The sequence below is a fragment of the Drosophila novamexicana genome, unplaced genomic scaffold (assembly GCF_003285875.2).
Source record: "Drosophila novamexicana strain 15010-1031.04,08,12 unplaced genomic scaffold, DnovRS2.1 tig00004554-arrow-pilon, whole genome shotgun sequence".
Lineage (NCBI taxonomy): Eukaryota > Metazoa > Arthropoda > Insecta > Diptera > Drosophilidae > Drosophila > Drosophila novamexicana.
In genome coordinates this window covers 2,011,048-2,149,925 of record NW_020825051.1, presented here as the reverse complement: position 1 = coordinate 2,149,925, position 138,878 = coordinate 2,011,048, and the positions used below count along the sequence as shown (strand labels likewise).

Here is a 138,878-nt window from a genome sequence, read left to right as displayed (position 1 = left end):
TAAGGAAAAGAGTATTTAGAATTGGATAGGGACAATTCTTATTATTGCACTAAGTTAAACTAAAGACTATGTAGAAGTTAATTCAAGCTGACAAGGAAAATCGAAGCAAGTCTTAACGATATGCATCCTATTATTTATACATAAATAGTATAAATAATTTAGTTCAAAGTGACCATATAGTATGAATGGAAATGCACTTACGTTTCAAAAAAGAATACAGCTAAAAGTGGCCGTCGAGCATAAGTGAAGTCGTATCGATAAACAACTCATTATCGCACAAAAGGAGAGTATTTATACTTCGTTTAAGCAGCTGGCAATATACATACTGTCTTTACGTTTATTCGCTTAAATGCACTTTAACTGACTGATACGTTTGGGTTTTGTGGCGCACTGTGACTTGGCCAGTTCAATTTTGCCAAATGATTTATGAATGCACATGACATATCAGCATCCTGTGCCGCGCCCCCTGCTGTTGTATGCCTCTGCCGCCACTCCAGTTGTCACATCAAGACATTAATATTTGATTTAACTGCCGCTTTTTGTCGTCAGTTTCGCTTGGCTTAAATATTTATGCGTTTGCATTTAATAATAAAACGAATAATCGTATAATACTTTTCATTTCGTTTTTTTTTCCGACTGTTTTCAAAGTATTTAAAACTGCGCCTGGTATAACATTTACATAGTAAAAAAATTAAATAAAAATGTAAACAACAAACAGGCTTCATGTCGTGCGCGTCGAGTTCATCTCAGTTTTTATTGAAACGTGCATTTAAATATATATATTTTTTGTTTGTAATTTTTATGAAAATTTCACATAAGGTAGCTTCATGAAAATCGCTTGCATTAAATATAATTGACATTGTATAGAACAATGGATTTTTCTTCTTGCTGGCAGATTTTTAAACTCTCTCCAAATATAATAAAAGAAAACAATAATAATAGTATTTAATGTTAAAATGCTGCAATAAATTAATAAAAATGGAAATGAAATGTGTTTTTAAATTGTTTAATTGCGCGTACTGACAGTTAAAATATGTAAATTGCTGGCTTCAGATGCTGCGCCGGAAAGTCGGCAACGAAATTTAAAGTTGTACGCTTTTATTCTTAATCGGAAAACTTTAATTTAATATATAAAATTATCTACTTCCTTGTTATTAGCCCTGATGATTACAAATCAACTAAATACCTTGCTTCAAGTCCATTTTGTATTCTTATCTAGCCTATAGAAACTTTGAAGAACTATAGAAGTCTGTTTTCCTATCTTATGTGTATAGACCCTTTTATCAAATTTTTTTACTTTCGATTTGTTTTTGTTATTACATTTTAAATCCCTCTATTTTATATGATCTAAATCCCTTATACATTTAAAGCATTTTTAGCTCAGCTATCACAAAAGTCCATTCTATTTTTTATGTATATTCCATTTAACTTAACAAACCATCAATTCTACTTTCGTTCTAGCCCTGCAATAGGTAATTTATATACCCATTACCCATACCAATTTAGATACCCATCAAATGCCGTTTTTTTATTTGATTAATTGTCAAAAATTGCAGGACAAACTAATATTTAAATTCCTTTACTTGGATTGAAACAAAAAAAATAAAACAAAGCAATGCAACTAAAAATCAATTTCAATGACCTCCAAACAGCTGTCAGAAATTTACATATGTCGCGCCACAAATTTCAGCAGCTAGCAATGCGGCAGCCACAAATACATGTACTGGCCACACATGACTGAATGAGGGGGCGTGGCTGGGCGTGCGCACGTATGTGTGTGTGTGTATGTGTGTGTGTGTGTGCATGTGAAGTCTGCTGCTGCCGAAATGGGCGTTTTGTTGCTTGCTGCTGACATTTTATGGCTGACGACAATGTTTTTGGCTCCGTCACGCCCCCCTGGCCAGCCCACACACACACACACGCTGGCAGCAGGCAAAGTAATTAGGTTGAAATTACAAATTATGGGTTCATGTACCAGATTATAGCGACAAAATCAGAGAAACGCACATGGCTGGAAATTACAGCATTTATTTTCGGCCATGTAGCGCACAGGAATGGAACCCAAATATCCAAATGGACGAACAAAGCATGAGGAGCAGCAACAGCAGCAGCTCGTTAAAAAGCACTTAGGAGCGCAGGGGGCGGAGGCAAGCGCATAAAATCGGTACGTCAGTTGGGTAATTATGATGCAATCAGTTTGAAAACAAATGAACAAAGCTAAAAATCACAACCCAAGTGCCTGACATAAATAAATGAACCAAGCCAACTTTTATATTCGCAAAAGAAAAAAAAAAAAGCGTCATGCCACAAATGCATTTTTTTGTGTGTGTGAAATTTTCAATTCCATTCGCACAATGTAAATTATGCCCGAGCTGGGGCAAAGAAATGGCATCACAAGGCTGTCATCTCGACTGCATCTTGAGTGGTGGCACAGAAAGACAGACAGACGGACGGACGGACAGACAGACAGGCAGCTAGCTGACAGCAGCCAGTGCAAATGGAATCGCGGCTGACAGCGTGACGGCAGAGAGAACGGATAATGGATAATGCAGCAGCCACCACAATGCTGCAGTAGAGAAAGTGCATTAAAGTCCTGTTTCCAGCCAACCAAAAATTCCTGTACGCAAAAAAAAAAGAAGTGTACTCCGCATGCATATGAGAATACATGTACATATATTTGACATGATGTTGCCCCAACAAGTTAATGAACATTAAGAAGTTAATTCGTATGCAAGCGCAGAACAAAAGACATTAAAAAAAAACTCCCCAGTCAACATTATAATTGCCATTCCAAATAAACAAAGGCATTTTAATTTTGCATTTTATATTCCAATTTGTTGCTTTTTTTTTCATTTGCTGCTTTTTAGCAATTTTTGCCTTGTGCCGCTAATTAGCTTATTTTGACTATTAGAAGCATCTTTTGTTCAAAATGGAGGACATACAAAACAATACCAGAGTGCCCTTTGGCTGTTTGCATTTGGACTGGAAAGGAAGAGCTCATAAGTAGCTTAAAAATATGCCAAAAGCTGTTTTGCGGTCCATTTGAACAATTGAGACTTTTTGCTTGCTAGTTGTAGAGAATTTTTATATTTATGGAATATCAAGAGCATATTGTTTAATAATGTATGTGGTTTAATGCGTTGTTATGACACTTTACCAGACAGCACAACTTTCAGGCTTTTAAACTTTCATAAATAGTTAAAACAGCGTTCTTTAGTGTTCGCCTCGTTTAGTGTCTGCTTTCTTGTAAGCTTATTTCTTTACGAAAATTTTCTTTTACATCAAACTATCACAATTTCTTCTAGAACCACTCATAACTGAACATCAATCCGCGTTTCAATCAGGACACAATCCGCACTTCAGCGAAACGTACGCAAAAGATTATATTACACTTTCAATAACTCAGGATTTGATTTATTCCCAAAGCTCAATCAATAAATGAAAAACAAATCCTTCTTGCTTCAAAGTATAAGCAGTTGTTTTTATTTATGCATAGCTATCAATAACTCCTGCTGCATTAGACCAGGAATGGAAGCAGGCAGCTGATGTCCTACGGCGCTGGGGAGTGCGACAAGAAGAAGCCAACGGAGACTGCTCTAACGAGGCAAATGATAGAAAAACCATTGCCGCGTAATTTGGATCAGTGTGCTGGGTCTGCAGTTACCGCTGAAAGTTTTGTGGCACGAGGCGTAATGCCTTTACAAGCTGAAGGATATTAAAAACAAGTGCGCCAAAGTGCAACAGCAGCAGGAAGAACATCAGGCAAAAGCGTAGAAAAATGTTGCATAAACTTAACATAAATAATGAAAGCAATATTTCAACCCGACCAGCAGGCAGCAGGCTGCAGGATGAAACAAAGCGGAGTCTTTGAATAAGGAGCTGCTGCATAAGCAGCCGCAGCGCAACAAATGAAGTTTGGATGACTTGCAACGCGGCTGCCGGTGTTGTCCGTGCTGCTGGCTGATTGCCGTGAAATTTATGTGCGCAGGAGGGGAATTTGTAGTTGTATGTTTTATTTTTTTTTAATGAATTTTCGCCCATGCAAATTACAGAGCGAAGTTCAGGTAAGATTAATCAAGCGGCATTTACGTTCTGGCCACGTTTTATCGCTGCATTTTTTGGCACAATTAAACACTTTTTATGTTGAGTAAAATTTGTCACGAGCATTTGATAAACCTTTAATTAAATTTTAATTTAATTACTTTATGGCCATTACATGCAGCATCAACACGCGAACACAGTTGTTGCCAACACACAGAACGGCACCTTGTATGTTGTCGATGTCGTTGTTGTTGTTGCTTAACACGGCCACGTTTGGCGTCCACTTCCGGCGCAGTTTCGAGTCGAACTGATGGCTCGATGCCTCGCTTCATTGGCAGCCAATGCCGCAGCATTCGGCCGGCGCAGCCGAAGTTCGCTTCGGCTTCGGCTGCAGTGCTCGTGCTCGGCTTTCGTCAAGTTTCGAGTTTCGCTCAAGTTGTTGTTGTTGCTGCGCCTGCGTCGCCGCTTTCGAACGAAACACGTGCATTGCAAAGGAAAACAGCAAAAAGAAAGGAAAATAAACATTCGCGCCTTTTTCGAACATCGCTCCCAACTGGCAACGTTGTGACAATGTGTGTGGATGTGTGTGTTTGTGTGGGTGGAACGAGCGTCTGTTTTGTGGGTGTCCCAACAACAACAACAACAACTACACGGAAGAAAAAAACGTTATACGCAGCGCATAAATCTCATTGGCCAAGAATGTGTGCACAAATTAATACAAAGAGCGGCGCTGACTGTTGTTGTTGGCTGTGTTGGGCCATTAGGCATTAGGCCTACAAGCCACCCCCTTGAACTTGAATTGGAGTTGCAAGCACGGCGAGCGGCAGCAGGCGAACCAGATAAACGTTTAAGTCTGCGCAACAGCTGTGATATAATTGGCAGTAAATGAGGTCATTTTTTTAATCTTTTCATTTGAATTGTCAAAAATGTGCAACTGGAGAGAATTTTAAATTTTTATTTTTAATTTAATTATTTAAGTTGTCTAGCGGCAAGCCAGGAAAATCAATTTATACTATTAAATGAACCGAACTTTAAGCCTTAAAAAAAGAACTTATCTGGACAACAATCAAGCATAAATCCTAAATGAACCACGTTTAAAAATCGCTTAGTTAATAATATTAAACGTTTAAAGTATACTCGAATGATTTAATAACTTTGGCTCCAAGCATTGCATTTATATTTGGTGGATGATAATTTTGGGTAGGGATCAAATATAGCCCGCATCTTGTATAAGAAAATACGTCGTTTGCCATATTTTCTGCACAACGGGCAGTTCAAAAGTAAGCTCAAAATTTTTGAGCTAGCATTGGTAAAATCATTCAAAAGAATCCAAGCGAAAGGCAGGGCATTGTTTCGAACCTTGAACGAAACTACAGACAATTTTTTTTTGGGTTTGTATCAACTATGAAATACTTCAAAACTGTTTAAATTAGTGAAAACAAAACTGAAAGGCCTCTTTAAAAGCTCAAAATATTAATCTACTGCAAAAAATGTAAACAAGCTTTTAGATTTAGTTTTGTGTTCTATAATCACATCCTGCCTGCTGTCCAGTCCGTTTGCAGAGTTATGCCAGACAGTTGCATTTGCACACTGCATTTAAATATTCTGCATACGTAATTATGTCAGTTGCAGCTCTGTGGGCGGACTGTTTAATATACTGGCTGTGGGCGTGGACTGCATATTTGTGCTGCTTGTGCAATCATAACGCACAAGCGCACACCCAACAAAATTGTGCGCAATCTTTGACTAACAACTCTGAAGCGTAACTTACTCGCTGGACAGCTACATTTCCCATCATTGCCTTTTACGCCCTCGAAAAAACAACCCAAAATTGTGTCCACGCCATTATTTTGGCTGTGGCGACTTTTCGGAAATAGAAGTTTTTGTTTGCATTACAAGTTGCAGAAATAAACAAGCGGAGCACTTCCTCTGTGCCACATCTCCAAGGAGAGGCTGCAGGAAGTGCGCGCTTATACCAAAATTTGTTTTGTCTTACATCATAAGAATCTTGTTTGCTTTGTGGCCAGATTGAAAAAGCCAAAAATAAGTACGAGCAGCCCAACAAGGCTGAGCTGTTGCCTTAATGCACATTTGTTGTGTTCTCGTTTATGATACCATATCATATCATTTCATATCGCCGACAAAACACATCATAAAGTGAAGAGTTCTCAATGCGCTTTGTATTTATGTGTGTGTGTTTGTGTTTGTGTTTGTGTGGGCAACTTCTGCATGTGCTCATCATCTTTGGGTCTTCTCCACTTTTGTGTGTTTCCCTTTTTTATATTTATTGCATCATTCCACACTGCAAACTCGCATATTAAGTGGATTGATGTATTAATATTTAAACGGCGATTTGCGGCTTCCGCAAGCAGCTCTGCGGGGACTGCCACGGAAAACGACTCAAGGGCCATTGGGTAGCTGCACTCAACCCTTGACCCTCTGCTGTTTATTTATGAGTGCTGATAATGCTTAATCTGCATGTAAGAAAATCGATTTCAGATACATTTCAGGAATATATCTCGCTTGCCTGTTACTCGCCCAAGCAATAATTACCTCTATAAAAGTTGCCATCTTCTCGCAGAGACCGCTCCTATCCAGACTTTCCCCTCTCCTTGAGTCACATTAAAACGCGTCGCGCATTGTGGGCCCTATGTTAACTTTTTGTGGGCGTGCTTGGGCTCATAAATAAAACATAAAGGCGTCGGTGCGTAGAGCTCCTTTTTTATGACGTCGGCAAGCAGTTGCAGCCTCCGCCACTTTCCTCTCTGACGGGCGGGCAGCATATTTTGAAAAATGTTTATAAAATAGCACGGAAAACGTACAAGTCATAAATAATGCGTTCGAGCAATGCGAAGGGCTCAGAGAGGGTATCGAGTGTCGCAGTAATATAAAATTACCACGCGTTTGACATGCAAATATCAGAAAACAAGTTAAGACCGATCCCAACTGGCAATTATAAGCAGCAGCTGAAACGGGGCGTATGCGCAATATGCAACATTGTAGACAGGATTAATAACTATAAATTATGAGAATTAAAGACTTAACTCTTCGATTGAAAGTACTTCTCTAGGGGTCATTCACATTGACTTTGTCAAATAAATTATTTGCATGTGACAGTTGAACAATTATTAACAATTAATTACGCATCTGACACACAAAGAACCTCTCATTCTCTGTCTCTGTCCAACAACTCCGAATCGCCGAAGCAACAGACAACACCCAAACCAAGAGCAACCCACAAGAGGAGGCAACCAGAAAAGGTCATCATCACCACCTTCGCAACTTCACAGTCAGCTGCAGTTGATTATGCACACTTACCTACACACACACATGTGAGTACACGAAATATGCTCTGCACTTGACTGTGGGCGTTTCGAAGTCCTCCCCCTCTCCAGATGCTAAACTGCAAACACAATCGATTAACATTTAATTGCACCTGCGGCAGCAGAAATTTCTGGTTCTCGGATTCACTAATCGATATAATTGTTTGGGTCTCTTCAGGCTGAACATAGGCCTTAAACATGAACTACATCACCTGCCAGTTCGTAATATTTGTTTGGTTCTTGAATCATGCTCTTGGCAGCAACACACACACACACACACCTTCTCTGGTTTCCACTGTTTCGGGAAATGTTTGTTAGAATACATAACACAGATGCATGCACCTCATAGAGGAGCAAGCACTAACTACCTATAATATCAAATTTTATGTTTCATTTCGCCTCTTCGTTCTGTCACGCCTTCTTTGCGAAGCACTCACAGAAATTAGGGAAACACTCAATGGTTGAGCAGCCAAAGGGCACATCAACTCGAATATTTTCCGCTTTTGGAGTTTTGTTTTTAACCCTTTGAGGACCGCCCGTTGGTGTTTTGCATGAATCCGTAACAAACACGAATCCTTTTCCGGTTTCAGTTGGGCAATAAAAAAAAAACAAACAATTTAGCGAAAAGTTTGAAGGCGTTTCGTAGCTGCGGTCGCTCAAAGCGTTTTCCAAGCATTTCGGTGTCAACAGCAACAAAAACAACAACAAAAGGGAAAACACTTCCGTTTTTCACACGGTTTTTCGTCTCTCTTTGCTGGGGCATCAGAAAAATTCCACAAATGTTGCGCCAAAAATAACATTTGAATACCAAAAAAGGTTTTTGTGCCGCGTCAGACTAACGAGGATGCAGATGTAGATGGAGACGACTCTATTTGGAGTTTTTTGAGGCCTTGCTATTGGGACATTTCGAGGCTGAGCTAAAAATGAAAATAAATCTTTGTCTGAAAGTGACTAAATGACAATTTTTCGTTGTTTCGTTTGTTCGATAGGCAAACAAAGAGCGCATTCCATTGATTTTTCTAAATGACGCTGTTTACCCAACGCCAGTCAACAACCGAGCCAGAATCAGAATCAGAATCAGCATCCGAATCAGAGCTCCACTTGTCCACAATGATCAGAGTGAAGCACCCTTTGGATATCGCGTTACGGAACATTAATATTTGATTTTGCTGTTTGTTTTTAATTTACTCAAAAGCAAATTTATTTAGAATTTCCCCATATGAAGCAGACGATACCCCAAGTAAATGTCTCCCTCGTCCCTTGTCTCTGGCTTCCGCCACTTGCATCCTGTACACTCATGGAAATCGATACTTCGATACTTCTGAGTGGAATTGCATTCGACAGGAGTTTGTGTCTGTTCTTTTCAATTCGTTTCCTGTAAATGATTTCCCCATTTAGCATACAAATGGTGGCAGTCTATGAAGCTCTATTTCCGTAATGGGTTGCTGCGAAATATCCGAATAAGATCTCTTCTGCTTTAATTGCACTCAATTAGTGCTTGCTTATTTAAGTAAATTTTTAATTTTTATAGTTGCTTGAGCAGATTATATCTCTTAATCTGTAAAGCTGTCTGAATTTAGACAATGGTGCTTAAACATTATCAGAGATTTATGTACTTCTGACAGCTGCTGGCCAAAGGCAAAGATATGCAAACGCTTTGCAGAGGAAAATGAGTCCAAATCAAAAAGGATTTACCCTGACCGCCTTGACCCACATTGCATGCGACTGGCATGCTCACAAATTTATTTGCCAAAATATATATTTCAAAATAGTTAAATTCCTATTTTTCATCATCAGCCTCATCCACGGCCAGGCTTAAGTGCTCACATGAGTATGAGGGGAGAGCTTTGGACTTGGAATGTGCCAGCTGTTAATATTTTGACAATGACGCACAAGTCTTGGACAAAAGACAGACGGACAGACAGACAGCCTGCCTAATGCCAACCAGTTGGACAGACAGTTGGCAAGATGAATGTCGACAGTTGGATGAAAATCCAAATTTCATATTCAGGCCGGGAACTCGAGTCTCGACACAATGTTTAACCCTCTTGCAGTTGTTGCTGCTGTGTTATTATTTAGGTTGTTGTTTTTCTGGCACCTTCATTAGTTATTCAAAAATTGTCGAGATCGAGGTCGGAGCACAACTGGAATTATGGCAGAAGTGCTCAGGCCCTCTTAGGCACGGCGGCAATAGCACATGTGAATTGTGCTCGGGGAGAGCTGGAGCTGATGACTGATGAGGAGTGTGAAACATTCGTGTGTCTAAGCGGCAAATGTCCCTTAAGTGCAATCTTAGTGTGTTTTTTGTACAATTTGAATAATATCGCATTTTCTCAAGGTGTTTGAGCAGGAGATCGGAGTATTAAATTTATCAAAATTATGTTATATAATAATAATGTTATATATAAATTTCCTAGGCTAGGCGTGTCACAGATTGATTCAATTGTTCAGCAATCAATGAACGGGCAAGGACTTATCCTGATTATCTCTAATTTTTGGGTAACCAGAAATTAAAAGGGATTGAAGGGATTCGCAATTGCCTGTTTCCTTATCATCTGATTCTTTAGCTGACATTTACTTAACGATTCAGTTAATTTGATAAGGGTTATCCCCAAAAATAGAGTAATGAGTGAACAACTGAATTCACATGAATTACAGCATTTTCAATGCTTCAACTTCAATTGGAAAGGGCAGCGACAACAATTGTTGGTTGTTTGCTGTTGTTGTTGTTGTCATTTCCGTTGAGCGTTTTAATGAGTTGTTAAGTTTTCCCAAAGAGACAAAAGTGGGCGGCAGTCTCATTGTCTCCCGAGTGCCTGAATGCGATAAATGTCAATTGCAGAGCAGACGACAAATCTTCTCTTACGGATTTCCATTGACTGAGGGCGATGCAAGGTTTAATTATTCTACTCAAAGCGCCCAAAACGCAGTCCAGCCCTTAATATGGTTATTTGAAGCGGCACAGACAGACAGAAAGGGTAGAGCTTCGGTCTCATACAAAATACCATTCGATTCACGTGGGAAGAGCTGAGCTGCGACCTGTTTGGAAGTGAATATGCCCACAATTGCTGGATTATGGCCACAATTCAGATATCGTTCTGTCGAGGCCTCTCTCTCAATGGCCATCGAGTGGCGCCATAAATCGACGCCGGCTAATGCCGAAGTACGCACTTCACTTTTCCGTCTGTCGTCTGTGTGCGAATGTTGCCTGCTTTTGGCAGTCATTGGGCGCACTTCGATGACTGTGATGTACTTGGTGCTCGACTCCCTTCTGCTAATCATATTCAAAACATAAGGGAAATGGCAGCTCTATGTAAGTTGAAAAACATGTCAATTACTTCCATAACTGAGAGAAGCAGCCAGATAAACACTCGCAGAGGACATTTCCTCGTTTTTATCAAAACTTTTTTGACTTTGATTGATTTCGACGAAGGCGAATGATTTGCTAGATTTTGCCCGACTTAAGTGGAAAAAGTGATACAAATGAAACCAGACACGCCCACACACAAGTCTGGGGCAACCTTAGGCGACGGTCACTGAAAGTGGCAGCTCTCAGTTAGACGCAATCGAGTGGATTCAATTTCAGTAGCTTCTGAAAGAAACAGCACACGTTGAAATCTTGAAAAGACTTTTGAGCAACCAATGCGAATGTCAGACAGCGAGGTCAGAAAGTAACATTAAAAAAACCAAGTCGCAGAATTTTTGAATTGAACATGCCTAATTTTTTTATAGCTTGGGCTACCTAGCAGCTCTTAACTGGTTACTCAAATTAAATGTTTTCTACTTGTCAATTGTTTAGTCCAACTATTCTCAAATTCTCACAGATTCCCACAGCAAATACCACAAATTCGCTCAGTTCGACATCGAATGAGCACCTTCTAGTTCAAGTCCCCAGCGAATAGAGGTAAATGTCAAGACGTCAGGCAAATTGATTTATTGACCGGCAAAAGCCACAGGTGTCCATCTCCAACTCCAACTCGATGTCCTTGTCCGCTTTGTCCACCAGCGTTTGTCAGTTGTCCCCTGTTGACAGACGGTTGCGGTCGGCATCTGCAAATTGCTCGCGCATTTCAAATTTCCACTTTGTTGTCCTTCAGCGGCCTCAATAGCCGCTAAGTTCGAACCGCGCGTGCCCTTTGGGGTTTTGGGCTGTATTTTAGTTGACAGCTCGCCCACCTGCCAGCACACGCCCTGTCCTCTATCTTAGGCTCTTGGAGGGCATGAAAAATTATAGCGTCGATAGCGATAAATCTTGGTCGCAATTTAAAATCGAATTCGCTTAGTGTTTAGCATAATCAGAGACTGCGGAGGTGGGTTTGTATATATAAAGGGGATTTTCCACGCTGTGCTGTTGACGCCTCTCTGCTAATTCGAATTTAATGCACGCTGCTCGGCATGACAAATATTGCAGGTGTCGTGCGAGCCAGGCGGTTCCCAGGGGCAAGGTCACGTCTTGTGGGTCCACCTGGCCCGCTGACAGTTTAATTGAATCCAAATCCCAGACAAGACTGAGGAGAATTCCATTGTTTGGCTGTCTAGGAAAGTAAACAGTCAGATTTATGGCAACATTAAGCCGAGAACTTCAATGTCTTGTGCTTTTACTCTTAATATTATTATTATTTTTCACAAGTTCCCCCTTAAACACACATGAAAATGGTTAATAAATGTGTAAAAGTGCAGCCTGCAAATGTTCTCAGACGTAAACATGCACAGCAAACTATTTAGTTTCGCATAGTTGAAGGCCGTAGAATTTCGAGTTTACAGTTGTTGTTTTCGTTGCGGCTTGGGAAAGAATTCTGTGAAAACTATGATGTTTTTATACACTCACATGCTTTTCAGCTTGGTTACATTTGTTGTTGTCACTACTTATTTCTTTTTGATTTTGTGGCCGAAAGTGTTTGCCTACAATGATTTATTGCGTAACCTAAACTAGAAATGATTTAAAAAAAATATTTGTTTTTAGAATTTTTTGACAAGAAATAAAAGCTGCAAAAATAACTGCCACAGGCTACAGCTGACATTTAAATGCAGTCTGACATTCGCATTTATTGTATGTATTTTCTCCGGGGTTCGAAACATATGTGAAATCAGCGCGTAAAAGATTTATCGCTGTCCAAGTCGCACGGAACAGCTGAACAATGGAAGCAAACTGCGAAATCACGTTAAGATGGGGCATGAGCCAAGCCTAAAACTGAACACATTTACAAAATAATGTTGTTAACAGTGCGTATTCGTGATAAGTGTATGGAAAATGAATTGCCTTCACAGAGCACCATCAATCATTGTATTATTTATAAGTAAATTGAAATTATTTTCGATGATGCTGTTTGCTAGTATTTATATTTTCCGCTTCGGCTTTAATTGCTGTGAAGTGCAATTATGAAATGCGGCGGAATCAACTTGCCGCAACGTTGCACAATTTAACATACTACCATTATTTATGGTACATGCAAAATAATGAGGCTCCCGCTCGCATACGATGTCTAAACTATCGATTTTCTGACACAAACTCTGGGGGATCCGCCAACAGCAGCCGCAGCAGACTCAGCAACAATAGACAGTAGACAGTAGACAGCAGAACCAAGTGACGGGACATCCCAAACAGTTTATGACACAATTCACTGCCAGTTGCAAGAGCCACTTAAAGCTGCCTCATTAGTTAAGGCGCTGTCCCACTTTTATGAGCGTGGGGCAGGGCGGGAGCACATCAAAAACCGACAAAGGAAAAAACTTTCAAGTCATAAATATGAAGCCAAGAACTTGGCAAGATAGTTTCGCAGTCAGCGATTATTAAAAATTTATTGATTGCCCCGATAATGTTGGTGTGGCGGCGTGGCCGCTGACACGAAAGCGCCAAGGGGCACAATCCAGCCAAAATGCTTTTAATCTGATTGCAGCGGTGGTCACAAAGTTGGCAGGCAGCAACAAAAAAAAAAAAAAAAACACGTTAGTATGATTAAGGTGAGCATGAGAGACAAAAAGATACCCAGGAACCAGATATATAAAATGTACTCTAAATATACATTCATGAATTCAATTCAAAACTAAATGGACTTGATTTTCGATTCATTAATTCCTTGATCCTATTATAATAACACACAAAAGTATGTACCCTTTCGTATTTGTAGATATACCTCAATATACACCACTCCAGCCATTTGTAATGGGTATGAGGCATAAAAATAAAACGGTATAAAAAATATTTATGCACTTGAATGGCAATAGACAGTTTAAAAGAGAGATGGCGCAAGGCAGCATAAGATAGCGTAAAACTTTTTTAGATTATAAATCAAAACTTTCAATTTTCCCCTAGTTTTTCATTTTCTTCGTCGTCTTTTTTGAAGCTGACGGCAAAGTTCTGTCCAGACACGAAGCGAATACTTCGTTTTTCTTGTTCATGGCAACGAAAGTTGTTGCCAAAGACTTGAAAGTAACTAAGAATAATATGTATATTGATTGACTGACAAGTTTCCGAGGCCATCGAATGCCTCTGAGAGTGCAAATAGTTGTGTAGCAACAAATGTAATTAATGTTATTGTTCATGATGATATGAGCACAGCTATGAACTAATTTGGATGCAGCCATAGTAAGCCTTTGTAGCCAAATATGTGCTTGAATGCCCCGTGTGTATGTGTTTGCATGAAGGAAGGGCATATTAGTTAGGTTTGAATCACTTAAACGTAGTTACATTACATTTGTACAAGCTCGTCTAAGGTAAACTGCCCTAACAGAGTATCAGAGAACCGTTCATTAATAGCCAGAGAATTGCCTTGTCTGTTTTGTTTGCAACCCAAGTTGCATGCCCCAAGGCATTGTGGCTCATTTAAACGTTGCCTGGCAAACTTAACCGCATACGCACACATAAGACGAAGACAATGATAATGTTTCATGGAATTATTTGAGCGCCTTTTGTTGGTGGTGCTGCTGTTGGTGGTGGTGCAGCTTCTGCTGTGGCTGTGGCTGCGTGTTGCTGCAGAAAATGTAATCAAGAAAACATTTAAATGAATGGCAAATTCAAAATTGCATGCATATTTCATATGTGCAGCCACAAAATGCTCATGTAATTGCGCACAAGTTGCCAGAGTGTTGGAGATGCTTGCATAAATTTATGGTTGCCATACCAAAAACTTTGGCAACACAGCACCCCAACCTTTTCTTCCGCCCCACCGGCATCCACAAGACATGGTACAAGGCTGCTTTTGGGCATTAGCATGCCAGGCGACGTGGGCGAAATTTGCACATTGATTACTTGCCGGAAGTCATAATTAAACAACATCAAAGGACACATACGTACGCACGCACACAGACACAGAGCAGGCGACAAGGACACCAAAAAACTTTGGCCATAAGTAAAATTAACACATAATTTGTTTACCAAACACGTTTGGCACAGCCAAAAAGCTTGACCACTTTTCACCCACTAATTGAAAATTCCAAGTACAGCCTGATAATGTGAAGAGCCAACTAATTTGGTTAGTACAAAAGACGGAAACGCCAGCTGTGCCGGCCCATCAAATAGGGTGTGTGTCTGTGTGTATGTGTATGAGTGTTGGCCAGACATGCATGAGAGGACCAAAAGGAAAGTGTTGAACGCTCAAGACCCAAGGCTAGACCATTAGCACAGCCAGGTCGTTAAAAAGTAAAAATCAATTTATGAGTAAATGTTAAGTGAAAAAGTTTTGCCATTAAAAGCATAGAGTGAGAGAGAGAGGGGGGAGCACTGCTATACTCGACTGAAAGCGAAAACATCGTAGGCCACAACTTCCCACATCGAACCTGCAGTCGTCTGGCAATTTGAGGTGTTGAAAAGATAAATCAATTTGCTTGCTGTGCACAGTTGGCAACAACAAAAAGGTTTAATTAACGAACAAATGTCAACTTGAGCGAGCAACACTTAAGCAGCAACTTTTGTACGCAATTAAGGCTTGAATGAATGACAGCTTGAATGGGCCACCTAAGTGGGTAACTGAACGAATAAATGAATGAACGAATGAATGAATGAATGAATCACCAAGTCTGTAGGTGTTCAAGTCCATGGACACAGCATTAAGCCCTCAGAATTGTGCTTGTGTAATTTTGCAACATTCACTGTGAACTCTCTTAAATCTGGCTACAACCACACAATTGTTGCACTTGTCGGGTTGGTGTTGTCGTCTTTGTTGTTGTTGTTGTTCTCGTTGGTGGCCATTTTAATTGCTTGAAACATTCCGACAACTAAAACTGTGCAAAGAGTCGTTAAACGACGCGATTAAATGCATATATGCACATGGAAATTCTGATGTTAGTCCAAGGGTAGCTATTTAAAAGAGCTAACTGCTGGCTACTGAATATTTCGCCACGCTAAAGTTATGCTTCCCGATCAAAATTTGGCACAAAAGTTATTGTAGCTTTTATAATTAACAAACCATAAGGAAAGGGCACCTACGACAAATCAAATATTTAAAACTCTTGCAGATATGTGAAGTAGATTGCATTTATACGGCATTATACATGATATATGGTATATCCAATATAGGGATTCTAGGCACTCTCTTCAATGACTTCCATATTTCATGACATTTTTATAATACCCTCTACAAGGTTTTTTCATGCAATATCACCAATCGTTTCTAGGGTATATACTTAATAGTATTCAGATCTGTACATATTTCATATCTGTCAATAAAAAATTCTATTAAAAAGCCCACAAAATCCATTTAAAGTGCCACAAAAATTGACCTTTATATATACATTTTTTTGCCTCCGTTGGTCAACTTGGATTTAAGGATTTCGCCAGTGAAAATTCGGGCAAAAAGCGCAAATACTTTTCAGTTACCACTTAATGCCACAAAAGGGCAAAACTCAATGAAATTGAGTCCAACAGCAAAGTGAATAAATTGTCACTTGCCCTGCTTGAATTGTAAGTGCAAATATTAACATTCAAAACAAGCGCACACTTGTGGATTACAAACATATATATATAAAGCTAGATAGATATAGATAGAATATAGATGGGGGAAAATCGTGTTCGTAGTCGAGATAGCTTGGTGAGGAGCTACAACAATGCCCAAGTGACAATGTAAGTGACAGACAGGGCTGTGCAGCTGTTGACAGACGCCTCTGCTGGAAGGCATTTTCGTAGTGCGACACTCAGAAATCAAAAGTAGAATCCGAAAGCAATGGCAAACAATGAATGTCGCCAGGGTCACCGCAGGATATCAAATAATATTTGAGCTAAGTTTTCGCTTACACACGCACACCCACACTCACACACACATTCCACACTTACAAGGCGCACACGTATTTCAGTTAAGTTTAAAATCTGGTTATCTCGAACTGCATACCGATGAGCATTTGCATGGCATTGTCAGAGAGACGGACAGCGAGATGAGCGAAGGGCGTGCCTGAAATGGATGTGTTGACATAGGCTTATGCCAGGGCACGAGGATTTCGAGTGGGGCTGGGGGCTTAATCAAATTACAAGTTGATAAACAGTTGAAGCTCTGCCAGCATGCAGGTCAATGTAAATAGCAAATGCATGTGAGCTGTTTACAGACTGCAAATTCCGAGTGTCTGCCAACTGAAACAGCATCGCATATAATGGAGCATATGTTAATCAGGTTTCTGTTTCTACTGCTATGTCAAAATGTAATCTAGTTTTGCTCCAACTACATATTAAGTACAAAATGTCGGCTAGCTTAGCTTAAGCTCACTTTAGCATACATACTTATTTCAGGCATCTTCAACTCATTAGGCCTCTCAAATGACAACAACTTAGTGTATAGTGTGGGCAGCAACGACTCTTAGCTGGCACATTATGGTTTTTTGGCTCGGCAACATGTGTGCCCTTAATGAGCCATTCAACTAAATGCTGCGTCCCGTGCCATTATTAATAATTAATGCGTGTTGAAAGTTATAATGTGGCAACCTTTTAACGCATTTACATTTAGTACGGGTTAAGCTGTTTGCATATTATTTAAAATTGTGATAAAATTCACTTCGTCAACTAACTTGAATTTAAGGGCAATAAATTTTTAAAAAATGACGATAGCCCTTTTGTGTAGAATATAATCTGAAGATTTAAAGCTACACTTTTTAGACTTCGAAATTGGTTCGCCACATTTTTAAACTTTTACAATAGACAGCTAAGTTTAACATACATTTAAATTAGCGTGTTTTATATTTTAACATTTGGAGTGATTCAGATTAATTGATTGAAATGCCGAGCTTAAAGCCAGTTCGAATAAAAATATGCAAAAGCAAGAGTATTCAGATTATATACGCTTGCACACGCATAAAGGGTGCTATAGTGTCAGGTATCAGTTGGTGACACGATTGAGCTTAGCTTAATTCAAAACTGTCAACTATTAAGTCTGGCCCATTGGTCGCTTTAAATCAGAGCCCTGAAAATCAAAGGCCCCATAGGCAAAATTGCAATAGCTAATTAGCCAAATGGGTGCTCATTGGCAGCTGCGTCTCGAAACGATTAAATGTGTCATGCAAATTAATTAAATTAACTCATGAATGTGTGTCTGGCAAACATTTCAGATACTATGAAGCACGTTGCAGGCCGGCGCCCAAGGCAGATGGTTTCTGGCCAAAAGTGCTGGCAAAGCACAATTGCATAGACTTTTCGGGATTCTATTTTACAGAGCAATCAATTTTCATGCGATTGCGAGAATTTAATTTCAATTTGGCCAAACGATTTACATATATATTTGCTGTTCATTTGATTTTTTTTCTTTCTCTTTTTTCATCTTTTAGCTAGACATATTTACATAAATTGTTGTGCAAAATTGAATGAATTATTTATTTAGCAGGTGCCGCTACAGTGTGTGCATTCCAATTAACACCGAACGACGTCGGCGGCGGCGCACAGTGGCATAAATTCCAATCGGGAAATGTATTTATGTCAACTGTAAGCCGATTAATGACGGCCAGAAACGGAAATCGTTACCAGCCACGAGCGAAAGCGGCCTATTAAAATCAATTAAAATTGTAATGTTATTGCGAAGTGGGTAGTCAAATTTAATGTATTAATTCGTTCGGGCTATAAATTTATCAATTTATATAAACGTATATTTATACGCTTTCATATAACTACTTTTACGCGCATTTAACTTGAAATTATAATTTAACAAAATATCTGGTCATTAAAATGCGAAATTCACTTGGCCGTAAAATGCAACTTAAAAGTGCTATTGCGTGAGAGAGTCATTAAACTGCACGGAAATTTCACGAAATATATAATTGAACCGTGTCCGTTGGGTTCGATTTCAGTTTACCAACTTGTTGGAAATGGTATATTAATCCTTAGCGTGGTAAATAAAAATTCTACAAATGCCATTTGATTAAAATTCAATACACAAAAATACATATTTAATTAAAAAATATATATGTATATTTAAATTTTTTATTCATACGTATATTGAATATTTACATGCGACACATGCAGCAAAAAGTGCATCAAGTGTGTTCGCAATGGCTTACAAGTGTTGTTGTGTTTGTTGTTGCTGCTGTTATTATTATTATTGATATGTTGTTTACATCGTTGTTCAGATTTTAATTGACTTTGCAAACAAACCAAATGGAACTGCGCCGCTTCGAAGCATATTTTATTAATTGCTTGGCACGTGTTAAGGAAAGGCTTATAGTCAAAGCACGTCTCATGTAAGTTATAAATAACATATATATAAATAACAAATAAAGGAAAAACTGCTTAAAATAAATTCTTTTTTAAATGGCTTCAGTGTTAAACACCGTGTTACTTTGCTCACAGGCTCCAAGTAACAGCTAAATACCATGAAGCTTGAATAAAATATGTTAATTAAACATTAATATTCACACCATTTTCCGCCCAACCGCCCCACAAGTCCACCGACAGCTAACTGACCTTTTTAGCAAACTGAGCAGCAATAAAAGTTTAAATAGAAATGCCAACAAGCCACAACAGCACTCATCATGGTTCAACGCGGCCGAACCAGGTGGGGGTGTCCGGTTTTCGGGGTACAGGCGGTCTAAAAGGTATTCGAATCCTGTGAATGCTAAACGTCCAAATGCCAGGGGCGGGGTGCGTGTGTGCCGTGTGCGGCATGTGCTTGGACATATGAGCGCCATTTCCGGCTAACCTCAATTGTGGCCCATAAGCGAACAAGCTAACAGACATTGGGTAGCGTATATATATATACTCAATTTAGATACATAAAAGCGAACGGGCTTATGTTATTTTGAACTGTCAATTAGTGCATTATAAAAGAGACAGTATTAATTACAGTTTGGATATGTCTGAGCTTTAATATAGTCTCCAATGCATAACAACTTTTTTATCTGCGCAACTATTTCAATGAAATTATGTGGATTCTCCTAGCATAAGCAAATATTAAGTATACGTAAGAGTTGTTCATCAGATAAATTAGCTCGGAATAACATCTATAACTACCGGAAAAATAGAGGAAATAGAGGAATTCCTCAGCACACAATTTACCACCTAATAATATTAATACTCTTATTTTGAATAGCTCACTTAAAAATTAAAAACCACTCAAAGAAAAGAATTTATTTACACAACTTGAACTCTTTATCGCCGACTAGCACCCCGACATCCTCCAGTCAACACTTTTAGTCATATTTTTGCTCTTCATGCTCAAACGCGCCGCTAAAGAGTCGAAGTAATAATACTCAAATAAAACATTTACAGGCGCAGACGGCGAAAAACTGCAAATGACATACCCTGTTGTGATGCAGAGATGGGTTGAGCGGTGGAGCGGTACTGCGGTGGGGCTGTTGTTGTTGCTGTTGTTGTGTCCACAAAACAGCGTCGAGTTGAGTGAGTCAAGTGGAAAGTAAAGTGGATGGGACGAGATGCGGGTTGAGGCGGTTGGTAGTCGCAGCCAAGTGCACTTCATTTCGTTTCCCCTCATAAATTCAAACCGAAAAATTCGCTAACGGCTGCACAGCAGGGGCAGAGCATGAAGTGCACTTGGAAACAAGCTGCCTACAGTGGCACAGCACACACACACATACAGATGCGCTCTGTGGATTAGTTGTAGTTACTACGGTTAAAACTGTCTATGGGTTTTGGGTATTTCGAGCAGGTGGCTGTGTGTCTGGTAGGAAATTTAGTTGCCTCAACAAAACCGCAAATGCGACAAAAGCAGAATGCAATTCGCACTTGAAACTGAAAAGCAACAGCAACAAAAACAGACAAAACAGCAAAAACAACAACAACAATAAAGCGCATTGTGGTTAAAACAAAAACTTTGCCGGCAACTTCAGCGCCACGCGGCAGCTGCTGTCTTTTTTTTCAAGAGGTTTTTCCCAATTTGCTGCAGAAAATGAAAATTTAAATTTTTAAGCAACGCAAACGTCGACAGACGAAGGCTGCCAAAAGTTGTTCAGTAGTTTTTTTTTTTTTTTTGTATTTTTTGCTGTGCTGCAGCTGAAAAATTTCACACATTTCCCACAGCGCATTGCCGTGTGCTCTTCCAAATGCTCCATTTGGCTGCCATTTGCTTCGTTTTTTGTTTTTGTGCATCTTTTCATCAAGCAAGCCTCGACTCTCTGCCATTTCGCAATTTTGTCAACGCGCATACAACATTTTTTCTATAGCAATTCCTGTTGAGGCTTGCCGCACGCCCTGATGAATGGCATGGGCGAGGTGCTAGTTACACTGCTTTCCAGTTTTCGCACTCGTTTCAATTTTATACATATAATGAAAGACAGGAATGCGTTCTCGTTTTGTTTTGACTGGCTAAAGGAGCCGGGGCAATCATCAACACTGGCCAAAGAATGCACATCCCGGCACACGAACACGCACACAGCTGCAGCTCCCTGCTGGGTTGCATGCAACAAATGCCTCAAGTGCATAACGGCTGCCAGGCACGGCGGCCATTGGGGTCTGTCAGCCTGGCATAAATCACTGCATTTGCTTGTTGGCCCACCCAACACTCGTCCGGCTGCGTGTGCTGCTCCTGCTGTGTGGTCTGCCCTCCACCCTATGGCTAATCTGTGGCTGTGGCTGCCAGCCCTAAGCCCGCCCCCTCCATTTGTCCATCTGGCTTGGCTGGCAAATGCAGCTTTCTACGCTTTTGTTTGCCTTTGCATGCACTCTATACTTTCACTGCTCTATGCCCCGCTCGGCGCGCTTTATGTTTGCCTCACACTTGGCTCAATTAAAAAATAGCTTTCGTTTCGTAGGCCAGCTGGCTTGGTAGGCAACTGTTTCCTTTGGCAATTAATTTGTTCTCGTTCAAAGGTATTTTTAATTGCCTTTCTACACGAAATGCAGCAATTTTGCTTGTGTATTGTGTTGATTTTCACACCTATATAAATATGCAAAGTTTTCCTAACCCCCTTTCTTGTTTTTGGGTCAGTCTTGTTCAGCAGACACACACAGATTGCAAAATCAATGCCGGCCATGTTGATAGCCCTTGTTTCTAGATAATATTAATGGTAACTGATTTAAATAGTGCACAGCACAATTACGTCCAAATGCAGGTGGGCTTATTATATGGAAAAGTTGTGCAGCTCCACTCCGCTGACTTTTGCTTTCGCCATTAGCTGAAAAGCAACTGAACCCAATGACAGAATTTCTACTTCACTTTCGCTGTTTACTTTCGCACTCGAAATCCTAAAACTTCGTGAATTTCCACGAACAAAAGTTTGGATTCGGCATTCGAAACCGAGCGAAAAAGAACTCGCTCTAAAGCGAGACAATGCGCAGACGCAGGAAAATTCTTTTAAAAACCGCTTAAGGTAAGATTCGGCTTTTTATTGAGAGTTTCAAGCAAATTGTATAAGAGTTGTAAGACTTGAATAAAGTTGCAGCAATGTTTGTCACATTCAAAACAAAAGATATGCTTAGAAGCAGAAAGAATGAAGAAAGAAATATTCATTTAAAAAAAATAAACAATAAAATTTAAAAAAAATTGTCAACAAAATCGTGACTCAATTATTTATGCCTTCTTTCTCCAGTTTCCATAACAGATATGTACAAATATTTACTTTGGAATTTAACAATCAATATTTTAGCATAAAAAATATTTTACAAAATCCAAAAATCGCCACAAGCAAATATTTTTGGGGCAGACAAAACTGTTTGCAATACCAAAAAAAATCGAATGCGAATTTTCTGATAAAAACAGGCAGCCCAAATTTGATTTGGCCTTGTGGGTCTTGAAACTGACACACAAAAAAATGAGGGGGAATTGTAAAAGGGCTTAGTAAAAATGCAAATTCGGCATAACAAACGAGAGCAAACAGAGATTCATTGGATTTTAATTAACAGATGTGGCCAAGGCATGAGAAAAAAACAAGAATCTGGAACTATGTAATGCAGGCGGATGCACAGACTGGACATTATGCAGCCCGTGTGCTTTTGAGTCGATATCTGTATAGAATGTTGCTTTGATTTTGTTATACCTTTTGCTTTATTTCGTATTTCGGTGTAATTTTTTTTATGCTCGCAGCGTACACAGCTTGATTTGTGGCGCTTTGTCTTAGCGTAGATCTCCCAAACGCCCTCAGCCGGAAGCGTGAAGGTTGCCACATGTATCAACCGCTCACGTAAGCCGTGCGAAACATACAATCCAAGCCAGGGCTAGGCGATTCTCGTCAGCGCAACACGCACACGGACGAGGTCAATTTCATGCAGCACACGGCACAACAAGAACAACAACCACAACAACAACAACAACAACAACAATGACAACTTCTGCTGCTTGGGTGCATGTTGGACACGTACGCCTTTGCTCACTCGCTGCTTTTCTTTTGATGCGGCACGACAGGTGCTCAGCTGTAACTAAACGTCCTTTCCAGCTTCACCACCTGGCCACCGCTCAAGTCTAGTCTAGTTGTGTGTGTGTGTGTCACATATATGCCAGGTCTTGCACACATCAGGGACATGGCAGGCAGCTGTTAGACGGTCACGTCTGCCCAGTTCGTAATTGATAGTTCAATCTGTTGCAGATCAAACGCTTGACAGCAGCCAACAGATCAAGCTGAAAAATTGCCTTCATGGGGCTATCAGGATTGCTCATCATACTTATTGGTTATTACACTTTTAGCCATATTTTGTTATTAGCACTAATCATTTTCGTTATATTTAGTGGAGTTCTAATTAAAGCTATGGGTTGGAAAACAAACCTTTATTTATGCTGTACTAAATCCATTTGCGAAACACCTAACGAAATACCAAGTGAACTCCTATTTCTGGCAAAAATCTATTTAATTTTCAGTTATTTTGTTTTCCTCGAATTTCAATAATTTTCCCACACAGTCTCTACACGTTCGCTGTGGCAGCGTCGTGCAACGTTCTTTAAAAAATGGTAGCTACTTTTGCAGGGCGAAAAAAAATCGGTAAATAGATGTATGCTTTTAAGTTATTTGTCGTTCAAATGCTGTTGCACTTTTCTGTTTCTTTTGCTTTGAAAAATAATAAACGAAAGTCTTTTTATTGGTAGCCGAGTTTGCTGCCAATTTTGTTTACTGCTCATGTTTTGTCGCTTTATTTTAATGGCTGGCGCGTTGAAATCCTGGCTTCATTTATGTTTATGCTCGCATTTTTTATTTGTGTAATTCAAGCGTCGAGTGGCTCTCATAAATTCTGAATGTTGAGAGGTCACGTTGTCTCATTAAAACAACAACAGCAATAAGTGTAATAACAACAGCAATAAGCAGCACACGCACACACACGTATCCACACACAGCACTTGGCATAAAATCGTTTACCTTTAAGAGGAACAACAAGTTGTGCATTTTATAAAATCTTTAAGCAAAAGAAGCACTGTAATCAAATTTAGTTCGAAATCAGTAAAAGCTTTCATTCGTAAAAAAAGATTTGGACGCTAATATGTAAATAATATTGTAATTTTAAGTTTTACCGCTTGCAAGTGAGAAACAAACATATTTATCAAGATTATTTTGGACTGTGACTAAACAAAGGAAACACTCAATGGCTTTCTATAGATATGAGAACTGTCAACGCGTGTCAATATTATTTCCCTGTTATTATCTTCCAATAACTAGAGAGTTCTGGGAACAGACTAAAATGCAGCAAATGCCATTGCTTATGTATATGTTTCTATTGATAAGAAGTAAATCATCTTTCATTGATTTATGCGAGCCACATTATCAATCAAAATTATAATTAAAATATACTTTAAAATAATATCTTATCAATTCATTAATAACTTTATCTCCTAGGAAGTTTATACAGTAAATGGCTTTGCCCAAGTAGGTTTAGTCTCGCACCGATCGTTAAACAGTGAATATATAAGACAACAACTATAAGGAAAATAAAAAATAGTTTGCTAATAATTGGAGAAATATAGGAGAAATTAATAAGAGTTCAAACAAAACAAAAGTTAAACATAATGAAAGGTAAATTCTTCAAAGGAATTAATTTTTTCTAGTGTGAATTTACTATGAAGATTTTAATGTTAAAATGCTTATCACAATTTTTAATATACTTGTGTTTTTTTCCAGCCCATGCTTGGGACTGGCTGCCAGTGCTTTTCGTATTGGTAGCAGCGTGTTTGGCCCAGCGCGGCGAGCTAAGGCACGAAACTTGCAACAATGAGAAGAGATATGAGAACCAGGTCATGTGCGCGGGCGTACAGTTTGGCTATCGGGCGCCCTATCCCGATAATTGCAGCTTGTATTTAGTTTGCGATTGCGAATATCCCACCGTGCTGCCATGCCCCGGACAACTGTGGTGGAACAATAAGACGCAAAACTGTGACTGGCCACAAAACACGAAATGCATTTACTATACCATCGATTCAACGCCCAAGACAACAAAAGCGACCACAGCTGCCACTCCGCCATCCACAACACCCATGACAAGCACAACAGATCAAAATTGGCCGACAAGCAGCTATGATCCGCCACCGCCACCACCGGGCATTCCTTTTTCATTCTGTAAGAATTTACCCGACGGTTCGGTGCATCGTTATCCGTACGATTGCAATGCCTATATTAACTGTACCCACGGCTATCCAGTCTTAAACTATTGTGAGCCCGATAAGGTCTTCAATCAGGTGCTGCTCATTTGCGATACGCCCGAAACTGCCGAGTGTGAGCCACTGCCATTGCCGTCAACAACAACCGAGCACCCAACAGAAACAACAACTGCAGAGCCAACAACACCCACTGAAGATGTTGAGTGTGGTGCTCCGCCGTTTGGCATTGAAGAGGATTACTGTGTACCATTGGGCAATGGCTTCTACGAATACCCCTACGATTGCAGCGCCTACATCAGCTGTCGCCATGGCTGCACGTACAAGGACTTCTGCATACCCGATAAACTCTTTAATCCAATTTTGCATATATGCGACACGCCCAATTCGGTGCACTGCAATCCTAAGCCGTATCCAACAACAACTATAGCCACAACGCCTGGATCCACAGAAGACCCGAGCACTTCGACCAATGCAGGACAAGGCACAACGCCTGACAGCAGCAGCACCACCACCACAGTAGCAACGACAACAACACCAGCCTTGCCAGCCGATGTGGATCCCAATCTGTGTGAGGGCTTGCCCGATTACACACGCTTCCCCTATGCAGCCGATTGCTCTCAGTTTCTGCAGTGCAGCAATAATCAAGTGATAGTGGGTCAGTGTGTTGAGCCGCTGCTCTTCAATCCCGATTTTCTAATTTGTGATAGCGCGAATGATGTTATCTGCTACGGTGATCGCACGACAACCATAAGCACAACCATCACCACGGAAGCGCCCACAACGACAACTAGCAGTACAACGGTGACGACCACACCCATCACAACAGCCGGACCAGACAAGCTATGTGCAAATGAACCATTTTACACTACATTCCCGTATGTGCAGGATTGCACATCGTACATCCTATGCCTGGGCGATGGCGAATACTATATTGCAAAGTGCATTAGTAATACGTACTATGATCCAAAAACTGGCGATTGTGGACCAAATGTGTCGCCGACAGCTTGCAGGGAGCAGGACAAAACTACAACAAGTACAACCGAGGCCACGACGGAAAAAACAACAACGGAAGTTGTCACCAGCATTTCGACACCCACCACAAGCGTGGCAACAACAACAAGCCCAGCTCCTGGGCAACCCGGCGGCATATGCGGCAGCAGGGATGAAGGCGAGCTGATTGCCTATCCAAATGACTGCAGCAAGTACATTGTCTGTGTGACGCCAATTCCGGTTGCCTTCTACTGCAGGCCCGGCTCCTACTTCGGCGCCAAGCAGCAACAGTGTGTGAGCTGGGAGGACAGCGATTGCGACAAGGACACGGCCACGACACCTGGTTACACAGGGCCGCCATTGGAGCCGACAATGTGCACGAACAGCAGTCGGGATACGTTCCCCTATCCCGAGAACTGTCAGTGGTTCATACGCTGTGTGAACGATTACATCTACATGATGGATGTGTGCAACTGTGGCGAATACTACGATCCGATAAGCTGCAAATGCGGTGCGGACGTGCCATCCGATGCCTGTCGCTGGGACTATACTTCAACAACAACCGAGGCAACGCCGACACCAACAACGACAGAGCCAACACCTGTGACGCGGCCACCCCCGCAAAAGGGTCCCTGCGATGATGCGGTTGATGGCGAACTGGTGCCCTATCCCGACGACTGCTCCAAGTACATCAAATGCGATCGCCCAATAGCCGCGGCATATGATTGCGCTGATGGCGATGAGTTTAGCCCCGTCTTGCGTGAATGTATGGAGGCTTCGCTCGCCAATTGCACAGTTGGCACAACGCCAGGTCATACGGAATCAACAACGGGTCCAACTACACCCAGCTGGCCTGGTTCAACAACGGGCAGTGACACGACAACTGACTCAACTAGCAATCCAGCCTCAACCACAACTCCCGAAACTTCCACAACTTCTGAGACTTCCACAACACCTGAGACAAGTGAGCCCAACAGCAGCACATCCCCTGAAACAACAACAACCCGAAGGACTACAACGCCAGCACCCTCTGGTGGCATTTGCAGCGGAAAGCCCAATGGAACTCTAGTGCCATATCCAAACAATTGCGGCAAGTATATTGTTTGCCAAGAGCCTATCCCCATTGGCTATGACTGCCCCGAGAATTTGGAGTTTAGTCCCACAGAATTGGAGTGTATGGATCCGGAATTGGCCAATTGTGAACCCAAACCAACTACGGCGGCAACAACAACGCCCACAACAACAGAATGGACAACGATCCCTCCATGCGACACATCACCCAACACGACTCCAACAACTCCTACGACTACAACTACGCCAGATACCACAGCCTCAACAACATCCGAGACTAGCGAAACGGATTCTACGAGCACAACACCCGAAGCATCAACCCTAACAACTTTCACAACAGAAAGGACAACGACCCCTCCATGCGACACATCACCCAATACGACTCCTACAACTCCTACGACCACAACTACGCCAGATACCACAGCCTCGACAACATCCGAGACTAGCGAAACGGATTCTACGAGCACAACACCCGAAACATCAACCCTAACAACTTTCACAACAGAAAGGACAACGACCCCTCCATGTGACACATCACCCAATACGACTCCAACAACTCCTACGACCACAACTACGCCAGATACCACAGCGTCGACAACACCCGAGACTAGCGAAACGGATTCTACGAGCACAACACCCGAAACATCAACCCTAACAACTTTCACAACAGAAAGGACAACGACCCCTCCATGTGACACATCACCCAATACGACTCCAACAACTCCTACGACCACAACTACGCCAGATACCACAGCGTCGACAACACCCGAGACTAGTGTAACGGATTCTACGAGCACAACCACAACGATTCATCCAGATACACCCAACATATGCTGTGGTCATCCTCTAGGTACAATTCTGCCCTATCCTAACGATTGTAATCGTTATGTTGTCTGTGACTATCCGATTCCCTACGCTGTCGTGTGTGAAGAGGGAACACTGTTCGATTTAGAGTATCTGCAGTGTACAACCAACGGCAAAGGATCTTGCATTTAAAAAAAAGAGCATTTGAAACTACGAATTCAATGCTCAAACCAAGAAGTTCCATTTTTTTTAAATTGTATCTACTTATATTTAAAGTATCAATAAAAATAGAGAAAGCACATGAATATCTAACAAGGTGTGACTCTTTCCCACTTGCGAAATCAATTGCCTAAATGCACAAATGCAAATCCATTTCAGACGCTTTAACAGCAACTTTTAGGGCCTCTGAGAGCTACTCGAAGTGCTATCAATTACACGTAAACCCTTTTTAAAAGCATTGCCATTACAAATCCCACACAAGTAAAAAGATAATTTGCCACTTAATATCGAATCCCAACGGCAAGTCGACTAGGAACAGGCGCGCGACAAACAGGAAGCCCCACAACACAAGCGAGCACAAGCCAGGACATTTTTAGCAACAGGCTAACAACAAAATTGTATTCGTATTGGATAATATCAGTTACAAGTTTCAGCAATTTATCGTTGCTTGATTTTGCCAGTCGTCCTCCCTCACGCAACCCATACCGCTTGCTTGTCGTTCCCGTCCACATCCTTACCTAATCAGATTTCAAGTTTGGTCACATGTAGCACAATTGGCTAAGGAATTATATTTGGGGTGGGCAAATACAGTGTACTTTGTTGTTGTTCCGTCTGTGTGTGTGTGTGTGTGTATAGAGAAAAAAAAAATAGAAACACGACTAGAAATGTTGTGTGACAACAACAGGGAGACAAATAAACACATTTGGAGCAAATTGTTTGGCAATAATGTTAACCTAATGCGTTCCATTTGTCGCAATTCAAACGATAGACACGCATTGCGATTCAAGTGATTTGTTAGTTCCCCAGGGAGGAGAGAAGAAATCGCTGCCCTATCAAAATGAGCTTGTACTATAAACCTGAAATCATATATATATATTCGTAATCCACTGAAAATCATTTACCAATTTGGCAGCACTTGGCTGTCTTCCAGATCAATGGCCAATTTACATAGTCCAGTCGCTGGGTCATAGAGCATCCTTCATAGTTTGCAGTAAAAAAACAATTTAGTCGAACATTTATTTTGCTTGATTTGAAACGGAGCCAAGTTTAAAGTGCTGCCAAAGCTGTTGCCCGAAATTGGGCGAAGAGCCAAACTCATAAAGCACGCCCATAAATGTCACACTTGGCGTATGCTTAATATGAACATAAACAAGATAAAAGAGTTTGCTATTAGAACTTTAAATGCCACTAAACTTATATGAACCGCATACAAATTTTGTGACAATTTCCAATATGCTCTAACAACAACACAAATTAATTATAAGCAACTATTTCATAACTTTGTATTATTGCTGCTGAAATCCATATCTATGGCATCAGAAATTCATTTTGTCAGTTTGACAGTCTTGCAAAACTCTAGCAAATGTCAGTTACTAAAAGTTTAGTCAGCGTACAATTAGCGAATTGGAATGATATGTTGGTATTTTATGACTACGACAGACTACCCCACAGCCAGTATGCAGAGCAGCATTACCATAAAACTTTTGCTGTGCATATTAATGTGCAATTCCATTCATTGACGGAAAATATATTTTATGCTACCCGCGAGAATTCGCCGTGTTTCGCAACAGATAGACAGAATCAGAGCAACACACATACAACACACAGACACACAAAACACGCACACACATGAATAGCTAAGCTTTAAACCCTTTTGCACATAAAATATTGAATGTATAAGTCGGTTTTTAAAAGTGCATGACTAAAACTGGCAGTTTGCAATAATATTTGCATTTAAGCAAATTCCGTAAAAATATTTAGAAATTACTACAACAAAAATGTAAACAAATCAAAAACAAGGGGCTTATGAATTTATAAAAATTGAATCATATGGACTGTTAGGAATTGCATATCCAAATTGTATATCGATCGATGGCATAGCAAAACTCAAAGTTCCAATTGGATTGCTCGATGTGTTTGCTTTAGCTTGTATTTATTTGATTCTTTAACAGATTTTGTTGTGTGAGTGTTATTTGATTTTTCTTAGTTTGATAAATTTCATTTTATTACATTTGAGAGTGCAAGTTAAAGTGCGAAATTTATTTTGCACATTTCCTTTACTCTTCTTCCCCAATTGGCTCCTCCTCCTCGACAATACCCTGGTAATCTTCATCGCTTCCTTCTAAATCAAACTCTTCAGGCAGATTATCATACTCGGGAACTCCGCGCCACACACCGTTCCAGCCAGGATACCAGCCAGGATTCCAGCCAGGATTCACACCCTGGTGCCTATGTGGATCAGCATTTGCATTCGCAATGGAGTTTGAAATGCCCGAAACGATCACCGAATTGTTGCCAACTCGAACAGTCGAATTTGTCTGCTGTGCCAGCTGATGGGCCAACTGGGACAGAGCAGTAGTCAGTGCCGCCATATTAACAGGATAATAGTTGGGTACGAACTGTGGCGCCGCCAGAGTGTAGGCGAATATGCTGCCCAGGAGCAGGGTTACAACTGACACGATATGCATGGCTGGTCACTGGCGCTGCTTGAACAAGTCGTAAGTAACTGTGCTTGCCGTCAGCCCCATCTAAGTTTTTATACGAAAAGGCACACAAGATCTTACAGCAAAGCTTACCACACATTGATATAGCATTTGTACAAATTGTAACTGGGTTAAAGAATCTTTCTAAATTAAAACAAAAAACGTTTCAAAGTCGTCAAATATTTAACGATCGAGTTGGGCTCAAGTCGAGTCGCATCAAGGTGACAGCTGCTCTTAAGCAAATACTGTCTTTTGGGCCTATCGAATGAGCCCCATTTTACCTTTAATTACATCACACCTTACAAAATTTCTCAATCTTTATTTAAATGTTTGCTTAGCAAACAAGTGTAAATGGTTGAGTCGGAATTGTGGCTGTTATTTGTCTTCATCGATTTGCAGTGCAGCGCACAAGATACACAAAAATTAAAACAACTTCATTAGTCTTAGGTAGAGTAACGGTAGAGTGTCTATTATGTTTCAGCCCCGCAACGTCACAAAATAAACTTGAAGTCCCTAGGCAGCATCTTCTTGATAGGCGAATTGTGAGCAGAAGGAAAATATATAAGTATTTTAAATGGGCATCATAATCCACAAAAGATCAATATAAGTAGCTGCTTAAAAATGTAATGTGGATCCATTGTTTGTTCTTCACATAGTAGGGCTACACTACACTTGTTAGGTACACACATAGTTGGATATAGTTTGTGAGCTCTAACTCTCTAAAGAGTTTATGCTTGCGAGCAGGATATTCATGATAAGATGTTTTTCTGGTTTATCAAACGAGCTTAGGAATTGAACATAACCCTTAATAAACAAAGTTCGCAGCATCCAAAACTTTGATTGTAAATTCAGTCACAAGCTATAGAAAAATAACATTTGCTCAGTTGAGCAAAAATCCATCCACTTATCATCAACAGCAAAGTGTATAAAACCGGAGCGATTACACGCGGTAATAACACGATCCGGTCATATAAAAAAACGCTCACAAATTTAATGTCGCTAAGCGAAACGCTTAGGTTTTTATGTTGGGGATACACAGTCACAACTTCAGCTCAACCATATAACAAGTCGGGCAACAATATTCATAAAGGCGCGCATCATCATTATTTTGTCGGGGGCAGCGACAGGGGCGGCGCTAGGGGCAGGGGTTGAGTGTGTGGGGTGTCATGTAAACAAGTCAACAACAAATTATGAGTCACGCAACAAAATTTGATGTACTGTGCACGTTGATTGAAGATTGTTGGGCCCGAGTTGAACGTTGCGTATAAGCAACGTGTGCAGCAGCAAAAATAAAAAATAAAAGAAACAGGAAAAAGTTGTATCTTAATTAAATAGCGCGTTGAATATAACGAAACGACATTTTTAATTAAATGAGAGATGCAAATGTAAATTTGCCACTGGTGCTTTTTTTTACTCCAGGTTTTTCCCGTTTTTCCTGTTTACCTGCGGCCGCAGACATTTTCGCATTTACAATTTCTTTGTAATTTGACTTTTTGCCCTGTTCAAGCGGCAGCCGAATGGAAAGTGGCAAAAGTGAAAGTGGATATAAAATTAATTAACCGCAGCCAAATGTACTCGTGCATGTTGCATGTGATGAGATTTCTATTAATTTGAGAGCTCGTTTCAATTGGAGGCGAATCATTGAGCAGAAATGTTTGCGCACGCTTTTGAGTTGATTTAATTAAACTTTTTGCGCCTTCCATTGATTTGTCGCCTAGCCTGAGAAATCGACAATTCCTTTCATTTATTATGTGCGCCGAAAATTGCGATTTAAACTGCAAGCCAGAGAAACTTTACGAATTGCAAATTTTGTTGTTTTACAAACAGCCCGCAATTGCCTAGTCGCTGTTTTCATAACCCAAACTTCAACTTGCAACTTCTGGCTTGAGGGGAAAGTTTTTACCATGACATGTGCAAGACTTACACACACTCACAGTCGCGACTCGTGTGACTCATGACTTGTGTGTTTATTTAATATCTATTCTCGTAAAATAAATTAAACATTCATATTCCGTTTATTTACTTAGGCAAATTGAGTTTCCACAGTTGACATGCTGAATACGCAAAAAACTCCACACTCTGAGGTTGCGGAGAGCGGAAAGAAGACAGCCCCAAACAGGCAGTCAAATGCGCGAGGACTTCAACTTATCACAGAGTCATCTGATAGATGGCAACTAGTGGGGGGTTTGGCAGGCGTGGTAAACAGGAAACGAATGTCTGTTGCATGCACAAGTGACAAATGTCATGAAATATTCAATTGGCCAACATCAGCAGAGCCCGCTCTGGCAAGAGAAGCTACAGCTTTGAATATTTTTAGGCAACCACTTCAAAGCGGAAGAGTTTTACAAATTTGCAGAAATAAATATATATATGTGTGCATGTATGTACTAAAGTGAAGTTACCATAAATCATTATGACCGAGTTATACACTTCAATTAGCTGAATTGAGGTATTATGCAAGTAGGTAGTATGCAAGTTTTGTATATAAAATGCGTATCTATTGATAGTTTGCTTGATAGAAACTAGCTTTTATGAAAGGAGGAATACGGAAATGGGAGTGTTTACTGTTATAGAATTATATATAAGAGTGAAAATAGCCCGATGTCGCCTAGGTCAAATAAATATTCGTGTAAATGCAAGTTGAATCGAAAAGATTTCTATAACTTGCGCTAGATAAAAGGCCGTAAATACAGTCAATTGCACAAGCAAAGCGTTTCTTTTGATTTATTAAAGAATACAATTTCTAATTTAAATTATAGAAAAATGATTTGTCTTTGATCCGAAAACTTCGTGTCCAGTCCGAAGCATACAAATTGTGTGCAGTTTATGAATAAATATATCAGTTCCAATTAATAACAATATGTACACAAACATTTTGGTCATTGTTCAATTGATCGTCCCCTTAAGGCAAACAATTACATACACACATACACACACAGGCACACACGATTGGCCATAATCCCTTAACAGGTCATAATTGGCAATCGAGTATAAAATATCGTGTCATATGTGTAACTGGGGGTCAGCAACAGCAGCAACAAAGGAACACAACAACGTTCATAAATCAAACACGCAAAGCCCCCAAAAACAATGTGTTTTGTGGGGCACACACTCATAAATACATGTGTCTAGTGTGTGTGTGTGTGTCAGTGTGTGTTGTAAGGAAACGCTTCGTTTTCATTGTGTAAATATTTAAGCACACAATAAAATGGAAACAATGGGTGGTATGCTAACCACATACACACACCTAAACCCCGCTCTACACCGGGCCGCAACCAAAAAAAAACCACACACACACACGGGTACAACAAAAGCATAGCAGGTGTCAAATGTTGCGGCCAAAGAAAAGGCAAAGTCAGTGTCGGTTCAGTTTTGGTTCAGTTGCAACCCCTCTGCCCCTCGAGACGCAACGTTCGAACTTATGACAGACGCAGACACACACGGACACACATACGGACACTGAGACTCGTCTTCGATTTGCACATATGTTTAAACATTTTACGTTAGTAAAACTCAAAAATTGCGTTGCGGAACTTTTGGTACGTGCCGCTCTGGACAGGCACGAAACAAGATCTGTTCTGGCTGCCAGCTGCCTGCCTAATATTAGTTGCGAGCACATAAAAAACAAATAAATTGTATGCGCCTCATTGGATTTTATGACTGCAGCAGAAATGATTTAAGGCACACACGCACACACACAAGGTCTGTGCTATTGGAAATTGTCATCTTGGGCAAGTTTACATTCAATCAGTTGGCGCAACTTAGCATGGCCAAAAAGTTCAAACTGATTTTAATTAGACGCCCAGGTAAGCTATTACCTATGTGCAACAGCAATAAAGTTTCTTATGGGGCGGATGTGCAGGTGGGAGGTGGTAGGGGTTGGCAAAACTTTATAATCGCATTGCACACGCAACTTTTTCAACTCAGCTCTCACTTAGCGCCGCTCGTTGACTCAATCAGTTTGCTTGGCAGCGCTGGAAATATTTTTGGAAACGAATTATTGACAATTGCAATTCAATTTCACACACAATTTGGCCAAAAATGTCGTCGTGCTTGTTGTCCTGGCTGTCGTTGCCACCGGAAATAGCAAAAAACTTTCCACCGAGTGCAGCTGAAAACTTTTTGCACTTCGTGCCGTCAGCAGCGTTCCATGGAAATGTTATTCAATGCTCTATCGAATGTTGCGCACAGCCCCAAAGAAAGTAAATAAATATCAGCGACAACAAATGCACAATAAATATGTGCATTCGTATTCCTGTCTCTGTCTCTCTCTCTCTCTCTCTCTCACTCTCTCTCTGTGTGTGTGTGTGTTTACACTTTAAAATATTGTGCCAAAACATTTGATTGAATGTGCCTCTGATTGAGATGCGAATTGTAAAAGCTTGAATCGAGTTTGCCATCGCCTTTGTGTCAGTTGCACGTTTCCAGGTCCCTCAATGGTTCGCATTTTTTTTTTAAATATATAAGGATACGCACCAGGGCTATAAGTACTCAATTATATTATTTGCACCCTTTCAGAGCTGCCTTTTATGCGCTCAGAGGTTCAGAGCCATTGAATTATTATCCTAACATTTTTAAAATATTTTAACAACCACAAAACTTAAGTAATTAAACCAACATCTTATTTGTGTTTAAGTCAAAACTAAATGATGCTCGTTGAAAATAAATTTTGTTTCAATTTAGGCTACATACAAATGCCCAAAAAAATCCCCTAGGACGAGAGAGGCTAAAGCCGAGGAAAATTCGTGAAATGCTACTTATACAAATAAATAAAATATAGATGGGGGTTTTGGCAGCCTACAAACTAGATGAAATGAGAATAAGTTGTCTAAACTAACTTTAAAATGTTGTAAACAACAAAAAATGGACAAGGACTTATGATAGAGGTCTGCAATAAATCAAATACTTCGCTCGGACTACGCTCGTACTTATTCAAAATACATACAAGTCCAATGTGCTTTCATTTGATATGCAAGCGCTTCGAACCCAAATCGAGAGGTTGGATTATGCCACCTTAAAGCCAACACCTTGGCTATTTGAAAATGCAGGTATACCAGGAAATTTGCTACCCCAAACATCGTCCATTTGCTAGACATTTGAGCAATTTTCAACATGCATAGCAAAAGTCAAATATGAAAACTGTCAGCAGTGCTGAAAATTTATGACTTTTTTAACACACACCGCACTCACATGTACACATAGAAATATGTGTATGTGTGTGTTCAAAGTATGCTACAAATTTCAAATTAATATGCAGGAAGCAAAAAATTGAAATGGGTAAGCGCTGCAAAAGTTCGGGGTACATGTTTCATTTCGCGACGAATTATCGGAGCCGGCAGCTTTTTCAAGTTTACGCCGAAAATTTACTACGTGATTTTCGTGGCGTTGAGCCGAGACGGGGCAAATTTTTATACAACTCATATATCAACGTAAAATGACATTTTTATTGTTTGGCAAAAGTATAAAAAGTTGTTGTTTTTTTTTAGAAAATTTAATGAATTTATTTCAACATTAAAATGGGTTGGGCGCAAACAAATGGATGAGAACCTTTATCAAGGACAAAAGAGAAATTGAAAGCCCTTAGAAATTTATGAGCTTAACAGTTCTAAGATTGTTGTGGCACATGCATTTTTCTTTAAAATTCTTGTTGAATGTAATTTTTTGTTTTTCTTTTGCATTTTTCACTTCAGCTTTGCTACCGTTATTTGATGTACCGCAATCGCCTTTGGGGCGCTACAAGAATTATATGCACATGTGCGTGATTGATTAAAAAATGTTTTAGCCTAGGGACAAACAGGCTGCTGCAGCAGCAAGTTGCAAGTTGCATGTGGCAAGTGGCAAGCGGCAAGTTGCTGTGCCACGTGCAGTTGCAACACCACTTGCAGTTAATTTAAGACTTTTCACACAATTTTCGTCGAGCAAACGCAGCGCGCGTTGCAATCGCCTTAAGAACTACTTTTAACAAATGTGCAAAACGTGACTTAAGCATGAATACAAAATCCTAAAGTTCATACGAGAACACACACACACACACACACACATACAACTATCGAGGTGGATAAATGAAGGGGGAGGCTGGCAGAGGGATTGGTGGCAATAGAACCGCACACTTGGGACATGAGCCAAACTAGCGATATGCAAACAAGCGGGCGGAATGCGGGCAGGGGGTGTGGAAGAGGGTTGGGGATAAATGTAATCCCTGCCTGCAAATATATTTGCAGCAATTTATAATTTATTAAAAAAGTGTAGCATAAGCCACGGGGCAGCAAAGGGATACGGCATAGACCAGAACAAAAGCAGCTCACGTCTCTGCCGAACACTCACACATGCACACGCACAGGCAAACACACATAACACACACTTACCGCTCGCTCCGCACACAGCTATGCCTCGGGCACACATGAGTAATATGTGAGTAGCGCACAAACAGAGCATCCAATTGCGTCTCTCCTCACTCCTACGCCCACGCTCTCTTTCGTTCTTTGCCTGGCTGCATCTTCATTGCAACTGCTTTTGTTTTCTTTGTGCAAACGGAACGCAAAACCACAAAAAACGCATCGCCCGGCTACAGTTACTTTGTTTGCCATTCTCTTTGCGGGCGCTGTTCGCTCTAGCACTCTATCTCTGTTTATCTCTCGCGCCCGCTCTGACGATCCCTTTAGCCAGGTATTAGTAACGGTTGTGCTCTACGGCTCGAGCTTAATAAGCTCCATTAAGATGCATTTGATACAATAACACATATTCAGCGCTTAAATTCTGAACATTTTCAGTGATTCACAATTCGCGCTGTGATTTTAGAACAACTTTCAAGAAATTACTTGCAAGCGCAGTTGGTTTTGCGCTCTGGGCCAGACAGCTTCTCCATTGATGAAGCAAACGTTGCACAAGATGATGCTCTTCCTGCTGCTCCTGAAGCTGATGCCGCTGATGAGTGCCATGCAGGGGGGACGGGTGGAAGCGGGTTGCTGTTGGCCATGTTTTCTTTTTGCATTTTTCGTTTTTTGTTGTTGCCCAGCGGCGCTTGGTAGCGAAAACTTCAAAGCAACTCATTTTTATCTGCCCGCGTGCGCTCCTTGGCATTTTTCCATTGCATAGCTGAGAATATTAATTTTGATGTTTTCTGTTGTCTGCACTGACTTGGCATAATCGATGCATTTGTGCTGCAGCTGTTGTTTAATTTCTTTGAAAATGCTGGTGAACGCCGCCGGCCAAGTTAATAAGTCAACGATACCGGCAACTTTACTTTGATCGTTCCTCTCTTGGCGTTTCACTGCTTTTATACGGTCGTGCACTTGATATTAAACGAGCTGGCTCTATTGTTTAATTTGAGAGCACTTAACACTTATATATATATAAACATAAACACTTTGGTAAAATTGTTAGAAAGAGCTTCACTTTACGCGTCAGAATTCCGAATAACTGTAATCTCATTCTTCTTTGGTTCAATACGCATGGTCGCATTGCTTAACAGGCCGTTAACAGGCAATTCCCAGTTAAGCGATACTATCGTTTAAGATCTCGTATCGATAGACTTTTATACACCGATATTTCATCGCCAGATTCGATAAAAAATTCAATAATTATTTGAAAAAAAAAACCGTTTTATCGTTTAAATATTTGCACTGTTGCCAGTTGGAGATCGCTTGCCGTTATTGCTTTGCAATAAAAATATGAGAAAAGCATAATAAAACATTGATAGAAAGAGTCGAAAAATAATAATAATATTCATAAGTAAAAGCAGTAAACATTATTTGTTGCTGTTTTCTTCAACAAGTGCCATCGTTTTCTTATCGATGAAATGTAAAAATGTGGAAATTGCTTTCCTATGCTGGTAAATTGGCACAAAATTGCGCATGCAATAAACTTTGACTATAGCTGAAAACACTTGGACCCTGGAAAACACATTGTATGTATGTACATCTATTTGGTCTGCATATTTATATTGGAGACTCAATCGGTGCAGTCCCGGGTCCATTATCGTGGCGATAACAAAATGTTTAGTTTTCGTTGAGTAAAAACTTTTTTTGGTGTAAACTTTTGCAAGTGCATATAAATTGAATGTAACTTTGCACTCATCTATGCAAACATGCAGCTAAACACACACGCACACACACACACAAACGCACACATACTGGGGTACCAGCTATTTTGGGAGCCAAATGCAATTTCGAGAATTTCTGGATGTCTCCCTGTGCCCAATAGGAAAACTTTGCATATATTTCACTTTAACATACACGAAAACTGCAATGTGAGCCTCCCCCCGTGCTCATCCGCCACGCTGTCCTTGTCGCCGTCGTCGTCGTCGTTGTCGATACTTTTGATATGCAAAAGATATGAAGGGACAGCTGTTTCCTGCTCCATTTGCTTGCCAGAAACTTTTACAAGAGCCCAAATGCATTTTGAAGTTGCCAAATCGTTGGGACACCGTCTGCAGCCGGCATCTTACGTCGATAGTCACTTTAAATATCTGTACGAAAGCATTTAAAACTGCATAAAGTTTGTCCATTTTTATATGCCAGCAAAGTTTTCACGCTTTTGCGCCAACACCCCAAACACCCAACCCCACTCAACGGCGCGTTTGCCAACACTCTTAATGCATTTGGCTCGGCATTTTATGATATTAGCATTTAGTCGCCTTAACTTTCACTATTTACGACCGTTAAAGGTGACCAGGTGCGCATTTTTAAACGTGCCTCCACCTAAGAAAAGCTGCCTAAGAAAATTGAAAACTTCATTGGGATTTTTACGCAGCAATTTAAACTTTGGATATTTAAACACGCAATTTTATTGGTCACCCACGTGGATGGCGCAAAACGAGGCGTAAATGGATTAATAAAGTGGCATAGTTAAGTCGCGAGAAATTCATGGCAAAAATAATAGTAAAATTCTTAAGGGAATATAGCTCAAAGTGCAGCTCAAAAGGCTGACGCTCTCTTAAAAACTTGCGTCTTAAAGAACTTGTAATTGGATGGATCGGAGAGCAGTTAAATATGATTCACTAGAAGGCTTAAGATCACAATGGATTCAACCAGGAATTCCAAGGAGTTCCTACCATAAGTACCCCTAACCAATGGATTTATTGAGAACCATATTTGGTAGATGCCAATTTTAGATAGAGGTTTAATCTAGCCCGTTTATTGCTTATGAAAATATGTGGGACTTTCCATATATTCAGTACAAATGGGCAATCGGAAAGACCAGCAGCAGAGTCTGAGCTCAAGGATTTAAGGCCAGCTTCACGAACCGAACCTTGATACTTTATATTTAATCAAATTAAAAACCAACAATATATTTCATCGTATGCCATCGAACAGAATGATATCAGGATTGCCGCTCTCTGCACTCTCAATTTGTTAATTAATGAGCAGCTGCTGCACTTTTAGCTTTGACATGGCGTAATTATGTTGAAAGTAACGGGCTAGTAACCAGCCACGCCCACCTCGTGTCCCATGGCATGCAACGAATAACAGCTTTGAGCTTAAATGTAATTTATTTAGTCTACTTCACGCTCATAATGCCACACATCCTGCAGCATAAAGCACAGCACTCACCCATACTCACGCACACACGCGCACACGCACACGCACACGCACACGCACACACACGCATACGGTGTGGCGTTCATGTAACGCGTTTCGTCGGCAAGTCGCTCGGAAAAATTATGTTGCACGTGAGATGCTTCAGCAAATTCGCTGCAGCAATGTGTGCGCCACGAAAGATGACTGAGTGGATGGATGGCTGGCTGGCTGACTGGCTGGCTGAGCAGTCGCTGTGACGCGTCGTCCTACGTGTGCACAACTGGAAGATGAGTTCCACTTGGATATATAAATTGAAATCATCAACGGTCTTTGTGCGTTTTATCAACATTTTTACGTGTGCCGCCACCGCCTTCACCTTAACGTAAATGCAGCATGCGCGACGTTAACGTTAACGTTAAGCATACACACGTTACCATTCGCTTTGTCAGGCTCTGATTTCACACCCCCCACCCCAGAGTCGCCTCTGGCCATGCCACCCCCCCGGGCCCAGGCAGCTGCCTAGCAATGGCGAATTAAGCAATTTTCCAGAGGGTTTTTGGCTGCTCTTCGGCTTAATGTCGGACTGAGTGGCGCGGTTTATTAAGATAAACGATGATGTACGGCAGCTAAGCCGGGCTCCAAACTCCAGACTCCCGACTGCCGACGCCCGACTCCATGCTCCATACTCCATCTCGACTGTTAATTGACTTCCTCAGGTCCTGGCCAGAGCAAGTTCGCATTCTATTAGCGCATTTGCATGCTTATCTCATTAACAGAAAACACAAAAGTTCAGACTAGACGACAGGCTCTCCTTTTTATACAATACCCAATGCACCCCAATGTTGAGGGTATGCCTATGTTGTAATTGCACACAACATTGTTTCTACTTTAAATTCTTTATTCCCCTAATATAAAGGTATGACGAGGCATTCAATTTCCATTTCTTCCTCTTTGCCCTATTTAGTTATCTTTTTTCTATAGTATAAATCATTTTCTTTCAAATTATTATCTCAAGATTCTATGATCCATAAATAAACACAAAAGCTATGCAACATCAAGTTCGGAGCTCTGAGGAAGATAGAAACGAGAAACCTTGATAGCTCTCTGTTTGTACAGGGTATTGCCTAGTCCAGCAACTAGCTTTGCTCGATGCATTTTAGCTTTTGTTTTTGTGCTCTCAACATAATTTCCATTTACATAAATGTAGCGCTCTCTGTGGCTAGAACATGCCCTGGCTGCTGTTGCTCCTGCATAACCCCACATTTTCCGCTTTTCCGTTGCGCTGTGTGTTGTGTGGAACTTTGGTGCTTTTGTTGTGGTTTTCATTATCCCTTTCGTTTGGCTTTTCGCTGCTCATAAGCCGCAGCTTCAGTCGACCGCTGCAGCTGACACATTTGCCAATATTGACTATGCACAGCAAAAGCAACGGCAACGACAACGACAACGGCCACGCCCACGCCCACTGGACCTGCCTAGTTAAAGTTTCTTTATGGCATTTTCATGAGCTCATTGCCATATACCCTTTCAGCTCAGCACGCAAAGCCTGTACCTATGCAAACAGCGTGGGTTAGTCAACTCGGCCTTTTTACCACTCATTAGTGACAATTTTCTTGTAGTTGACATTGCGGCCGCCCACATGCCACGCCCAGGCCAACGACAAACTGCGGCCAGCAGCCAGTGCTGGACAAAGTTTTTGCTGTTTATGCCCTTATAATATACCCTGCCAGAAAGTGTTGTCGCTTTGTTACGAAATGTGTAACACGTGGAAGAAGGCGCAGCTGGGCGCATATATATTATATACTTATTTGCCTGATCACTATCTAAGGAAGAGTCCATCTGCTTGACTGTCCCTCTATCAGTTTTAGAGCTATCTTTATGTAACTTTATATTGCATGTCAAATGGAAAGAATCATTCGAAAACTGAGTTTTTATATAGAACACAATTCTTTTTCTGAAGATATCTTAACTAAACTGTTATCGGCAAGCCTGAAATAAGGGTATTTAATATTCGGCCTACCTATTCTTTTTAGCTTTTTTGTTATGTTTTAGCAACATTTTAAATCTACAGAAATGTTGATGCCAACTCACATGCAAAAAACAACGGATGCCTGCAGGTGCAAGGGCGCGTTGTTAAATTTTGATGGAAAACCAATTAATTGGAAAAATTAAAATCAAATATTTGCCAAAGCGGTTGAACAACACTCAAACGAGCTAAAAGAAGAAGAACAAACAAAAAAAGAAAAAGCAGAAATGAAAATAAAAGCCAAGCAACAATTCTGAAGCTTCCACCTGGTTGCTCTTTTCCCCAACATCATATCTAAGCGTCGTCCTTCATTTATCCTTTTGCCTGTGCATGAGTGGAGAGGAGAACTCAATCAGCGCACGTTGCCGCCAACAAACTCACGTGCAAACACTTTACAGCAGCCCACCCCAACTCACCCCTATCCCTCTCTCCCTCTCTCTCTCTCTCTCTCTCACCGCCCTCGTTTTGAGCTTTTGAAGTGCAATTTAGCGATGCCACAGATTTTTTGCTCAGCTGTTTTTCAAGTGTGTGTGCGAGTGTGTGTGTGTGTGTGTCTGTTTGTGTGGTAATTAATGCAACAAGAGATGAAAATTGCGTACAAAGGTGTGTAGATGAATGGTCGGGCACTGTCTGTAGAATTGACCAGGTATCCTGCTGCAGGACGAGCTGCTGCTGTTGGCAACGTTTGCCTTAAGTCCGAAGTAATGAAATATGTTTAAAAGTGCACAAAGAGGAATTCGTTAGCAAATTGAGCGTATTACAGAAGGCGAAAAATTTGATTATCCGAAGGATAAGAAAATACGTATACGCCACGTTAATTGATGCTCACATGGTTAACTCTTGCTGTAAATTATTTTAAATTAACCTGGACATCAAGAAGACTGTTAGAGCTAGCATCAAATGTTGCACGAAGCGCAAAATAGGGTTTTATCATATCCTTTTTTGCTAGCTGTCTCTCTCAGCAGCAAATACTGTATTCCTCTTTGAATGCTAAGCGCTCTCCTATGTGATTTTCAAAGATTCAAATAATGCATTGACAGTAAGTGCATCTGCAATTTAGCAGATTAATGTAGATATATTTATTTTGTTCTAAGTATCTAGTCTTTTAACTTTTATTATTATTTTTTTGTTTTGAAAATTTTACTGCGAATCTACTTTCACACTGGAGCTCACGGTTAACTACTTTCATCCGCTTCTACCTCATAAGCCAGGATACACACACGCAACCACACACCTTTTCATGTCGGGCGATGAGATCAAGTGCCATTAACAACTGTTCGCGGTTCAACGCGCTCCATAAACTGCACACGCCTCAACGCACCACCCACCAGGCCCGCCTCGGCTCGTCGCATTTCTGAACATTTCAACAGGCAGAGGCCACAAAACGTAAGCAACAGCATTTTTTTAAAGTGGAATTTCTGTACGTGCGGCAAGCTTTAAAACCGGAACCGAAAAATACTTAAAGACCGCTCGACCACCAAATGATATAAACAAACACACAATTTGCGCCACTTAGTAGCAAATGGAGGAGGCTATTAATATTTCTCATTTTTTTTATTTTAGCTGCTGCTGTTTGTTTTTTTTTTTGTTTTTGGTATTTGTGGCCAGCCAGAAAAAGCGCAGGCAAAAGTAGCCAAAGCAACCCCCCCGACCAGCCAGCTTCAACTAAAGATAATAAGAAAATATGACTTTGTGTAGGGCTTGAGGCGGCTGCGGCCAAGACGACCGACCACAAATGGCAAAAGCTGAGAGCCAGAAACATGAGTAAAACATGCCGAGACGCGCTTGTAAAACAAGCCAGCCAACAACAGCAACCGACAACACTCGACAGCAGCAGCAACAACAACAACAACAGCAACAAACAATAAATTGAGCACGGCAGCAGCAGAACTCATAAACAATGTAATAATAAGGCCAACTGTGTGCGTACGACTTAAGACGCAGCGCCCCCTGGCGGCCCTTCAGACGCAACGCCCTCTGGCGGCGGCTGCGGCGGACGTTGGGTTGTGCGTGTGCTTCCGTTTAGCGCTTATAAATCTTACTTAAACCAGCTCTTTAATTGTGCTCTGTTTAAAAAAAAAACGAATGTTAATTGTCATTAGCACGAGCCCATTATGAAGCACACTTTGGAGTTGAGAGCGTGTTAAGTGAAGAGTTCTCCAGTTCAACAAGATGATGAGTTATAAGATACAGCAGCTGTTAGCTAGCCAGCAGACCGGAAGTGGTCTTTTATTGCATATTTTAAAATGACCGGAAATAGACATTTAATTCATGCTTGCTTGTAGAAATAATGGTTATTCTTTAAATATAATGTAAAAAAATGTTATAAGAACGTAAATTGCATTCACCAATAAAATATATTGTTTTTCTACCAAAAGTATTTCATACATATATATTTTTACAAGATTATAAAATTTAGTTGGAATAAATTATTTCAAATGCATTTTTTACCCATATAATATAATTTTATTTCATTAAAATATGAATTGAGGAAAACATTTCTTAAACAAATAAAATACGATGCTCCATAAACTTTGAAAACCTTTGAATTTATCTATTCATATTTTTTATTTGGCAATTTTTGAGTCGAGCTCAAATTTAGTGCGCATTTTGTATATAACAAAATAATAGCTTTCATTTTTATCAGTCAACCGATTAAAAATCATTCATCAACCAAATCAAGGCAGGAAGTTGGCTTGAAATGTGAACCAAACCAGCCACAACTTTTATTGTTAGCATTTGCAATATCTAAAGCATACGTCAATATAGTATTTATTTTTGCATTTTGCTAAATTAAATTTAAATAATGTTCATATATTTAAGTTTTACGCCCACGCTGTTAGCTCTAAGCGGCAATTTTATCTATTTGGCTAGCAATTTCAATTCGATTTATGAAATGAATAAACTGGCAAATTTAATTGCATTTGCTTGACACGATAAGCGGATGCAGACGAAGGAATGTAGGGGCGAGGAGATTGTGATTATGTCCTATTGGCAGAACGACACATTTTTAATTAAATTCAATCATCATTTTTTCTCGCTTCCAGTATTTGTGCTCTGTGCGCAGTGGGCCAATTGGAAAACGCAAGGCAAATAATTGCCAGAGCTTTGTTGAAATATCTTTTCCCCAACTGCTCAACGGATAACAGAATTAATTAATTGAAAATGTGTGCAGCAGCAAAAATGTTGCATAAGGATAATGTAATAAGTATCTTGATAATTTCTATTAGTATTCAACATCTTTGACAGTTGACCTAATATGGTGCAGCAGCTCTCTTTTAAAATGTTGCATGCATGCGGCGTTATGGCAATAAAAATTCCAATTGCCATAATTGCTTAGCGTCTATAAAGTTGAACGCAAAATATGTGTGCCACAACAAGTTACAGCACCCCAGTGGCAACAGCCCATAGTGGTAGACAAAGTGGGTATATCCAGCGAGAAAATAAAAACAACAGCAATAACTAGGCGAGCAGCTGGGCAAAATTCAACTAAAATAGCTGCTGCAAAAATATTGCCAACGCTGCGCGCGAGTTCAAAAGCTAAAAGTTGGCCGCTGTCCATTTTAGCAGAGCCCACAGCAACACGCCTCCATTTCCCCAGCTGATCCACACAGGCTTTTTAAAGGCCACGCACGACTCCACAGGCGTTGCGTTGCCTGATCCTGCCCCACTGCCTCCTGGATGCTGTCTACTCTTGCTGCTGCTGCTACCACAGCGGCTGCTGCTGCTGCTTTTGGTGCAGATGAAGCGTGGCATTACATCAGTGACGTCGACCGGAAATTATGTAAATTTAAGTGTTTCGCCTTGTTGCTGCCCCATGTTGTTGTTGCAACGCCCACGCGATTTGTTTTGCTTTTTTTGTGTGCCACTCTTAACATGGCAATGAAAACATGAAAGCAAAAACGACGGCAATAACCAATAAAAAAAAAAAAAACAAGAAAAAGAAAAGCAGCAACAAGCAACAGCGGCCAGAAAGAAAGTTGCTCTCAAAATTTTCCACATTTGGTTTTTGTTCCTGCTGTTGTTTTTGTTGTTGTTTATACCGTGGGGTGGCGCGTTGCCAACAAAGTTTTCGTAATTGTTTTTGCATTTGTGGCACACACACACACACACACACACACACACACACGAACACATTGAAAACAATTGGGTCTACAGCTGGGCGCCTGTGCGTTTTGGTGCGCCCCTCGACCGAGGCCCAAATGTGTCCTTTGGTGTATTAAAAAGTTTTTAGAGCGCTCTCCGCACGCCGCTTGCCCAAAACATTCGCCATTTCTATATATGCGCCTGCTGGTCCTCGTCCTGGCACTGGTCCTCGTCCTGGCACTGGTCCTGACGCTGGTCCCGGTCCATTGCCCATTAACATTTTATATGCAATTATGATTATTTTACCATTGTGCATTTGCGGTAATCTTTGGGGAGCAACCGTTCGGAAGTTGAGCCACCAAATTTAATGGGCATGTGGCCAGCCAACTGACTTGCCATTGAAAGCGTTGATGATATCGCTGAAGTGTAGCTGAATCGATTGAGGGGCAAGTGGACTTTCAGATGCCGACGACTGATGCATTGTACGCCCAAGGCTTACGTGCCACATGTTGCAAAATTTAGTTGAGTGGCTTGGAAATTAAATTAAAGTAATTCAAAAGCAATCTCAATTAATTTTGAATATTTTTGGCATACGCTGGTGGAAAGGTTATTAACATATACACCCTTGAACTCATGAGAATTGCATAGAAGGGAATATTTGAAAATAAGGTTTTTCCATAAGCAGTTCGTCGTATTCATATATACATACATACATAAATACGTACATGCATACACATATAATAATAATAATACACATACATATATATGCATACTCCTCTTTCCTTCATGTTGAATTTATTCCCTCCTCATTCAGAATGTGGTACGTGTTTAAATTCATGAGATTCGCATAGTAAGGCATTCGTAAAATATGTTTTTAAATAGCGCAGCGAGAAGTAATCAAACATCATGCATCAAACCTTTGTTCCCCATTTACGGGAAGGTGGCATGAATTTCCATAAAGTGCGAAACAGCTCTCAAATGAATTTTAAAAAAATCTTTGAAAATGAGTTGATCACCAATCAGCAAGGTAGTCAGTCAGTCAGTGAGTCAGAACAAATATTTAAAAAAATGTACTTACATGCTTTTCCTAACTTATTGACGGCGCAGATACCTATTTGCTTAAATCGCTGCCTCCTACTTATTAAATTCACCGCCTGTTCCGGTCACAGCATCGTACATTTATGGCAATCGAGTAGTAGGGCCTTCGTTAAATAGAAATTTTTTAAAGCATCACAGTGAGAAGTAAACTATACCATGATGGTATATATAAATATATGCAAACACATAAATACAAATATACATACATACACACACGCTTCTTCTACATTATTGAAGTCGTCTCTTCCTCCCTTCCTGAAGACTCTGTCTCCTTATTAATGAAGCCACTGCCTCCTGCTTGCTAGAGCTGCCGCCGCCTCCTTCTTGCAAAGCCGCCGCTTCCTCCTTGTTGGGTCCGCCGCCTCCTCCTTATTGAAGTTTCGCTTCAGCAAGTGGGGCCTACTTGAGTTTATGAGAATCACATAGTACGACGTTCGTAAAAAATTGTTGTATTTTTAAATAAACAGCTTATTGTCAAATAAGCTTGGTCTTGCATATCTACATGCACACGTACATACATACGTACATACATAGATACATTCCTACATACAAACATGCTTATACCTACCTACATACTTTTATTGATAAGCACATATATACAATGCATGCATATGTACGTATGCACAAACACAAACATGCTCACACGCACACACATTATTACTCATATGCATACAAGCCTACCAACTTACATGCAGCAATATGGAAAACATATTCACAAATAAACACATATATATTCATATAATTACACATGCATACATACATGCCTCTATACATACATTTATTACGCACATGTATACATACATACATGCATTTAGGCATACATACATAAATATACATACACATGCATTCATACAGACATTCATATATGTATGCATACATAAATAAACTCAGACCTAAATACACACATACAAATATACATATGTACATGCACAGAAAAATACAGGAAAAAAGTTAAATCGCGAAACACTCTATATGGCAGCTGATAATGCCAGGGAGCTGTGTGTATTATAGACAACGAGAAATCAAGTAGAGCTTATCGAGATGCATCGCTTGACCTTAACCTTGAGACCTGCTGATCTAACAAAAGTCCTACAAAGCTCAAGTGAACTGCTTAGCTGACCTATAGCCTGCACAGGCAGAGCGACAAGCGCACTATCTGAGGGTTTTATAATGTGTGCTCAGCTGAAATCATTCTCGAAATGAAAAGCCTTTCGAGCGGTCCGAGCTATGCATCTTTCAGTGTCACTTCATTGTTTATTATGCGTTCAACGAACCAATCATTCATTTCATTTGGCAATCTGTCCGAAGAGCCTAGTCAGCACCTATATGACACTGTCATCGCTCATATGGCTCGACCCTGCCCATCTTAAATTTCCATGCTGTCTGCAGCAGCCTTCTTTTCTTTTTTTGCAAAACATGTTCAAGTGAGTCCTCTTGCTTTACATTTTGGGGCAGGGCAGACAATGAAAAGGACATTGAATTTGACCCCGCTGTGTGTGTGTGTGTGTGTGTGTGTGTGTGTGTGTGTGTGTGTGTGTGTGTGCGACTGCAGTAGCTTGTGGGTTAGCAGCAGCCATTCTGTGGTCATTAGCCTAAACCAAAGCTGATTCGATTCTCAGCGTCGCTCTGCTGGCTGAGATTTTCTGCAAAATTTGCAAAAAAAATACAAAAAAAAAATGGAAGAAAGTATTCACAAAATGCGACGGCAACACAAATCTTCTTTATTGCTGGTATGTTTTAGCATGCACAGGCAGGTGAGGTAGACGCACACACACACATGGACACACACGGAGACACACACTTGGACAGTTGCACATGTGTGGACTTTGACAAGAGCACATTAGGAGGCCCTAGACAAACAACTAATGGCCTTTTAAGGCATTTTGCTGTTGCCCTCCCATCCAGCTATTATTATTGCTAACTCTGTCTTTCTCTTTACATTTGGCTTTTACCTGGCACAGGTGCTGGTCCAGGCTATGGGTTTTCGATACGTACGGCATGTTGTTTTAAATTAAAAATCCACACACACACACACACACACACTCAGACATACCACACACCGTTTCGAGCCATTGGAATATTTTCCATGTTTGCAGTTTTTGGTCACCAACAAATTTTGATTTATGCCTCTTGGGCCTTGGTTGTGCCTGGTGCTTTCTTATGTATTTCTATTGGATTTACTCAGCTGCTTGCTGCTTGCTGCTGTCTATGGCGAACAGCATTCCGATGCTAGCTAAAAATATTGCGCATACGCCGCATTGCACGTTCACAGCAAATCGAATTTTTCTCTCATTCTCTGAACTACTTCAAATATCTGTCCCGCCCGCCCGCGATCCAACAAAAATACCAAATGCCAACTCCAGTTGGCATTGTGCGCGACCAGCTCGCTGCACATGAGCGGCCAATTACACGCACGTTCCACGCTGTGAATGCATTGCCTGAGGTCTTGGGGGCAGTGAGGTAGTGAGGCAGTCAGTTCATGACTTGATTATCATCGCCCGCTGCACTTGCACAGCTGATGGCGACTGCATTTGCATCTGGCATCTGATGAAGTTGCCTGCCACGTCCTGGCACCCCGCTCTCCCCTGTATCCCTGTTGGCTGCACTTTTTAGCGGGCAACGCAAGCAGCAGAAGCCATTGACTTTTGTGCTGGGTCAGGCGAGCAGTACTCAGCTGCATTTTGATGGAAGAGCGTTTCTCAGCCGTCATGGCCAGCGCATTTATGTTGATTATTAGAAACAGGCCAAGCTACACGAAATATGTTAATTTTGGAGAGCTAAGAAATCACTGGCAGTGGCCATGGAAGGTTTTACTGTATGACTATAAGAGCAATCGGCCGAAGTTAGGTTATAGTATGGCAAAATATTATGTTTTCCAAGATATATTCATTAAACGAGCTTCACTCACGTGTCTGTAAAATCATAAGGCAAATGTCTGTAAGGATATTAAGTATTCAGCGTACCAAAAAAGTCCCTACTTTCTCGTTTAATAATTTATTCTTAACTATTTGTAATAAATAAATTAAACAAGTTAACAAACAGGTTTTAAGTAAATTCAGTTTGAGCCAGGAACTGCAATATAACGTTTGCTTATCTTCCAAAAGGGGTTGGTTATAGTTAAAACATTTTTGAAGGAAACTTTTTTAAGCTTTGGCAACTAGGTTTTGGGAAGGCCAAAATGTAGCCCACATCTTGTATATAAAAATATGCACGGCTAGCAATATTTTCTATACAAATGGGCAATTGTAAATATCAAATTGAATAAATAAGCAAATATTTAAAGCATAAATTTTTACTATTTGTTGATGGGGACCATTTGACATTTAACTGGGGAATTATATCAATGTGGCTTAAATTGGGCTTGCGGTTATTTATACTTATTACACTCAGTTCTATATAAATGAACACCTATAAACCATTTCAATAGACAGGAAAATAAGGTAGGCACAACTTCTGACTTGTCTTTGGGCCTTGGCTTGCACTTATGTAAAGTCTTATAAGTATTTTATGCCAACGTCAACGCAATTTTGGCCACTTTGCGTAACACACACTCTCTCACACACACACACACACAGCTACACAAAGGCCCAAAAACAAGGGCAGCGGGAGTGTTGGGGCAGGGGGCGTGCCTCACTATCAGGTAAAGGGCCAACTGTGCAGCCAAGTGCAAAAAAGTATGCACATTAATTCAAGTAAAAATAAATTATAAAAGCAAAAGGTCCTGCGCACAGCCGACGGCGGCGTCGAAAAATTTCGCTGCTCGTGCATTTTATGACGTTTAATGTGTTTCTGCTGTCAGCGGCAGCAGTTGCAGCCAGCGCTGACGGCGGCGTCGACGTTGCTGCTGTTGCAACTTTTCAGCAGCGTTGAGAGTGCATTTTGTTGATTTATAATAAAATAATGTAAAAATATTACACAATAATGAATGCGCGCGGGGTGTGTGTGCGTGTGTGTGTGTGTACCCAATGTCTGTCCATGCTGAACTCCCGCCCTTCATCTCTCGCATTTTATTGCTATCTCTTTTGCCAGCGTCTGTCTGCGCTGCCATGAAATATGAAACAAGCAAATGTTCAGCGCGCAACAAACAAAAAAGTTGCAGCAAGAAAAAAGAAAGAAACAAGCATATGAAATATGCGAAAAAATAAAACTTTTAACTAAAATTATATATGTAATGGTATGTAGCGCACAGTATGCATGTGTGAGGTGTGTATGTGTGTGTGTGTGTGTGTGTGTGTGTGTTTGTATGTCATGTTGTTTACGTTCACATCTTGGCCATTTTTCTTTGGCAACATTGCTTGAAAAATTTACGCGGCACTTTGAACTGTCGGTGCTCTACATTTCAAAAGTGAGCTGTAAAGCAATAGAATTATTTTCTTAATGCCCAATTTAAAAGTTAACTGGAACCAAATTCAATCCCCTGGTCCTCTACTTTAATTATTTTTTAATTCACGAAATGACTCTTGGAACTTTAATATTTTTTAAGGTAGTTTTAGTTTGATTTTTTCTAATAACTTATCTTCCATATATGCTCGCATGATTCACCTGTAGCGCAGCTGAAAACTTTAGCTAACTGCAATCCCCACACATATTTTGCAACACCCACTCTTAAAGTCAACACTCACAATCTGTTGTGAGTGTGTGTTATGACGTTTTAGTCCTTGCAACTTTATCGCACCAGAAATTGCATCATATTTCAGGGGAGCGCGACAAAATATAAATAAAAAAATACAAAGTTCACAAGCAGCCAACTTTTTACCTGTCTCGCCCTCCGCGCGCAGCTCAGTTACACCTCAGTCAACAGTGGCAGCAAAAACAACATCAACACATGTCAAGTAAAAGGAAGAAGTCGAAGAATAAGAACAAGTAGTTGTGCACAACTTCTTGTGGCGGCCACGTTGCATATGAGTAATGCTAGACAAAGTTGAAACGGCTTTTAAGAAATCGCTTGCCATCGAGTTTATTAAAACGTTATGCGCTTGAATTATAATTTATAATGGCACAGGGTCGCCTTTTACAGCGCAATCCTTGGCATAATTTTGAAAATTCTGAGATAAATGCGCAGAATGCACATAATTAATGAAAGACCAAATGTCGTCTTCAGCAGCGTGTGCAGCACCAGCATTCTGTAAGAGAGCAAACAAAGTGTAATTAAAAAGTACTTAGTGCACGCTCTCTGTTTCGTTCTCTCTCCCTCTCTCTCTCTCTCTCTCTGTCTGTGTCTCTCTTTGTCTCGGGTCGGCAACTCACCTGCGATAAATAGTTTTGCGCTGCTGTAATTTATTATCGTTAGCGTTATCCTTAAAGAAGTAGCGCCTGATGCCGCTCAGATACGAGCGAAAATATTCACTCCAATTAATCGTTGCTATGTTGAACTGCAGCATCTCACGCTCCCCAAGGGGCAGACGCTCGTTCAATTCGTCAATGTTGCGATGCGCAAACTTCCACTCCTTGAGCCCGAACCAAGCCATCATATTGATTATGCGCGAGATTTTCCGATATGCCTTCACGTAGCTAAAACAACAACAAAAACAACAAACAATGCCAGGCTATCTGTATTGATGACCCGCTGCTAATTGAGACACACACAAACTGCCAGGCCAGACAGCTCAGGTGCTTTATAAGCAATGGTCAAATGGCTTTGGTAATGCGCTCTAATTGCAATTTGTTAAATATAACGCATACGACAGGTGGCACCATTTACAATTAATACATAGCCTCGCTTATACTCTAACTATATTTTTTTACTCAAATCAAGGCTGCAAATGGGCTCGGAAACGAACCTTGAACCGGCTTAGTTAGTTTACGAACAACTGAACCGTGGCATATTTATTCAAATTCAGGTTTGGCTAAAGAAAAAAAAATGTCTTCCGGTATATCTACAGTTTATAGTTGAATTATTAACATCGTACTGAACCTTTAGGCAGAGATTAGATCTAACCTGAATCAAAACATCGAAGACTTATTTTAAGTTCGCAGCCTCGAGTCTTGAGTCTTTAGATATAAGTTAAAGATCAGAGACAGGTCGCCTAACATAGCTGATATGCGCGCATTGAGAGCAGCTGGAAAGCATGAAATTGCTTTTCAATGTTGCGTTTCAAATCCGTTGAATGTAGCGCACCCAAAATCCACAATAGCAGCAACTAACTTAGGGCACACACAAACTAACTCAATAAAACGCTATTTGTGTGTATGTATAGGGCACTATATCGATATCCCCCGCCCGGGTCTGTGCGTGTACTTACATGCGCTTTTGTCCGGTGGCCATGGCAATTAAATCTAAAATATAAGCTGGGATATTGTGCAAGAAAAATGCAATTGCACAATGCAGAGGCTTCGATGGTATTATAACGTACGAGAAGCACCTGTGACAATAATGCGGTCCAATGGGTTCGTTGTCCAAGTTGGGATTCGTTGTACCAGCGCGATTGCCATTCGATTTGGTTGGGTTTTAGTTGCCGTTTTTTTCGTTTTTCGTGTTTTTCGTGGTTTGGGGTTTTGTTATCCAGTTTGGTAGCCGACGCGTCGCATGTTTGGTAGGTTTTTCGTTTTTCGTTTTCCATTTTTTTTTTTTTTTGGGTGGACGGGAGTTAAGGTTGGCATGTGTTCGGTTTCATTGTTTCAAGGTATTAGCAGAGTGTAGATAAATTTTCCAAAATGTTCGCCACAGAGAAATAGAGACATATTTAAGCATTTGGATTAGACATGCATGCAATATGGCAATGGTTCGTGCGGATAACGTTCCACAATATAGAAATTCAACAAAGAATATTTATATCAACAGCATGCAGTACAAGTACACACATGTGACGAGTGTGTATGCGTGTGTGTGTGTGAGTGTGTTTAAGCAGTTGCCAGACTCACCAAAGCGACTTGTCGAATGGCTCGTGAAAGCCCTGACGCGACAGGTGCATGTACTGGCCCCAGGTAATATTGTTCACATCGGATACGTAGTTGTAAACGGGTAGCTCTGATTTGCCATCCAGTTTATTTTCACTCTGCTCAAATCTAAAATATTATTTTTGATTAAAAGGAATTTATTTTTACATATGTATTATTTATAATGAAATGGTGTATGGGCAAATTAATATCCAATTATTCATTTAGACTCCCATTAAGCAATATTAATAACTGATATTGGTTGGCGCATGGAATAAATTGTCAGAATAATCACTGCTAGAGTAACCAATTAAGCCTTTGCAATAATAAATGGAAGCAAAAGCAAATTTAACTGAGCTATTTTAGGCACGGCCCAGCTTTAATACCCTTGTGAGCAGAAAATAAAACTCGCAATTGGTGAGTGTGATTATCATATATTCTCAGATGTAGACAGCCTACTGTAACTAATAATTGAAATGATTGGTCAATATATCATATCAACCAACAACCTCGTTGTTGACCTTTTGTCATAGTATTTAGGCCCCAAGGGGGCGCTGATTGATGAATTCTATATAAGTAACCGTGAAATTGAGCCATTGTGGTGCTTACGTTAAGCCCGTTCACTTTATATGTTACAAAACTTATGTAAAAACTAAAATACTCTCTCCGAGTGCATAAGAAACAACTGTAAGATAACTATAATTACATTAAAGATGATAAGTAAGTTGGGTAGGGAGAACCAAGTCAAATGAATAGCTATTGAATTAGATCAAATAAATCAATGTTTATTAGGTAGCAGCATGTTTTAAATATTTACGCCAGTAATCTTTCTATCAAAACTGTTTCTATAGAAATGTACGCTTTAAAAGCAAAATGTACTCACCTTCTGGCAATATCCCAGGCGGATGCTATCATTGCATTCACCACATAATCGGCAGGCGCCATATTTGACTTGCAGCTGGCTGTGCCGTAAATGCAACGTACGAGTCCCCGGGCTGACCAAGTGCATAAACCTGATGGCCCGTACAAATTATCAGTCCAGCCGGGAAATGGATCCTTGTACGTTGACATTACTGCAAATAAATAAGAATTAATGGCTGCTGTGTTGGACCAGAGACCGGAGACCGTTGTTGTTGATTTTAGACAACGCCAAAAGCGATAATGGTCCCCTTAGCCCAGCAAAAACAAAAACCAAAAACAAAACTAAAAAAATAAAGCCAAACTAAATTCCCCTTCTTAACCCTATGCCAACTGGTAGCTGATATGCCTGACTCCCAATTGCAAGTTTTGCACTTGAACCTTTTTTTATTTTCATTGCTATTTGCTGTTGCTGGTGGGGGCAGCCAGGATGCAGCGCAGGATACTAGGATGCTTTGGCATTTTTGTGTTAAAATAAATGAAAATTTGTTTGCGCTTTGTTACCGAGCTGCAGCTGTAGCTGGAGCTGTAGCTGTAGCTGTAGCTGAAGCTGTTGCCGTACGGCTGCGGCTCTAGATGAAGTCGGGGCTCTGGAGTCCGGGCAAGTCAGGCATGCTCTGACTTTTTGCTGGGCTTTGTTTTCGTTACGTTTCGTTCGTTACGTTACGTTGCGTTTCGTTGCCGTTGCAAAAATTAAACAAAAAAAAAAGTGGGGGAGGGTGGGTGGCAAAACTTTTTTTCCACATGCATTTATCTGCTAAACCATGGCACACTCTGCGACTTTGGTAGCGAAATGCAACGTTGTTTGCTATTTTTCACAAAAATTTTAAATATTCCTTTTTCTAGCAGCCACTGATCCTTTGGGGCTCGTGTCCAAGTCGAAGGCAGCTGCTGCAGCATTTCGTATAATTTGTTGTGCGCAATCTAACAAGTTTCTTGCATGCCCAGGGGTTTTTTGGGCTAATTATCTGACAATTAGTTTGTGAAGTCAACTTTAAAGCCGCAAACCAGCTACAAAACCCATCATTCACCCACACTTACCGATGGGCGGCCGAAATATGCCCGCGGGCATATGAAAAGCTCGATGATTGACCAAATTTTCGGCGCATTTCTTGGTCATCGTATACGTATTTGGCATTTGGCCAATTAGGCAATGACGCAGCTTCTCCAGCGTTTCATCATCGAAGGTGCGATAGATCTGTAAACGAGACTCCATCAATTCTGATTGCCAATCATTGAGTTTTTATTTTTTTTAATTAAAATAAATTGTTGTTAAGCCAATCAGATCAGGTGGCAGAGGCACGTTTAAAATAATAATAATATTCATGAGTGCTGTTGGCCTGTTTGTTCTGAAGTGCAGGGCATATACGAATATATAAGCTACCCTCCACCATTCCCGGCTGGTCTTATAAGTGCTGCAGCGGCTTTCAACTTACCTGCATGATTTTTTCGTAGCCAATTTCATTCTCATACACTTGTTCCTTGATGAATTTGCGATTGCAGTTGCAGTACAGTGTCGAAATGTGCACGAATGACTGCGGGCGGCAAGTTGGGCAGAGGAGGCGGCGGGGGTAGGAAGTGGCATCGGAGGTGGATGAGGCAGCATGTCGAGTGTTGATTGAATTGTGTTGAAATTGTTTGCACGCCGCAGCCGTAAAAATATGCAACAGCATAAAAAGGCAGTATAGTAAAAAAAATAAACACAGATATAACCAACCAACACACACACACACTCACACCCAATTGCAAAGGCAGTTGTAAAAATGAAAATGCATACACAAATATTTTCCCAGATATGGGCAATATGTATCTCGAATGCGATATGCGAATATTTGACTTAATTTCACACAAAAAGTCCATGACAACCACAATTCGTAAATACTGCGGTTGAATTAAACATAAAGAGTCGCTAAAAGGCAGCCTGTGTCTCGCCAAATATTTAACAAAACTAAATTTGGCTACACGATCTACATAATTCTGATAGCCTGATCTTGTTTGATGTAGTTGAAATCAAATCAAAAATCAATAGAAACAATTGATAAATAAATAATGACCCAATTTGAATGAAAATTAAAAGATTATTTAAAATAATACCTTATGCAAGGGTATAAAAATAAAATGATGCTGAATAAATATAAATTTTCATCTAAAAATGCAGGCATTTTAGTTTTCTCTAAAATGACATCACACGTAACTCAAGCAATTACTTTTTGTATATAAGAAAAAGTAGTATTTGTTGAGTGAAATATTTAAAACTTATTTGATTGAAATAATTTTTTTTTTTGGTATTCAATGTAAGCAATTCGGATATTGAAATAATTTTAAATCAAAGAATGAAAATAATTAAATGAATAAATTGAAAAGAGCTGAAATTTACACTAACATGTTTCATGCTGTCGCTAAAATGTCCATGATTTTCTATAGTACTTCCACGCAGAATATGAGTAATTATGTTATTTTACTCTTTCTATATTCCCGAATTCAAAAATTCACTTGGTTACATATTTGATTAGAATCTTGGGTATGCTTAAAATGGACACTTACTTACCTTCAACTGCTTCATTTGCATAGCCAAATCGAGTATCTTCTTGGTGCCCAGGACATTAATGTCAATAGCATCGCTTAGTTTCTCATTGAATTTCACCGAGGCGACAACATTGAAGACAATCTAGACAGCGAGGCAAACAAAAAACGCAATGAATATTAAAATTGAACAAAAAAAAGATGCCAGCAACAGTAACAACAACAAGAGCGCATGCAAAATGCACGAGTAGAGCATGCAAAACAGAAGCGCTTGCAGGATGCAGTTGGTTTTGAGCCCATCCTGTTGGCTGCATTCGGCGATAACCTCAAAGTCAGCACGGACACGGGACGCAGGACACAGGCCACAGGACACAGGACATGGCTACACATGCAACTGCTGCATTGAACATCGACAACAAAGCAATTTTAGTTTTAAAACAGCGCAAGGACTAAACGCTACGAATCCTGCCGACTGTAACACATGGGGAAGTGAGTGACTTGTATGCAAAATGTTTTGCAAATAGCAAAAAAAAAAAAATACAAAAATATAAATAAAAAATAAAAAGAAAATGCAAAATAGAACTAAAGCACCGAACGGATGCGACTGGCAGGACAATGGCTCGCGCACGCCAAACACTTGAAGCATGCACAGGAATTTTCATTTATTTATATATTGTTTTTTATAACCAGCAGCAAGAGCCGCAGAACTACCAGCAGAAGCAGCAGGCACACACATTTTCATAGTACGACGTGCCGAGTTTCAATTTTTGTTGAAAAGTAGAAAATATATATTTTGTGCCTTGGTTTCGCTGTGTGAGTGACTGAGTGTGTGTGTGTGTGTGTCTGTGTGTGTGTGTGTGAGTTGTACAGAGAAAAATCATAAAAAGGAAATAAACTGACTGCATGCTGTTGTCGTAAACATGGCGCCTGCCTTTGGCAGGCAGCGCTACGTAACGTAATGCACAAACAGACAAATGGACAGAGCGACAGAGAGACAGACAGATAGGCAAACAGACTGAGCAGGCAAACAGAGACAGACAGACAGACAGAGAGACAGTCAGACAGGATAGCAGGCCAGATCCAACCCAGATAGGCAAACACACAAAAGTTTCACACAAAAGTCTATTGATTGAATTGCCAACAGAAACAGGCAACAAAACTCCAGCTCCTCCAATCGAGTGTGCGAATGGCAATACTCACTTGGACCTCAGACGAGAGCATTGCACGGTCGGCGGCATCAATGTCCAGGTCGATGGCACTGTAATCAGCGCGTATCGGATGTACCTTCTCCAACAACTCCGGTCGCTCCACGCGCATTGTACTGAATATCTGCAATAGCAACAGCAGCAGCTCCATTGAGTTTGCATTGTTCACAGCCAGGTGCCGATTGTGATGAGGTGTGGTGGGGTGGGTTTGTCGATTGGAGAGTCGATTGACTGGCGGCAACTCATTTCCCCAGATCGCTATTGACTTACCGATTCATTGAGGAATCCCTGCAAACGCTCCTGCACGCTCATGTTGTCCTTACTGCGTATCAGCATGTAAATTTTACGCAAACCAAAGGCGCGCAACAATTTCTCGGTTAGCACTTTGCCCACAAAACCCGTGCCACCCGTAATGAGCACCGTCGCATCCGTATAGAAATCCGTAACTGGTGTCGCTGTGGGCGTGCCCAAACCAACTCCAGCAGCAGCTGCAGCACCATCGATATTCGTGCCAGTGCCAGTGCCATTGCTCATTGTGTATGCCTCGCAGTATTCCGTGTTGCTGCCACTGCTGCGACGCGAAGAGCTTGTCGATGAGAAAGCCTTGCGGGGTGCTGCAATTGTTAATCATATGGTCGGGAGTTGGAAACCAGGGTGTTGTAACTTGTTCAATATGTGCAAGATACAAATGCCTTCTGATGGTTCTACTGATTCTCTATCAGTCCTTCAAGCCCCGACTTTCCATTCAGAGATGATATACAGGGTGTTGCAACGTTTTCAATATGTGATTCTTAGTTTGTAGAAGATGGTTCTACTGATTTTCTATCATAGTTGAAAGCCGTTTCATATTGCCAGCTTTAAACCAAATTGGTTAATAGCTCGAAATAAAAAACTTTCCACGGACACAGACAAAAATATTATTGTGTAAAGATCAAATTTAGCCCGAATCTTAAATATGAAAATATATACGGATTGCAATATTTTCAGCATAAATGGGCAATTGTAAGTTAAAAACCAGGTTTCAAGGTTGTGGAAAACCAATTTCAACTGAACCAGCTGACAGGCGGGGCGTTGGTTCTAAATGATATAACCTCGGATATAATTTATATAGCCTTGTATCTTTCAGCTTTAAGCTGTTCGTACGCACCTTTATTCACAGCTGACTTGGGCATTTTTGTATAAACACTTAAAGAAAACGAACCGCACAGCTCCAAGGCTGGGAACACATTGAAAAATGCGACAATCGCTTTCTAATTGTTAGAAATATGATATAGCTAACGTTGTCAATCAATAACTGACAATCGTTGTGCCTTGAAGATTTTCCCACCGAATCTTAATTATTTAGAAGCAATACTAAGCCAATTATATATATATATATATATATATATTCATGAGTGTGTGTGTGTGTGTGTGTGTGTGTGTGTGTGTGTAGCTGGTCTACTTTGCGAGTTATTCAACTAAATGCTCTTGAGGTCTCTGGCTGACATTGCGGTTGCATTTGACCTGCTGACCTGCACCGGACACACACACACGCACCCACACACACACACACATTGGCAGTGGCAGTCACGTTAACGTAACTCACCCCCACTCAGCTCCTGACCCGCTGTCGTTAGACGCTCTCTCAGCTATTTTAAACATTGTTAATTATTCAATTATCAACAGCCCGTGCGGCTTCTTCCTGGTGCCAGGACACTGCTGTGCTCATGCAACCAAGTGTCCATCTATGTGAAAATAAGCGTTGCAGGCACTACGTGTGTCTGAGTGTTTGTGTGTGTGTGTGTGTGTGAGAGCGAGAGTGTAAGCTTAAATGCTGCCACGGCCGACATATTCATGTACATGTCCATGTCCAGTCTGCCAGTTCATTGCGTGCTTTGCAGTGTATATCTAAGGGTCTATGCGTGTGTCTGTGTGTGCCTCTGAGTGCAGCATATGTTGTTTGATTGCATGTGGCATAAAAAGAGCCGCACATATGCCGACTATTGCGTGCCACTCGTGCTGTTGCTGTTGTTGTTGTTGCTGTTGTCATATTTTGTTAGTGTTTGTCAACCAGAATAGCTCCCTTTGTTTGTCCAGCTATTAGGGTAGTTTAATCAAAACACACGCGACCTTTGCATATAAATTGTGATGTAGAATTAAACTTTAAAATATATATATGACTTTATAACATCGATTGAAAAATGAACCTTAAAATATGGGATTAATATCATATATATTATATGCAGATTATTTTATAATTTGATTTTACTGAAACTTTGTTTTGGAACTGCTTTACTTTACGAGAAATATTAAAGCCTTGTATTTTTAATGGAAATAACTTTGCCCTTAAATAAGAAATGGAAAATCTATATTATATATCATATTGCCCGTAAGTCTACAAAAATCAAGGAATATTTGTATTAGAAGCTTCATAACGGAATATTCTTAAGTCTAACACACAGCACCCTGTTTATCAAAGCCTTGAAGTTTTACTTTGACGGTATATACTGAAGTAAGACACACAGCACCCTGTTATTCATAGCTGTTAAGATTTGTTTTACAGAATATATTTAAGTGATACACTCTGCTAGTTAAGGCATTTAAGATTTCTTTAACGGAAAATACTTATGTCAGACACACATCACCCTGCAAGGTAATTTGAATATTTCTTTAACGTATTTACGAAAAAGCGAAAGCTTTTCAAATTTTTAAACGGAACACGCATAACTTAAGCACATAGCACCCTGTCGTTCAAAGCTTTTCAGATTTCTTGGCATGCAAAAGCTTCGTGAATGGTGTCTTAAACTTTTCCGTTCTTTATTATATCCGGTTTGGGTCTACGCTATGCTATGCATTTAGCTCAAGCTAAAAAGCTTGCATCTTGGCTTTAATCGAAAGCATTATAGCTTGAGCCAAATGCCTTATGAGGCAAATTGCATTTCCTGATGGCCCAAACAGAAAGCTTCAACTCATTTTCAAGCTGAAGCACTTGCCATAAATTCAAAACTGACAATTGGCAGTTTCCGTTAATATTTAATTTGAAAACGAATTTCAATGAAATTATGAGAAACCAACTCGCATGGAAATTATGGTTGAATGAATTAATATAATGATGATAGAATTTATTATGAAATTATATCAATAAATGTGCGGTAATTAACAGGACATAGACAAGCCTAATAGACGGACACGTTTTTGTTCGATTTGTTTAATGACTCGAAATGTTTTTATACTTTTTATTGGTAATTTAATACAATAATTACATTAATTAGCCTTTTGATGCCAAAAACGCGCGCACACAGATTTACACAAATACATATATTTATATATATAAACATATATATAAATGTATCGATATCGTTTAAAAACTAATTCAATAATTTATATTTTAATGCTACTTAATTGATTCCGCGTGCCTATTAATTCAACTAAATTGCCTAATGCGCTGTATTTTGATACGATTCTAATACTATTTATGCTTAGTTTAATCAAATGTTTTAAAGTAGTTTTTGAATAGCTTCAATTTCTGCTTTCATTTAGCTTTTGCGGTGAATTGAAATATAATTTTAGAATTATGCTCCACATTATTCTATTTTAATATTACATACAATTGGTTGTGTTTGTGGAATGCTTTGCCCAACACATTGAATATCTATGTTTGCATATGTGTGTATATATATAATACTGTACATGGTTTTGCAGCTAAGGAAAGTACTCACACTTTAGCTATACGACCGACTTGTGCTCAGTATGCACATCATTCAGAATAGCTAACATTGTATTTGTAATCACAATTCATAATTTCGAAATCACAGAGAAAATCGTCAAAGCCAATTGCCTCATTGGCGCTATCTAAACTGGCTGCCATAAGATTTCGCTTTCCGGACCGGAGCCAACGCCTCCAACGCCGTCTGGCCCCCTTGTTGCTGGCTGCTGCACTCTCGAAACTTCGCTGAGAATGCATGTGCCATCGCATTCCGTTCGACTGCCGAATTCCTGTTCACAAATGCAGCTGGAACTTTCTCGGGATTCGGCCTTGAACAGCGCCAGCGGCATACCCGCTTCCGCAATGCTGGGGGGCACCTCCTCGCTGGTCGACGGCAGCTCCATAAGTGCCAAATCATCCTCGCACTCAGTCACATTCGGATGCAGTGGCTTAAACTGATTACGTCTCCATGGCGGCATCGTTGCCCCACTGCCCGCAAATGTTACCACGGTTTGGTGTCCGTTGTTGTTGTAGCTGCTGGTCTCATTGGCATTACCAATGCCAGTGCCATTGCCATTGGCTTGATAAGCACTCCGGCCAATATTCAGGCCCGTCTTGCCATTGCCTGCATTCCGAACCGCAAAGAAATTGTTGCGTATACGCATCGAGGAGTTGGCATAGGTCGACCGTATGGAGCTGGCGCGGGTGTGCATGGAAAAGGTCCGTTCGTGAGGCTCCAAACTGGTCTTGAATTTGCAGAAGCACGCGGCGAAGCGTTTGTTGAATTCACGCTTAAATTTCTCCTGAAATACACAAATTCCAGACAAGCGTAAATTGTATTTTTTTGTCTAATAAAATATTTACAAAGTTTGCGACCCAACGATTTCTTAATGCCTTCAGCGGACCCTTACATAGGTTTTAAAATAGAATTTAATACATCATGTTAAATTCCCAGTCGATTAAAAAGATAAAGTTTTTATGTTCAAATACTCTTGAATATGTTTTCCACAAAGAGTCGGCTATAAAATACTTGAAAGAAAACTTTTTACAACATCTACAAGTCTGAAGCAAATATTTAAAATAAAATTTCAATTCTGTCTAAATTATAAAATAAATAGAATTTTAATATTAATGATTTTTTTAAAACAATAAAAACTTGTAAAAGAAAACTTAAAGAAGCAAAATCAATTTTAGGTGCCAGAAAAATAGCTCTAACTAACTTTTGGCAAAGAGATACGAGTTTGGCATTTGGAAACCAGCCTGAGTTGATGCTCTCCATTAGCGCTTCTACCAGAATTATGTGAGCTTCTATGCCATACATTCCTGAGCCAAAAAGTTACTAATGAATGTTGAGCTCTGATTTTACTACTTGTGGTACCATCTGTCACTTGGGCTTCTAAAGTAAACTTCTCTAACCTATCCGCAAACAACATAATTGGCAACAATCGTGGGCTTGTTTCCTTTTCGACGCCTTGACACATTTTGGTGTTTGTGTCGGCAAAGTTTTGCCTCTAAAATATCTATGTTTTTATGGGCGGCCCTCACGTGAACAGATGCCATTGTCTGGATTTGGGGAACAAAAAAGTTTACGTGCACTTATTTGTCTTTTTATCGATTTTGGGTACGTCCATTTGCCCACTTCAGAATAGAAATAAAATATTTGCGCTTTTATTTCTGCGATTTGCAGACTTTAGCTTTGGGCTTTGTGCGTCTGCTCGGATTTCGGTAGGTGTTTATTTTTTTCTTTGTTTTTTGATTGGCAACAGTAGAACGTGCTTTTAATTAATTAGAGTGGACAATGTTTGGAGATTCCTTTTCGGAAGGGGCAAATTTAGATTGAGCTAATTATTTTATTTACCATTTCTCAAAAATAATAGAACATAGTAATTGTAACGCGTGTTCTCTAGGAAATAGGCTTAACTAGTGGAACCAATTTTAATGATATTTCGTCTGATGTGTAGAGTAGAGTAGAGTAGTTATTTAAGAGCTATGCGAACAGGCGACATGTTCAAGGGACATTTATATTAATATCGTATTTGGTGCGCCAGCAGCGAGTCCTCACTGTACTACATTGTTTTGTGTGCACTGAGCTGAGCTACACGAGAGAGTCGGCTTAGTAACAATCAGAGATAAGCAAACACGACTACATCAACGATAAGCAATTGAAACCACTTAGTAGTACTCACATTATATATGCCATAAATAAAGGGATTATAGCAGCTATTGCTCATGGCCAGCCAGTCGCAGCAGAACCAGACGATGCTAATGAAATGATAGTCATTGATTTCCGGTATTGTTACATACAATATATTATAGAGCTGCAGCGGCAGCCAGCACAATCCAAAGATGACCACAACGATAATTAACATCTTAATGACCTGCAATAAAAATAGCAAGCCAATTAGAATACTGAACTTAAATCATTTGGTGGTGTGGCGTGCCCCTCAACAGACCTTTTTCTTGTTCTTGAGCAGCGTTATGTCACGCGAGTCCTGTGCATTGCCCGGAGCGTGTGTACCCCACAATCTAACGGCCATTTGTATATAGACAAAGCTTATCACACAAAATGGCACCAGATATTGCACAAAGACCAGAGCATAACGATACGCCTTCAGTTGCTCGTCGGAGAGGTTTTTGTTCATGCAAAATGGTCGCGTCAAATTAAAGTAGACATCATTCTCTGCGATATAAAGTACTTTAGCAATTACGAACTTAATGGTAAACGAGTGTGGTCATACACTTACCCCGAAAACGGTCGGTTATTTCCTCCACACGAAACGCTATGGGAAATGGCGCTGCGAAGACCAGCGCCAGCAGCCAAATGCCCGCAATTATGAACTTTGATATAAACTTGGTGGGACGTGCGCTGCGCAGGAAAAGAAAAAATTGTATGTATGTACGTAAAAAAAAAGTTGCACATTTTAATGAAAAACCAAACTCGTTATTAAGTCATCATATGGCTGGCTTACCGCAATGGATTAATTATGGCCCGATGTCGATCGATAGCAATTGCCGTCAGCGTAAACACGGAGACATTCACGCTGAGCGCCTGCACAAACGGACAGAAGCCGCACATAAAATACGGCAGATTCCAGCGTTGCAGCAGCGCGGCCTGAAACTGAAAAAGACAAAAGAGTTGAATACTCAAGTCAAATTTACTCTGTTACACACTATGCTACTTCTGCTGCGCTTAGCTGCCACTGACACCTTGGGGTAACGAAATGAAGGAAATAGTTTGTGATTTCTTTTTTAATAAGGTCAACCTTTTTACTTTAAATTCTTTTAATTATCATTTAAATACAATGCGATCCTGAAAGATTACCCTGTATGTGTCCCCATAACTTGTGCAAATTTTAACCAATTTTATCGTCACGTTTGCGAAAAGTTAATTAAACGGCCTATAAATAAATCATTTTTTACCCCTGAGTTATGATTGAGGAGTTATTGAAATTTGTAAAAATTTGACAAGATGTCTTTTTTCTAAATAATTGGTTGCCTGATTTATTCACATACATTAAACTTATTTTTGGCTGTGACATTTTGTAATTAATTAACAAATTTTCATGAAGCCAAACAACATCCTTCTGGAAAAATTTAAAAAGCGCAGCGGTCATCATAGAAACCAGTTGCTGAAAGACCAAAATAAATTGCGACAACTATGGGGATTGCATAGATTCGTCGTCCTGACAGCATGCTATGATTTGTGTGTGTTTTATGGCAGGTTTTCTGCGAGGGGGCCAACATGGGTTATTTTGGCGTGGTTTTGCATTTTCGCAACGCGCATAATGTGGTGCTGCGGTGTGTTCAGTTCATGTTGCTGCAGCATTCGCCAGTGGCGTAGTTGAGCAGATGTAAACGGGGGCGCGATCAACCATTTAAATCAAATTATAGGCGGCGCTCAGCTTATTGTTAACAAACGGCAATTTGTTTCGACAGCAGCTGCCATTTAACTGTCCACTTAATGAATATTTATTGCACTGTCTGTGTACTTGAGGCCCAAAGATTAAGTGCTGTTGACTGAAAGTCAACCGAGATGGATTAATTAAATGAATGTAGTGCATGTCACCAGCACAGCAAAGTTGGAATAACTAGTGTGTACATTAAATACACAAGTGTGCCACTATTCCATTCTTTTAAATTTTACTCAATTTCGATTGTGCTTAAGTATTTTTGAAACGATTCGAATCAGCTTTCGACCATTGATGTGTTTGCTAAGCCCCCTTAAGCGTATTCCTTATTTGAAATTCATTCATAAATTGAATAGAGTATGGAAAAGGGTATTTTAATTTTGTGGCAAGCTGCCAATAGTATAGGGTTTATATATTCCTGATTAACTTAGTCGTTTGGTCCGTTTGTATGTCTATTTGTTGGGCTAACTTTTCTCCAACTTTTGATCTGGTCTGACTAAAGACATAAGCTTAGCAATTTAACCGTTTGCGCACAATATCAAATATCAACTTGGGAATACTTTATTATACAGCTCACAGCTCGAATAAGTTTTTATTTTAAAATTGGTTTTTCCTTAATGGATGTAAGGGTATTAAAACTTCGACACTGCCTGAGAACTATTTTTATCTTGTGCTAATGCATTTTCCATTCTCAATTATGTACATTCACTTAAATATGCAGATGTAAATTTGATATTCAGTTTGTTATCCTCACAATGCTCAGCCGAGAAATGCGATTCGATATTAATAGAAGGCAGGCAGACAATGCGAATTGTCTGGACGCATGAAAACCAGATATATATTTTTCTCGAATTTAATATGCAGCTGGAAGTTACTTAGCACATTCTGTGCTGACACAAAATGCTAATCCCATTAACACTAAAGCCGAAAAACTGATTATGCCATTATCAGAATAATTTTAGGCAAAGGGCAGGCTGGTAGATGACTTGTCGCTGCCAGCAGAGACTGTGCCGCTGGATTTCATCGAAACTGTCAAAATATGTATCCCAATAATGTACGGGCGCTGTGTTTAAGCACCGGAAATTAAATTGATGCTCGATTATAGTGAAATCGGTGTTTGTGGCTGTGTGTGGATGTGTGTGGATGTGTGTGTGTGTGGGTGTGAGTGTGAGTGCGGCATAAAGGGAATATTAACGCGACGGCATTCGAAAATGAAAACTGGGCTAATGCCATTAAACTGATTTATGTGCACAAAGTGTTAACATCCAGTCGAAAATCAGCGAAACTCAATTTATTTAGCATGCCTGCCTGCCAGCCCGCCCGCCTGATCGGACATTGCGTATACGCAATGTTTAATTAATGCCATGACGATTCCCATGCAATATTTATAACTTTGCAATTGCTACTATCAAAATGGTTTTCATCCATGCCCAATTAGCCGGCAGTTGGCTTAAAAGTTCGACGATTTAGTCAACATTTGCATAATTAGAATTAGACGAAAATATGTAAAAATGGGTAACTTAATTAGTAAAACAGCATTTGAGCTCACCTGAAATGGTATGCTGAATAGTCCAATAATGACATCCGCAAACGCCAGATTTGCAATATACATATTGGTAACGGTGCGCATTTGTCGTGTGGTGGCCACCACCCAAATAACCAGCGTGTTGCCAATGACGGCCACTATGCTAATGCCGCCATAGAAGATGGAAAGCAGCGCCACAATTTCCGCGGGAGCCGCATACAGACGTTCTATGATAAATGGAAAAATTGAAAAATGCAAAAATGGAATAATGGTAAATGAGCAAACGCAATGCAAAAACTACATAATTGACAAGCTCTTGAAATGACAGACACAGAATAATCGCACGCATTTCTTAGTTGGCAACGTTAGAGTGGCATATAAAAGTTTATAATCAGGCATATCATAATAATTGACTTTAAGTTCTGAACACTGGGCTTTTGTATTTGCATGCAACTTTATAAAGCTTAAAGGCCACTGAACGTTCATTCGTAAAAAATAGTTTTGCCTGAAAATTATGAGTCTTATTTAAAAGTTTGCCTATGCTCTTTAAAGGACCGTATTGGTTAAAACCTTCAATTGAGCACTTTGCAGCTGGCAACATATTATAATTGATTTGCCAGCTCGAGGCTAAAGCCAAAGACCACAATTTGGACGTCTTGCTGGCACAACAACAAAAACCCAACTTGTCATGGTATGATGGATAAGGCCAGCATGATTAAGCCTTTAAGGCTTGTTTGAATCGATTGAAAAAGAAAATGAAAAAGGGGTTAACACTTACCAAATTCGGCTTCCTCTTCAGCGCCAGGCAACAGCTCCTCATGTATATGCTGATTATATATTATATCAGCTTCCATGCTGCTGGTCTTGTTGTTCTTGTTGTTGTTGTTGTTGAATTGATTATTTTTCTGGGATTTCCGCTAGATAAACTGTCGTCAATTTATAAAGCTGTGCAAATTTTCGGTTTTAGCCCAAATTCGTTTCACCCAAAGCGAAATTAATTTAAGATGTGCAATGCATTTTATTGCCACAGCTGTTAACTGCAAGTGGATACAAAAGTAAAGTTTCAAATGAGAAATTACTTGACATTCGCATAAAGTTTAATAGACAAACCAAATGACAACAATATACATTTTCCCCGAAATGCGAAAATACACAGTGTTTGCTAAAAGTTTTAATAATGCAGCATAAAAACTAAAGCGAACAATCAAAATTGTGAAAAATAAACAGAAATTTGAATTTCTAGAAATTAGTGTATTTTTTTCGTTAGCGTTCTTTTCAAGTTGGGTAAAGCAAGAATATGAAAGAAAGAACAATTTAATTATGTCTTATTTAATTGAAAATAAATAAGTCAAGGAAATGAAATGATATAAAGCTGACATACAAATATAAATAAAATAAGCTTTCCTGCAGGAATTTAGAGAAAAATGCATTCAGAATTTTTGTGCATACAGTGGCTACCACAGATACTAGCCCAACGGTCACCTGGCATGAGTTATAGTCAGCTGTCAGCTTTCGCATACGAAAGTTTGCTTTACATAATTGAAACGACTGGAAAAACCCCCTCACACATATTTACACCGCTGCCAGCACCGTCTGCAGCTGCCAGCTTCGTGTCAAGTATAGCCTGTGGCCAAGAGGGAGAGCTTGTGCCGTAACCGAATGTTAGCCACCATTTAATAGCCATAGGTCAGTTTATATTGACGGCAATTGCAAGTAGTTGATGTTTTCGTTGCCTCCATAACTAGTTTAGGGGACTTATTTGCTGTTGCAGAAGGCTATAATAATATTTTGTTGCTTTTATTCAAAAGAGAATATGGCATATAACTAAACAAAATACCCTGCAGTGTCTTTGAGTGGACCCTAAACTATGTGTTATGCGCTGCTTATGATGAAAGTATTTAAATATGATTACTTTGAGCTATTGGCCTTGAATTCTCACTGCGCATTCCAGCCAGAAGGCAAAATATATTTGTATACAAATTTGTATATGACACCCACGTTTGGAAATTTCATTTAGAGGTCCAGCCTGAAACTTGGCTTGTAATTTTAATGAAAACACATAAATTCCATTTCGTTACGGTAGCTGCGTGTACCCAGATGAGTTTCAGCTCATATACATGCATATGCATGTGTGTTTATGTGCCTGTGTCAAGTAAAGTCAGAGTGTAATTTAACTGAAGAACTCCATTCACTAAGCAGATTCAGCTGCTTTTGTTCCGGCAAATTGTCCTTTGTAAACATTTCTACAAACGCGTAGCCAGATTTTAACTTAAAATCAGTACTAACGGCCAGTTCAGGCCGGAATTGATTAAATATGTGCGTACCTCAAAAAATAAGCCACATTTCATATAAAATGTGAATCCAAAAAGGATACGGGCCAAACATAATAGAAAACAAAAAAAAGGACCGCATTGTTATCGGCTCAGATTATATTCAGAAGACTTGTGGCAACAACACGTGTGCCAACCTCCTATCATATGCCATTTGGTGTGTGAAGGTTAAGGTTGAAGGTGTTGCACAACAATACATCGGTTATGAGTAACCAACTCATTTAACTTGGTAAAGAGGAGCATTTTATCAGCCCAAGGCGAGCGCAGCCCAGCAGCTTTATGACTTACACAACACTGTGTTAGGGTGTGTTATCTATGTGTGTGTTACTGGCCATAAAAACCCATTGCGTTGGCATTCTGCGTTTGGTGAGGGGCTTGTGTCTCATTTTAAGTAACGAATTTAAGAACGTACCGTTAGCTCGACATTATCAAATTACATAATCAATTAGGTAGCTTGAAGGACACGGCTTAAATTAGCCAACAATTTGTGAAGAAAGTGTTGTTGCTCCACCTTCACGGTGGCCAACTTCCGCGGCCAGTTAATTAGGCGAATATAAAATGTTGCCTGCTTAAAGGTTATAAATGTAAATGAAAGCCTACCACCCAAGCGGCGCATATATAAATTTGTAAAGTCCAGCTTACGAGCAAGAAAGGTTGTTAAGTGCAGAAGTTTAAAATTTGTTTCAGCATAGCAACAAAAGAACTTGACTGCCAGCTCAAGCTACGAGTCCCCAGACCCCCCACGCCCCATAGGTCGTTTCAATACACTTATAAAATTGACAGATGCCCTCGAAAACAGCAGGACATCGATTCTGTTCAGAGAGCCTGTGCATATGTGACAGTCCAGGCTAGAAATAAAAACAAATATTTCAAATACTTATAAATAGAATATTATTGAATGGCGCATATTAAAACAGAAATATGCTACGATAAACAGATTTAAGACATCAAAGTAAAAGTTCACAGGCTCATAGCAGAAGTACTTATTGCACACACACACACACACACACATACACACACACACACTAAGCATCAAAAGGACAGCTGCCATCAGTAGACATTTCTATTTTCAATTTCGTTAAATAGCTAATATTAAGTATAACACACGTGAGCCAGGCACACAAAAAATACAACAACTTTGCAGGCACAATAAAGAAGCGCAAAAGGGAGCTACACATGTCTAATGCTATGTGTCTGTAATACGCCTTGGGACCAATAAAGGCCAATTTTCAAGTGGAGACTAACAAAAGAGTAAACCGACTTTGAAATTGAGCTTCAACTTTTTTTTTGCACTTTTCAAATCACACCCAAAAAATGGTATGAAAAGAGGCATAAATAAGTGCGAGCCATCGATACAGATACGTATCGCAGCTATATTTTCTTAACAATTTTTGGGCCAGCTTTAAAAGATTTAATTCGAAAGATAAATGCAAACGTTTTTCCAATTTAAGAGCTACTCTTAAAGGGTATCAAAAGCAACCCTTACAGAGTGTTACAGACAAATGCATTTATATTGTATTTATGTATATATTGTGTAATATTCTGTACCATTATATAGTTAAACCTTTTTATGAATTCATGAAAAGCTCAAAAATGCAAAAAAAATTGAATTTTTCCCAGATTTACATTTACAAGCGCTTATACATATTGTCGGCTCCTTGACCCTCTTAAGCCATTTTGTCCATTCGTCTGTGAAAAATTTTCTGGGAAACTCAGCATTTTTCCGAGCACATTGGAATATCTAAGCTGTCAATTTGAGCTTTGTGCAGCAGGGCGAAAATTTGAACAACGTTCCACTAATTTCTTACGCACTTGGCGCTTTTCGGACTCGTCTACCCTGGGCGTATGAACTTATTAAATATTTAAGTTTCCGGTTAGCCTGCAGAGATGGTAAATAACCTAAATGAAATTTTAATGAAGTATCTTAAATCATAATGATACTCTTGACCTGCGGCCCTGAGCGCTTAGCCTAATGGCTTTTAATTAGAACAATTACAGATTCAATTAACTTGTATGCTTAGCTTTAAAGTAAAATTTAACATTGGGCGCATTTATGTTTTTGGTTAATTATCGTGCCACTTCATTTATTCGGGCTCAGCTCATTATAATATTTAATGTTGGTCCTTTAAGGGTTTTAAAGACAAAGTTATGAGGCTTTTGACTGCTGCTCATAATAAACTCAATTTCGCGTCTGCCTTGCTGTGCCTTCAGGGAACTGGTTAGGTATTTCTAATGTCTGTCAAACTAGTCAAAGATCCACAACAGTATATATAAGATGATGAGATTCAGTGCGTCTTCCTCAGTCATGTGGCAGGCATTTTCAGCGGTGGTTGGCAATAAGATGCCACGTGATCTGCCTTCTGCATTTCGAGCGTTATATAAAATCACAAGCAAATAAAAACCAAAACAAAGGCAGTAAAGGTCCAATGAAAGTATCCTTAGCTAACACACACCCACGCAAAAAAAAAAATTAAGAGGGAAAAGCAAATCAAGTTACCCAAAGGAAACAGTATTCGGGCATGTTTTCGGCAATTGGGCTGGAGTGGGGCGTATGTGTGTGGTTTTGGCATTAAATGTAATTGTAATAAATGCGAATGTTACCCGGCTGTGCTATAAGTTGTCACCCTTGGCAATTAGGTCCTAAGCTCCGAAATTTTAATAACTTTCCCTTGGATATTTAATTATATTTCTTTGATTTGCCCCGAGGCCACAAGAGCGTGTCAAAATGTAATTAAATATTCAACCGAAACCCTTTAACCGTTGCGATTCAAATGTGGCGCCACCTTAAAAAATATATTTTCTTGGCTACTTTTCCTCAGGTGATGCCGGATTAAAAGCGCAACCGAACCGCGCGAGTGTTCGTTATCAACTGTGCAACGGGGTTCGTCTTCGGGCTTTATCAACCGTGCGACGACGCCACGCAAAACAAGTGTCTATGGAGTCGGAGCCCAGGACTTAAGTTGCCGTCACTTGAAGCCAAAACACAACAAGTTGCAGGCAGCTTGTTTGCCACTCGAACATGTTGCAGTTGTGTTGCGACAAGTTATCCTGCTTTTGACATTTTCAGATCTGTGACCAAAGTAAAGTTATTAATTATATTTTCACAGGTTGCCGCAAAAAAAAAGGAGGAACTTATAAATATCTTAAACAGGCCAAACAGGCCTGGTAATAAAGCATGCTTTAAAGGGCATTAAATACACGTATATGAAAATATATGCATATATAAGGATGTGAGAACGATATTTTGGTTTTGTCTGTGTTGAATTTAGGGATTTTAAGCTTGGGAACCGTGTATACCCTCGTCAGATTAACTGCGTGGAATATATAGCTACGCCAACTGGGGCATTGAATTAGGGGGCTTCAAAATTGAATTGGATACCCTTTTGTACCCTGCTGAGATAAAGTATTGGGAAAATAAAGCCACGCCAACTGAGACGTAGTATATCATGAATCTTCATCTGCTTATTTGGCCGACAGCTTGAACAAGTTTTAATAAGTCTTTCAGTACCCGACTGCAGCGATCTTTATTTTTCAGTCCAACTCGCTAAGGCCCCTGGCGAATTAGCAAACCAAAATGCCATGCAAATTAAACAGAGTATATTTAATCCCTAAGCTTATGCAGCTTATTCGGCTGATTTGCTTGCCAAACTACAACCAATGAAGTTGCTTATTATAAAGTGAAGAGCAATCAGACAGTTCTAGGAAAATCTGTTTGCATCGGAAAAGGCAAATCTGTAAAGTGCCATCAAGTGCCGCGTGGACTACGCTAAGTGATTTCAGCTTAGGATTTTGCGCTTCATAATTTTTGCCATTGGTAATGTATTTTCTTGATACATTTGACGTTAGCTGGAGGCATGTTTATTTTAAGTCTAAACACCTGGAAAACGCACTTCACAAATGAAAAAGGCTTGTGTAGTAAATGCTTAGCGGGAAAGTACGCTTTACCTGTACTATATATAAGACTAGAACTGTCTTTTAAAATTTCTGGCTAAAACTTATTTGATTGAAATTCGTGTGCATAACAAAATCATTCCTTAAGGCTTACACGGAATTTATTTATGTTTACCTTATAGATTCTGCCTGTTACCTGTTACTGTCTGTTACCAACAAAATTTGCGCAACTTTATGACACAGCTGCTAAGTATTATAAATCTGACGAAGCGGATTATAATATGACCAACAAAACAAAACCAAAAAAAAGTACAAAATGCGCTAACTGAAGAGAAATGGAGCAAGAGGGTTTAGGCTTAAGGCTATTATTTGAAGTGGGATGCACTTCTGCAAAAATATATTAAATATTAAAAATAGCCATTTAAAATGCATTTGGCAAGTGCCTTACACGCTTTTGCTAATTTACACTAACTTTAGCTAATATTAATATTAACAAGTATTTTAGAAATTCAAATACTATAACCATAAAGCTAAACGCACAAGTTAGTCCGGCCCTCTTTATGCGCTGCAAAAATGTTAACTGCAAAGTTTTGTGTAAATGTAATTAAAATTATTTTAACATACATGTGCTTGGCTGTGCTACAAGGCGTATGCGGAATCTGCCACACAATGTGCGATGTTAGTGGAATAATTTTTTAATTGGATTAACATAGTTTTGCAACATATTCTTACACAAGCTTCATCAGCATCCGTTTTGGGCTTGCTTTGAGATTTTCGCTCAAGACCTAGCCCAAGACATGCGAAGGGAACAGATGAAACTTGTAACAAGTCTTACTAAGCCTATTAAAGTAAATACGAATTTTTATCCAACTGAAGGCATCGTCATGTGATATGAATCAATGTAAGCACCACATTTAAATGCAACACATCACATAAAAAGACATGCAATCAACCTGATAAAAGTCTGCCCCGCCTAATACCGTGGGTCTAGACATCTCATTTATCTACTCGGACAAATAGCGCAGACAAGCCTAATAAATATTTAATGTAACTAATTGTTGTTGGTGACATTCGGTTTGCGGCTCCGATAACAATCGTGTAATGTGAACAGCGTAATAAATACACATTTATAGAGCCGCCGGGCAACTCGTCAATGTCTAATACTCGAATTTTGACTAATGACTGAGGCAACAGCTGCGGTGCCCGAAGCACCGGTCAGAGGTTGAATCTATTAGTAATGTGTATATAGTATAAATGAATAAAAAAATAAAATAAGCAAAGAGACGACAGAATACCCTTGCGGGCAAACGTGCCTGATTGAAATTGTTATTATAGCAAAATAAATAGAATTCATCCAATGCAAGTATTTGAATAAATCATAAAGTTAAATTGAATGTTAACAAACAGAAAATATATTTCTCAGAAATCAGCCTTAAATCTCTGTTCGTATAAAATTTGCATACAAAACTACTTGTAGTTCAGAGAATTTTGTCTTTCGCCTTTCGTTGACCTGTCGTCCCGGCAAGGAACATCATATACTTACACACTGCTCACAACGTTCTTCAATTGTAAACCCTGCTGTCCATCAATGTTTTGCCTAATAAATTATTCAGGAGAATCTATGGCAATGCGAAAGCTATACTGTAAAATTTTACAATATTTTGCTACACAAATATTTGTTGCCTTTAACTGCTTTATTACAATGCCCCATTTGTGTTCTTCTTCTTACTTGTTTGTGTCTTGTCCCTATATATTTGTTTTGCTTAAATTCACAGAACTCTTTAAAGCCAAATGTATTCACTTTGTTTCTTCATAACTCATCCAGGCAGCATATTCTTCTTGAAATTAAAGTTTTCGTAAATTGTTTTAAACTATTAAGTTTGTCAAGACGAAACATCTTTGATGTGAAGTGTGGTCATTAATTTAACTTTTCTCTGCTGGTAAGTGGAAAACTCAACATTACATTACTTTTAAATTAAATAAATAGTATAAGAGAGACTAAAAATAGAAAATTCGTGCATATACTATGCAAAATAAATGCAAAACGAATGTATACCAAATCATTGTCGACTAACAGATACCTTGCAATGTATATTCTATAAATGATAGCCCAACATTTAATCTGCAGCAAACAAATTTTTGCTGCTATGTTTTTCTTATCACCAAAATTATCTATTTAAGCAACATTATATTATGAATTATGATACATCTATATGTTGAAAGGGGTTTCACACTTTTGGGCAAAGTCCTCTCTGCTTAATGAAAGTGAAAGTCAAGGCTTCATTTGCTAGATGGCATTTCAGATTCAAACTCGTATGCATAACAATGAAGTGGGAATTCGATAATTCTTTAAACCAACGTGGTGTTTACAGGGTATAAGAAAGTCAGATTGTGCATCAATATCCAAATAACTGCTGTTCATTGCAGACATATTCAAGAACGCTTCAGTACTTTAGCATATTAGGGGTCGCACTTTTCCCATAACAACATTTGCATTGCTCTTTTTTTGTATTGTTTTTTCTTTTGATTTTTCTAAAGAAGATAGGTAGGTATATAGATAGATAGATAGGATAGGAAACTAAGTGTGAGCACTCAAAAATCGATTCCACTTCAGCCAGCTAATCAATCAGCTCTTCGGTTCACTTACTTGATAAGATTGTCCAATTACCTTTTAATAATGTGACCTTTTGGTTTGCCCTTTTAACAAAGAAATTACCCGGTTAATAGCAGTACAAAGGGCACGTCCCGTCATTGAAATCAGCTAATTCTTGAGTCGATTTGTATGCAAGTTAAATAAAATCACGTTTCTCATTAGATTTTGGCTACATTCACTTTTAATGTTTTCACTCGAAACAGCAAAAATTCAAGGAAATGTTTAATAATTTTAAATAGTTTTCACCAGCGAGGGCTAACAATTAGGAATTTAACATTTGTTGCAAACCGCAAAGAAAAAGTTGCATGTAGCACAAACTTTCGAACATTTGCATTATTTAACTTTACAGATATTTCTGTTCATCGAATATCCGTGGCCTTTGCCAAAAATTATCAAGGGTGCACGTGTGGAAAATTTAAATGATATTCGGTATGCTGCCCAAATAAGTAGACTATCAAATTTTGAAAACCCTCAACTGTCACCTGAGAAAACACATCGGCTAAAAATACGCCTCTAGAGCTGGCAACCGCTTGTCGTAACATTTTTTATGCATTTGTAATTAGTGCAAAACATGTGCCTTGCAATTGATATGGGAAACTGACGCAAATTATATAAATTAAATATTATATATCAACAAGGTTTATTATTGACCCCTGACCAGTTAATGAGAAATATATTCCTTGCATTATCCGTTTTCATTTCAACAACAACTCAGATTACACAAAATTTCACTGGAAATAAATTTAACTGGAAATGTTGTGAGCTTGGCATTGAAAAGATGACAAGCAAGATTTTATTTATTTATTTTCCCGCTTTTGTAATTGACGCAATTAGACAACTCAGCGGAGTTACAATGCTTATAAATTATTGTTCATTCTGTGCAATTGTCAAACGTAGTTCAGAAAATGTGCTCATTCATATATAAACTGCTTCTGTTCACATACTCATTTAATATGTTCTGAAGGATCAACGTGTCCGCAGTAATCTGTAATGTGCCTCTCATTTTAAATAAATGTTATTAACTTACAAAGCCCAAGTAAACATTGGGCTTGAGTTAAATGAAAAACCAACACATTTTAATATTGCATTCATTGCATTGAGTAGCTGCGTTTATACGTGCTTGTAATTAAGCTCCAGTATTTAACGGTCGGATCAATCAGAGATGCCAGGCTTTGAATTAAAGTCAGACCTGACAAACTGACAACTCGCAGCTCGAGTGGTGTTAGGTGTTATTCAGGCGGCTCTTAGCGTACATACAAAATTAAAAATGTGTTCAAAATCTGTTGGCTTTTAGCGAAATTAATTTATCTACAAACCAGGAAAATGCCTAAATTAATACGAAAAAAAAGTTGAAAGGCAACAAGAAAAACGCATTTTAAAGTCATGTTTGCCAGCTTTATGGCCTAATAATTCTTTGGGCACATTTAATTTCCTTTTGACTTTAATAGCTGAAGTCTTTTGGCATGTTGGGCTTTAGACTGAGTTGTGCTGTGCCATAATTACAGTTTGTTGGGCGTACATTTGTAAGTGTAATTACCTCAAGTTCTTATTCGTTTCTTCATTTCACGCTTGGCTATTATAGTTTATCCTGCATGCAAACAGGGGCATGTCAAGAGTAAGAACACCTGGCCACAATGGCAATGTGTTGACGTAATGCCAGAGTAGATGTAGACTAAAATCAAAAGGAGAATTTGAATCTATGTGTTGCCACATGTGGCATATATTGATTTTGTATCTGATACGTGCGAAGGCATTCACCCTATAAATTCAAGTAGTTGATATAAGTTTGCATGAATAGCTACAAATTCTCACGCAAAGTTTGTTCACCAATTCTATTTAGGAATATGTTCTGCTCCGTATACATAATAATACTAAACTTAAATTGCCTTTCTTTTAATTAAGTGTATTTCGCACTTGACTTTGAACCTTAGCTGTTTAAGAGAATGTGTTTATATTTTCGACAGATCAAAAACAAAACAACTTAAACAAAATATTTGTGGAATATTTCTAAAAAAATGTATCCGCAATCCACCAAGCATTGAACTAAAAGTAAACAAGCATAGGCCATGCCTTTTAAGGCGGAGCACCCACATGACAGGCAGATGCTAAAAATTCATTGATAAATTTTCCAACACAATAAATTGCCAATTGCCAAACAAACAAGTATTGTTTGTGTTTTATATAGTTTTTTGAATATATGTTTTTTGTTGTTTCCGATATGCGAGCGGAATAATTAGTCAAGTGACGGACTGTCTGGCTATTTCGTTGGCTGGCAGTGTTTAGTATGCGGCACGTGTTGGTAAATAAACAGGGCGCAAATGCATTTAATGCTCTTAATTGTAATGAAAATTAATTTTTATTGGCGCGCTGCTTAAAATGCAATTGAAATGCATTCAATTGCCATCAACGGAAATGCATATTATTAGTGTTCATTTGTTTTTCGTTTTATTTATTTTTGTGTTTTTTTTTTTTTATCATTTTTATTAGTATAGCGCCGGCAAGTAATTTCCAGTTTATGGCGTGAAATATTAATTTGCAACTTACCCAGAAATTTATTACTGCTACGCTTTTTATTCATACACATTTTAATATTATAATAATAATATTAATAAAATTATGTTGTAGCTAATGGCAGTCCGTGGGCCAAATGCAAGTTTTTGTTATTTCTGTTTAGATTTTGCGTTTAACGTAGATAATCAAGAGCCGCACTATCACAAATTGCCCATTGCAAGAGCCACAGTATTTTTAATCACACTATACTACAATACAAGTGCGTGTGTGTGGAAATTTAATTGCGCTCGATTTGCTAATTGCAAAGCCAATGCGTCGGCTGAAAAAGAAAACTGCGCCAAATAATTCACTTAAAACGCGAGACGTGACGCCTCGATTTTAAATGTTCATGTAATACAATTTATATTAAATATATAAATTCACGTAAATTTCAATTCGAACGATCGCAGCGGAATGCCGAGCAACCGCACAATGAAAGCGCACAGAAGCAACTGATGGCTGCGTGTAGCCGTTTTTTGGGCCGGCAAAGCGTATACGCTTCTATTGATTCCTCGCACACACAAGCACACAAATCCACTGGCACAGGCATAAACAAAGGCTGGTGCGCGCACCCAGACAACACACACATACACAGATAGAGAGAGAGCCGCAAAGCAACGCTGTTTATCGTGAACGTGAAGCGAAAGAATACGCATACGTCAGGTGGTACAAGCAAACGGCAAGCAAAAGCAGGTGCAGCTATATCTTTATCAATTTTCGCAATGAACACCAATAAAAATCACGTTGCGGTAAACAACAACAACAAGAACCACACTCTCAGCTAGGAAGCTGGGCGTGTCTCTGCCTCAGACCCGTCCAGAGTGCTGCGAAAGTCGTATTTATTCACCTGCCAAGCACCTGCACCCACTTTTATGAGCATGTTGTCAGCTTTGATTGCAGGCCCGAAAAATTGACTGATACGAACAAAAAATTGTGTATATCATTTTCAATTTTCTTTCGATTACTTTTAGATAAAATAGCCACACCGATAAACAATAGATAAATAATTTATGAACAATCGATTTTTATTTTGTTTTGCGCCTGGGCATATTTTAATTTAATTAGAATGTTGCATAGTCCATCGAGCACGATTCTAAATGTTATCTGTGCAAAAACAAACAAGACTATCTTTATGTTAGGTAATTAAATGTGCCAGCCACATCTATATGTTTAATCAGTGATAAAAATGGGTCAACACGCAGGGTTAGCATTTTAGAGAACGAAACCAGACTTGTTTTCTCTTTTACACACAATAAAATTAATTGCATTGATGGACTGACAAATACCATAGGCTATTAGGCATACAAAAGTTTATATTAAGTGCGAGAGTATATGGAAATAGCATGCTCTGTTGCTCTGGAGTGTACAGGGTGCAGCAATCAACTGTTTATTAATATGTTTGTGGGCAATCAATAAGTGTTTCAATTGATATGTTTGATATCATTTATATTGATGGTCTTTTAAATGGCCATCCAGACAAATTGATCGAATAAATTTCCAATTGAATTGTGCTCAGCTGCTGATGGGAGTAATACCCAAATGACAACCTAAGCTAAGAGCTTGGCGCCACGCCCCGAATTGATATACATTTAATATACTCTAAATGATTTCACAAATATTTATAAAACTTACAGAGACGCTCGAGATCTGAAGAAGAAGCTTTAATATTTACGTGTCAATTGAATTAAATACAAACTAATTAAAGTAAATTTTGGCTATAAAACTCAGTCGCTGAAGCGTAAACTTGTGAAAAACACACATCGGCAAACATACACACACATGATGACTTTGATATATTTAGTCTGCGTTTAAAGAGTCTTCTTATAGCAAAGACCAGTTTGTCGGCATGCTAAGTGCCTAAATAAAATGTTATTTATTTTATAGCATGCGATGCATTAAAAATTTGCAAACTTCAATAATGCCACGCTTGGTTTCGGTATGTAAAAATGTCGCGACTGCAAATAGAACGAGTTAGAGTTTTCAAGACGCTAGGGCCCGACTAGTGGATACCCTAAACCTACTTCTTCCAACGTTGTGCTGCGCGAGGACATGGATGATCTACGTTGTACATTTGAGGTCTTTAGCTCTAATTCACAAATAGGGTAAGACGGAGGGACAGATAGTCGAACAGACAGAAGTCCATGGCTAGATTGACTAGACTTTTGATACTGATCAAGAATTTCTAAACTTTATCGGGTCGGAGATGCTTCCATCTGTCTCTTACATACTCTTGCACAAAACCAAAATACCCTTTCAACCAATTTTTATTATGGTTCAGGGAACCCCCTCATTCTCGCTTACTAATTGATGAATTTAACAAATATATATTCTGGGATATTTAGGTTTCATCCTTTCAAAAATTAGCAATTCCTTTATATATATTCTTTTTACTTACGTGACATGTAATGGTTTCTCTGGCTTGCGATTGCTCCGTTCTCATCGATCAGTTCTGGAAGTGCTTGCATCATTATGGCCCTGTTCGTCAAACGCATTAAATGAATTGCAGTTATCCGTGAATTCCGCTTGAAAGCAGATCGCAAAATATTAACGAGCTTCTCGAATTGATTTATGCGCAATAAATTACGTGCCCTCCCACAACCGGATCTGCATGTTTGCCTCCTGCTGCTGCTGCTAGAATCAAAATAAAGTGTGATATGATAATGATTTAAATCATTTATAGTCTGCGTTACTCTGGTGCCTGGCACGTGCCATTGATAACACATGTTAACTGGCTGTGAATTTGATTAGCTGTTACCATGGGGAAGTGTGTGGCCCGTTTGCGATTCTGCAAAGGATGGACGATTGTTTATCACTGCTCCGTTAACAATTTGTCTTTGTGTTATGCATTCTAATAGGTTTGTTTAATTGGCAAGCAAAACATTTCAATGCCAAACTTTTATTAATTTCGATCATTTTTCTTTTTCTTCTGAACTTTGTACGGATTTTAAGTGATTTGCACTCCCTACCGACTGCGGGCACGTGGCACTTTTTTATTAAATCAACTTCATGCACGCCCAACTCGCATAGGTGCTAATTGGGTAAGCATGCCGTTTGAACACCTTTTAAAAATTGTTCACAGCTAGAAAAGTGTATAAAGACAAAAGCGAGCTGGGCTAATTAATACAAAATTTTATTTAAAGCATAAAAAGTGTTTTATTTCTGCTATAAATTGAGTTGATTTTTAAGGTACCATCGTTAAAAATGGTTTGAGATGTGGGTAAAATGGAAGGCAGTATGAGGCAGCTTTCAGCCTTTTGACAGTATATTCAGGAGGCGACTTTATTTAAGCAAGTTTTGCAGTTGGCCTAGAAACTATTCCAGGTATTTACAAGTCAGTAATTGGCTCTGCCAACTGAGTGACAGCATTCTACACCAACGCTGGCAATTCTCTAATGAGACTCGAGTGTTTAATGAGTTTCTACTGTCACTTAAACTGTCCAACTTGGAAAACTTTCTTGTTTTTTTGGCAGACAGCTGTCGACAATCAGTATGTGCAATTAACCAATGGAATTTTCATATTTTTGGCTGCTTTTGACTATGAAAATGCTTTACAAATTTATAAAAAATAATTTTTTTTTGAATGGGTAAGCAAAAAGTCAGCTAACTGAATTGCAAATGGCTTGTATACAATTATGGTGTTTATATTAAACCACGACACTTAAGCCGCCTTGTGAGCAGCACTTTAAGCAGAAAACCCTCAGAAATGTTGGCCAAGACTTTCGCAGACGCAAATTTTGTGGCTGCAGTCAAATTTATGAAGTGTTATGAAAAGTTTAAGACATTTAGCTGCAGGCCAAAAACTTTTAGCTGGCAATAGCGTCTGAATAAGCAATTCCCCTAGCCGGGCAGGACTCGATGGGTTGCTGTTAAGTACATGAAAAGAGCTGCTTAAGCTCTTAAAGTCCCGTCAACTCTTGGGCTCACAAGTTTTACTGGTCTGCATCGGCTTAGCACTTGTCGTTAAGGAGCAGTTGCATAATTGCGATTGCATTTTTAGCGCATTAACAAGAATTTAGCTTACATTTACGAGGGCAGCAATAAAATTATGCCAGACAAATATTTACACTTGTTGCCGCTGAGCAAACAGCCGTTTGCCCAATAATCCAACAACAAATTTTCATGTGCATTAATCTGGCTAAATTGTTGTTGTTGTTGTTGTTTTTGTTGGCGCCTAATTAAAACGTTGTTAACATTAGATTTCAACGCGTGACGACGTTAATGCCGCTCGCCAAAATAAATAATTCCATTTCTTTATCATTTTATTTATTGTACTCGCGGCAAGCACGCGCTCTGCGCACTGTCAATGTTTTAATTATTTCTATTTGCCTTAAATGTGCGAGGGGCTGATGCCAAAAAAAAAAAAAAAAAAAAAAAAAAAACGAAGAAGAAAAACATTTTCTATAAACAACAACGAGCATGGCAACAACAATAATAAAAATCATTACAGCGGCAGCATTGCGTATGCGCAATATTTTTGCTTAGTTCCAGTTGATCATAATTTTACTGCAGCAGTGGAAAAAAAGTGCGATTTCGGCCTCTTTTTTATGACCACATAAATGTTTTAAACAATTTAGCGATAAATAAAATTCCGCACAGCATACATACCGTTTTCTTCACATAATTTTTTTATGGGCGCCGCGGAAGGAAGCGTCGCATTCACTGAATGGAACCAGTTGGCGGCGGCAAGTAAATTTGCGCATTGATAGATTAAAGAGTTGATCGCGCCGTGGAATATTTTCTCGGGCATAATTCCTCTAGTTTTAATTGCTGTCATATGATGCGTAATTGTTGTATATTGACTTTGGCTCAGCTTAAACATAGGAAAAAATTCAAATGAACACCAAAGGTTTCTTTGTTATTTAGAAATTTCAGAAAAGTTTTCCTATATATCTGCTGAGGAATGTAAAATATGTTTTTGTATGTACGCTTAAGCTTTTAATGCTGCTGTTGTGCATTGGCAAATAAAAAGCTTAAGAGTCTATAAATAGGTAGACTTTATGATAGTCGGAGAGCATGTACATATAAATATACATGTACATAATTAGTTAGAGTTTATGATAGTCATCTGACTATCATACATATATATTCTATCTAGAATATACATATCTAGTTTAACTTACTAACTTACCTTAAAGTATGTAGGTAAAGCTGAAGCCTCAAAGCGTGACCAAATAGTTGAGTTGACCTTCAAATCTGCTTAAGTTATGCAGATAACACATCAAACGCTCTTCATTTTTATTTACATATGTGAGATATATTTTATTTTATAACAAGAAAAATGATTTTGGCTTATCAACAAGAGACTTAAAATTGTCAACACCCGTTGCTTAAGGCCAAAATAAAAGAAAATGAAACTGAAAGTGGAAATTCGTGGGGAAAAACACGCTTCGCTGCATTTTGTTTACATTGCCCCCACTATGCAGCTTGCCACAGCCCGACGAGACAAAAGAATGAAAACACAAACATGACTTTACTTTAAGCTAAGACGCAAGCGTAGCCGCCGCCGCTGCCACAGCAGCTGCTTTATCTTATTATTATTATTATTTATTATCATTTTTCTTGTTTGTTTCTATTTTTTTCTTTGTTGGTGTGTTAATGTGTGCGTCAAATTTGGCATGAGAAGAGGCACGCGTTCCAAAGTGCTGAATGCAGTCGGTTAAAGTTGAAAGCGGGCAATGCGGGCGACGTTTACAGTTTTGGTGTTGCAGTAAAGTGCATGTTACGCTTTAGGAGGAGGGGGGATGCTATTACGGTTGCTGCCGCTTGTTGTTATTGTAGTTGTTGTAGCTGCTTGCTGACGCATAACAGTTGCTTAAGTTCTTAGCGGGTGTCTCTGTCTCTGACCCACTGCTGCTGGCGCGCCTAGCCGTATGTCTGTCGTACTGCGGAATATGTAAGAGTGAGAGAAAAAACAATGCATATGTTTTATTTTAACAGAAGTTGGCAACGCGAGCAATGACGAAAAACATGGCATACTTTTGGGCACCCGTGGATATTGCACGCCTTGTGCTTGGCATGTAAATGACATGACCGAGACAAGATGATTAAGACAAACAATTACCACACATTAAGCCCAGTTGCACACAAAAGCACATAATTATATGCACCCCCGAGGGGGATTGCATATGACACCACACAGAATGACACATTACAGCGTGCAATTGGGCGTAACCCAGCACCGATTACAATTTCATCATTTGCCGTTTGATGTGACTGAAAAGAGAACTGACAGCGGGCTATAGAATATTTTGTTAGATTATTAAAATGCTGCTTAAATTAAATTAGTAGACATTAGAGTTTTATTGCTAGTTGATTAGCATTAAGCACACGTTATATACAAAGCAGGGCAATAACAACAACAAACACAACAACAACAATAACAACCAGGCAAAAGCATTAGTCATAGCCACGATACCCGCCATAGTTGCTGCGATCACGATAGTAATCGCGCTCCCTGGCCGGCGGCAGACCAAAGCGATCGGTGTCCTGGTAATAACCATAGCCACGATAACGCTGGCCGCTATACTCTGGCTGCCAATAGCCCGCATATTGTCTTAAGCCGCCATTACCTCCATAGCCGCCGTAGCCTGCAGTGCCTAGTATATTGGTCGTCGGATAGTAGCCGCTGCTGGGATAGTAGCCGCTGCCTCCAGTGCTGGGATAATAGCTTCCGCCCGTGCTGGGATAGTAGCCACTGCCGCCCGTGTTGCCATAGTAGCCGCTGCCGCCATTGTATGAATTGCCGGGATAATAGCCAGTGCTGGGATAGTAGCCATTGTTGGGTCTATTGTAATAGCCAGTGTTGTATCCATAGTTGGGATAGTTGTAGCCATAGTTCGGATAACCAGAACCCTGTCCAAGTAAACCGCCCAAGTTCAACACTTAAGGGCGCGCCACGAAAAGTTTCAGGTAAAGCCAATAATATATGTATAGTCGCTTACGTTTGGCTGAGGTTTCAGCAGTGGCCAAATCACTCGCCTTGGCATCCTGTGCCGCCGGCAATGGCTCAGCCCAGGCCACAACGCACACGAGCAGCTACGTTTCGACAAATATGTGTGTGTATGTAATACACTTTTTCGATTAACTGAGTTCTTTTTGTTGTTTTTTTTTAATACTCACTAAAAGCGGCAAACACTTGGCATACATGTTGAAAGGTACTTTTTGACAAATCGTATAAACTGCAAATGGAAAAGCTACGTTTGACAGCGGGACCGTAGAACGCGCGAAGAGACAACTGCTTGAGACAACGCTTGTACGTTAAATAATTCTGTTTCCCAGACGGGGGGCCAATTTATATTTTTCATTTTCCGGCTGAGTTGCTGCGCTCAAGTCGACGCAGACGTCAACGTCGCCGAAACAAACAAACCGAAACAATAATAAAGCTTGGCCCCAGCACCAAGTCGCACTTCGAAGACCAGCTAAAACGTGCGGCTACGTTAATTTTATTACTCATACGACACGTAAAGCAAGTGCGGCCCCAAAAAAGAAACAGAAAATCTTCAAAAGCTGTTACGTTTTCAGGGCTGACAGCGAGCTATGAAACTAAAACGATATTTTCCTTAACTGAAAAATTAAAAGCAAATCAAAAATACAATTATTTGTAAGCTCAGATATATTGTGATTAAATACAAAATATTTCTAGCTATAAACTGTGCCCGCCAAGTCATGTTTTCTTTCTAATTCATGTGAATTATGCCTTGTTTAACCTCAAATTAAACTATACTTACGACCTTTTGGCTGTGCGATTATGTATTATTATTAATATTTGTCTCGGGCACAGGTGACAAAATAAATGCCTCATTTTGGCTGTCTCTTGTCGCTTGTTTGTTGCCAGTGCGTGAGTTTAATTTTAGATATTTGCGCTTTAAACTTTGACAAACACAAACAGACGAAACGCTGGAAATCGTTTTGTTTAACTTGGTTCACACAGATCGCTTTCTTTCATGTGGACCGACGGCAGTTTTTTTTTAGGAGAACTTCAGACGATATGCAAGTACCCATATTGTTTGCATACTATATCTTTAATTCCAATTATCCACACACACACACACACAGAGACAAATCTGCGGCAGGGGCCAAAAACTTGCGCCGCGTATGCAAATATTTGCCAGCAATTCTTGTATTTTTTTTCTCAATTTTTTCTTTGTTGCCACTCTGCTAACGGCTTTTGTTGCCATAGGGCGAGCCGAAAAATAATAGCCGAAAACTTCATAAGATCCCAAAGCGCCTGAGCCCATGCATTTAAAATTCATTCAGGTAACGCTCAACGTTGAGGTGTGGCGACTAATTGGGCAATTTTGATAGAAGTGCGCAGGATATAACCGACAGGAAGTGTCACGCGCTGAGAATAGCTGCTGCTATTTGGCGACCAAAAAAATTTATATATATCCAATCCAATTTCGTATGCTGCTGCAACGCATATCTGGTTTGCCCTTATGCCAAGTTCAATAGGCCGGCTTCAGCTTATGCCTACTTTGTCTTATATCTTGGCGTATATACATAACCTCCATGCATATCTTTTTTAACACTAGCGAAACGTGTGAACAATATTTGGGCTTGTGCGATGCGGGAATTACAAATTTTCAATATTGACTTGACACAGTCGTAAAATATAAAATACAAAACTGGGTTACGTAGCCATTATTCAAGGTGAACAGAATGCATAGACATAATACAAATTGGTTCCCTTAAACGTATCTTAAAGGTTTTCCCACATTATGTAAGAGGTATTACTAAAAGTCGGATATATCAAACAGAATTGAAACGAAATAAAAAGGCCTTTTATGAACTTACAGCGAAAGTTAATAAAAGGAAGACTTTTCATTGGACTTTAATCAACTTGTTTTCAATTTACTTTGAATGCCAATTGATTTTTGAACCGGTCTTAAATTTGTTTATTGCCCAAGGCAGCCAAAAACATATATATGTTTCCTCTTAGCATATTTAAATAAGTGCTTTTATTGGTTGTAAGAATTTTATGCACAACGAACCGCTGTAAAAACAACAAGGAACACAGCTCTCCGCAGCTGACAGAATATAAAATACGCTCGCAAGCATTTTTATTTTATTTAATAAAAAATTGAAACATTATTTAATATACCCTTTGTTAGGGTATCGCAAGTCGAAGCTGAAGCCCGAAAAGTTGTTCAGGTTATGCAAAACCAACCATTGTTAACATAATTTATTTAAATTTGTAAGAAAAAAGTAATTTTCAAAATTTTTGTTTATTCTCAGTAATTGTTGTACGAGGCAAAAGAATGTACGTCTACGTCTGGCTCAGAGTCCAGCTCTTTGGCAAAGAGGTCTTGCGTCTATTGCAGTTAGTTAATTTATTCATTGCATACTTTATGGCGCGGTGTAAATAATATTTGGTGGCTTCCCATGAAAGAATGGGGCAAATAAATTTAATCATTGATTTTTCTTACATTTTATTTAATTTCATAATTTCTGTTTAGACATAACAATTCATTTCTCCGTTTCAAGCATTTTAAGTATAGAAATTAAATACACTATTAACTAAAATCTAAAGAAAGTGAACAAAATACAGATTAATACATTGAAATACAAAAATGCATAATAAACAACATGTCACAAACAATTTAAATTCCCACATCGTTTTTCATAGTTTTTTTTTTCTGTCTTTTTAGCCACATGTGCAAAATGCATACGAAAAACATTTAAGAAAATGATTTATCAGAGGAAGTTAGAGTCTTAGTTGACAGGAAGCTTGGAGTGCATTTCGAGTATTACGAGTACAAAAACAAAAGCAAAATTATTATTTTTTTAAAGAAAAATAAAAGAACACATTCAACGGCAGTTATAAACTTTTTTTCTAGTTTCTTTCCTTTTTTTTCATTTTTTTATCCTTTCCTGGCTGAGAGTATTCTCGTTAATAAAAACACTTAGACTAAAGCTGGTTAACTGGCAATTGGGTTAGTTGAGGTGCTGCGGGTTGGGGAGTTGTGCAGGGCTTTCGGCAGTGCTGGGAGCTGGGGATTGTGAGCGGGAACTGGGATTTTGGGTACTTTCGGTGACGTCCAGACGTCAATTGTGCTGTCTAGGTCGTCGTCGGCTCTTAGCTTTGACTTGCAGTTCCAGCAACGGCTGCCTCAGCCTTATCCTCTACAGGCGCAGCAGCTTTGGCAACGGGTGCCTCAACCTTGATCTCAACGGGCGTGGCAGCTTCAGCTACAGGTGCCTCAGCCTTGTCATCTACAGGCGCAGCAGCTTTGGCAACGGGTGCCTCAACCTTGGTCTCGACGGGCGTGTTAGCTTCAGCAACAGGTGCCTCAGCCTTGTCCTCTACAGGTGTGGCAGCTTTGGCAACGGGTGCCTCAACCTTGCTCTCGACGGGTGTGGTAGCTTCAGCAACAGGTGCCTCAACCTTCACTTCTGCAGGCGCTACAGTCTCCTCAACAGCCGCTTTCGCCAGGACAGCATCGTCAGCCTTAGTCTCGCGTTTTTTGTGGTATCTATCCAGATTCTGTGTGCAGGAGCATGGGCACATGCATTGATCCTTCGGTCCGGCGCCGGCGAGAATCGAGTGTACACTGAAGCTATTCGGTATGGAGGCTGGCTGTACGCCCAGCGGGAAAGGATCAATACTCTGATATTTGTTGGCCGTCTTAATGGTGTTCTCATCGCAGTTGGCGTAGTACTCTTGTGGCAGTATGACCACGGGCATGAAGGCGATCACAGCACCCTTAGGTATCTTGTCGGGTGGATAGAAGGCCGGCTGGCCAGGTGCCTGCGGCACGACGGGCAATTGAGTTAGTGACATGGCGTTCATTATGCTGCCGAAATTCGTGTTTCCATTGAAGCCGTTGAATTGTTTGTTAAAGTCGACCGAGGCCGGATTTGAGTTGGGATAGGTTGTGGAGGAGGTATAGGTTGTTTTTGATGAGTGCGTCTTATCGGCATTACAAACGCAGGTTTCGCTGTTTGGCGTATACGACGGCACATGCAAAGGGGGAGAGGGACGTGGAGTTACATTCTTGTTGATGGGCTTGGGTTCAACGTAAATGGTTTTCGTCGGTTTCGGTTCGGTCGGGTAAATGGGTGGTCTGTACGTCGGTGCTGGCTCAAATGGCCTCGGCGTCGATGGCTTGTATGCCGGTACATTGATCGTGGTTCGTATTGGTTCGATCGGAGCCGCCGGCGTCGGCTGTGGATTGTATGTGTTGACAAAGTGTGGCTGTTCTGGCTGTATCGGTCTATATGGTTTGGGTGCGGGTGTGGGTACTGGTGCGGGTGCGGGTACGATTGGTACTGTCTTATGGATATCAAAATTACCCGTTGTTACAGTTGTTGTAATGCCTTTTACTGGTCTATCCGTATTAATAGTGATAGCCGGGACCTTTGGCTGTGTTATCGTCGTCGTCGTTATTGTTTTGGTTGGCGGTCGTGGTGTGGGATTCGCAGGAACATGGATAGGAACGGTATTTGGGAAAGAAGGTGGAATATAGGTTAGTGGTGTTTTAGTTGACGACACTTTCTTAATCACAGAATTATCGTAATTATCGTAATTTGGCTTGAAAGTTGGTGGCTTATTTGTCGGTTCTTTGACTAGTGAAAGGGATGGGGGTGGTACGATTTTACCCGGTTGATTTGGCGGCAGGTAGCCAGGTGTCTCCTTGTCCGAATGCCTGGGATCGTTCGGCTTGTATGTTGGGCCTAGAAAGTGCGAAAATATAAAAAATGTCTTTAATTGTACATAAACAACTAGGGTTAGTTCTACTAACCGGGTGGTCCGGGACGAGTTGGGCCGGGTGGGCCAGGAGGGCCTGGTGGTCCGGGACGTGTTGGGCCGTAAGGACCTGGTGGTCCTGGTGGGCCCAGCTCAGCGTGTCCTCCATTGGCTGGTGGTCCTGGGGGTCCGGGTGGGCCTGATACAGATATTTCGCGATTAGTATTAAAAACATACAGCTAGTATAAATCAATCTTGTTTACCGCCTGGTCCCTTGGGTCCTGGACGATCGGGTCCATTAGGTCCTGGTGGTCCTATATCGCAAGAAACCGCGTTTAATTTATACCATTACCCAAAACCCAAAACATTGTGGTTTTTATTAATTAAGCTTAACTTAAACGTACCTGGTGGTCCAGGTGGGCCGGGTGGTCCCTTGGGTCCCTTTGGTCCTGAAATAAGGTAATCGCAAAAATGTAAGATTCACTCTAATACTTGGAAAATGCCTCCAGCTTACCGCCAGGTCCATTGGGTCCGCCGGGTCCGTTTGGTCCACCGGGTCCGTTGGGACCAAATCCTCCAGTACCGCCACCATCGCCATTGCCTCCGTTGCCGCCATAGCCGCCCTCGGGTCCGACTACATGCACATATGGTGGAGCTGGAGGTCCAGTGGGGCCTTCAACATGTACATATTTGCCAGAATCATCGTGATAGTATTTTCCATCGTTAATACCTAGATCAAGTAATTGACGCGTTAACAAAAAATCCGACAGATCCTATAAATCTCGCCTTACCATTATAACTTCCGCTTCTAGGGTTATTATATTTACCGGCTCCTATAGGGAATAGAGAGTAATGTGATGCAAAGCATACGATTATTAAACTTGTAAGGATATGTATAAAGAGATCGGCTGATTTTCCACTCGAACTACGTATACATAGTTTAACTACGAACTAACTACGAATTACAGTGCGTACATAGTGCTACGTACACGGGTAGGTGCTACAAGGAACATTTTGATAGACCTACATATAACTTACAACTACGGGGGATTTGCTAAGTTACCAAACACCAATACAAACATCATGCGTTGGGTAATCAGCTTGATACGGTTAAACCAAATTTCAAAATAAACCAAAATACCAAAAAATTAGTTAGTTAATCAATAACCCGTTAGTAATATTGCTCAAGCAGTTTTGTATGTGGGCGTGTCAATGTGCAGTGTAAAAAAAAATTATACAAATGTGCCAAGGCATCCAAAAAGTGAGTGATACGCATGTTTGCATGTGTGCATGTTTGCATGTGTGCATGTGTGCATGTCTGCATGTGTGCCTGTTTACATGAGTGCATGTGTGCAAGTGTGTGGAAGCGTGCGCTTCCTGAGTAAAAGATGTATAGTTCTCGTGCATGAACGCATGAGTAAGAAAGTAACTGAAAAGTAACTTGTGAAAAATATGTGAAGGTGCATAGTCTCTCAGCCAAATGCTGAACTGAGATACAAAACAGAAAACGATGATATAAAGAAAACAGAAATAATAATTGGCTTTGCCTTTGATCAAAAACCGATTTGGTCTTTGATAGCAGATGGAAAAGATGGATACAGTACAGAGACAGAGATATATATAAATAAACAGAGAGTGAGAGAGAAAGAGAGAGGGAGAGAGACAGAGGAAGAGGTAGAGATAGATATAGAGAGATTTATTGCTTGATTGTGCGCTCTTAGCAAAAGTGCTCTAATAACGATAAAGATAACTATGTGGGGGGTTTGGGAGGTGCCCTAAAGTTGCCCTGCTGTGTGGTGTGTGCCTGAGTATTTAAGATTTGTGTGTTTTTGAAATAATAACAAGAGGTGTGTAACAGATATTAAATTGGTTTCAGAGTTTCTTGGCTGAAAATAAAAACAAGACTGCTTAAAATAAATCATAAATAAATGTACATTAGCATAATATAGGCATACGATATATAATTTAAATGAAACTTAGAGCTAGGCCAGCAAAGCAGCGTAAAATTTGAACAAACCGCTTGCGTATGGGGCAGCAAATTAAATAAAAATATAAAAAAAATAGAGAAAGAAATATACCTGTCAATTGATTTACTTTAGTGGAGACCCCCCAATAACCGCTCAGCGGCTCGTTCAAATTTTGATTTTGTCTGTGCGGCGGCGCAATTACAAATCTCAATTGATCTAACCTGAAGTGTATTTGATGGCCCCAGGAAAACCGGTATTTGTGTCTGGAGTGTAGGCACCATTATTGCCGGGCTGGTTGCCGTTATAGCCGCCATTACCGCTGCCCGGGCGGCCACCAACGCCGGTGCCAGTATTGTAACCGACGCCTGGACGGTTGCCATCACCGGCACCTGTATTGTAACCGGCGCCTGGACGGTTGCCATCACCGGCACCTGTATTGTAACCGGCGCCTGGACGGTTGCCATCACCGGCACCTGGTTGGTTGGCATCACCGTCACCGATATTGCCACCACTGCCAGGGCGATATTGGCCAGCACCGCCCAGAGGGCCAGGACCGGTGGCATCACCGCCGCCAACACCGGAGCCTTTGCCGGGAGGATAGACGCCAACACCGCCAGGGCCGGAGCCGCTGGCGGTGTGGTAAGCGCCACCATCACCAGATCCGGTACCAGTGCCAGGACGGTATTTGCCACCATCACCTTGGCCGGAACCATTGCCGGTTTGGTATCTGTCACCGCGACCAGCGCCGGAACCGGTGCCGGTTTGGTATCTGTCACCGCCACCAGCGCCGGAACCGGTGCCGGTTTGGTATCTGTCACCGCCACCAGCGCCGGAACCGGTGCCGGTTTGGTATTTGTCACCGCCACCGACACCGAAACCGCCGCCCGGGCCTGTGGCATCTCCACCACCGATATTGTTGCCAGCACCGCTGCCAGTGCGATCGCCATCCCTATATACCGGTTTTCCTGAGGCTCCTGATCCCTCGCCGACTGGTCCCGGAGGTCCTGGTGGTCCGGGTGGTCCTTTGGGTCCAGGTGGGCCGTTGGGCCCATTGGGTCCATTGGGTCCGTTGGGACCGGGAGGACCGTTCGGTCCGAATCCTCCATTTGGTCCGAAGCCACCATTAGGTCCGAGGCCACCGTTTGGACCGTTGGGTCCGCCATTGGGACCGAAACCTCCATTCGGACCAATTGGTCCTCCGTTGGGACCGAAACCGCCATTCGGGCCGATTGGTCCTCCATTGGGGCCAAACCCGCCCTGGGGACCCACAATATGCTGATAGCGATTATCTTCTGGATTGTACTTTCCATCATCTGAAACACAAAGATTTGAATCCGCCACAACACCGCGTGTTCCAGACAAAAGCTCACTGCCGGGTCTAAGAGATGCCACCGAATGGAAGGACGGAGCCTGAACGCCAGGTCCCTCGTTTGTGTGTCCTTCGTTTGTGTTGAACAGGCCCTTCGGTCCCTGCTTGTGAATGGGCAAACTCTTCTGGCCCTCACCCTTCAGTACAGGTATGTTAAACGAGGAGAGCGATGAGCCAGATGTGCCACTGCCCTTGTTCTTGTTCTAGAAATACGATCGCACATAAGTAGCTATCCGGATGATCTCACTGCGTCTTCTTACATCATCCACAACGAAATAGGGTATATCATGGATGGCACCGCCCTCAAACTTGCCGCAGCCAATGGGAAAGTAGAGTTCGTGCCACTGCAGCAGGATGCCAGGCTTGGACGGTCCGCCGTTCGTCTCATTATACAGACCGGGCGGGAAGGTCTCCACTGGTTTCTCCGGCTCCACGGTGCGGTAGCCATGCACATCGGCCACATAGTGTGTGGCGCGCAGCAGATGATAGGGATCGATCAGACCATAACAGCCATAGGTGACGCCATCAGGGCCACGCGTCTCGTGATGGAAGTTTCCAGTCTTACCGACATCGTAGCCATAACGATAGGCGTCTGAAGTATTTTATGGTCGTTGTTGTTGTTGTTGTTGTGTTGGATTGGATAAGGTTTTTGGTTCGGTTTGGTTTTGTATTTTTGTTGGAGGGGGTTTTTGTTGAAAGATAATGTTTTTTTAGAGTATAACGTTTTGTTGTTGTTGTGATGGAGAGTTTGAGTTGGCTGAAAATTGTGCTGTGAAGTTTGCTGTAGAAGTTTGCTGCACCTACTCTAAAACTGCCTAACATCAATTTATATAGCCTGCTTCTGGGCGCTGTAACTGTAAGAGTTGAGGGTATGCCTACATTTCGTACATATGAAGTTGAAGAGAAGAGAGAGCGAGAAAATGTCTTGTGTTGTTTTCTTGTGTGTTGTTTGTTTTTATTGTAATTGGCTGTATATATATATTTTTTTGGTTTGATTGTGTGGGGTAGGTTTTGGGCATAATATTGGATAATGGCGAGGAGAGTATGAGTATGCGAAGCCTTTTTAATTTTTTTGTATTTTATGTATAACTTTTTCCACTAAGAACAAAATAAATACATAAAAAATATATAGAAATATATATATATATATATAAGAGAGAGAGAGAGTGTGTGTATGTGTGTGTGAAAGAGAGAGATAGAGAGATTAGAGCGCAAAAGAGAGGATAGATAGAAGATAGAGCGATTTTGTTGTTGATTTTTGAGCATATATACAATTTGACTACGATTTCTACGGTGAGTTTAGTAAAGCTGAGCTACAAGGGTAAAAAATAGTAAATTATAAAAAAGACTACGATAGATAGTTTGTTGTTGTTGTTGTTGATTGTTTGTTGTTGTTGTTGTTTCGTTTGGTTTTCGATTTCGGGGTATTAATGTGTAAGTTTTGATCGAAACTGCTGAAGTTGGTGGTTTGGGGGCGGGTAGGGACAAGACGATAACTTAAATCTACTCAATAATACAAGAATAATATAATTTGGGCAACTACTTAAAAACAAACAAATTACAAAATACAAATCGAGCTACTTGGTAAAAATACGATTAACGAGTTACAGGGCGAAACGATGTACACAAAAACTAACAAACTGTATGAATGGTTGTTTTTTTTTTTTTTGCAAATAGATTTAGTCGTAATGATATAGATTGGATACGATGATACAAATTTCAAACTAATATATTACAATTTCAATGTGTGGGAAATACAAATTTTGATATAGTTTCAGAATTCTTTTGTTTTTTTTTTTCAGTTTTGATGTTTTCAATGTGATTAAGCGTATGTGTTAAATTGATAAACGTCATTACTTACTTGTGTCAAAGTTTGACGAATAATATTGTTGGTTCGTTGTCTTTTGATCATTGATATCGACAATCAGACGTCGATTCTCTGCATCAAATTTGGCAGAGTAAACGCATTGCAACCAAATGCAAGCGACGACCTGCAAATGAAGGGTAAAATAAGTATTATATAATTTGGTAAGATATAACAGACATATCAATAGCCTAATGAGCAGCTGTCAAGTGGCAATAGTGGCATGATAAATGTGAACGCCTTATTGTCAGTGCAATGCCATGCAAGACACGCCCACAACTTTTGCTTTTAACACACAGATTTTTGTCTCTGTGGCATATTGACTTAATTTACATAGACCACAGCGAGCGTGTGAGATGACTCAAACAAAGATGCCTCAGTCAAAGCAGTTAGTCTGAGAGCTGAGCTTGGCACTGGCTTTTGTTGTTTCTGTATTCAAATCAGCAACCATTTAGATCCGGTTCGATACGTTTAGGTTGCAAAATTAAAGCAACCAAATAATGCCCAAAATGCCGCTCATATAGGCAGGCAAAATGTCAAAGGCGTTAAATATATATATAAATGGGTATGAGTATTTAGTCGAATTCTTGTTTTCAGTCAAGTTTTGCCCGTCAAGCGTCAGAAAGATGACAATCTTTTTGTTGAACTGGAATTGTGGTGCTTTTAGCTGCACCTACTAAGTCAATTTTGTGCGCATTTGTCGCAGCAAATTGCTGCCACGCTGCATGAGCGCACGTAGATACATTTGTATCTTTTAGCCGCTTGCGCATCCGTCAGCTACGCATAGTCAGCGAAAAATGTCAGCGCCAGCAAACCAGTTGATTTTACAAGCTCTGCTGACAGCTATGCTCAATTAGCTTAGATATTAATGCACTGTACGACATATAGAATGACAGCCAAATCAATGTAAATTGAATTGCCTTTATTTCAAGAGGAAGAGAGAGGCTGTCTGCGTTGATTTTGCAAGACTTATGCCCACTCACTTTTTACCCAAAAACCCAAATTGAAAATAACCTGAAAACACGTATCTTTCCTGCGTATCTACGAAAATGAAAATTTACATATTTTTAATCACATTGTACATAACTTAACTCGAGTTCCGGCAATGCTCAACAAAAAAAAAACTTCCTTATAAAGAAACCAGTTCCATAGTATTATAATGTTGAACAAAAATCTAGATACTAATATAGTAGAATTCATTGAGCAATAATTCTTAAATATGTATGTCTCTTAATAGACACTACTCGAGGCTACCAAGAGCTACAAAATTTGGAGACTGACCTTCGCACTAAGCTAAATAATTTATCAGTTTTTACACGTGTTTTTTTTTCTTTTTGATGAATTTATTAGGTAATTTGTTTATTTGTTTAACTGTTTTCTATTATCTTTTACTACAAATTTGTATCTGCCATTTTATACAAAATAAATCGACAATTTCTGGGCGCGACTTGGGTGCGTTTGGGTTAAGGTTACCAGAAAAGAAAACTGAGAAATAAAATATGAAATATGTACAGAAAACAAAGATATAAATTGGTAACTAAAGCTAAATGCAGCTGTAAAAATGCAACTAATACAGTTTTTATTATTTATTTATAAATTATGGTTATTAATAATCCTCAAGCGTGGACAATCACGTTTAATTGTCAGACTTAATGCCCATAAAATTAATGCCAATGAGCCAAAAATTTGAAATGCGATAAGGTCAATAATTTGATATAGCCAAGCTTATATCAATATCGAACTGAATATGCTTTGCAGCTCACGTCAATACAATGAAAAGCAAAAACGAAACCATTTGAAGGAGGCTGAACTCGATCCGGTCGACGCACACTCAAAGCCTGAGCACCAGCTAAAACACACACACAAGAGCCAATGGAATCTCATTAATGCAAATTTGTTTTAATGGCCGAGCCAACGAGGCTGGAAACTGAGTTGTAGCTAAATTTTAAGATTCCGATTGTTGCAAAATTCTTTGACAATCAATTCATAAACATTTATGCAGCTGATGCTGGCTATCAAGGTGACGGCTACCTGTACGCCTGCTCCAAAATCTCCACAAATCAAAATAATCATTTTTTATAGTTTTTTTATTTTTAATTTGTGTTCATTTATTGCAGCTGCTGACAACGGAGGTCATCGTGTCACCCACATATCTAGCGGCAACTTTAACGGTTTCTGTTTTGACTACAATTTCTTTGATGGGGCATCACTGTCCGTCGCTCTTCCTCTTGTTGCACACACATGACTCATTTACAACATTGACCTTTTTACCAAAAGAAATTAATAATGTTGTGCGAAAGCTTTTCGTCAGCTTTACAAAATTTCATCTACGAAACTGCGGAATTTTATGTCAGCTGCGAGCGGGGCTCATAAATATGCGTTAAGCAAAAATTAAAGAACTTTAAAGTAAATATTGTTAATGCTTTAAAAACTTTAACGAGATTTTAAGCGAAGTTGATTGATGTAACGGAAAAACTGGGCCAGCTTAACTTGTTTAACAAACTTTAAGCTTGCACTTAATGAAAGTAATATATTTTTAAAATTATTTTAAAGCATCTGTCAAGCGTATTAAATTGCAAAATTGATCAGAAATTGCATTAATAAAATTTGCAAATGCTGAAAATAAATTAAAGCTGCGGGATATTATGGTAAACTTCAATCAACTTACTCTCATACGCGCACACATCATAATTGAGTTAATTAATTGGCTAACCGCGCCCATCTATTACCACCCACATGACTAATTACCCAAGCTTTAAGCCATTGAGCTGTCGGCATTGGTAAAAGTAAAGCACAAAATCGTTTGTTATATTTAATTAGTTATTCAGGGACTGGCAGCTACCGCACCCCAGCAGGTGAGCTCTTGTGGCATGCCCCAAATCTCGGTTGGCTCATATGTAATTCATGCATGACGCAAGCAGTCAAATCGCATTTCAAGTAAAATCAATTTTAAAGACAATTTAGTTTTGAATGCACAGTTGGCATGTGGCCCAGTTGGCAACTGCAACTGGCAACTGCGAGTGGCAAATGCGTCGATGAAGCGCGAATAAGCGGCATTTAAAAGTTCATTTTGCCGAGGTGCGTGCAACATCCAACAAGTTCTGCTGCTCGTATATCATTCAAGCCCCAGCTCGCCTCAACAGTTAAGACGTTGGCAACTATTATTGAACATGTCGTATGTAGCAAAAGGCGGCTGACCCAAAAGTTCTGCCAGTTCAGCCTTGTCTCGCGGTCTCAAAAACCATTACAATGAGCTATGAATCTTGCATAGTTTTTTGCATAAGTTGTCAGACATATCGAGAGACAGCTGGGCGTTCCAACAGAGGCAACAGGCCACCATACCATATGCCATCTACATATATATACACTACATATTAATCGAGTTGTTCGCACGCACAGTCGTTTGTTTACATGGCAAGCTACAACCACGACTTGCCAACATCATCATCATCATCATCGTAATGATCAACGTAATAATGAGTATAGTCCATGATATCCCAAGTTTCCTCGGCCCGTTATAAAACTGGTTTCAGTTTCAGCATCTTTTGCTTGCCCTTTTAACGTCAACGAAATCTTTTATACATATCTTTCCTCTCTTTATTTTTTGGGTATCTTATGGACTTACACTTCAAGGTCAATTGTCATCTGGTAACTGGCGCTGAACAAAACTGCCAACGACAATAAGAGCCAAGAAATATGTTTATCATAAAATGCAACTGCTTTGGGCTGTGTCTGGCCTTAATCGATGACAAGATTCATACGAAAAAAAAAAACACAACAAACAACACAACGACTGCATTTTATTGAAATTATTTAGCTGCAGTTCATAAATTTGGTTGTTGGGATTGTGAAATTTCGAAAAAGTGTATGCGTTGTGAAATGTTAAATCCCTGAACAAAGCTTAACGTATTCAGTTCCATTTACAGATCGCAAAAACCAACCCAGCAACAAATCAAACGAAATAAGAGTTAATGAAGCTCAAACAGACATTCTTTGTTAGTAACAAAAATTCTAGCAGTTCAATAAAAATACAAACAAAAAAGAACAAGTCTTACCAGCTCTAGACGATGGCCTTTTTTTTGGGTTTTTCCAGTTAATCCAGACTCTGATTTAATTAGCGCAGAATTTGTTTGTCAAATACAAATTTGTATTAAGGAATAGCGCTTATGAGTTCATTGATATCATCGAAAGTCAGAGCGGCTGACAAAGTGCAGTTAGACATTGTTTATAGAGTAGCACTCGCCAATATATATATAGAAATATATGTACTCGAACTGTTGGCACTCGCCTTAATTGTTGCATTTGAACAAAGGCTATTCAGACCTCTAATTAAAACAAGCCCAAGCTGACATCATGTTTGCTGGCCACATATTTTGAAACCTACGCAAACGCATATACTATATAGTTTTGGAGTTATTTATTATGCAAATAACTTTTACTTTCTTTAAGCGACTTTTGACATTTGCTCAGGCTACACACACATATATCAAATGCCTTTACGTATATCGTTTTCGTTTTTATTTAAACGAGAAAACCTCAATCTTAGCTTCACACACAGCCGTTTCTTCGTTTTGGCTTTAACTATTTGCGTTTTGTGGTTTTTTTTAATCGCTGACGAATATCAAAATCTAATTTGCATTTCTAGATTTTTTATTATAGATATATGTGCGATAACAAATTTTGCGGGCTTGCCTTTTATAAGCAATACTTTGGCTGATGAGCTAACAAAAGTTTATAGACGGAGACCTTTAAGAGCGCCTTTTAAATGCCATATTGAAAGTGAAGAAATTTGCGGCCATCAAAAGTGAATGTGAACTCAGAACAAAAGATTGCAAAAGTGAGCTAATCGTAGAAAGTGAAATGCATTAGTCGAACATAGTTCGACTAGGACAAATCAACGTCAGCTTAAGCACAATAAATCTAAGAAAATGCGTTTGCAATTACCAATAAACACACTTTACAGCTGTGAACGACTGTAAAAAGCCAACCGTCTATAGACCCAAATAGAGCCCATAAAACTAGCTCCCAGCCTATTTGGCATGCTAAGCACCTGGCTAGGCCGTCGACTTTTACAGTCACATAGAATGCTACCTTTGCAGATACAAATACAAAACACTTGCTCGGCTGCCAGGGCAAGCTTGATGCTACAGTCTATCTAAATGCGAAATCTGTAAGTGCAGCGCGCAAATACAAAAGACAAAAAGAAATTCCCGACATTTTAAAATTCCACTGTCAACTTCTGTTAGAGGAAATAAAAAACAAAACTCATGTTGCCACAGCGAATCGCAGATGCTCTTGAAAGACATTTAAGTTCATAATCTTATAAACAATACGAAATTAGAAACATCCTGTCCACTGACAGAAAATTAACAAACATTGGCGACGACTATTTGCTTTTGGGCAAGAAATAACTTCCTGTGCAAACTGTACATAAGTAACATGCGGCCAGGGCATTTGTGACAAGTCAGAGCGACGACCGCAAGCCAAACAAATTGGCCAACAAATTCCGCGTACGTGCCTGCAATCTTTGGCCAAGATGTGTCCATGGGTGAGCAAGAAATTGGCCCAGCAGACATTTGATGACGAACAGAGAAATCTTGATAAAAATAAATATATATGTAAAAAAAAGTGGGCACGCATAACCCCACAGACGCACAGCAGGTCAAGAAACTGTGGCACGTGACAGGTGACAAAAAAAAGGCGAACCCAAAATATTTGTCACCTACCTTGTCTAGGCTAAAGGTGTTACTGCTGCTGCTCATGATGATATCGCAGTGTGTTTTAGAGTGCCATTATGTCAGCTTCTTCAGGTATTTTGCTGACTACCTGTCATAAATTGTCAGCCTGCGTTTTATTAGACATGGCAACAGCTACCAATTGTTGATTTCATATGGAAAGGGAATGCACCTTTAAGCATTCAGGTCGTGCTCAATAGTGCGGTCTCCTGTCACGCCCCAGCTCAACTTCATTCAATTTAAGGCAACCGCAGTTACAAGTTTTCTTCTTTGCAATTATAACAATTAGCATAAGCCAGCGAAAAAGCTTAGAATTCTTAGAATGAATTTAGCGCAGTTTTTAATGAAGCATCAGATTGCCCTTGGAACAGTCGTGATGTGTCAAAAACTAAGCTAATAAATACATAATTATTATATGATCTCTATCATAGATTGTGCATCAAATAGAAATGTCCACTAACATTAGCCGGAACTGGGTTTTGGCATGCCTTCAATTTGGACAACAACGCAATTGCCAATTTGCATAAAATTCGAAAAAGAGCAACAACTAAATTACTCATTTTGAACAAATGCCCAAAAAAAAAAAACAATAATTGTAGCTAATTTAATGACTTTCATATAGAAAAAAAAGAAGAAACATTTACTGCGCTTTTGTTCGATACGCAAATTTATTTCGATGTGATTTTTTACTGTCAGGCCGCATTTTTGTCAGCTGACGCAAACTTAAAAACAAAAAGGAGGTACAAAATTGAAATCTCAGTAATTACAGTTTAGCAGCTGACCAAAATATACTACATAAACAGCCAGACGAAACGGCATACAAGTTGTTTATATATATTGAAAAACTAGGCGAGACTTGGCGCTGTGTCTAAAACCAACAAGACTTCGCCGGCGTTTGTTTGCATTTATGAAAAAATGCCGGTTATTAACGCATACTTTGTTGTATTTGCCTAACACCTGGAATAGTATAAACATATTTTTAAGAAAATACCCAAGTATAGTTACAGCTTGACCCGGACTTGAAGCTTAACCTGCAATACATGCCAATAATATATAAATATGTGCCTGGCAGCTTTGGCTGCAAATTAAGATTCGCAAATGTTATTTGATTTCTACAGACTGTGCCATAACCTCAGCCTTGGGTTTCATGCATTTCCAAGCAAACACGGCCTGAACTCAAATTTCGATTATTTATTTGCATTTCTCATCTACCAATTTTTAGCTAAGCGCTAAGTGTTAGTATGCACAGACGGGAATTTCAGTTTTGGCCATGACTCAAAACGGTAGCTGGGGGCCTATTAACGCATTACGATCGTAATAATATGATAATAATTACTTCATAAGATAGCTATGCAATTTTGTTTTATCAACATGTTGCTTGGACATCAATTAAGACTTATAATTAAGATAAATTGAAGTTTTGATAATACTGAATGCTTTATCATTAACAACTAATGTTTAGTTAAATGATTATTTATTTAATCTTAACTTTAAGCTTAACACTCACCATGCAAAAAACTGCACGCGCCATTTTGCAACGAACAATTGTAAATTGACACAAGAAACGCCAGTAATTATTTATTTATTTGCTTTTTTAACAAATTTTTGCAATTGAAAAATACTTTGTTCCAATCTTGAAATATATAAAGAAAATGAAGAAAAAGTTTTTAAAATATATTTTTATATATATTTAAGCACAATTATTTTCAGTTAAGCACACATGCAATTGTTGTCCTTGTGGTTGAGTACAGTTTATTTTTTCAATTTTTTTGAAATTCTTGATTCAGTTTAAGTTTGTGTTTGCACTGAATAAGTTGAAGATCACTGTATTTACTTGGGGGGAGGGAGCCTAACTAGAGCTCATACCGTGGTGACCGATGTGGACGAACTGAAGATGAACGCAGCTCGTCTTTGCCATATAAACAACGCAGATGAAAACAAAAAAAAAACGAAAAAAAAATATATAAAAAGACCAAGACCCAACCTGAGAGTAGCGCCCCCCCCCAATACAAATGAGTTTGGGAGCAGCTCCAGTGACAGTTGATTGTGTGTGTGTGTGCCTTGCTAAAATATGGTTTAAAGTGCGTGCCAGTGTGTGTATCTGTGTGTGTGTATGTGTGTGAGTGTGTGTGATTTGCGTAGCTCGAAACAAGTTTTGTTTCGTCGCATTGGTTAATTTATATGGGCAAGAGCAAAGATGAGCCTAACTAAGTTGCAGCTGAGCACGGATCGTATACTCAATAAAATGCTGCTACTCTCTCTCTCTCTCTCTCTTTCTCTCTCTCTCTCTGACGCGCGCGGAGCCTGACACGGACAACCCCTACTTAGCTAGAGCATGGACTTGCGTGTTTCAAGAATTCAGCTTCACTTTCAGGTTTTGTGCTTTATACAAAAAAAATATTAAAATTTTAAGATTTTTTCTTTTTTTTCATTTTTTGCCAAAGAATTTATATGTATATATATTCAAAAGTCTTTGTCTTTAATTGAAAATTCGGGTTTTTCGTGTTTATTTTGACTTAATTTTGAGCACTAATCGAAAACTGATCTATTGGCCATAGATAGCAGCCATATGAGGCGGTTGTTGTTGCTGTTTTTTGGCTCTGCCTCAGCCGGTTATCAGACAGACTATTTGAATATCAAATGAGTGCAGTATCTTAAAAATAGTTGGTTAGTTTTGTTGATTTAATTAATGCTTACATAATAGCGCCTTTTTTGTTTTGGGCATGCAGAATGCGATTTTTTGATTTCCGTATGAATTAATTGTTTTCGTCGTGCCATAATTAAAATAAATTGCCAGCCATAGATCAGAATATTTTCTTAGCCACGCATCGTGTTGTTCCTTTATTTTTTTAATTTTGTTGTGAACTCACACGGTAGCTAACGCTGAGATCATATGGGAAATTGATTAGCCGAATCTTAATACATTTGGCTTAATTGAGACACCTCATAGACGACATGCTTCCGTTTGATGATCCGCCTAAGAATTTAGAATTCTGTGAGTAGTTGCTGAGCTGCGGCTGACACTAAGCCAAAGCAAAGGCATTGCGTATACGACACGTAGTGCATGTGCGTTATTATTATTATTTCGGGTAAAAGGAAACAATTAGCTAAAGTTGATCGACTAGATGCGCTCATTTGTTGCTCTTGAAAACTGTAATTGACACACTTGCTAATAATAAGCTTCTGTCGTAAACAGGGTGAAATTAATGACAATGCTTAAGTCAAGGCAAAGTCAACCATCGCAGACAAAACAATTATAAAATTCAGATACATATGAACAATAAAAAAAGGTGTAAAAACGAGAAAATAAGGATACCTTCGCCACACCGAAGATTTAATACTCTTGTAAATATTTCGCTTTTGCAGAAATGTAAGAATAGTGCAACTCGAAAAGAGCCACTTTTGGACTGATCGTTCCTATGGGAGGTATATGATATAGCGGACCTATGCAAAGTTTTAAGACGATAGCTTTAAGATACTACACAGACAGACAACTCGCCTGTTGATGCTGACCTAAAATATTAATACTTAATGGGGTCGGATATATATCACACCTTTTACGACAAATTATAATACCCATTACAAGGGTATAAATATGAATCAATACACAGCTTGCAACTCCTTTGGCCCAGCAGAGGCAATCTGCACGGCTTACATTTTTTGGAATTAAATCGATATCTGTACGCAGCTTCCTCGTGGGCTGTGCATGATTATAAGGCCACAGTGACATCTGTTGTGCACTACACAAAAAATATTTAAATGAATTTTCAAAAATTAAACAAATGAGAAAGGGTAATCATGAGTCATACGAGTTGTTATTGCCTTAAAATTTATAACTTTTATTTCATTTCTTATTCACTTAGAAGTTGCTTAGCAAACAGCAATGCCCGAAATGAACAGCGTAGGGTTCACTTATTATTTTGCATTTAATATTTGATTTCTTTAAAATATCCGCCCATTTTTAAGCTAAAAATAAAATCTGACCAAGTATAAGGCCCTACTTATATATTAAAATATTGAGCTTCCAGCAAAGCTCAAGCTGTGCCTTAAAAATATTGAAAACAAAAGTGAAAAATTGAGTTTTATGTGTATTAAATGGATTCAACTTGTTTATATTTATATATACAATTGCATATGTAAATGCATTTTTGTCACTTTTTCATTGAAACAAAAATATGAGCCATGCGTATCGCTTAAGCAAATTTATTGAACATATTTTTTGGCATATTAATGTAATTTTTGTTGTGTGCAAAAAAAAGAATTAAATAATTCTTTTAAGTCTATAATTTAGCATAAATTTGGCGTGTACGTTTTTATTTTTGCAGCCCACGCGTTTGGTTTTGTTTTTTTACGAACAGAACGGAAAAAAATGTTGAAAATTTTGAAGACGACCTTTGATGAGAACAAAAAGCACCAAAATCAAAGCCGACAAACGAGTTAAATGTTTTTAATATATGCAACAACTAACAACATTGGAAATAAGTCTGACAAATATGTATCTGAACGTTGTATCGTTTTTAACACTCGGCCAATAGTTTGAGTTTATCACATATTTTATGCGTGCCAACCAAGTCAACAGGTCTTTAATGAAACGCAATTGCTGCGTTGAATTGGCGAACATTTTGCCAATCTGGCCAAATTTAGAAAGCCTGTAAATTGCAATTCCCCTTGACGAGTCGGAACTGTTTAAAATATCAAATGTCAATGCTTGGCCCAGACTTTAGCTGGGCATCAGACGGCTCTGACTCAAGCGAGTGACTGATCCGTTGCGTTTGGGCCCGGGCCTTTTACCACACACACAACTTCGTGAAGCTATCAATTTTAAATTTAAGGTAACCTGCCCCACATAGCCAGCCCCACAATTTGTAGGCATGAATCACCAGTTTCCTGTCCGCCTTTCTGCCTGTTACACAAGCCGACAGCATGCGTTGACCTTGTTACAGGCGGCATCCAGCTGCTGCCCCACAGAGCAACGCCGGTTGCATGCATCGCTGTTGAGGCGGATGCTTATGCAACCTTATCAGCGAAACATGAAAGCCTGGCAAAAGTTGAATGACTCTCTTGGCTACGTGGCCAGCTGAACTTGAGGAAGGGGTCGTCGCATGTCTAACCTTGGACCACAGCGACATTGCAGCCTGCGAAAAATAAATCAACCACAAAATGCCGCTTAAGGTTCTTGGCCTGCAGCAAGTCATGCGGGCCATTTCCCAGACATGGCATTTAATTTCCAAGAAAAACAGCATTATTCAAAGGCAATCCTTTAATGTCATGTGAAATAATCTGTTAAAATATGGAAAATGAAAGCCTTATTGGATTTTATCGTCTTCCAGTTGACATAATTTCTCAAAATCAGAACAGCGAAGCAAATGATGTCATTATGCTTCTTGTAGTTAATTAAAAATGCATTAGTCAAAGGCGAAGAGCGTGAATTAAAATCTAACTAAGCCTATGACGTGTGCTCATTACAACAGCTAACAATGGCAGCTAGTTTTGTGGGAATTTTTAAGAACTTCCCACTTCCCCCTCTCCCATATTTACACAACTCCAACTAAAATGCGTGTCTCTATATTTAGCCAATTAAAATTATGATAATGCTGAAACAAATGACAGAACTGTCAAAATGACAGCAAGCTGTTGGTATACGATATCTTATCAATGATATCAGAATTAAAACTTGTTTGCCAAAGCAGCTGGAGGTCTTCGGCCATATATCATCATAAATAGCAACAAATACAATAAAGATTTAAACAAATAGTTTGCATTCAAATTGCTTGTCTTTAATGATAAGCATAATTTATGTTTACAGTCTTTTTTTTTCGTTTTTGTTTTAAACAAGAGGAAATACAAGACATATTTCCGAAGAACTTTAATATAGTTTCTGTTGTCCGATTTGGAATTATGCATTGCGTTGACATGAAGGCTATTTAGGCGGCAAGAAACATGAACATTTGACAGTCAAACAAACTGCCAACTAAATGCAAAAAATTTCACCACCAACTTTGCAATCAATCAATCAATCAAAAAAGTCTTCAGAAGGCTGCAGTCAGTGTTTTTTTAATGCTAATGGTATTTTTCAGATATTGTTTTATATTTTTGTTTATTTTTTTTTTTCTCTGTGCCTAAAGGTCGTTTGCAGCCTGAGAAGTCGAGTATTTCCGTCTGAAAATTAGTTGACATTCGCTCTTATCAAATTTCGCTAATTTATTTAGCACATTAAATTAACTGATAAATCGAAAAAAAAAACTTGATTAATCAATTTTGCATTTATGCGATGAACCACTTGCTGTGGAATTAAGAATCTTTTCGAATATACATTTAATTACTTAATTGTCGTATTCGATTAAAACATATATCGAAGATTTGTTAGATTAGTCAGCCAATCAGTAAGATGTTATATGCTCTAATTGAGAAGACGTTTAGCTGAGCGACAGGGTTTGTCATTTGTTGGCATTTCATTTAGAGCTAGACTAGCAACTTTTTTAAACTATTTATTTAGCTATAAATATGTATAAATATTTATAGAATACTGGAATAGTTAGTTAATATAATTCATTCGTGCATTATATTCAATTCTAAGACACAAAAAGTAATACACAAACCGACTTGCATAATTTTGAAACTTAATTTAAATATTTGTGTTTTGATTGTCTATTGATACTTATATCTTTATATAACGTGCCTTAGTTAGCTCACTTTTGACATTTCAGGAAATGCAAACACATGAGATGGCTAAAAAAATAATAATAATACTAAATAAAAGCCAAGACCAGTGGCATTGAGGCATCGCACAAATAAAAACAAAGATTAATTTGAACTAAGCCAAAAAACTAAAGCAAAAGGCAAATTAAATAACGTTTTAGCAGACAATTGTGACGGGAGATTGTGTTAAATATTTTGCAACTGAGGAATTGGAATTTATGGTACAGTTTCGAAGGCGGACCTTTAGATTTTTACGATTTGCATGGAAATAATTCAATTAGCTGGCTTTTAGCCAAGTTTATGTTGTGTGTTTTTTTATGTTTTTATATAAACAATAACAAATAAAATACAATTAAAATGCGCTCGTAAAAACATCGCTCCAAATCTAGTCAAACAAGCCCATTTTGTTAACTAAAAATTTGATTTTTTCATCTAGGACCAGAAGAGTCGATCACATTTTTGAATGCCAACCTTATAGTTTACTTTATATGGCAGCTTGTTTTATTAGTCAGCATACACTTTCCAGCCAAAATTCTACACTCTGCATAAATTTCGAACCATTTATAACTATTCTAGTTTCATGTGGTTTTTGGCTAAGCCCAGCCCGCTTCTGCTATACATATGAAGTGTTAATGCCATTTTACTTTCATAACTCACCAAATTTCATTATCGACTCGCATTTGCGTCCGTAGGCTAGTTTTACCTGTACCCGGACTGCCCACCGCAATCGTATTTTTACATAAATATCATATAAGTTAGCTCTTTTATCTGGCCAAATGTTGGCTCAGCACTATTTTTATGCCACCAGCTCGTCTGTCCGGCTTGGCGGCATCATGTTGGCATCATGTTAGCCAAATCATTTAAATGATAATATCTCTCGCTCGCACAAGTTCCCGTCTGGGCTGAACCATTTGTGTATTATCTTGTATCTTTGCTAAATATATATTCACACTTTTATTATATTCAAAGCCTATGTTATGCCCGGCTCAGCATGTTTTTTTTTTCTTTCTATTTGAGGTACTATGTGAAGTTCAAGGAACTGGCCGATACATATTTTTCTTAATAATAAAGATCATTGAGCTCATTTAAAATGCAAAAAAGGCATAAAACATTAAAAATTTTGTCCAGACTTAGTTAAAAGGGCTAGGTTTGCCATAAAATGCTATTCGTCCCTTCAGATATAATTAAAACAAATTTTATTCTGATCTAAGCATTAAATACCTTTGTCTTCAACATTTAGAAAGTTTATATAGATTATAAAATAATCGGATAAACCTGATTAAAATGCTAATCACATAGTTGCTGGCTCCTGCACAGCTGCTCCATTTTAGACAACCTGAGGTAGCTATTTTGCTGTTCATTTTTGAGAATATGCAAATGAGAAACGATTTGCCTATTAGATGGATTTTAAGAGCGGGGCATGCATCATTAAAAGTCGCAAATAACAAACAAAGACGTCAGAGCCGAACAAACCAACCAGTATTTGTCCTGGTCAAGCTCAAGGTCAACGGCATAGTCGAAATCGAAAATCATGTGAATATCATAAAAGGAAACCACTTAAATGAGATCCAATAAACGAGACTAGTTTATCATGTGCGGCCGCTTGTTTTGGCCATTTTGTGCCTGTGCCATGAAAGTAGTTCTATTTGTAAATACCAGTAAATACGACGATTAAGTTTTAATGAAGCACATACATATTAATGTGACAGATCTAAAAAACCAACTCTTGAACAACAATATTTGGAGTTGCGCTCGCAAAACAACAAAAGTTTGCGTCCCGCAAACAATAATCCAACTAATGTGTTTATCCAAAAGAGAGAAAAAAAGAGAAAAAACATCATTTGCGTAATCGAAAGCGCACTTTCGGTTTCTTAAATACCACAAACTCTTAATTTCAATGCGTTCATTCACTTGATACACGTAGCATCCAAATAAAAAAAATTTGGAATGAAACGCCGAAGAATGAATACCCTTTCAGACAAATCTAGAGATATTAGATGTCTTTAGATAATAGATGAGAATAGTGAAGCTCATAAATGGGTTGGCCTAAGATGTTATGAAAACGGAAAACTCTTCCAAGCATATATATTTGTTCAACCGATTCTTCTAAAAATTAAAGTGATTTGATACTGATCAGATTTTGCAAATAATAATTTTAGAAAAGATATTTAAAAAAAAAATCAAAAGTTTTTGTAAAAAAAAAGCTGATTCTTAACGATCTAAGATCTGAAGGCGACAACGTCGAAGGTAATCCATAAAGCATATGGAATTTTTCGTTGAAAAGTTTGATCTGAAAACTGCTTTTTTTATCTCATTAGTTACCTAGAGAATCAAGTAGACCTATCAAACCCCGCTGGGTAATCAAGAGGGAAGCAGGCAAAGAGCGGGTACAGGGTATCATAAAATATTTCAATTGCAACTTCAATGTCTGCACAATTGTACAGTTGGGACCAATCGACTTGTAAAATGAGATCATTTAGCTTATGAAAATCAGCCTTACGAAAACACGAACAGCTTATTCAAATTCCTTGATTGAGACATGGACTGGTAGATTACTGACCAAATCCAAAGTTGGATAGATATATTCTGGAAGTGAACCCAACACAACACGAGATCTGTAGCTTGATTTGTACAACCTGCCCCCTATGATACATGGGAGACTAGTGTCTACAGAAACTAACAATCGGACAGGGCTATGTCGACGTGGGCAGGCTGAAGAATATATAGACGTATATATATAAAATGTGTTATCCAAAGAATGAAAAGTCTCCGGCCAGTAGAGTATATGTAATATATATTTCACCTTATGAAGCCAGAGGCGTTTCCTTCTCTGGGTTACACACTTCGTGACATCACTTTAATACCCTCTGCAAGGGTATACAAATCTATTGAATATTTATCTAAACTCTTTGGCAATTAATCTCTGTTAGGCGCTTTAGAACAGGTCCAAGACCTTTGTTAATCTTGCTTCGCTCAGAAATTAATATTTTTTTTTCCGTTTTTTTATCCGGCTGCTGAACCGACGCGTAGACTGACCGTCTGTCTATCCTTCGGACAAGTTCTTGATAGCAGCCACATTTTATGCTAATGAAAACGAAATTTGTTTAAAAAGCTCGCAACTGCCTAAAGTTAGCTACAAATTAACAAAGAATTTATTTGTGTTTAAGACTGAAGTTTGCTTTGCGTCTTCTTTTCATTTTAAAAATTTATATGTATATGCTTATTTTATTTATATTTATTTGCATTTGAATAAATACATTTATATATTTATACATATATATATTTTTTCATTTTTATTTCGTACACACGCAATCTTCCGCAAAATATTTGATATATCTTTAAATCAGTTGAGAATTCCAAGTTTTTTTAAGCGCACAAATTGTTTAATTATTTCTTGGCGTAAATCAAAATGTAATAATAATCATGTTCTATGGTCAATTTAGAATTTTTCTCGCAACTGTCATTTGCTGACATTTATGCCGTCATGCGGTTTGCTGAACCCGCCAACTGTCGACAACTCGAGAAATATATGTTCTCACAGTATTTCGATCCGTTCCGTTACTTTTTATTATACCCTGTGCTCGTAATCGGATTTATTTGCTTTACTAACGGCTTTTGCAAAATTTTAAGTATTCGTCTGAGGTCATGCCAAGTGAGTTTTATATTCTGATTTGGAGTGCCATTATAAATTCGTAAATAAATTTGCGCTTAGCACATTTTTGTATAGCTCATCAAGGCTATCTGATTTGAATAGGCTGCTTCAATGAGTCAGTCCAGTCGGTCAGTCCAGCATCCGGTTCGACAAGTGCTAATCAGATCTGTGCCGATTTTTTTTTCTTCTTTAAATTAAATTTGCTTAACTCACCATTAATCCATCCATCAATGCAGACTGCGCTGATCTTTCACGCCTCAATAGCTTCAGAGCATTTTCGACACGTCCTCACGAGTTTTAAACCTGAAACTGGGCGCACTTTGCCAAGTTTGGGTATCCAATGCGTGGGTCACTCTGCTAAATATTATTTCATAATTCTTAGTTTGCATTAAGTCCGACGTGCCTGACTAATTATGCCCAAATAAAATACAAATTTAATCAATTTTTTTTAGCTTGCATTTAAAAGCATTTTAAAGTGACGGTCAAATCGTTTGTGAAATGAATCAATTTGCGTAGGAATTAAAAAACAAAGTCGTTAAAAGGCATTTCATTCTTTAAATAAATAAAAAATCTGATTTAGATGCTTCACTTTTACTTTATATCGAATTGTGATTATGTCACAAAACACATGCAGTTGCCAACAGACGCTTGGATTTGTTATAGATCCAAATGCAATGTGTTGCAAATGTTGCACAAACCCTGAGTCTGTTATAACTATAGTTATTTGCCCAACACAGCTGCACTGAACCTCATGGGAAAAGTTCACACAAAGTTTTTTGGGGCTATTGTTATTAGTTTTGTTGCCTTGAACTCGCATAACAAATACAAAGATACATGGAAATGCAAGTGGAAACCAATGCATTTTGTTATTTGTTTGTATACAATAAAAAAAACTTTATTATTTTTCGCTTTAGCTAAAAAGTCATTTGTACAAAAAAGCTACACATATATATATATATATTCATATATACATATATATAAAAATATATATATATTGCATTGTATGTAGGTGTGTGTATATAGTAAAACAGTTTAAATACTTTTGCATATGGTACACAGTTTGTAAGACAGAGTTACAGGTTAGACAAGCACTAAAAGACAGTTATTATTTAACAGGTAAACGTTTGTAAATATTCGAATAAAAAATGGAGTGTCTTAAAAGTATTGGACGTTTACGTTTCGTATTGCTTAACTATGATTCTCATTTTTTTTGGGTACTGAAATCTTAACTAAGGCACTAGATTAGTAGAAGTTTATGCAATCCAATCGTTAGTCGTCGCATCGCGATTTTTCAGGTATGAGAAACTAAAGATATTTTGATTATTTTATATGAAGGCACTTTAAGCTATAGCAAAGCTGTCTAATTAAGGCACGAGTGTTTTACTTGTTGTTAGTTCTAAGCGCATGCGACGACAAAAACAAAACTAATTGATAATACGGAAGGGGACCGGGGGGTAGGTGACGTTGTGCGTTAATTGAGCGCAATTTGGTATGCAAATATTGATATACACGCGATAATGATTCATTTGAGCTTCTAGTGGAATGAGCTTCATTGATGTGTAGTTGGCGTTGTGGTTGCTGTTGTTGTTGTTGTTGCTGCAGAAATTGAGATGAAGCATTGCAGTTACAGTCAGTCTTCCGTAGAACAATCGCCAGCCTATCTCTCTTGTTGTTGCGGACGTGTTAATGAACTGTAGATTGGATGATTCATAAGTACCAACTGCAAGTCTCTTTGGATGTAATGTGGCATGGTTGGTGCGGAAATGTTGTCTGACAATTGCATAAACATTCAACTAGCGGCTGGTTTTTTGCATCTAAAACTACGTTTAATTATATGGTGAGAATTCTTTGTAGAATGTCGTGGGGACGGAATGTTTTTGTTGTTGTATTTATGGTTGTGTTGTATGCTGCTGCAAGCAAACGAAATTAAGGTTAAAGGTTACTTTGTTCTCCCGAGGTGCATAACACACATACTTACCGACTTTATTGTCACCTTGTCAAGGGACTAACGCAGTCAGCGTTAGCCACGCACAAGCTCAAAACGTGTCTGCGACTCCTTGAACTGTACACGTTTCCGTTGCTGCACATGTGCCTCGGTAAGGAAAAGCGTGGCTGCCACCAGTGTCATGACCGTGCCCACACACGCCAGCACAAAAGACCATCCGAACCAGTTGTTCGCATGCTCCGGCATCCAACCATTGCGATTGCCAAACACGGCAAACACAATCACTGCAATGGCCGCACTGACGCCAGCACCCAATAGCACATAGCCCACACCACGAATTAGATTGATGAAGTGCTTTTGATCTGGTCCAGCGCAGAGGAAAAACACCAGAACGCCAATGGCACTGACCAGCATGCCAATAAACGCGAGCGTGTAGAAAAACTGTGTGGTTATCATGAAGGCAGGCAGCAGGAATCCGCGTATCTCATCGTAGCCCTTTGTAAATGGGTCATACACCCAACGGCAGCCTACAAAGAAGCGGCGCTGGCTGTCATCGTTCACATCGGGCAGCGAACGAAAACAGTGCACCCATAGACCCAATCTCTCCAACTTGGCACCCGTAATGCGATAATCGCTAACCAGCCAACTGGGCGTTGCAAACGCTATTGCTATGAAGGCGAATGCAAAGATGAAGACGCCAACGCCACAGCTGCCTGCTAGGGTGCGGCGCTTCATGTTGACGGTATTGTGTGGATTGGGAAGGTGCTCCTGGTATTCCTCGCGTGCAAAATGTGGCGATTTTTGCATGCTTTGTACAAAGAATTGGCAATATTTCACAGACTTCGAATGTTTGTTTCTTAGGCTTAGGGTGTGGACTGCAGAGTTGCATATCATCGCTTGGAGCACGTTCAATTGAGCGGCTCTCTGAACTGACTCACGGAACTAAGTCGCAGTTCGCGCATTTTGCTTAAGTTCAATTTTTTCGTTTATATTTGCAATTTTTTTTAATGCAATTGGGGGCGCAATTTTTAATAAGGCTAAGTAAAAAAAGGTTAGGATATTCGACATAACTGGAAAAACAAAATCTGCTAATTAAGCTTAAGTTGGAATTAACATGCGAATAACAGTGTCGTGACAGCTATCCGCACGACTAAGCTTGAGTATCGATAACGCAGGGCTGCAATCGTATGTAACCAGGGACTGTAATTATTCTATATTATATTATAAGTTTCATGTCAATTAACGAATTAGGTTTGGATATTCACTAGTCGGGCACTACCAAGATCACTCTGATTAAACAAATAATCATAAACATTACTTGCGGTCCCTTTATAAGTGCACTTTAACAGAGGCTTGCCCGCCGTTCACTCAAACATACACATTAAACAAGTATTTTCGTAAAATATAACAATCTTTATATGTATTGTGTTTACAGTCTTTAAATGAATAAAAGGCCCGTCCATGCATAACTACTATGTTTTGTACGTTTAAATGCTAAACCATGTGCGTCTTTGACAATTTAGAAGCTTCTTATCTTCAGTTTTAGAGGGCAGCTACCGCCTTCTGCGCGGCATCATCCAAGTCACTGGCCGTCTGTATTGGCAGACCTGACTTCTTCAGGATCTCCCGTGCCTTGGTTACATTGGTGCCCTCTAGGCGCACGACCAGCGGCACGTTCAGTTTTAATTTCTTGGAGGCAGCCACAATGCCATTGGCAATGGTCGCGCAGTTGACAATGCCACCGAACACATTCACCAGTATGCCCTTAACTTTCGGATCGGACGTGAGGATTTCAAAAGCTTTGGTCACCTGGTCCTCCTTGACTCCGCCACCGACATCCAAGAAGTTTGCCGGCTCACCGCCATTCAACTTTATAATGTCCATGGTGGCCATGGCTAGGCCGGCGCCATTAACTAAACAGCCAATGTTTCCGTCCATGGCCACATAGTTGAGATTATATTTAGATGCCTCTACCTCACGCGGATCAGCGTCCTCTTCGTGGGTGTCCAAGGCAAAAATGTCCTTCTGTCGGAACTCTGCATTGTCATCAAAATTCAATTTGGCATCCACAGAAATAACTTCGCCATTGTCGGTCTCGGCCAAGGGATTAATTTCAATTTGCACAGCATCCACGGCCTTGAAAAGTGTGTAAAGCTTTTGAATCTCGTCGGCACAGCGTTGCACAGTATCTCCTTTAAATTCCAGAAACTTGGCGACCTCGAGCAGCACGGCCTCTGGTATTGGCTTGTTAATGCTCAAGGGCACAGTCTTAATCTTCTCGGGGGTTTCGGCAGCCACGGCTTCAATGTCCATGCCGCCAGCAGGCGAAGCAATCAGCACAGGTCCATTGTGTTCGCGATCCAGCAAAATGCAGAGATAGGTCTCGCGTGTAATATTTACACTGCGTGCCACCATCACCTTGTTGACCAGTATACCCGATTTGGGCGTCTGCTTGGTAATCAGACGGTTGCCTATCATTTGTTTGCTCAGCGAAAGCACATCGCTCTTGCTGCAATGCAAAAGTACTGGGCAATTATTAATGTTTATTATTTGGCAGCCATCCTCTTATCGCGACCGCGTTATCATTGCAGAGACGGCAGCAAATGATGGCCACTTACTTTGAGGTTATGTGCACGCCTCCCTTGAAGCCATTATCAAAGATACCCTTGCCGCGCCCGCCGGCTAATATCTGCGCCTTGACCACATACTCGTCACAATCTGCGTGGTAATTAGCAACAATTAATGCAACGATTATATAAATTTTGGTCAATTTGTCTTCGCTTGATTACCAAATGATTGGACAGCTTGCGTATCATCTTTGGAGTTATCCAAGACCTTGAATTGTTGTATGGCAACTCCATATTTTTGTAGCAAATCCTTGGACTGGAACTCCAACAAATTTAGATACCGCAACTGCTGCTGCAGCACCGGTGCCTTAAGATAAACAAAGAAATGGAGTTTGAGGCAAAGGTCAACGCGGGTTAACATATGTTAAAGAAACCTTATGAATGAGCTGACGTGTAGTAGTAGCGGCTTTTAATAGTAGCGACATGTTGCACTTTAAAATTATACTGGACTTTGTATACAAATTAAATTTTGATATGGCGTAGCAATTTTTATTAACAGCAATTAATCCAGCTTGTTTAAATAGCAACCAAACGCTGCCGCCGCCGCCGTCGTTTAAGAGAACAGCGCTTAACCTAACAGAGACGTAAACGCAAAGAAGAGTACCGTAACGCAAAATGAAGCAATGTAAAGGCACATATGATTTTAATAATTAATATTTGAAAAAAAACAAGTTTGAAATAAATAGTAACGGGGTGAAATCATTGTGTAATAATTTGCGACCGTTAAACATAAGATTATAAAATAACTAAAGTTATGTGCTTGCTGACTGCTATCAAAACTGTGTCAGCTTAGTCTTGTACTTAACAGTGCTCTGTTAAAACAATGATATGATAAATCATCAGAGTTAGGGCACTTCTAGAATTTTACCAACAGCTGTTTTTGAAATATCTTTTTATTACTGGAAAAAAAAATAAAATTAATGATTATTAATAATAAAATAACTAAATTGAAAATCTAAGTGAAATGGCTGATGAAAGTATAATACTGCCGCCGCTGGCCTCACTGCCACAAATTCCGACTGCCATATCAGTCAGTTGTAGCTTTACCTTGGCCGTCATCTATGTGGGAAGTCTATATGTGTGGAGCACCAAGCATAATCGCGATCATCCGACGACAATAAAGCGACGCTTCGCCAGCGTCTCCTGTGTCATGTTAATGGCGCCGCTTTTTGTTTATTTCTTCTCATCACCAGAATTGCTGCAGCGAGAGCCATTCCCCAGCCTGCTCGGCTTCCGCTGGCAGGGACTGTGGCAGGCGATTGTGATACCCTATCTGCTCACCGCTCTGTTGTTTTTGGGACCCATCTTTGTGAACATGCAGAACGAATCATTCCGTTCCTACTTCGGTATGCCGTCTATAATGAGACAATCAATAAATTATTAACGTTTCCTTTCGTCAATTTGTAGACCTAGAAGCCTGGCGTGGCTCTTGCACCAGCATTATATGGATACGTAACCTTGTGATGGCACCGTTGAGCGAGGAATTCGTTTTTCGTGCCTGCATGATGCCACTTATACTGCAAAGCTTCACACCCATGAATGCCGTTTTTATAACGCCTCTCTTCTTTGGAGTTGCCCACCTGCATCACATCGCCGAGCGTCTGAGTGTGGGCATGGAGCTCAGTACCGCATTGTTCATCGGGTTGTTCCAATTTACCTATACGACGCTGTTTGGTTTCTATTCGGCATTCTTATTTGCCCGCACAGGCCATTTTGTAGCTCCGCTGCTGGCTCATGCCTTGTGTAACCATATGGGACTGCCCGATGTACAAGATCTTTGGCAGCAGGATCTGTGGCGGCGCGTTCTTGCTATTGGTCTGTATATTGTAGGGCTTGCTGGTTGGATTTACCTACTGCCCATTGCAACTGAGCCGTCGCTCTACAGCAATAAGCTTTACTGGAATGCTTAGAAGCCAAAAAAGGAGTAGTATGATCATTGTATTGTTGCCATAATCGAGATTTCGGTATCTCACAACCCGCATACATATGTATTTATGTATATTAGTAAGTCATATCATAGGAAACTGACTGTACAATGTTTAGATAAGTCTTCCGTTAAATAAACAGTGCTACTATTTTTAGAAAACACAAATATAGCTTTAAATGTGGCGCCAAACGTGTGGAGCAACTCTGTGTATCACAACTATCGATATTACTATAAAATCGCACGATAGCTTGGCAGCTGCGACAGCGATAACGATTACATCGTCATATGTGTAAAATGTTTTAAGAAATTAAGAAGCATGAGCAATGTGTGATAAAAAAATACGCACAAAAAACTGACGCTGAAATTAGCAACGAGCACTCCAGACAGCCGGACTTGTGGCAGGTAAGTGTCATAAGTGTATATAAGTGGGTTTTTGGGTAGCGCCAGATACAGCAACAACTACGCCCACACCACAACACAATAATGCTGACGTCTCGCTCGTCCCAGGACAAACGATAATTACAATTATAGCCCTAGTTCTTAATGTTTGCAGCAACAACAAAGCCAAATAAACGACACGTCAACGTTGCGGCCCGAAAATGTATTGCCTGCAATGTTTACTCCCCGTATTGCTCATACCAAAACCCACAAACCCAGCGCTTATGGAAACGCATGTCATGTTCATAGTGCTATATTTAATAGGCTTCTTTCTGGAACGGAAGCCATGTACGATCTGTAGCCTGGTATTCATCACCGCCGTTTCGCTGATCTGCTACAGCGGCGTGGGCAACTGCATCTTCTGGGGCAACTGCGAGGGACATCACTGTGAAAATGGTTAGACGCCGCCGACCCAATTCAACAGCAGTGTACAGAATACAGGAGTGCTAAATAATAATTACGTTCGCGTTGCTACAGCTTTACAATAGATACAATTTGCATACACAAACAATCCAACAAACAAACAAACAGTCAGTGATAAAAGTGAGTGAGTCAACAAGAGAGGAGGAGAGCCGAAGTGTGTGGTGTGTACGTAACTCGTACGTGAAAGTTTGTAAACAGAAGAGGAAACTAAACTGTATATCTGCCCACTCAGAAAGCCAAAAGAAAATATTAACAAGTCCATCCCAACGCGTTCGATAGCCTGTTTCTACTGCTGGTATTTTGTGTTTATGTATTTTAATTTAGCTAAATTTTCTGCCCCTCCCCCCAAATCCAAATTGTATTCAACTGTTTTATTTAGAATTAGAGGCGAGAGTTTCGTTTTAACAAGCGCTACAAAATGTATTGTAAATTTTCTGATTATGAGGAGAGGTACCCCGTCAATGCAACTTGAGATTAGTCATATGTTATTAAAATAAACTAATTGTAAAAAGAAAGAAACGAATTATAATATTGCTGTGCGTCCTTGCTGCGCCAATGGACGTTGATATCGGTTGTTCCCTGTCCTGTGCACATGCAAATTGTATATATATATATACACACACGACAAGCATACATATATACATTACATTTGATTGATATATAAATGTATAAAATAATCAAAAAAAAAAAATGTTGGATTTTCTTTACGAATTGCACTTCGTAAAATTAATTTAAGCAACTACAAATTTTCCAATTTGTTTGGACACGAGTTTAAGAAAAATCACAAAATAACGTAACAGAAACGAAGAATATCTATTAATAAAAACATTAAAGTAAAATAAAACAATTTATTGACGCTGTAGCTAACGAGATGTTTTCATTTCAAGTGCAAGCTGCAGCTGAAGATCGTTAGCATTGGGATAGCTACGTGACATCTACCTTTGGACAGCTTAAATTGTTTATTGTTGTGCTTCTCTGTGTGTATTATTGAATAACTTTTCTGAATCGAAATTAATAAAATTCTATTCTGTGTTTCTCCTATATGCCACCCATATTATTATTCTTGGGCGCATGCACTAAAGTATCCAGAGCATAGTTCTAATAAAATCCTCCATTATAATGCACACAGTATCTTTTGATTTCCAATTATCCACAATTTTATTCGCTTCAAAATGTATGTATATAAAAAATTTACAATTTGTTGGTGTTTTTTTTTTTGTTTGTTTACTTACTAAAAACTACAGAAAAGTATTAAAAATAAAATACTAGAATTTATATACAAATTTCATCGGATTTATTGTGAAAAAAAGGACGAAAAGAAAAATACTTCAAAACTGTAGACATATATTCAAAAGAAATACGATTTATCTTCAAGGCTCACAAAACTTGAGAGGACCGATTGGAATGTTATACATACAATATCTTTTTTACGAAAATATAGAAATACATATATAGAAATAGTGGGGGAAGGAGATATAGGTGGAAACATATATAAAGAGATTTCTTTTGGGGGCCAAAACTCAAAATTTCTATCGATTGACGTTTTCATTTTTGGCGTTTTGGGGGCTGCTACACATGCAAACGCATTAGTTTTGAGATGTTTTCGGAATCGAGCAACGGATGACGACACAGTTACAATTTGATATGGAAACAATAACGACGACCACGACGACAACCAGATACGATTCGCAGAGCAGCAATCACAGGCGTGTTGTTGTTGTTACTTAAACGGAACGAGGCTGGACGACTGAAAGAGAGAGAGAGAGGATCATTGGTTGACTGCCAAGTGAGTTATATGGTGAGTGCTCGGTGCTTACAGTGTGGTCGCTGCGACTCTTCGGAGGCGGGGCCGCCCTCGGCTGGCTGCATCATGGGCACGGGAATGCGCACGGGCTGGGCCAGGCTACGTCCAAAGATCATGCGGCCGAATGGCACCTGTGGTGGCTGATCGGGCATGGGTGGTGTCATGGTGTCGCGTGGCTGCTCCGGCAGCGGCTGCAGAATCAATCGTTGTATCTGCATAGGAGGCACTTGCTCCTCCTGTTGTTCGTTGGACTCCTGGTCACGCTGCTGCTGCTGTTGTTGCTGTTCTGGCTGCTGCTCGCGCTGCGGGCTTGGGGACTGGGCTGCAGTGGTGCTGGACTGCTCTCCGGATACCACAGGCGTCTCGGAGTGATCTTCCTCCTCGCTAGAGTTGGCGCTATTGTTCTCATTGGAGTCGGCAGCATCCTCAGCGGTCAGGCGGCGCAGCTCGTCGGTGAAGCGGTCCTCGGCCATGCGCTGAATGTTGCGCAGATCATCAGCGGTGATGCCCACACGCTGTAGTGCCATGCCCAGTGGCATGTGCTGGATCTGGATCTGTGGCATCTCGCGCTGTGGCATCTCACGCTGGGGCATCTCACGCTGGAGCAGTTCACGCTGCATCATCTCGCGCTGTGGCATCTCACGCTGTGGCATCTCGCGCTGTGGCATCTCACGCTGCTCCTGCTGATTCTGGGCGGGCATGGGCATATCGTTGGTCATCTCAAACGGACGGAAAGGCAACTGATGCATGTGAATGCGCACGGTCTGAATTTGGGGCTGCTGCGGCTGCTCCTCCATGCGCGGCGCCTGCATCACCTGTGGGGGCATTGGTGGACGCATGGGCAGATGCTGGAACGGAGGCGGCAACTGGCGAATGATAATGGAACCCTGCTGGGGCAGTTGCTGTTGCATCGCTGGTGGCATCATGCGCTGTGGCATGTGGGTCAACGGCATCTGGTCGGGTATGCGGCCAAATGGAATGGGCACACGCTGGAATGGAATGAACATTGGGCGCATTGGCTCAACATCTTCATCTGAATCTTCCTCCTCCTCGCGCTGGCGCTTGGACTCCTTCTCTTCCTTGTCGTCACCGCCATCGCAGAAAATGGAAATACGTTCGCCTGTGATGCGTGCCTTCTTCGGATCGGTGGTCAGATTGACGCCGAAAGGCAGCGACACGGTCTTCGAGGGTGAGTCGACAAACTCCTCGGCATGCTTGCGCTCCACCACGCAGTTCATGCGGGATCTATAGAGAATGGATTAATATAGATACACGTCTAAATTAGGAGTGTGCTAATTACTTCTTGTTGTTGCGCAGAATGGCGGCGGCCAGATCGCTCAAGTCCAGCTCGAGCGGCATCTTGCCTGGGAACTTTTGCATCTCCTCGGTCTCATCGCTATCTGAATAGGAATTGTCGTGATCGTTGACATTGTGTTCAATGCCCTCGTTCTTTGATTCCGTTCTCTTATCAACAACGGTCTCATCGTGATCGAGATTTTGCAAATCCTCACCGGCATCGGATTTGCCCAGCAAAGCTTCAGCTCTTGGTAGCTCCTATAAAATACAAAATATAACTAAGTGTAAGAATGCATTATATTATTTTAGATTTTCATTCAAGATTTAAACCATTTGGTGCTGATCTGATCGATAGAGAAATAGCGCATATATACCGAAAAAATATAAATATATATATATATCTATTTATATTTATATGTATATGATATTTTGCAAAGGTTTGTTGTTTTCAGACAATTTCAAGGCTTTGGTGGATTTGACTAGGAAATGTATTTGACGTATTTTGTCGCTTATTTTGTTTTATTTTCCTGTATTTTTGTGATTCGTTTTTTGTTAGAAACCACTTAAAATACTTTTGGCCAGCAAGCACGTACTGGCAATATACGACTACAGTGGCTGCAATTGTTATGTGCCTCTAACAATGAGTCGTTGTCGTCAGAAGAAGTGACCCCAACCTACATACAAAAACGACGCGACGTCGGACGCAACTGCGACTGAAACCAAAAGTAAAATGCCATAAAAATTAAAAAAAAAAAACCAAACACATATTACATAAGCACAAACACACATACACACACTTTAGCTGAGCATACTTCACGACACAGCAAAAAAAAAAAAATGCTCACACACAAAAGCAAATTTAAATAATTTGTTGAACAAAACAACAAAAACCTCATTAATTCAATGCGATGGCTGCGGCTGCGGCTGTGGCTGCTGCTGATGATGATTGATAGTGGGACACAAGTGGGCAGCGGGGCAGGGTGTGTGGGTGGTTTTGAGGGTACCTGCCCAGGGGCAGAACGCCAGAAAGTCCGCAAGCAGCCGGTGCTTTGGTTTGAAAACTAATGTTATAGACAGCGTCATTGTCATCAGCATCGTATATATCCGGTAGCTAATGGGTTCTGCGGCTCATTATCTGTGGCTTGACATTGGACCATAACTTAAGGGAAGAGTTTCTTACTAATTGGACAGCTGCAATTGCAATTTTAATTTATTTGACGGCTGGTCAAGTCAAGCAGCCACATTTCCTATTAAAAAAAAAAAAAAAAAAAAACAACAACAAAAACTAAACCCAATTAGCTGGCTCAATACTGTTTGGGTATTTTCCTCTCGGCATATCTGGGCAAACAAAAGGTTGCAGCTGTGCTGCTGTGCTCTAAGCAGATTCATTAGTGCTTAATGAAGCGCAATAGATTTCTTATGTGGCGGCAACAGATGCTGCTGGAGAGCAAAAGCTAAGACCAAGTATTTGGTTGCTCGGTCTGAGTCATATGTGACACATAATTGCTTTTCGCCTGAAATCCAGCCACAAAATTTCACTCAAAAATATAAATAAAAGCAGAAAAAATGAGTAACTGAAACTAAAACTGAGCCAACCAGTTTGACAACACCAGAAACCAAGTCAGCAAGTCTCTGTTCCAGTTCCAGTTCCAGTGCCGCCTTCCCTGCCCGGCCAACCACTTAGTCAATTGCTAAGCTTCAACTCCGGTTTACAGCTCAATTTTTTTTTTATTGTGTTTACTTTTATTTTTCTGTTAAATTTCAAGGCCAGGCAGCGCCGAGAGATAACATCAATTACCCAGCACAGAACATTTGCGGGCACATTAAAAACTAGACACGTAGGCCCCATTTGGATTCGCACTGCGGCGCGCACACATTTAGATGACAATTAAATGATTACAAATTGAAAGCTGTGTGCAATTACTTTTTTGCCTGACTGTCTGTCTGTCGGTCTGTCCGAAAGTCTGACAGTCTGTCTGGCTGTCTATAAACCTATTTTTAGCATTGACGCAAGTGCCATTTTCAAATTGAAATTCTAGGCGCGCAGAGTTTCCTTTTGAAAATCCCAAGCGTTATTAAAATGTTCAGCAGGCAATGTCTTGGCATCTGGCAAAGTGTTTGCAAATTTGCACAACAGCCACATAAATTATAAATCATCTATTGCGATGTGCGAGTGTGTGTGTGTGCGAGCGTATATTGCCATTACATAATCGTCCATTGGGGCCCATAAGTTTTGGCTTTGTTTGCGTGCCCAAAACGAAAGACTTAAGCGCGCAACTTGCCTTAAATGGCAAACAGTCAACGCGTCTTCGACTGCGTCTTTTGTCTATATGTGTGTCGGCGCCTTCTGTGTGTGTGTGTGTGCTGACGACTTACAAGTTGTCTGTCTGTCAGTCTGCCTGCCTGTTCGTGTGACGGTGCCAAGCGGCGCCAGCCGGCAAAAAGTGACAGCAAATGCATTATGGCTGCTGCGGCTGCCCCTGCCGCTGCCCCTGCCCCTGCCCCTCTACCGGCTGCTGGTGCCGCCTCAGCTGATGATCTCTGGCATTTGCCGCGCCCACGCCCGCTGCGCCGCGCTTGAGCGGATTACTATGTGGCATATGTGTGTATAAAAGCTGGTTTTTTATTTTTCCACAGACATTGCAACATGTTGCAGTGGCTGCTGCTGCTGCTGTTGCTGTTGCTGCTGTGTTCCGTTTGCTGCTTTCACTTTGTATTTGCCATTTGATTCGCAATTGTTGCCACTGATGATTGTGTCGCAAGCTCCCAGCACCCGAGCTCTACCATTTTGGTGTCCACTTAAGCGTCAAATTATGGGAATTTCGCTTGATTGAATTTTTCATTGCGCCTCCGCGTCTTTACATAAGCCCCCTAACACTTTATATAGAGAGTTTCGGGTTGAATAACCCGCTCCAAATTGGCAGCATCATCTGACGAGGCTTTTGTTAAATTCATTTATTGTTGTTGCTGTTTCGGTTTTTCATCATTAAATTTAATTGCCGCTGCATATTTATATATGCATTTAATTAGTTTTATTGTTTGTTATGGGCACTTTCATTGCACGATAATTGAATACTGATGATGCGGCATAATTCAGTATGCAAATGTTTAGAAAAAAAATCACGAGTTATAAAAAATATAGTTAGAAAAAATATGTAAAATAAATAAAAGAAATATGCATACGTTTGAGGTTGTCTTGCAGATGATTTAGAAACGCCATTAAATTTGAATTATGTGGCATGCGCAAAATGCGCCGTCATCAAACGATGTATACACCCATATATAACATTATGGCATATACCATATGCCATATACCATATGTGGTTGTTATGGTGCGGCTATAATGGTTTTAATGGGCTATTTGGTTACATAGGGTGAAATTTCTCAAGGAAGCACGCAACACGCTAATTGAATTTGCACTTATACAATTTTAGACGAATATGAATATGAATATATATACGAATGTGAATGCACAATGAGTGCCCAATAGCAGTTGTTGTTGTGCATTCAATTGCCTTGATTGTGCATGCAATGTGGTAAATATTGCGCTATATATATATATATATAGACATACAACTTGTTAGGCTTTAGATACAATTAATTATATCTTGTAATGACAGCACAGTTTTCAGTTTTGCATATCCAATTGATATTGTGTCGGCACTTTTTCTATATATCTGTGATTTATAGTCGAGCCTTGATGTAGATGAGCTATTATTTACTTTCAAATTGGTTTTTCAGTTTATATACTGAATCATGTCGGAAAGTTTCAAGCTAATCGGAACTATAAACTTTAAACTTTAATTTCATTCAAGCTTATTTCTTCAGTTAATATATTCTTTGTTAATCTTACGAACCGTAAAATAGGAAGTTTAAGTTTTATTTCATTTGCTCAAGCTGCACCACTCTAATCTGAATTCTATTGAGCTGCCCGTTCACTGCAATTATCTATAAGCGCTTGTGGGTTTTATTTCGCTTGGGGTTTTCCATTATTTTGCCAAGCTTTGAGTAAACAACAACATTAAATAAAAACCTAAAGGCAGCTGTTTTGTTGCTTGATTATGCGGGCATACAGTGCCTGCAAAAATGTTGTATACCAGAGCTTGTGGCTAATAGTGCGTGCAGTAAACAGGCTGAAAGAAACTTAACATGCACTTATCTAAGCCCTGTGTGTATTGTATATTGTCGGGAATAATCAGCAAACACGCATCCAACAGGCAGTTGTTATATCCAGTTGTCGACATTTTCCGGTAATTATCATTAATTTACCACAATAATTCGACTGTTGCGGCTAATCAGCGCGTCGAAAATGTTCGTGACGTGCGCAACGAACGATGCAAAAGGCAATAATAGCCATATAACATTATAAAGATTAGGTAACCATATGAATTTTACACGATATACGACTCGAATACTGACACCGACCGATACGAAATATACGTTTATGTAGCGCTCTCTCTCTTTCTGTATTATGAGTCCCTATCCCGCCGGCTAATCTTTAAATCTTGAATAGCTGTGCATTCAGGCGTTTAACAGTCCACTTACCTTGTTCACCTGCTGCAGCGTTTCCAGCATCAGCTCCTTCTCCAGCACCGAATCGAGAGCCTGCACTTGATCACAGGAGGCCTTGGCCTGCAGATACGATGAGGCCAAAATGAAGGCGCCCAGCACAAACGAGGACACAATTATGGTGAATGCGGTGATTTTGGCTATTTTCACCGAATTCGCCTGACGCTTGTACGCCTGCAACAACAATAGCAATGTAAAAAGATTAGTTTTAGTTTTTAGTTTTTTATTTCGTGTTTTAATTATTGACTACAATCAAAAAAGACAAAAGTAAAAGTGTTACGTGCTCAATTTTAAGCGCTGACCTTTCGAGCGAGTAAAAGCGTTGACCTTGCTTGTTGGCAAAGTCTTTGACTTTGTGGCTCACGTGCCGAAATGTTGCAGTGCAAGGTGCAAAAACAGAAATGAGGTTAAAAACTTGAATGTTAAGGTAAAATGCAAACGTTTATAGCGAAAAAGTAAAAGCTTTTTGGGGGTTTCCATAGAATCAGACTTTGCGGCCGTCAAGTTTTTCATTTGGCTTTGATAGGCGTAACTGGAACTGATTAGATCATCCCAAAAAACTTTTAGATTAGGCAAAAATTAACAGCAAAATGTTTGACAAATATTTGTCTAGTTTTTGTAGGTGCAAAAATTTGTAAGTTGATGTCAAAAGAAGGCCCAATAAACAAATAAGCCAGATAGACTGTTAGAAATAACAAAAACTTGCACAACAGGAAATAATAAAAAAAAGAGGCGACCACAAAAATTTGAGGAAATGAAAAGGCCAACAGAGCAGAGCCCCAAAAAATCAAAACAAAAAACAAAAGACTGAGGAGAGTTTTAAAGTCTTTGCTGCTTTGGGTGTGAGTGCAGTCAGTCAGGTGAGGCACAGATACACTCATGTGTGTGCGTGTGTGTGTGTGTGTGCTGTGCAGCGAAATGTGCAATTTTACACCTTTAGATTGTGAGTATTGTGCTCATTTTTTGTTGTTGTTTTTTGTTCAACAAATGCAATTGCGAAAGTGAGTCGCAGCCGAAGTCGAAGTCATCAGCAACAGCGAGTATAGTGTATAAAGTAAAGTGAAGTGCTATGTGGTGAACGTTAGGCATAGCTAAAGCAGCAAAAATAAAATAAAAAATGAAACAAGAAGATGAACAAAATACGGCTCTAGCTTGTTACTGTTGATGAGTTTTTGTTGTTGTTGCTGTTGCTCATTATTTGTGTAGCTGGTGTTGGGTGCAGTTGTTAAAGACAAAAGACTTGAACGACAAACCTGATGATTAAAGTTAAAAAATCCCAGCTGTGGTTTGTTGTGTATAGTGCGAGGGGGGTTGAAATTATATAAATTTTTTTTTATTTTTATTTATATTTAGGTGATTGTCAATCGCGTTTGGATTTGCATTCACAATTTTGGTTGAAGTGTGTGTGAAAGGAAAACGATTTTTGTGTTTGATGGGCAAAGGCACACAAAAACACAAACACACACATACACATAAAATGAGAGAGAAACAAAAACAAAAGGTTAATGAGTTGGTTGCATGAAGGTTTCATATTATATTTAAGTGAAAGCCGCAGGTCTAAGTACACCAACTGAAGGCTGTTCGAGAAGATGCGACTGGTAGTTTGTAATTTGATCAATGCATATGTGGCATGATACAGCTCGCAAACTCGTTTGAATTGAAAATCGAATAAATTTATTAAGAGGCATTGACAGGCTTGAATAGACGCAAATCTAGCCGAAATAGTTGTTAGGCTCCAAAGTCTACATTTTATTTCAGTTTTCATAAGCTTTTTACATTGTCTCATTAGCCGGTCAACTCTTGCATCAGTCCCTAGCTCAAGCCCAGCTGGGGTCACTGTAAACTCAATTGCGTGTTAGCTAACTGCCAGCTTTCACTGTGCGGCCCCAGAGAGGCTGCTCTATAAGTGGGCTGGCCGCTCGTTGAGTGAGTGGTGCAATTTATGGCTGATGCGGACGTTTTGCAAATGCAATGCAATGCAAAAAAAAAATACAAAAATGGGAAAAATGCAAATGCACTTTTTATGCAAATTTCAAATCAATTGCAGCCCACATTGCGCACAGTTCGTCAAAGCTCGAGACCTGGCGAACTCAGAGCTCAGCTTGGGTGCAATAATTGCGCCAGTTTTAGCTGCTGCTGCTGCTGCTGCCTGATGTTGTCATGGCGCATTATATTTAGCTTATTTGTTTGTGTTTATCATTATGAAGTTTTGTATTTACAGTCGTGACTTTTGTATTAGATCTCAAATTTGGTTTCCAACTGGTTTCTATTTGCTCTGCTCTGCTCTCCGCCGTTGCGGTTGCTGCAAATGGGTACAAATCTATTCACACTATGCCGAGAATTGCGCTGTATCCATTTGCTTCGTTGCAGCACTCGCTGCCTAGGTTTTGTTTCTGATTTATTTATTTAATTTAATTTTTCTTGCTTTTTTTTGTGTTGGTTTTGTCTTAAAATGTCAACGGCGCTTGACGGGGGTCGCACACAATTGCCAAAGCTGTGCACGTTGCATGCAATTCGCAGTGCCGGGTCTTAATGGCCACAGACACAGCGGCTGCATATAATCATAATAATAATTGGAAAAGTTGCATTAAAATTATCCACAGCCAAATTGCTTATGCATGCAGTTGCAGACAGCAGAGCCGGATCAGATGGCGACTTAGTTAGTGAAAATGATCACGTTTGCAGCTGCGTGCAGAAAGGCAAACACACAGACAGACCGACAGAGGGACAGACATTATCCGTGCACACAAAAGATGCAGGCAGCGACATATTGCGCATACGCGTCGTATGCCCGCAACGGATGTGCCGGCCAAACGAATGACCCTGGCATTTTTTTATATTTTTTTTTATTGCTACCTGACAATCTGCAGCTGGGCTCTGGCCAAGTAACGCTTGAATCGCTGCTGACCTGCTTGCAGCTTATATAAAGTTAGCGCAAATAATTGCCAGACTCAAATGACATATGGAAATTGTAATTAGCTGGGCCATTCAACAATGACAAATTGACGCATTAAACGCAATCTACCAAATATTGCTAGGGTCAATTATTTAATGATAATGATAGATGGCTAATTTCTAGGATTTTAATGTGGGGCTTACTCACCGGTGGCGGTTCGCTGGCGGTGCTGTAGACCTCGCTAGCCGCATAGTCGGGCTTCAATTGCACGGTAGCCATGGATACGTTATCCTTCTCGGTCATCTATGTATCTATGCACTATAAAATAAATACATAAATATGACTTGGTATTCATCAAACACTTAGGTTCACATTCAGCCTTAGATCTTATTGTTTTTCGTCATGCTGCACAAATAGTTTGAACCAATTTTTCGTGCACTTTCAAAATTGTAGCTGGTTCGTTAAAAATTGCATATTGGAAAAATTTCACTTTTTTGGACAATTGGTTTGTTTTTTTTTTATTTTCGTCTTCTTTTTAGTTGTTTTATTGTCGACTTCTCCACTTACATTGAAATTTATGTGTTTTGTTTTTAACAGAAACGACGCTCAGTAACGAAAAAGTAAAAGGAGTGTTGCGCTTTTTAAAATTTATTTTGTTGTTGTTTGTTTCGCTTGTTGGAACAGTTTTGGTCGCTTTGTGCGGTTATGAAAAAGTTGCCTGACCAACTTTTCAGAGGTCCGCCAGGTGGATAATGAAAATACTACGTCTTTGTTGTACGACTGCCACTCGCCGTCTGAGGCCTCAAACGCGTTTCGTTTCAGATTTTTCTACCAGATTTAAAACTTTTTTCGTCTGTCGGCGTCGACTGCAAAGCCACAAACACACGCAAAGCGCGGCTCACACACACACAAGCGCGCACATCAACTAATACACACGCAAGGCAAGTACACGATCGGCAGCAGCAAAAAACACGAACGTGAAACGAGAAACAAATAAAAATAAGAGTAACACAAAATACACATACACACGCATACACTTACCCACACACTCACATAGCATTAACAATCACTTGATCGTGTATATATATGTTTTTGCAGCCGAGCTCGACAGAGAGCTTAAAAGCTTTCGGGTGCGGCTTGCTGGCTTGCCAGAGCAGCTACGCAGCAATTTTTCTTTCAAGCTGTCCACGAACTTACTTTAGTACAAAAAATATTAAAACAAATTTGTTTTTCTCTTCGTCTTTCCTAATTGGCTGTAAAACCTTTTCGATTCGCTTTGGACTCAGCTTTAATGCATAAACAGACGAGTATTTTCACGAATTCCTTCTATTCAATTATTAACGCCCAACACTTGTATAATCGGCAACTATTCTCATTGTGGTAATAGACCATGGCGTAACCATTGCAAATCAATTTTTTTTTATTTACAAATAAAATTATATCTTTCTTATGAAGCACACATCTATATACAAATTAATTTGTGTGTGTAATCCTCAAGAGAAAGAGAGAGAGAGAGAGAGAGAGAGAGAGAGAGAGTTTCGCAATAGGTTATCGCTGAACTGTGCAAATCGAAATTCGGTGATAGCTTTCTATATATGCACATATGCATATGTTCGCAATTCCTTCTACTTATAATCTTACATGCCTGGCGAACTCAAGATGTAAACATTATTTGCGAAGCTCTACGCAAAGTGTTCAGACATACGTTTACAATTAAAAAGAAGAGCTGATTCCTAGACAAAGCTGCAGCCGAAATGAAGATACTTTACGCTGTGACTTTTATTCTGCTTTTGCTGGCATTTCAGCGTTTGACATATTCGCGAAAAATAGTACATCCAGATGTGAATAACAAACTCAGGACTGAGCCCATAAGGGACTTCACGGGGAAGCCCATACGTCTTGAATTTGAAAAATAAGTGTTAAAAAATATACTTTATATTGTAAATAAACCATTGTTGTTTAATGTCAGAGTAGAGGATAAGCTAGGCAAAGTCAGAAAAATTATATTCACATGACATTTACTTTTGCGAAAGAGACAGACAAAAAACAGAAAGAGATACGAAAAACCAAAAATAAATAAAGCGTGAAAACGTGTAGGGCTTACTTGAAACTATGAGAATCGCATAGTAAGGCAACGGAAATATGTACGTACATATAAATATAACAAAAATCAGTTGTCTAGTGGAATACAAGTTGTTCTGTTCAATCAATAAGTCTGGAAACCCCATAATAAACTTAACTTAATCCATATGGACTTGTTAATTAATGTTTGCGTTCTGTTTCTTAAAGCACAATTGTGGCTAAGCGAGTATTTAAATCATGACAAAATTTTTGAATAGTTCCAGAATTTATAAGATTAGGTAGCGCTTGATAATTAAAAAAGTTTTTGAGTCTACCTCTTCAAAACTAAGATCTTTAAATATACATCAGTTAGGAATGCCAAGCTGTATCTGTATCTGCTTCTCAGCATTGTAAGTCGGTTTGCATAAATAGAATTTTCAAATCAATAATCTACTTAGCAAAGTCTCAGTGGGGAAATCATTCGTATATCTGAACGCAAGGTATTAAAACGTTATAAAGTGAGTATCGCAAGATATCAATATACTGAAATCAACTAGATTTTTGCTTGAATACTGCCAGAGCTATCAACAACATGAATTTTCTTTGCGTCTTGGTAATTTTCCTACTTTTCATGCAATTAACCGTCAACTGTGAAGTGTTAAAGTTGCGACCGCAACCCGCGAAGGATTTTACGGGAAGACGCAGACGCCTCTTTCCTAATGTCGCGTCGATCAGGACCTAATATATATATGTTTATTTATATTGTATCCCTTTGAATGAGCACCACAATAACGTGCAGTTATTTGTTATAAATTGGTTTATTAAACAAATATGTTCTTCGTGAAAAATTTTATGAAAATGTAAAATTTTATATATTGTTCACTTGATACTTTCTTATCTTCAAATGTAGTCTATCAGCTTTATTAGCTGCCTAAAATTAACAGGAAGCCTTAAGCAGTCGTCTTTTAAGGGTTTCTTGCTAATTACAATCAAAATACTTGTAAAAACAAAGATTTTAATAAAACACACTGTTAATAATTTATTTATAATTAATGGCAATCGAATGTTTCCAGTATGCAAAGATTATTAGTCTCACAAGTGCTCACAAGCTACAGTAAAACATAGCTAGAGAAGTAGCCAAACGTGTTTATAGCTTAAAATTGCGGATCTTTCAATAGTTACAGAAAAATTAAAAACGATAAAAAACGTTTTTTTTTTCTACAAATAAACCTACACAAGAAAATTGTTTGTTACATGCTAAAGCTACGTCTTCAAAATATAATGTAGCATAAATATATATGTATATAGACATCTCCACTTCCGCAAATATCGGTTCTTAGCATTGACTACTCTTCAGCATAAGAAAAGCCTTATAAAAAGTCTAAGAACAATGTAACCCAATCGCCTAGCACAGTCGAGACGTGCCAATTTTGCATCATTGCTGAACCTGAGCAAGATATCACTAGATCGAAAGCCGAAATGAGTCATGCTGATTGATTTCAAATATGAGAGCTCCGGCAGCCGTGAACGTTTATAGAAAGCCCTTCAGCTAAAGGTTATTTCGCCTAGGTCTGGATGATATTTTAATCAGGAACATTTATAAAATAATAATAACATTAACGCCTTATCAGCTGTGACTAGGGTCAATGAAATACATCCACCCAACACATGACGATAATGTAGACATTAATGTAATCTCTTCCGGCTTTTACCTGATAATTATATTTTACAATGTTTTAATTATTCGTAGTCTCGACTATTAATAATAAATAAATAGTTACAACACCTTAAATGCAAATACTATTATCAGCCTGTCTCTCTGGTCAGTGTAAATAGAATCGAGCAATCATTAATCGCGACTGTCGAACTAGGACTAGACGTTCACATCAATCGTAGTATTGACTGCATTCGAGCTAATTGTAACATCAGATCCTTGAACACAACAGGGACTGCCAACAAAATGAGTACACCTCACGCTATGGGCTTCATCCTGCTAATCCTGCTGGCACTTTTCAGTTTTGCTTTAGCACAACACGCAGTCCCGGACGAAAGGAGGTTGAGGTCTTTCGCCCACACTTCCGTTATGGGAAGGCCCAGGCGTATCGATTTTAATAAGACAACTACAAGTATTAATAAAAATGCTGTTAATTGATAATAAAGAAAGTGTTTTTTTTTTGGAATAATTTAAAGTTTTCAAATTGCTTGCGATTAAGTGATTAAGTCTTCAAAATATAATACATCATTGATATTTTCAATGATGCTTTTTTCATGCTTTGATTGATATTTCCTTATATATCAAATGCTGAAATAATCCTTCTAAGGCCTTCATGTAACCTTATATAATTGCAAATCTATTATTTACCAATAAAATGATGTCTTTCGTATAAAGTACACATCCATATACAGATTCCTTTATGTGTGTAATCTGAAAGAGTGAAAGTACTGCAATAGGTTATCGTTGAACTGCGCAAATCGAAATTGAATGATAGCTTTTTATATATGCACATATGCTCATGTTTGCAATTCCTTCTACTTATAATCTTACATGCCTGGCGAACTCAAGATGTAAACATTATTTGCGAAGCGTTACGCAAAGTGTTCAGACATACGTGTGCAATTAAAAAGAAGAGCTGATTCCTAGACAAAGCTGCAGTAAAAATGAAAATACTTCACGCTGTGACTTTTATTCTGCTTTTGCTGGCATTTCATCGTTTGACATATTCGCGAAGTATAGAACATCCAATTGAGGGGAACAAACTAAGGCCTGAGCCCAAAAGGGACTTCACGGGGAAGCCCATCCGTCTTGATTTTGAAAAATAAGTGTTAATAAATATAATAAAAATTGTTAATGAAGCATAGCTGTTTTATATTTGATACTCCAGGCCCAGGTCAGAATTTATTTTACATGACATTTGCTAGTAGGAAAGATTTAATTATATATTTTTTAATCTATTTAACGGAGAGCACTCTAGGTCAAAGACAAGAATTAAATTATATACGGCGAATGCTTTATAGATGTTGGATCGATGCGCTTCGCAGATAGGAATATGTGAATACTTGTATGTACACATCTAATACAAATGTATGTGTGTAAGTGGTGAGCACATAGTAATAAGCACATATTTATATAAGTTTAGCTACTGCGATGCATCGATATGCTCGATCTGTTTGTGTAGCGCATCGTAAAGCTCGGCACACACAAAATTAAAGGTGCCCAACACATTCGCGTACACATAAATTAAAACCCAGATCTCGTAAAACTAGCTTCGGCTCAAATTTGTTGTCGCTGGCGTCGGCGTCGACGTCGCTGTCAACGTCGGCGTCGGCATTAGTCTCAGCTGCACTGCAACGGCCGTTGATCAAGTCGCTTTTGTGGCAGCTGTCTTTGTTGTTGTTATTGTTGTTGTTGCACCACTCAAACTTGTTGCTGCTTACGAAAAAACATAAACTTTTCGCTTTGCCGTAGTAAAGATTTTGTTGTCTTATATACCCATTAAAATTGTATATACAGGGTATAATTAAACCGTCCTTATGTATGAATCAGACAAAGGAAATTTCTGCTTACATCAGTTATATTTGTATTGAATAACAAGCGCTTACATTTAAAACTCTCTCTCGCCTTTCTGTGCGCTTCTCATGAGCCTTTTATTTGAACAATATTGGTTATTATATGCATGTTTAATTAGATTTCAATACTATTTCCTTTATATTTATAATGTAGACGACTTATAACTATGTCATAGCTGATAAATCTTAGTTTCCCTCTCTCTCTCTCTCTCGCTCTTTCGCTTCCTTATCTACTACCTAAACTTTCTCTCTGAGATCAAAATTAAACAGCATCTCGTGAAAGCATGAGTATGAAATGCGATCGACATCAAGGAATGTGTATTTCTAGTAAATACGAATTGTATGTTGAGTCAATGTAGACCAGTGCTCCACAGGGTATAAGCTATTCGAGCACACTCTTTATTCTGCGTCGTTCAAATAATTGAAGTGGCCACAGCGTCTAACAAAAAATCATTGCACTATACACAAATAGTCTTATGTCTATATAATATATATAATATTGAGTATATAGCATGTCTGTATATATGTATGTTTGTGTGTGTGTATGTATGTGGCCAGGGTTCATCTTGATTGCCAGATGGCCAGTATCATTGAAGTGCATCAAATGCGCCGAATCATTAACCAATATCATTATATGCATGACTCTCATGAAATATATAATCGTTCAAATTAGTCGCTAAATTTTTTTTCATTTTAATTATTGTTATTATAATTATAGTTTTATTGCCTTTTATAAGCTTTATTACTTTTGCGTATAAATATATTTTGTTTAGCTTTTGTTTAAATTGTTGTTATTTATATTTTTGTTAAGTTTCTTGATATTGTTATGTTTTTTTTGCTGTTCGTTTGGGTGATTGGCGCTGGTTGTTTTTTTTTGTAAATCGTCGTCTATTATTTAATTCTTATAAATGTTAGCAAACGTATACAAAAGCATCCGTAGTTTGATTGGGACGGGTTGCTTTGTTGATTTTACATTCGCCTTACTAATAGTTTATATCATGCTAGACGCTCGTTTATTAGCTGTATCTCAATGACCCAATGCCCGGACCGGCGTTTGACCGCTATCATTATGCAATCTTGAGTTTATTTATGTTTTTGTTGTTGTTTTTCCTACTGTAATTACATAATTTTTATATTCGAAATGTCACAAGCCAACAAACGCAGTCGCCGCACAAACTTTGAGCTTCAGCTCTCAGTTCACATTGAGTTATTAGTGATTAAATTTCTTTTTCAGCTTAGGGTTTATGCAACCAGTCGCCCAATGCACGAAGCCAACACCAACGCCAACGCCAACACCATCCCGCCAATCACCGCAGCACGCCCCATTCCCAGTTCCCATAAGACGTCGTGGACATTACAGCATCCCCAGCATTTGCGATCGGAGCTGTCAGAGCTCCACTAATTGCCGGCTTCAAACTCCGCATGACTTTCATTTGTTTAGATTTTGGACTGTTTTGTTTGTTTTCGTTCCCAAATTCAAAAGGCACTTGCCGATTTGCATATAATAATCCGGGGAGCAGCTGAAATGCCAAATTAATTAACGATACCCTATGAAAAACAATACTTGCATCAGCTTTGTTATCCAATTGCAGGTTTTACAAATTAGATTAGCATAGATAGATACACACTTTCAATTAAACACAGCAGAGTTACGAAGCGGTCGAAAAATAGATCCAATCTTTATACTATAGATAGAGCTTAGAGCTATGATGAGGTTCACAAGCAAAAACTTTGATTTTGGTCGAGAAATTAATGAAATTTCTGGGAATTTTATTGTCTCAGCAAATGTGCGCATTATCTTAATTATTTAACCTGTGCGAACTAAACGTATTTGGGAATTGCCATTTTCAAAAACTCACTTTTCTGGTTTCTGCGCTCATCTACATGATTATTTAACAATATTAGAGATCAAGTTCAAAGTCGTAGAGCACTTAGAGCAGTTCCTATAAGTTTTGACCTGTCGCAATAAAGTTTTTAGAGCTTAAACAAATTACAAATAAATTAAATCGAGCTGAGCTTAGCTTAAAGCTCTGATTGGCCGCTGTTGAAACCTAAGAATATTTCACATAATTGTAATTACACCAAAATCGTTTTAATTAGCGTGCACGTGAATTCTCGGATCTGTCACTGATGCTAATTCGATTTGGTTTTCGCAGAAAGCGGCCATTATAAATGTCTACTGCGCAATAGTGCAGGAATATTTATGCATCTATTTGAAATTCAAAATTGTTAAGCATCGGGTACGCCTACAAATTACAATTTTCTTTTTATTATGGGGATTTTTACAGTTTCGTTAAGTTTTTTGTTTTGTTTTTACCCAACTCTTAACGCGATTCAACCAACTTGATTTGCTCTCTCTCCGATAGGGAGCCGGCGGTACCAAGCGGCGACTTGGCACCAACACGTCGGCTCGGGCACATGCCTGGGAATAAAGCGGCAACAAAAGGAAAACAAAAGCGCTTCAATGCGGCTTTACGACTCTACAGGGAGCGCTGAAAGAGGCTCGCATATGTATACATGTGTGCTCCTATATGCAATACCCAGGCACAACTACATAAGTTCGTCAAAGCACACATATGTCTAATAACTAATCGCAGGTGTGTACGAAACGAAAACCCAAAAAAAAAAAATATAAATAAACGCAAAAAAGTTCGTAAATAATAGCAACAACAGTCGTAACAAATATTTGTGGTC

General features: G+C 39.4%; 12 protein-coding genes and 1 long non-coding RNA gene across 17 annotated transcripts; 3 read left to right on the top strand and 10 right to left on the bottom strand.

Annotated features, from left to right (window-relative positions):
• The first annotated feature begins 24,715 nt into the window (after nt 1-24,715).
• Nucleotides 24,716-28,456, top strand: LOC115769458 (mucin-2). The gene is made up of 3 exons (XM_030714271.1): nt 24,716-24,722; nt 24,828-27,948; nt 28,114-28,456. Exons 1-3 carry the CDS (start codon nt 24,716-24,718, stop codon nt 28,358-28,360), a joined length of 3,375 nt encoding a protein of 1,124 aa, XP_030570131.1. The 3' UTR covers nt 28,361-28,456.
• Nucleotides 28,457-30,444: 1,988 nt separating this feature from the next.
• Nucleotides 30,445-30,855, bottom strand: LOC115769457. The gene has a single exon (XM_030714269.1). It carries the CDS (start codon nt 30,853-30,855, stop codon nt 30,445-30,447), a length of 411 nt encoding a protein of 136 aa, XP_030570129.1.
• A 21,751-nt stretch (nt 30,856-52,606) lies between these two features.
• Nucleotides 52,607-60,289, bottom strand: LOC115769456 (fatty acyl-CoA reductase wat). The gene is made up of 11 exons (XM_030714268.1): nt 60,265-60,289; nt 59,388-59,731; nt 59,113-59,241; nt 57,938-58,057; nt 56,826-56,924; nt 56,431-56,587; nt 55,355-55,544; nt 54,457-54,600; nt 53,838-53,957; nt 52,843-53,106; nt 52,607-52,718 (listed from the first exon to the last, which is right to left on the bottom strand). Exons 1-11 carry the CDS (start codon nt 60,287-60,289, stop codon nt 52,607-52,609), a joined length of 1,704 nt encoding a protein of 567 aa, XP_030570128.1.
• Nucleotides 60,290-62,461: 2,172 nt separating this feature from the next.
• Nucleotides 62,462-80,052, bottom strand: LOC115769580 (RYamide receptor). The gene is made up of 8 exons (XM_030714455.1): nt 79,654-80,052; nt 69,014-69,272; nt 68,260-68,462; nt 65,772-65,920; nt 65,547-65,668; nt 65,256-65,482; nt 64,989-65,180; nt 62,462-63,605 (listed from the first exon to the last, which is right to left on the bottom strand). Exons 2-8 carry the CDS (start codon nt 69,087-69,089, stop codon nt 62,949-62,951), a joined length of 1,626 nt encoding a protein of 541 aa, XP_030570315.1. The 5' UTR covers nt 69,090-69,272; nt 79,654-80,052; the 3' UTR covers nt 62,462-62,948.
• A 5,155-nt stretch (nt 80,053-85,207) lies between these two features.
• Nucleotides 85,208-86,919, bottom strand: LOC115769595 (shematrin-like protein 1). Of its 2 annotated transcripts, XM_030714480.1 has the most exons (4): nt 86,779-86,919; nt 86,601-86,694; nt 86,229-86,540; nt 85,208-85,541 (listed from the first exon to the last, which is right to left on the bottom strand). In XM_030714480.1, the coding sequence occupies exons 1-4, from the start codon at nt 86,803-86,805 to the stop codon at nt 85,522-85,524; spliced, it is 453 nt and encodes a 150-aa protein (XP_030570340.1). In that variant the 5' UTR covers nt 86,806-86,919; the 3' UTR covers nt 85,208-85,521. The 2 variants fall into 2 exon arrangements, with proteins under 2 accessions (XP_030570340.1, XP_030570339.1); XM_030714479.1 differs by lacking the exon at nt 85,208-85,541 and having other exon boundaries at nt 85,945-86,540.
• Nucleotides 86,920-90,995: 4,076 nt separating this feature from the next.
• LOC115769455 (collagen alpha-1(I) chain-like) lies at nt 90,996-95,503 on the bottom strand. Its single transcript, XM_030714267.1, has 11 exons — nt 95,486-95,503; nt 94,942-95,241; nt 94,137-94,884; nt 93,534-94,010; nt 92,173-92,178; nt 91,860-92,018; nt 91,750-91,794; nt 91,609-91,659; nt 91,401-91,544; nt 91,258-91,332; nt 90,996-91,021 (listed from the first exon to the last, which is right to left on the bottom strand). Exons 1-11 carry the CDS (start codon nt 95,501-95,503, stop codon nt 90,996-90,998), a joined length of 2,049 nt encoding a protein of 682 aa, XP_030570127.1.
• A 1,031-nt stretch (nt 95,504-96,534) lies between these two features.
• LOC115769719 lies at nt 96,535-103,811 on the bottom strand. Its single transcript, XM_030714650.1, has 2 exons — nt 103,788-103,811; nt 96,535-96,672 (listed from the first exon to the last, which is right to left on the bottom strand). The coding sequence occupies exons 1-2, from the start codon at nt 103,809-103,811 to the stop codon at nt 96,535-96,537; spliced, it is 162 nt and encodes a 53-aa protein (XP_030570510.1).
• Nucleotides 103,812-113,550: 9,739 nt separating this feature from the next.
• LOC115769487 lies at nt 113,551-115,438 on the bottom strand. 2 transcript variants are annotated; one of them, XM_030714306.1, is made up of 2 exons: nt 114,610-115,438; nt 113,551-114,538 (listed from the first exon to the last, which is right to left on the bottom strand). In XM_030714306.1, exon 1 carries the CDS (start codon nt 115,381-115,383, stop codon nt 114,652-114,654), a length of 732 nt encoding a protein of 243 aa, XP_030570166.1. In that variant the 5' UTR covers nt 115,384-115,438; the 3' UTR covers nt 113,551-114,538; nt 114,610-114,651. The 2 variants fall into 2 exon arrangements, with proteins under 2 accessions (XP_030570166.1, XP_030570165.1); XM_030714305.1 differs by having other exon boundaries at nt 113,552-114,541.
• Nucleotides 115,439-115,856: 418 nt separating this feature from the next.
• LOC115769574 (succinate--CoA ligase [GDP-forming] subunit beta, mitochondrial) lies at nt 115,857-117,769 on the bottom strand. The gene is made up of 4 exons (XM_030714438.1): nt 117,578-117,769; nt 117,366-117,510; nt 117,195-117,294; nt 115,857-117,085 (listed from the first exon to the last, which is right to left on the bottom strand). Exons 1-4 carry the CDS (start codon nt 117,626-117,628, stop codon nt 116,119-116,121), a joined length of 1,263 nt encoding a protein of 420 aa, XP_030570298.1. The 5' UTR covers nt 117,629-117,769; the 3' UTR covers nt 115,857-116,118.
• A 206-nt stretch (nt 117,770-117,975) lies between these two features.
• LOC115769575 (CAAX prenyl protease 2) lies at nt 117,976-119,532 on the top strand. The gene is made up of 2 exons (XM_030714439.1): nt 117,976-118,549; nt 118,611-119,532. Exons 1-2 carry the CDS (start codon nt 118,168-118,170, stop codon nt 119,111-119,113), a joined length of 885 nt encoding a protein of 294 aa, XP_030570299.1. The 5' UTR covers nt 117,976-118,167; the 3' UTR covers nt 119,114-119,532.
• Nucleotides 119,431-121,629, top strand: LOC115769576 (bladder cancer-associated protein). 2 transcript variants are annotated; one of them, XM_030714440.1, is made up of 2 exons: nt 119,431-119,532; nt 119,684-121,629. In XM_030714440.1, exon 2 carries the CDS (start codon nt 119,730-119,732, stop codon nt 119,967-119,969), a length of 240 nt encoding a protein of 79 aa, XP_030570300.1. In that variant the 5' UTR covers nt 119,431-119,532; nt 119,684-119,729; the 3' UTR covers nt 119,970-121,629. The 2 variants fall into 2 exon arrangements, with proteins under 2 accessions (XP_030570300.1, XP_030570301.1); XM_030714441.1 differs by having other exon boundaries at nt 119,432-119,532; nt 119,668-121,629.
• LOC115769573 (mediator of RNA polymerase II transcription subunit 15) lies at nt 121,316-131,358 on the bottom strand. 2 transcript variants are annotated; one of them, XM_030714436.1, is made up of 7 exons: nt 131,124-131,358; nt 130,764-130,874; nt 128,914-128,940; nt 127,637-127,834; nt 123,096-123,349; nt 121,809-123,040; nt 121,316-121,738 (listed from the first exon to the last, which is right to left on the bottom strand). In XM_030714436.1, the coding sequence occupies exons 2-7, from the start codon at nt 130,857-130,859 to the stop codon at nt 121,716-121,718; spliced, it is 1,830 nt and encodes a 609-aa protein (XP_030570296.1). In that variant the 5' UTR covers nt 130,860-130,874; nt 131,124-131,358; the 3' UTR covers nt 121,316-121,715. The 2 variants fall into 2 exon arrangements, with proteins under 2 accessions (XP_030570296.1, XP_030570297.1); XM_030714437.1 differs by lacking the exon at nt 128,914-128,940 and having other exon boundaries at nt 121,709-121,738.
• A 6,561-nt stretch (nt 131,359-137,919) lies between these two features.
• Nucleotides 137,920-138,584, bottom strand: LOC115769825. The gene is made up of 2 exons (XR_004018787.1): nt 138,502-138,584; nt 137,920-138,430 (listed from the first exon to the last, which is right to left on the bottom strand). It is a non-coding gene; the product is annotated as an uncharacterized LOC115769825 (long non-coding RNA).
• Nucleotides 138,585-138,878: the final 294 nt, after the last annotated feature.

Excerpts from the sequence above, each read along its gene's own strand:
- LOC115769575 (XM_030714439.1), top strand. The coding sequence starts at position 118,168 with ATGGCTGATGAAAGTATAATACTGCCGCCGCTGGCCTCACTGCCACAA. Across the intron at positions 118,550-118,610 it reads ATCATTCCGTTCCTACTTCG|ACCTAGAAGCCTGGCGTGGC; the intron begins GTATGCCGTCTA and ends GTCAATTTGTAG.
- LOC115769580 (XM_030714455.1), bottom strand. The coding sequence starts at position 69,089 with ATGGAAGCTGATATAATATATAATCAGCATATACATGAGGAGCTGTTG. Across the intron at positions 68,463-69,013 it reads TGAAGAGGAAGCCGAATTTG|AACGTCTGTATGCGGCTCCC; the intron begins GTAAGTGTTAAC and ends CATTTATCATAG. Across the intron at positions 65,483-65,546 it reads AATAACCGACCGTTTTCGGG|AGAATGATGTCTACTTTAAT; the intron begins GTAAGTGTATGA and ends TTTATATCGCAG.
- LOC115769455 (XM_030714267.1), bottom strand. Across the intron at positions 94,011-94,136 it reads CGGCACCGGTTCCGGCGCTG|GTGATGGTGGCAAATACCGT; the intron begins GTGGCGGTGACA and ends GTTCCGGCCAAG. Across the intron at positions 91,022-91,257 it reads CCTGCCGCCAAATCAACCGG|CCAAAGGTCCCGGCTATCAC; the intron begins GTAAAATCGTAC and ends ACGATAACACAG.
- LOC115769719 (XM_030714650.1), bottom strand. The coding sequence starts at position 103,811 with ATGGCGCGTGCAGTTTTTTGCATG. Across the intron at positions 96,673-103,787 it reads CGCGTGCAGTTTTTTGCATG|GTCGTCGCTTGCATTTGGTT; the intron begins GTGAGTGTTAAG and ends CTTCATTTGCAG.
- LOC115769456 (XM_030714268.1), bottom strand. The coding sequence starts at position 60,289 with ATGCCCAAGTCAGCTGTGAATAAAG. Across the intron at positions 56,925-57,937 it reads TGCAAATGAAGCAGTTGAAG|TCATTCGTGCACATTTCGAC; the intron begins GTAAGTAAGTGT and ends TGCCGCCCGCAG. Across the intron at positions 56,588-56,825 it reads GCTACGAAAAAATCATGCAG|ATCTATCGCACCTTCGATGA; the intron begins GTAAGTTGAAAG and ends TCTCGTTTACAG.
- LOC115769457 (XM_030714269.1), bottom strand. The coding sequence starts at position 30,855 with ATGCATATCGTGTCAGTTGTAACCCTGCTCCTGGGCAGCATATTCGCC.
- LOC115769487 (XM_030714306.1), bottom strand. The coding sequence starts at position 115,383 with ATGCAAAAATCGCCACATTTTGCACGCGAGGAATACCAGGAGCACCTT.
- LOC115769573 (XM_030714436.1), bottom strand. The coding sequence starts at position 130,859 with ATGACCGAGAAGGATAACGTATCCATGGCTACCGTGCAATTGAAGCCC. Across the intron at positions 123,041-123,095 it reads ATTCTGCGCAACAACAAGAA|ATCCCGCATGAACTGCGTGG; the intron begins GTAATTAGCACA and ends CATTCTCTATAG. Across the intron at positions 121,739-121,808 it reads AGAGTCGCAGCGACCACACT|TCGTCCAGCCTCGTTCCGTT; the intron begins GTAAGCACCGAG and ends TCTCTCTTTCAG.
- LOC115769595 (XM_030714479.1), bottom strand. The coding sequence starts at position 86,805 with ATGTATGCCAAGTGTTTGCCGCTTTTA. Across the intron at positions 86,695-86,778 it reads CCAAGTGTTTGCCGCTTTTA|CTGCTCGTGTGCGTTGTGGC; the intron begins GTGAGTATTAAA and ends GTCGAAACGTAG. Across the intron at positions 86,541-86,600 it reads TGCTGAAACCTCAGCCAAAC|TGTTGAACTTGGGCGGTTTA; the intron begins GTAAGCGACTAT and ends CGCGCCCTTAAG.
- LOC115769458 (XM_030714271.1), top strand. Across the intron at positions 27,949-28,113 it reads ACCACAACTACGCCAGATAC|CACAGCGTCGACAACACCCG; the intron begins CACAGCGTCGAC and ends TACGCCAGATAC.
- LOC115769574 (XM_030714438.1), bottom strand. The coding sequence starts at position 117,628 with ATGTCGCTACTATTAAAAGCCGCTACTACTACACGTCAGCTCATTCAT. Across the intron at positions 117,295-117,365 it reads GCAAGCTGTCCAATCATTTG|ATTGTGACGAGTATGTGGTC; the intron begins GTAATCAAGCGA and ends ATTACCACGCAG. Across the intron at positions 117,086-117,194 it reads GGCGTGCACATAACCTCAAA|CAAGAGCGATGTGCTTTCGC; the intron begins GTAAGTGGCCAT and ends TTTGCATTGCAG.
- LOC115769576 (XM_030714440.1), top strand. The coding sequence starts at position 119,730 with ATGTATTGCCTGCAATGTTTACTCCCCGTATTGCTCATACCAAAACCC.